Source organism: Thamnophis sirtalis, unplaced genomic scaffold, assembly GCF_051295495.1.
Source record: "Thamnophis sirtalis isolate CommonGarterSnake01/CBP01778 unplaced genomic scaffold, rThaSir2_p1.2 scaffold_5, whole genome shotgun sequence".
Lineage (NCBI taxonomy): Eukaryota > Metazoa > Chordata > Lepidosauria > Squamata > Natricidae > Thamnophis > Thamnophis sirtalis.
Window position 1 is genome coordinate 117,510,305 of NW_028261385.1, and position 114,515 is coordinate 117,624,819.

The 114,515-nt window shown below is 40.0% G+C and overlaps 1 protein-coding gene across 1 annotated transcript; it reads left to right on the plus strand.

Annotated features, from left to right (window-relative positions):
• Positions 1–20,176: 20,176 nt before the first annotated feature.
• On the plus strand, positions 20,177–66,251 carry TNFRSF21 (TNF receptor superfamily member 21). The gene is made up of 6 exons (XM_014062507.2): positions 20,177–20,661; positions 27,915–28,557; positions 29,754–30,248; positions 36,953–37,218; positions 62,753–62,972; positions 65,078–66,251. The coding sequence occupies exons 1-6, from the start codon at positions 20,584–20,586 to the stop codon at positions 65,305–65,307; spliced, it is 1,932 nt and encodes a 643-aa protein (XP_013917982.2). The 5' UTR covers positions 20,177–20,583; the 3' UTR covers positions 65,308–66,251.
• The last annotated feature ends 48,264 nt before the right edge of the window (positions 66,252–114,515 follow it).

The following is a 114,515-nucleotide window of genomic DNA, read 5'->3' on the forward strand; positions in this document are numbered from 1 at the left end:
TGAAACGTAGTAACTCGTGTAGACAATCTGTGACCCCTTGAGTCATCCTTTCAGAGGTATTTCTTTATCAGATTCCTCATGCCTTCTGTACTGCTTCACAGGAAAAACTGGGATATATTTGTGTTGAAAAACTATAGCACAGTCAGAAATCAGCACAGGAAATATCACATTCTGAATTATGTGATTCACTACTTTATGATAATTTGATGTCATAAAATGTTTTATAAAATTGGCCAAATTTCAGTTCCATGGAACTCATGGATCTTGGATTTTGAACACATTTATTGTTATTCTAATTTTGTTATTCTTTTTCAACTATTGATGATTATATTTTTTTTAGTTAAGCTGTAATTAAATTACTATTTGTTAGCTGCCCCATCTATTGATCAAATGTTTGGGATTTTAAAAGTCTGTAAATAAATCAATGTTAATGTTTGTGGGAAATAATTATAGATAAATCTCAGAAAACAGGGGCAAGGCAAAGATCAGAAAGTTTAGCATAATTATTCTTAGAAGTGAATTCCACTGAGTTATACAGAACCTACAGGAACTATGAGAAGTGTTCATTAGCTTGAATTAAATTAAATTGAATTAAATAAAATTAAAGTGATAAATCTTCATTAAAGGTCATTTTTCTTATAAGGCTTTCCTTTGAATATTTTCATTTTAAATGTAATTATTTAAAACAGCTGGATATTCTTTCATGTGCAAACAAAAGGCACATTCAAGGATAGGTCTATAGAATAAAATTCTGAAGCTTCTGTGATGCAAGGCATTTCAATTTAGAAAATGTTTTTTCTAGACTTTAAAAATAAATTGTTTGTGAGTTTACTGTGAAACATTCCCAAACTGTAATTATAAAATCTTTTATTAGAAGGGAGAAAAATGTGGCTGTCCCAACAGGAAGACAAGAGAAGGCAAAGTCTTACTCTGTAATTATGCTTTAGGAATGCCAAGTATCTACCTTCCTTGCTCTCTTTTAATATTGACATCAACCAACACTAAGCTTCCTTAAATCCATTCAAAAGGAGGAGTGGATTTGCTGAAAGATGAATTTCTAATAACAAAAACAGGTACTGTTTTACTACAAACACTCTGGCTATTACAGCTGATAACATGTAGCCACAAAGAAAGTGACTGGATTATTTGCATAATTTTTTGTGCAATGTTTGATGCACATGGGATTCAGTCAAGCTTTGGTTATAGATACTTGTAACATTCAATGTTCTCTGCTTTGTGTGCAGGAAAAAATAATACTATGGAAAATATATTTCAAACTTATTGGAGAGGATTTTTTAAGATCGCTGGAAGATTTCAAGGAACTTGTTAAGACTCACCACTGCCTTTGATGAGCAAATCTTTTTCCCCTCCAGACTGGTCATCCGTTTTGAACAAGCAGATTTTTTCAGAGAAATGAACCACTTCAAAAGCTTGTAAAACTGCTTTGATCAGAGTATAGTGGAAGAAAAAAATGTCTGCATATCAAAAGCTCTTAAATCTCTGCTATCTACTCAATTATCTTTTGTTTTTGCACCTAATATAATACTATGCATTATATTATACATAGATTCCCAGAGAGACAATGAAGACAATGTCCACATTAAAATACAGCTGAGTGTTATTTCCATTAAAAATATTGTTCAACACAATGATTCATCTATTTTTTATTAAAATATTTGAATTGCAAGCAGTGTTTTCCAGCTTAAAACATAGCCTAGATATCAAACAACAAGAGTATCGGATAAATGGTTTTGTCAGTAGAAAGATAGTTGACAGCTTACAACTAGACATTCCAGGGCCTGAGACCTGTATCTGAAAAGCCCCCTTTGCATTCCCTCTGAAGATGTGGCAAGACAAGAAGGGATTTTCCCAAGGATGTTAAAATCTGGGCAGGCTCATATGGGAGAACAGACATTTACAAATTGTCTAGTTCCAAGCTATATGGAATTTTAAAAGACACAGCTACAACTTTACATTATTTTCAGATACTGAGTGATAACAGTGAAGTCGCTATAACACGAGAGAAGAACGCTCTTAGAAGATTCAAGCTTATTATTCATAGTTTCATGGGCCATCCCATGAAGAGATGATTAGAAAAGGGAATCTGCTTACTTTACATGTTTTTATATAATATGCCTCCAATTGATGTCTCATCTTCTCATCACTTACAACCCCTGATTCTTCTTGATACACTCTCTGCCCGCACCCTTTGCAGATGTTCCTTGCTACCTTTAACCTAGAGCTATGCTAGATAACTTAGGCTTTCTTATCCCAATGTTACTTCCAGAATTTTTTCTCTCCAGAGTTTTCTACAAATATCATACTCATAGCATTGTTTCTACACATTTTTGTTGTGCAAAGCTAACTGCCCCAACAGGAAACGTTTCTTGTGACATCTGACTAGTAACTGGAATAGTATTGCCTCCTAGTGGTGCAGTGCGGAATAAAACAAGAATTCCAAATTTGGCCTTGATTGGATTTTCAGCATATGGTATCATTTGTCTGTTGACAGCTGTATTAAATGAATTAACATTTTTAATATGATTTGTGTCTATGTGTTCAAATTGCTTACAAAAATATTTGAAAACACAACAAAATATTTCTAAAAACACTCAAATTAAAAACTAGGTTCTCACTAAACAAAGTAGTTGCAGGATGTGTGCTACACTTTTCAGAAGCTGCTACAGCTTGTGTGATCAAGAAAATGTAGGAATCTGATTATAATTGATTTCTATAGAAAAAACAATACTTTTGTAAAGCTTTGCAAAGAAAAATCTTAAAAATCAAATGGATATTTACATAGATATTTACTAAGTAAGCAAGCTCTAAGTAAGAAGTCTCTTGCTTTTAAATAAAAGAAAATGTAGAATTAGCTAACTTTTGTTTTTCTTAGATAATCTTTAAGACAGATTCCAGAATAAGTTGTAACCTATAACCCTTTATTACATAATACTTTTAAACAGAGCATTCAAGCAGTTCTCTATTTTCTCCATCTCTCTCTACCCTCACTTTGTTTTTTTTCTGTGTGGCAATGGCTCCTGGAACTTAAAACACAAATGCTGCACGATTAGCTCATCAGGTTTCAGGGTGTTTCAGCTGAATATGCTAAACTAAAAATGGGATTTTCTGCAATCTATGACAATGCCTTCCCTCTAAGACACCAGCTGTCTTTGACGGTTGTGAGACGGCCTGATTAGATACTACCAATGATCCCTGCTCTTAATTTTTTTTTTAAAAGGCTGGTTCATAGTGGGGAAATTGCCATAGATATGTTTCAAAATGTTATCTGAATGAACAGGATTTTTTTTTGTCAGGAAGGAAGAAACTAGGCTCTGTAAAATAATTTAAAAGCTCAATGGTTTTACATCCCTACTAAAGCTAAAACAGGAACCGGTATGTTAATTAAGTATAAGTATAATCTTTATTGTCATTGTACTTAAATACAACAAAATTGGTTTTAACCTCACTGGTGCAAAATTATAACAGAAATGAAAAAAGCGTGTGCATGGAGTGATTGTGGCTGTATTTAAAAGTCTCATAGCCCAAGGATAGAAACTATCTTTAAACCTGTTTGTTTGGCTGGCTATACTTTCATGCCTTCTGCATGATGGTAGAAGTGCTGGGGTATAAATCATCTCTGAGTATCTTCCTTACTCTGCTAAAGCCGCAAGATCTGGAGATGTCATCCAGTGTGTCAGAGGGAAACCAGTGGTTTCTTGTGCTGAATTGATCACTCTCTGTAGTGCCTTCCTGTCTGCAGCTGTTAAACCAGCATACCATACTGTAATACAATATGTGAGGACACTTTCTATGGTGGACCGATAGAAAGAAGTCATCAGCCGTTGTTCCACCTGATTTTTTTTGCAGGACTCTAAGGAAATAAAGTCTCTGTTAGGCCTTTCCAATCACCAGAGACATGTTTTTCCAGGTGAGATCTTGACTAATAAGCACTTCCAAGAATTTAAAAGAGGAAACCCTCTCCACACAGCCCCCCTCGATATACAATGGGGGCATACAAAGTGCAAAGTATACTACAAAATATACAAGTTTGGGCATGTTGCTGAAAGCTTTACAATCTATCTTTTCCAAAACAAAATGTTACAGTTGAATTTCTTCCTCACAAACTTCCAGAAGTAGACTGCCAAGATGATTTCTTGTCAATGAAAGGATACTGACCTAAGAAATTTAAATATGGTTTACTTCATTTACGTGCCACAGATATTACTTAGATGTTTGACCAGCACTGCAAACTAGTCCCTTATTTATGATGCTTCTTTTTCCCTTCTGGGGACACCATCTGTGTGTTGTTCAGGGAAACACAATAGATGGGGAACAATAGATGGACAGTTTTGTATTAAAAACACTGCTTTAGTCCCTCTGAGGACCAATGCTCTATTCATAAAACCTATCTGTCAAGTTCTTATTTTTCTCATTACTGTTCACTCAGTAATAATCCTATACATTCAGGAGAACCCTATGTCATCACAACGCAAGGCAGCACTACCTTGAGGAAACTATGACTCTGGGCTATCCTGTGCTGCAAGATTAAGCTGCTGGACTATCAGGTATAAACCAGCTAGAAAGGAAGCCAATTAAGAAATCCTTTTCTGCATATCATCATCCCCTTTGTCTGCTTTTTGGACAGATGTTCAGACATCTGTCTTCAAAGTGGAGCAGTATGAAACATCTAGTAAAGTACATTGTGTAACTGTAAATTTATGAAATGGGAAACCTTGAAATATAAAATATGTAAGACTTCTTATGAATTCTGTAGAGTAATAGCAGTAATTCTAAAATTATGGACATCAAGTTTGAATTGCTAGCTACTTGGCAGAGTAGTTTACAGGTTTATTCTTTCATTAGTAAAAACATCAGTAACCCCTCCAGTAAAAATGCATTGTTAATAAATACTTCTGAATAATTTATGACTATGAAGAAGTATGAACAATTACAATGAGACTGCATCTAGGTATAATTTTACAAATCAACAGCTTTCATGTGAAGAATACACCTTGTGAATTTTTCTAATTATAGAAAATAATTAGCATTATGATGATAGCTGATGATTAAATTTTTAGGCATATTGTTGGTTATGGTCCATTGTGATTTCTGCTTTTTCCTAAATGGAACCAACCGCAAGGAGATCACTGTTAATTAGTGCTTTGAAAGCCAGTCATCAGAGTTCGGAGAAGATAACACACTTCCAGCTGATTGGAGGAAACTGTATAAACTTTGGAGGCTATAGAACAGGCATGTCAAACTCATGGCCCACCTGCGCCGGCCCACCTTGCCGTGAGTGACACCGAGTTGGCCATGCCTACTCAGCCACAACTACCCCAGCTACACCCACCCGGTCTTTAGGATGAACCGGTTATTAAATTAGTTGGATCCCACCACTGAACATATCTGATTGCTTTACCCATTTGTTGTATGATTTAGCTTCAGTCTCCTTATCATCTCTGTTGCTCTTCTCTGCACTCTTTTTAGGGCTTCAGCATTGTTTCTGTATTATAATGACCATGCTGTATTCCAAATGTGATCTCACCAGTGTGGCATGGAACAGCACTCTATCACTTCTATCTATCTTGATGTTATCCTTCTGTTGATATAGTTTGGGACTGGATTGGCTTTTTTTTTGGCAGCTGTAACACTTTGTTGACTTATACTTAAGTAGTGGTCCACTGGGCTATCTAGATCCCTCTCTTAAGCACTACTGTTGAGTTAGTTATTGCCTACCTGATCCCTGGTTTTCCTGCCTAAGTGCAGGATCTTATTTTTCTTTTGCTTGAACTACATCTTGTTGGATAGGACTCAATGCTCATGTATGTCAAGTCCTCTGAATCTTGAGTCTGTTTTCCAAAGTGAACTATGCAAAAATAGGCTAGTCCTCTTATCACCTTGAAGGTAACTGGCAATTATTGGATACAGAGGCAACAAAATAAGGCAGGAAGTAGAATAAATAATTTTCTAGCATTCACATGTATGTTTTTAGTTCATATTTTATGAGGATGTGTCTAGTCTAATGTTTCCCATCCTTGGTAATTTAAAGAAGAATGGACTAAAATTATCAGAATTTCCCAGCCAGTATGGCAGTTGAAGTCCACACATCTTAAAGTTGTTAAAGTTGACAAACACTACTGTAGTCATATAGTCACTTTCTCAAACCTATTGTGTTTTCAATTTCTTATGTATCTTAATTTTTACATTAAATTCATTTTCACTAGTAGTTTTATTCCCATCTCTGCTTACTTGGTGCTCTATTCCATTATATTAATGTAGCCACTAGAGGTCACTATACTAATAGTCAGATTTTTGGAAAAGCAAATTGGATACTGTAATATATTTTTATGTTGCAATATTTTATTATTAAGAGATGAAAAATAAAACAGGTGAGGTATGGGGGAAGTTGAAAGCTCTCTTTCCTCAAAAAAGCAAATTCATGGCATTTGGTAACTAATTAATTGTGACAGTCACAAGGGCAATTTTCACAAATATTGTTAAGGGAAAAGAAAAAAAAGCAACTAGCAGTAATTTTAATATATTCTTGTTTTTTAACATTATGAAATATATTTTTTGTATCTAAATGGCAATGTTTTGGAAATAAGTGCTTGTAAAACATCCCGTGAAGCCTCTATACTTAATAATGGTTTGATTTGAATTGATATAAATTATTAATAGTTTATAATGATTAATAAAATGTTTCCATGAAATGTTTCATAGAATAATTCAGCTCTTGAAGAATTTGGAAAATAAATTACTTCAAAAAATTTAGAGAATTTCTTTTAATAAAAAAACACAATTTTTAAAAAGTTACTTTTTGACTTAATCATCACATTGTACATAAGGTGAGACCTTAAAAAGTGACAAATACAGCAAAATAATGTAAACTGCTTTAACACAATTATCTCTTATATTTCTAAGTTTTGGCAATTTGATAATTGTTTTAATAGAGATTTCATTTGCAACATTTCACGTAGTTACAGATAAAAATCTAGATAAATTAAACAGGTCACTGAAATGCTTTTTTGTTACATTTTTGTTAGAAACAATAAGTAGATAATTTAAAAAATCTATAATCTAATCACTGTGTAAAATATTTTCTTCTCTTCTTTGTTTTAGAAATATTTATAGTAGTACTTATTTTTAGCCAACATAGATAGAAGATATTGAAGATACCAGCTATCAGTAAATATGTAATGGTTTTATTTTGGTACTTATTACACATTAATAAAGAATGGAATTGCTCTTTCATTCACCATGTGTTTCAACACTGGCATCTGATCCCTCCCCCACTTTCCTCTTTTTGCTATTGCCTTTCTTCTGATTCCCCACTGCACTCGTTTCACAATAGCTTGAAAGAGAATTTTGCACACCTTGGGAAATGAGAAGGAACAACTGATTACATGGAGGAATGTTAATTTCTAATAGAACTATGGAACCAGATTTACATTCCCTAAAGAGAACCCATCCCTATTGATGTTTCTTTGCCTTCTGCGTTAATTTCCTCTCATGCATCTCATGATAGCTGGCCTCCATCTTGCATGATAACTAATTAGACAGAGAAGCCTATTGTTTTTGATGCTTTGATAACAATCTGAGATGGCCTATTGTGAACATAAATATTCCACAGTTAAAATCCAGCTTTCATCATCAAAAAATATATATTTAATAATGAGAGCTGAATGGAACCAAGAAAGACATGTTCACATAATACTAATTAGTTCTTTTGTTGTCTTTTCAAGACCAGAGACCTTACCACAGGTACTTAGCACCTTAAAGCTGACGTAAACATGAATTTTTAACAGCATCTTCACTGTTTCAGGAACACAGTTAAGAAAGACTGGTTTTCATCATACATCCTCTAGGACATTTTGGGATTGAGTTTTACATATTATCAAATTATTTATCTATTTAGTTTCAATACTAAGTAAGAGGATGGAATGGAATAAACAAGTAGCAAACAACTTTTAGTTACCTGTAGCAAAAACCACTTTTTGTTTTCATAAACAAATCACAACAAATTCCACTGCTAGTATCAGTTTATTATCCTGCAGATTTTCTGAGACACTAACTTTTGTTTCTATCTACTTTTTCTTTCTTTCTATCACCCTGTAATCTCTTAATTGGGGTAGGGTCTGAATGGAGCTGAGTGTTTACAGTCTACAGAGAGCTCACAGCAGATATTTTCTCTTTGCACCCTGATGATTGAACTTTCAACCTTCTGAGCTGGAGGCAAGCATCTTCACCTCTAGGCTACCACACCTTCCGAAACACAAACTGTAATGACTCCTCTCTTAACTTGAGAAAGTAAAGACTCAGTTCTTCCAGCTCCCTTGGAGCCATGCTATACATCTTGGGTTTAGGGAGTTTGGCTCCGGGTAGGATTTCTGTCGCACAGTCAGTGGAGTGGTGGGGTGGAAGCTCATCAGATGCTTTTTCACTAAAAACCTCAGCCAAGTCCTTATATACTTTGAGTATGCCCTGGGTTGGCATAGTGTAAGCAGGCATTGCTGTTTCTAGGTGCTCTGCCCCCTCAGTTTCTTTGTCTGGATTCTCAGCAAAAGTTACGTGCATCTGCACTCTTATGGTGCCTTGCTTCCAATTAATTTTGGGGTTCCATTTTTTCAGCCATGCAAGACCCAGAACTAGTGGCCATTCCATGCCAGGCACCACTATAAATGTAAGCATTTCCTCGTGGCTTCCGATGCCTATCTATAGAGGCTCAGTGGCAAATGAAGCTGGCTCCCTCCCTGCTATTGACCCATCTAGTTGGCAAAAAGCTATGGGGCTTTTCAGTTTCCTTACATTAATCCTCAACTTCCTTATGAGGGTTGGGCTGATCAAACAGCGAGTGCACCCCGAGTCCACTAAAGCTGAGATTTTCATCCCCCTCTCCCAGTTGGGCATAGTCTCAGGGGCAAGGTAAGTGGTTTAACTGGTTTGCTTACCAGTGATTCATCCTCTGGTTCACTTCCAGATGAGTATGGTTCCTCCTGCTGCAAAGCAGGGGTTTCTTCCTCAAAGAAGGGAGGGGGTGAAAATTCTACGGTCTCCCTGCTCCTCAGGGCCATCTCCTTTCCACCCTGGCCAGGTTTCATAGGTTTTTCCTCCAATGGGTTTCTTAGCCAGTGCCTGAGAACGGCATTCTGAAGCTCGATGCCTCTCTTTTCCACACTTGAAACAGACTAAGGATTTAGGAGAAGGTGTCATTTGCGGTTTAAAAGGTTCTTGTTTCCATTGGGGTGGGGATTTCTTCCATATTCGTCCTGCCCAGTACTGATTTCTGCCCATGTCAATCTCTGCCTCTTCAGCAATGAAATACCACTCATGTAGGTGGTTTGGGGCACCTCGGGCCACACAAGCATTGTAGAGGTCATCACTCAGCCCATCCTTGAACCAGCTTACCAGGATATCGTCTGGCCAGTTCACATGACATGCCAGGTCTCGGAATTCTTCAGTATACTCTGCCATTGGCCAGCAATCCTGCTTCACAACTTTAATGCGGTTGCGTACTTTGTGGTCTGCGAGGGGGTCCTCGAACCGCCATCGCAGGGCCATCATGAAATGGTCAAAGTCCTGTAGTTCTGGTGCATCGGTATCATGTAAAGTCACCATCCATCTGGCAGCGGCTCCTTCCAGGGCTGGGGTGACCATTCGCACTCCGGCTCCTTGGGTTCGAAAATCACACCCATATTCTTGCATGTAGGTGAGCACATGTGCCACAAAGAATCCCATTTTTGGGGGGGTTCCCATCAAATTTTACCCCCAGGGAAGGAGTTTTCCTTTCTGACTGCAGGTTTCGGGGTTGGTTAGGAGTAGCCCCCACCCCATGCACCAACTTGGGGGGGAGGGTTTTCTGGGTTCCTAGCTGTTGCTGCTGTGCCATCAGCTTGATCAGCAGGGACCAGAGGGGGGTTAGTTCCCCTGGCATCATCCCCATTTGCCGCACTTTCAACGCTTCTCAGTTGCCAGTCTGGCTCCCCCCCGAATGTTGAGATTTTCCAAAATTTCCATCACCAACTGGGTTACATGCCTCTTCAGAGAATCCTCTCTCAGCAGGGCTTCATTTAGTTCCTCCTGGTCAGAGGGGGCTTCTAACTCCAATTTCCACCATGGTTTTCGGCTACCTCGGGTAAGAGTGACTCCCCTGGTTCTCCCTTCCCAGCCGTCTTTTGTCCTGATTCTGATTGACCAACAGCCTTTTTGGGGTCCTCCAAGCTCACCTCGTTCTCTCTGCCAGGGTACAAGGAGTAGGTTTCTAGTTGTGGGGGTGGTGGTTTCCCTCTCCCTCCAGCAGTCAGTTCCCCCTTGTTCGCTGTTATGCTCAGATGTGGTTTGTTGGGTCCCCTCAGTAGAGTAAAAATGTTTCTCTCCTGGTTGACCACTTTGCAGAGAGATGCTGCTTTATGTAATGACTCCTCTCCTAACTTGAGAAAGTAAAGACTCTTGAAACTGATTATTTCAAAAGGAACCTTTAATCAAGCAGGATGGAAAACATTTGAAGCAAAGCAGCATCTGAAAACCTTTAGGCCATGCAAATGGGATTAAGCTGATAATGACCCCTCCCCTTTGTCTGAATGCAGATTCTGACCAATACACAAGTGTGAAGATGCTTACTTAACTCTTCTACCATGGGAGTTAATAAAACACACGTTCCCGTGGCTATCTCTAATTAGACATCAAAGTAATATAACCCACATGGCTATCATAAACATCCCTCCAGAGATATTGGGAGCTTCAGTCTCCCGGTGACAGGAAACCAGTTGTGAACTTGTAAAACTCAGTTGTTATAGATGTAGCTAATGATTAAACTTCGAGGCTCCCCTCCTCCCAATTGAATGGAGGCCTGAAGGCCTTCCCTCTCAAAAGCTAGGCCGCCACCGCTACTGCCATTACCTCCACTATCGCCGCTGCTGCGGCCACTGCCAGCCCACGGCTTTAGCTAGGGAAGGCCTAAAGGCCTTCCCTTGCGAAAGCTAGGCCACCACCGCTATCACCGCTGCCGCTGCTGCTGCCAACCTGCGGCTTTCACTAGGGAAGACCTGAAAGCCTTCCCTTGCGAAAGCTGGGCCACTGCCGCTACCGCTGCTGTTGCCAGCCCACGGCTTTCGCAAAAGCTAGGCCACCATCTCTGCTACCGCCACCGCCTCCGTTATCGCTGCTGCCACTGCCACCGCCAGCCCTTGGCTTTTGCTAGGGAAGGCCTGAAGGCCTTCCCTTGTGAAAGCTAGGCTGCCACAGCTACCGCCGCTGTTGCCAACCCCCGGCTTTCGCTAGGGAAGGCCTTAAGGCCTTCCCTCGCAAAAGCTAGGCTGCCACCGCTGCCGCCACCAGCCCACAGTTTTTGCTAAGGAAGGCCTTCAGGCCTTCCCTCACAAAAGCTAGGCTGCCACCGCTGCTGCCACCGTTGCCGCCACTGCCTCCACCAGCTCACAGTTTTTGCTAAGGAAGGTCTGAAGGCCTTCCCTTGTGAAAGCTAGGCTGCAACCGCTGCTGCCACCACTGCCACCACCAGCCCACCCACTTTCAGCCACACGGCGTACGCCGGTTTGCGGCTTTCGCGAGCTGGCATAAGCTAGCCTCCCTCCCGAGTCCTGCCAACACCCTCACACTTAGTTGCTTACCTGAGGGAAGCAGCAAGCTCCTGGAAGGCGAAGCGAAGGGAGGACCAATCAGCTCGGGAACGAGAGAGATGAATGTTGGCCATTGGTGCCTCGCTTTTAAACAGGTTGTCTCCAGCCTGCTCACTGATTGGCTGGACTCTTGTTCTACTCTCAGGTCCCTTGGAAAATAGTTTGACTCCCTCTTCTTTGTGGCAACCCCTGAGATATTGGAACACTGCTATCATGTCTCCCCTAGTCCTTCTTTTCATTAAACTAGACATACGCAGTTCCTGCAACCATTCTTCATATGTTTTAGTCTCCAGTCCCATAATCATCTTTGTTGCTCTTCTCTGCACTCTTTCTAGAGTCTCCACATCTTTTCTACATCGTGGTGACCAAAACTGAATGCAGTATTCCAAGTGTGGCCTTACCAAGGGATTATGAAGTGGTATTAACACTTCACGTGACCTTGATTCTATCCCTCTGTTTATGCAGCCTAGAACTGTGTTGGCTTTTTTGGCAGCTGCTGCACACTGCTGGCTCATATTTAAATGGTTGTCCACTTGGACTACAATATCCCTTTCACAGTTACTACTGTTGAGCAAGGTACCACCTGTACTGTACCTGTGCATTTCGGGTTTTTTGCCTAAATGTAGAACCTTACTCTTTTCACCATTGAATTTCATTTTATTAGATAGTGCCCAATGTTCAACTTTGTCATGATCTTTCTGTATCTTAATATAATAAATGTATTATCTTAATATGGATTTCTGATTTTCCCGTCCCTTCTGTGGTTATCATGGCTGCTTCTATGTTTTAAGGTTAAATAAAAATAAAAAATATTAAAAATAAATCTTCTTACAACTGTCATGAACCTGGGACAAACATTTTTCAGTTTATGGTATGGTCTTCTGGATAAGAATCCCCAATATCTAACTTAAAAAAAAACAATCTTAGAGTCATAGAGCTGGGACTTTGGAGGTCTTCTACCCCATCCCCCTGTTGTCCAATCTTTCCTTGAAAAAACCTCCAGCAATGGAGCACCCATGACTCTGGAAGGCAAACTGTTCCATTGATTAATTTTTTTCACTGTCAGGAATTTCCTCCTTAGTTCTAGGTGTCAGTTTCCCCACACCCGCTTAAAATTCAGGCTTGATACTAGGTTAGATCTCCCTTTGATGAGTTTTCACCCATTGCTTTTAGTCCTGACCTCAGGTGCTATGGTGAATAAATTGCTTCCCTCTTCTCTGTGACAGCTCTTAAACAATTAAATCTTACACAATGAAACGATATTAGTTTGATGTGAAATTTCAAGAAGCTTTAGAAGCAAAACAGAAATCTCTGGCCAAGTAAATCATATCAAGATAATAAACCGAACCTTACACCTCAATTTCTTTGTAGGCTATATTCATACAACACGTCAAGCCATACTTTAAAAGCCTGATTTACTGAAGTAACCCAATTGATTTTGTTTGCACTAGACACAGAACCATATATTAACCATTACAGCTCAGTTTACACAGCCGTATACATCTTCTCCTACTGTCACCTGCCATCATCCAGTATTTATAGCACACTGCCTATAATTCAGGAAGCAGAAAAGTGACTTCAGAATTAGGAATTATTAATGACATATGCTAAATAACTCATTATCTTGCTTATTATCTGACTGTCCTATAAAACACTAGATTCAAATATTGTTGTAATGATTAACTAATGATTGTTTGTCATCAAGTCAGTATCAATTCTTAGTGAGCGCTTAGGTAAGATTTTCTCCAGAACAATCATTCATTCAATTCATTCAATCAATAGAATTAATAACTAATAAAATTTAAAGTTTTAACAGAACTGATACAGAGAAGTCATGATTGAGGTATTTAAAATCACATGTGATATAATGCAGAAACAGTGTTCAAATATGTGATGTTTAAATTAAATGTAGGGAGAATCAGAACCAATAGAAGAAAACATTTTTACATGGTGGACAGTTAAACTGGAATTTGCTACCAGTGATTGCAGTAAGTGCAGCCAATGTGAATTGTTTTAAAAGGGATTGGACAGACTGATCAGAGAGTTGGGGTATGACCAGTGCATGAAGGGGGGGATATTTGACCTCAGATGGATCATAGAGGTTTTACTCTGGCCTATGCAAAAGGTAAGGAAGGTCAACATCAGGTGTTGATGAGAAGCTTTTCAAAAAAAAAAAAAAAGGCCGTATCTCTCAGTGTTTTATTCATATGGATATGCAGGACAATTAAGATGTTGAAGTGTAAAAAAAAAGTGCCTTTTTCATTGCTGTTTTGAACTATTGGAGGAGAAGGGAATGATGAAAAGCCTGAAAGTATCACTCCGGCCAATAGGAGGCATATTACAGAGTAGCATGCAAAGTAAGTATTTTAGACTAGGGAAAGTGATGAAAGTGCAGAGTCCCTTCGCAAACTATTGCCATATGTAATGGTCCAGTGTTCAGTAGATATATAGGTGCAGAAAACCAATGCATCCAACATGAAAGATGAAATGAACAGATTTGGTTCAACAAGGAGAACTCTTATTTGATTTGTTCCTCCTCTCGCTAAAATAAATTGTGCCCACATTTTGGCCCAATCTTTTAAAACCTTAATACCATGTACACTAGATGAAAAATGCTGATTACCGGAATCAGTTCCCTTTGTGGTAAAATTATAAGACCAATCCATGTCCTTGAAGAGTTTAGCAGACAGGTATAGTTGGAAAAAGGAACACAGTTTGAAAAAAGCATATGCTTTCAATAGTCCCTTGCACAATCCTCTGTATTCAGCAATATTAGTAGCAACAGAGAATAATTAAAGTGTCAAGGATGACACTTTCCAGACTAAGATTGGGCAAATGCTAAATAACTCTTCTCCTTTGCATTGCTACTTGCTTGCTTGGATTTTCGTAAAACAGGGGCAGATTTTGCAAGAAGATATTTGCATAAAATCACGTAGTTAGGACCATAAATTTTTTCTAGCGCATTCCTTCTGTTAGTCAAAATAATAATATATTCTTTTATTTTTAACTTATTAAAAGTTATTACCAACAATAGAAAATCAGTATCACAATATATAAAAATGGTTCATGTAAAACACTAAAGACAGAGGTGGAATATAGTATAAAATGTATTAGCAATCCTAGCAGAAGAGGAAAAAAAATCAAGATCAATTCAAAAATAAAAAATTGTTAAAATAGGTGAGAAGATGAATTTCTTACAGCCTTGAAAGTACTCCTTTTAATTAAGACTATATCTTGTCTAATATTTCTACTGCAAAACTACCTACCGTAATACATGTCCATAATTTCAATATAATTGCAACATAATTTTGAATTTGCTGCCAAAACCTAGCAGTGAAAGGAGATTTCCACCAAGGGATTGACAACTGTTCTAGCAAACATAGGGTGTAGTTTCAATCATATACCATAAGTTAATTACAAAAGATTTTTTATCTTTTTATAATAAAAGTCCTTCAAATAGGAATACCCTCCATCTTTAAGCTAGCATTTTTTCCAGGAGAATAAAATAATAGTCATGTTTTTCAGTTATTCAAGGGCTCTTCCTTGGAACAGGTTTATCCAAGGACTAATACAGGAAGACCTCTTTAGAACTACAGTATCAACTTTTGGTTGACTACCTTGTTCAGGAGGAGGAGGAAGAGGAAGAGGAAGCGCTCATCTTTCTAAATGCAAAAAATAAAGGCTGTGACACCTTGATGTTTGTTCAATATTTAATGGGTAAGTAGACAACTTGTGATCTGGGTCATCCTTTCAGAGATATTTCCATACCTAGACAGAGAAACAGAAAGACCATGGGCTGATGGTTATTGTTTTGATTTTAAAATGAAAGAAAAAACATCATTTTATTAAAAAAAGAAAGATTTGTAGCAAGACAAAATAAATTCTTTTTGTTTAACAAAAGATGCTTTTGATAAGAATATTATTTCCTCAACTTAAAGCAGTGCTTCTCAACCTTGGCCCACCTGAAGATGTGTGGACTTCAATTCCCAGAATTCCCCAGCTGGCCAAGGTTGAGAAGCACTGACTTAAAACAACAGGCAGTTAACCATGCTGGAACACCTCCAGATAAAGCAGCATAATCTCCAAGGTTTGTTTTTGCATTGTGAGAGCAAAGCACAACTGCATTAGAAACTGTGCCCACTCAAGAGGGGTATCTTCATCTTCTGATAAATAGAGCTTAATTCTTGGAATCATGACAAGGTCATTTTTGAATGGATCAATGTTTATCTTTGTTACAATAAGATTCTTGTGGAGTTTTCCCACTATCACCTGTTTTCCATTGCAAGCTTTGGAAGTTACTCATTAAAATAATGAGACAGCCTATCTTCAATTCAGTTTATGTGATGATAATCCAGAGAGTTCAGTTAAGGAATCGTGTTGGGAAATGAATAGTGTTAGCTCCTTCACTGACAGCATTGAAGGAACAATATTCTTCCACCACTCCGTGAAGCATCTCAACTACTTGAAACTGAATACTGGTGAGAGAGGTTTCCTGAAGATGGGCTCCAGCACGAGTCCAAAAGCTTGGAAGATTTAAACTCTGGTCCCAGTGACCGATTCAGATTGGATCCTGCAACATTATCCTGGGACACATATATTTGTCTTCATTTGTGAGTACTGGAACAGCGACAACTTCCCCAAATTTCATTCCCCCCAGGAGAATTATTGATTTGAGTTTGAGTTTATTAGGACTTGTATGCCGCCCACTCTCGAAAGACTCAGGGCGGCTTACAGAAAAAGAAGGGAGGGGAACATATAAAAATTAAAAAGTACAAACATTAAAATCACACAACATTCATAACATAAAATGGGGCTGGATAAATCAACAGCCCCAGGCCTGCTGGAAGAGCCAGGTCTTAATTGCTTTGCGGAAGGCCGGGAGAGTAGTAAGGGTTCTGGGTCTTAGATACATTTTGAAAGTTAGCTCATTTGGTTCAAAAATTGTTGTTGTCCAGGTAAAGATTATGACGAGAGTTTTATAGTATATAGATGGATGCCTAGGCATGCAGTTTTGGTTTCTTTTGAGTGGTCACAGAAGGATGATTAGAGAATAAGCTGTGAGTGGTTTCCCAACTGGGGGTAGATATGAAATTATTTTATTTTATTTTTATAATTTTGATGATGACGAAAATACTAAAGAGTTAAATTCTGATTTTCTAACCCAGTGGTTCTCAAACACTGTGGTCTGAGGACCCTTTTACATTCTTAAAAACAATTGAGGACCCCAAAGCTCTTTGCTTTATGCAGTATGTATTTATTGATATTCACTGCATTAGCAAAATTGCAAACGTATTTTAAAATTCTAAAATATTGTAGTTGAAACTGCTGACCTGCTGAAAGGGAGGGCCCCATACCACACTTTGAGAACCATTACTAAAAACTCCCTTTTTAATGACCCTGTAATTCCTGAATTCAGGGTAGAGTTGAGGCGATCGGATTCATCTGAGCGTTTACTGGTCAGATGCCCTTCCAGACACCATGCAAAGTTCACAGCAGATATTTTTTCTTTGTGCCTAGGAGATCAACGTTTGCTGCTACCTGAACTCTCAACCTTCCAAGTGGGAAGCAAGTGTTTTTACCACTAGGCCACCACACCACTCACAGTTTGAGAACCACTACTTTAACCTTTATATTGTTGAAAGAGCTATAAGAGTCACACAATATCAAAAGCCAAATGGGCTACCATAAAGTTCAGTGCAATATATAAACTAGATTAGATCTTTTATTTGGTTCCCGAAGATGTGTTTTCATTAATCACGGGGAGGGGTCCACGTGGATTAAGTGGATAGGTCCATATCTTGACATTTAAATTGGGATTGTCTGATGTGGTACAATGGTGGATGAAACATGTTAATATATGCTTCTATGAGTGGTGGCAGTTCAGCTACAACACCTATGCAAGGAAATTTGCAACAGTATGCCATCATTGTAATCGTCCATTTTCCCTGGTATCTTCTTTCCATCTCTTTAATGTCTTGGTGGAATCGTTCACCTTGTTCCTCACTCACAGCTCCCAAATTTTCAGGAAAGTAGTCAAGGTGGGACTGGAGGAAATGCACTTTCAAACTCATCAGGCAACCTAAAGCTTGAAATGCTTTCAGCATTCTTCTGATGATCTTTTTGTAGTGAGGATCTTTGTTATTGCCTAAAAATTTCTGTACAACTTCTTTAAATGCAATCCACCCTTCTTTTTGAGGATCCATCATGTTATTGACAAACTCTTGATCAACTATAAGCCTTCTAATGTCTGGTCCGATGAACACACCTTCCTTCAATTTTGCCTCCAACAGGCATGGAAACTTGGTGACCAAGTATTTGAAGCATTCTGCATCTCTTGGAAGTGATTTTACGAATTGCTTCATCAATCCCAATTTTATGTGGAGAGGTGGTAGAAGAACTTTATGGAAAGGTACCAAAGTTTCTTGGAGGACATTTTTTTTCACCGACTGTTAGCACCCTCGGCTGCCAACTCTTCTTGGTCTCGACTGTCCCATAGACACAGAAAACAAGGGTATTTGGTATACCCAGCTTGTTGCCCGATCAGCATGCACAAGACCTTCAAGTCCCCACACACTTGCCAACCATGGTCTTCATATTTAAGTTTACGAAGAACCAATTCCAAGTTCTCGTAGGTTTCCTTCAAGTATACGGAATGACCTACAGGCATGGAAGCGTGAAAACCATTGTGGAGTAAAACTGCTTTGAGACTTCTTTTTGAAGAATCTATAAAAATACGCCATTGCTCTGAATCATATTGGATTTTAAATTGATCCATCAGACCTTCAACATTGATGCAATAAACCAATTTGTCTTCCTGGGCGAAGTAAGGAACTAACTCCTTTTCACGATGTCTGAACCATGAAGATGACACTCCTGGCAACAATAAATTCCTGCTTTTCAGCCTTGATCCAAGGAACTCAGTGGCATCTTTGGGAAGATTCAAGTCTCTTACCAAATCATTCATCTCCTCCTGAGAAAACAATTTTGGTCTTGTATCATCTTCAAAGTCAGAACTTGATTCGTCATCTGGTTCAGGTATGACTTCACCTTCATCGGAGCTAGGTATCTCTTCCAAGGTAGCAGAGGGCTTGGGTACTGGTATATCTGTGCCATGGGGGATGGGACGAATTGCTGAGTGAAGATTGGGGTATGAAATGGAATGCTTCCATTTGGAATTAAACCCTTTCACATCACATGAACAAAAGGAACAGTCATCACTATAGTTCTTTTGTCTCATCATACCATAGGAATCCCATAATGGAAAGATTTATTCTTACTCTTGAACCAGTTTCGGAGGTCCTCAACACACCGTTTGCACACTTTATGAAGTGCCCAAACTTTATCTTGATCTCCAATTTTTAGTGTGAACAGCCTAGAACCAAGAACCTGATGATTTGTGCACAAGTGTGGCATGCAGGAGAAAGCAGCTCTGTGTCTGTTCCCAAGACGTCACAGTGCTGGCCACGCCCCCTGCATGACCAGAGATGCTGTTATCTGCCCTATGTTTCCCTCCCACTGGATTCTTCAGGAAAGATTAACCCCTTCTACCATTAGAAGCATAGACTTAAAACTTGCTTAGCTTATGTATATATTGCTGACCATCAGATTTACAGTGCTATATTTTTTTACATAACTCAGACAAACCCTTTTAGGGTTTTTTTTGGCATTTTATATCTTAAATGCACTTATGTGAATTAATTAATAGTAATTTGGACTTTAAATTTGGTTAAAAACCCATAACATAAAAAATACCAAAAATAAAAAAAATGATAAATTTAAAGACAATTTTGCTTGTTGTGGCAAATCATGCCGCCTGGGAATTTTTTCAATATTTTATTTGTTTTCAGCACACCAAAATACATGGAAATTAGATGAAAATAATCAAACAGCTTTTTAGTCGCAGACCTCTGTTATGAGAACAGAACTTATTGAAGTAGATAACATTATAATCTGATTTTCTGTCTCTTACAGAGAGAGGGGGGAGGAGGAGACAGACAGACAGCACGTACAGACAGAGGACTGTCCATGGTTCTGGAACAGCCATGGGCTCTTCTCTAGAATTGTTCAGTTATGATCAACTCCAGCCAGCTTAGCTCGCTGTCAAGGAAGATGGAAACTAGTCTAACATACAGCCGGGTTTGCTGCCTAAACTTAAGATGACGTCCCATCCTTACCATACAAGACTGATTTATAGAGCCTCCCCGAAATCTAACACGCCTGGGAGAGCCCGGGTGCCCAATTCCTGTTCCTGTAGAATGGAGCTAATCGCATCTGACCCAAAGCCCCTTTGGGGACGAGCTCAGGCACTTAGTATGGAAAAGGAGATGAAGCACATTATCCTTCTTAGTAGTTTGGAGTCCGACGAAAGGTTTTTGGGCTAGGCTGGGCTGGGCAGGACGGGGCTGGGCAGTCTTTCTGAAAAGATGATGTAACAAAAGAAGGCCCCGCCTCTCCTTCTCGGCCCATGTGCGCGCTCGCCGCCTCTCTTCCCGCCCACCGGCTGCCTTGGGCGCAGACGTTTCCCCGCCCTTCTGGTCATTCGAAACAGGCTGAGCAGAGAGGTAGATGGGAGTGGAGTCTCCCGCCGCCCCCAAGTCGCTATGGGAAGCCGGCCGCTTCTCCTGCTGAGCGCAGTCCTCCTCCTGTCTCTTTCGGCTCCTACCGCCGAGGAGCTGCACGGCTGGCCCCGGACCCCGGTGCTGCCAGCGTTCCCTGGTGCCCGGGGGACTGCCCTTTGCTAAGCCCCCGCCAGCCCCCTTCCCTTCCCGCCCTGCCCTTTCCCGAGTCGTCCCTTGCCCATCCCCTGCCCGGCAATGGGGCAGCGGGGCTGCTAGATGGGCAGCTCTTCCGGCGATGGGCAAGGCGCGCCCTTCTCAGCTCTCGGCCTCCATGGCTTCGTAACGGCCTCCGACCGCGCAGAAAGCATCTTTCCCCGCACCCAGCGCCGGCCATGGGGGCTTCCGCCGCCGCCGCCGCCGCCTTCCGCAAGGCCACCCGAGGAGCCGCGTTGGTCTCCAGCCTTCTCCTGGTGAGTCACCGGGTCAGGGATGCAGGCGAGAGAAAGGAAGAGCCGAGCGCCTCGGGAGCTTCCCTATTGCGGTGGAGGGGTAGGTGGCTTGTGGGGACAGGGAGGGGGGGGAAGGAACCGGGGAGCGAGTCCCTCCGCAATGCTGTTGCTCGGGGAGCTGCGCCCTGAGCCATCCAACCATCTTTGACTCCAGCGGTCCGTGCTCCGAAAATGAAACGCGCTGGCTCTCCCGGGTATGGAGAACCAGCCGCCGTTGCTTTGGAAGCCTTGAGCCTTACGTCCGGACCTGGGGCGACTCAGGTCACAACCTGCCTATGATGGGAGGCGTTTTTTGGCGGTTAGCCTCAAGTGGCTTTCAAAACAAGGGAGCAATCGTTTATCCAAGGGGAAGGCTGGCGTGGGGAAGCCTCACAAAGCCGCTGCTCATCCCACATGTTCAGAAACTAGGGAAAGGCAGTGGGTTGGCCCTGGGCTGGGCTTCCTTCCAAAGTTCGTGGGTGAAGATACCTCCAGGATCTCATTTCTTCCATCTGCCAAAGGAGTCCTGCCACCAGACTGGTGGGGAGAGATGTTTCAATTTGCTAAGTCATGGACCAGTGGCACTGCAGCAGGGAAACCTATGAATCACCCCTTTCCCAACCGGGGAACTGCTCACCTCCTCCCTCAGGCTGGGAGGGGTGGGGGTGGGCTGTTATTTACCTAGGATAGAAAGTGTCTCCTTTTTCTGGCAGACAGGGAGAAGTTTCCATAGGCTACCTTTACACCTTTATGGAAAACATCCCCATTCCTGGGCTGGAAAGAGATGGCTAATGCAAGAACTGGAAGAGAGGAAGATTGTCATAGAAGAGTTCTGAACTCTTGGGTGTCAAATATGGGAACCCCCCAAGCATCTTTGACCCAAACTGCAGTCCCAAACCAGAGATTAGTTAGTGCTTTCCACATATCATGATTATAACAATGGCTTTGCAAATGCTCTCTTCTGGTGTGTCTCAGGGCATGAGAGAAAAAGAGTGAAGAGCTGAGGTTATGAAATGAATGGTTCTGCTACAGCCACAGTTGCTTTGTTCCATCAGGAGACAGGGGCTGGACAAATGTGTTGTTGTTCAGTTTTTGGCCTATTATAGGCGTGAGGGATTAAGGGACTGAGCTGCGGTTATTTAATTCCTCTTTAGTTCCAGTGTTGCTTTTCATTGAAAATGAATTACTAGCAGGGTTCTAGATCATGCCCTCAAATACTTGATAAGCAAATTTGAATGAATTCTTGCTGCACCAATATGCTGCTTTCTTGATTTTATTTATTACATTTATATTTGCAGTCTTCAAGGGAGGCAAAAGTGTAATTTGCCTGTTCCCCAGTTTCATTCTTGAGTAATCCTCTGAAATTGGCTGTAGCAAGACATTCATGGCTGTAAGGATTTGCTGTAAGGCTGTGAGGAATATTAAGTGGAGGTCCATACCAGTACAAAAGTGCCATATAGAAGCCACACAGATATTTACCTGCAGTTTTCTATCCACGATCTTTTAAGAGGCTGTGCGGGTGTGCAAATGATCTTGTTCAGATCTCTCAGTAGACTCCCTGAAGCAAGATACTATGTTGCCTACAGTTTCTCATCTTCCATTTCATAATAACATTGAGTTAATTTAAATGAAGTGTTTGGAAAAGTGTTACAAAATATTTGTTGAAGTCTTACTTAGCCCTTTTTTATCAGCATTGATACTGTTGCAACATCTGGCACATGGGAAATTGGTTTTTTTTTTTATTTACCAGGATCCTTAGAGGCCGTTTAGAACCTGAGCATTTTGCTGTCTGCCAGGTCCAGGAATGTTTTCCCAGTACTGGTCTAAAATGCCAAAACGTATTTCAAACATAACACAAAGCCGTAATGTGTTCTTTAGGAAGAGAAGGATAGTTTAGCAAATTCATTTATTATTTTTTTTGCAAACCACAGTTTGCTTTCTTGATAGGATTCTTATATAACACTTGAGGCTGGAGGGAGACAATTTTTGAATGGCGGGCAGAAAAACCCACTTCAAAATATGGGAAAGGCCTGGGCAGATTTAAGTAGAGAGATAAAATTTAATTGATCTTAGTATGCATTAGTTTCATCTTTCTGTCATATTCAAAATCACAATTTGGTAGCAAATCCAGAGGGGGATCTGAAACCATAGTCAAGGGTTTAGAAGGCGTGATGTGTGCTGGACCTGAGGTTTTGCATTTGGAAGCTGAAAAAAAAAGTGGGCAAACCAGATTATAGATTAAGAAAGTGTTTTCAGTCTGGTCCATGCCTGCACAAGGATTGTTCAGAGTTAATAATGACATAATGGGAGAAAAGAGTAGGATGCCTTTGGCTCATTTCTCGTATCTCTGAACAATGGTAAAATGATCGTCATTAGGGTGATAATGACATGTTTCTCCTCTTCTTTGTTGTCACAAGTGGGAATTTTTCTACTGGACAGGAGATTCACAGAGGTTGGTACAGTTGCATAGCTACTTGGATGCGAACTGTACTGTTGCTATGGTGCTGTACATTCAGCATTTTTCAAGGACAACACGAAGTTTGTTTTTCATTTGGAGGCCTTGTGAATTTGATTCCCTTTATAAAAGCTGAATTTGGCTAGAACCTGGGGTTTGGTGCAGTGTTAATCTTTTGAGATTATTTTTATAGCCAAGGGTGCTTCAGCAACATCAATTGAAAGCTTAATTCTTTGCTTCTTCAAGGAGCGATTATGCTTTAAGAATAATGATTTTTTTTAAATGATAAACATTCAGTTAAAGGGAGTCCACCTTCTTTTGTAGACAAGATTGATGTGGGTTCCAGCAGGACCACTTCCAGGAAGGCCCCTCAGTTTGGGCTAATTTTGACCCAGGTTAGATTATTAAATTCTCAGGTTTAGGTTTAGGATTCACTTGCTGCCTTTTATAAATAAGAATTCTTTATATGCTAATACATCCTTCCCCAGGCATTACTCTCTGTAGTCAGAATTACACTTGTATTTTCTGTTATGTCTTGCAGGTGTTTTTATAATACAAATAATATTCATTTAGTGACCATAATTAGAACTGGCCACTTGGTTGTTAAGTGGAGTGCTCACTAAATGAAATCATAACTGTTCCTATGATCTTACTTCAACTTTCCTTTGCTGTACAGGTTTTAGGGTTGTAAATGTGAGGATTATCTGGCCTTCGGGTCCTTAGAAAATAGGTTCCACCCCTCCTCTCTGTGACAGCTCCTCAAATATTGGGACACTGCTATGATGTCACCCCTGGTCCTTGTCTTCACTAGACTAGCCATGCCCAGTTCCTGTAATCGTTCTTCATATGTTGTAGTCTCCAGCACCCCAATCATCTCGGTTGCTCTTCTCTGCACTTTTTCTAGATTTCCAACATCTTTTTTCTAGTATGGTGACCAAAAGTAGATGCAGTACTCTAGATGTGGCCTTACTCAGGCTTGATAGAGTGGTATTAGTTCCTCACTTGATCTTAATTGAATCCCTCTGTTAATGCAATTTAGGATTTCATTAGCTTTTTTGGCTGCTGCTGCACACCACTGGCTCATGTTTAATTGATTGTCCACTAGGATTCCAAGATCCCTCTCACATTTTCGTGCCATTAAGCCAGGTCTCACCTAATCTGTAAATGTACTTTTGGTACATATGTATGAGTACATGTACAGTTGATAGAAATGTGTCAATAGAACATTCTACTTAGACTTTGAAGATAAAACTTCTAATCAGATATAATGGAAAAGCAACTGATTATTAGCCTGAAAAATGTAACTTCCATCCTATTTATAATAACCAGAATGTACAGCCTAGAAATCTGATTTGCAAGCATCTCCATGAATGAGCAGGAAGGAGAGGGCCCATGATGTCTGCTATTTCTCTACTTCAGGTTCATTTTTTATACAGTTTGGATGACACAGCCATTTCACATTATAACATAACAAGGCAACCCCACAGGAGTAAATAAATTACAAAACTAAGTTTTAAGAAAAAACAGTACCATAATTTCTGTTGCTATTATACATTCATATGCATACATAATATTAAACAGCATAAACCACCTATTTTCAGAATAGAAGGTATATTTCTCCCTTCCCAGTAAGTGGATGAACCAGTTAAGAGTGTGTTAAATATTCGAAGAGATACCTGGTATTCAGTATAATCAACTGGTCCCTCTGAATTGAAATGCCCTGCAAGTATTGCTGCATCTGTCTTTAAACACAAGAATGTTAAACTAAACTGTCACTTCTGAATATAATAGACCATATATGATTTTTCTACTAATACAAGGCTAATAATTTCATTCAGATTTGAACTTCTCAGCCTGTCATTTAATTAATCTGCTGCCCCAGTAATAAAGGGTGCCGCTGTCGTTAATTCACATTCCTATGCATTGATTGTTGACCTAGTTATTGGTTAGCAACTCATCTACCCAACTAGTTTCCCCCTCTCTTTTGTCTTTAATGTCTTTACCTTCCTGATTTAATAACTTGCCACTGATACATTACTTTTTTTGTTAACAGTGGCTTATTTTGAGCTATTTCAAGTGCTTTCTTAGAAATAAATCTGAGCATCGAAAAGGAAAGGAGCATTCAGTCCTTTGAGTGATACTTAAGCGGTCCAACTAGTATTAGCAAATATTAAGCTGTCTGAAAACTTAAGCAGCATTAATAGGTGTTCACTGATTTTAAAGTTTATTTTTCATGATAATTTCAAGTGTCAAAAACTTTAAATGTTAAGAAATTAACAGTTGGAAAATATTTGCATGTTACTCACTAACCCCTGAACGTAATATAAAAAAATATTCTATTAAAATTAAGTTATTACCCATTGCATGTTTATTTTGTATGTGTGCTGGCTCATTCTTTTTATATGGTCAATGATGGCATGGTTGTTTTTTTTTTAGGAATCTTGTTACCTTGTGATCTAGTCAATCATGGTTCTTGTTCTTATAGTGAGTATTTGATTTGGACTGGCTTGGTTCATGCTTTGCACTTAACTCAAATTATGATTTATTTTAACCAGATTCATTCTATGAAAGAAACTTAATTTTACATTCCACCAACAAATGTAATGTGAAGTTATGATTTGTTGGTTAAAAATCCTAGCGTTATATGCCTGACTCATGATAAACTGATTTGCCCAACAGATATTTGTCAAAGCAGTTTTTGGCTTTGCATAGTGTGCAAATACTGTCATTGTATGCTAAGCCATTGTTTTAATTATGCTTTGATGAACATGCCAGAATCTTACAGATACACTGCTTTGTTTTTCCTCTGTCTTAACTAGTTGTTTGCCTTGAGTTGCTATAGATTGAGTAGAAAGCAGGGTACAGGGTAAACCAGGAATACACCAGAAAATGATGGCTGTTCATACATCATGCTCATCCTTACTTACAATAAATAAGCCAACAACCAATCATAATGTGTTCATATTTATATATCATGCTTTCATTACAAGCAAACTTAACACAATGCAGTGTCCTCATTTAGCAATTGCCTCAGACAATGATCATTTATAGTTGCAGTAGTAATGAAACAGTAACTTTGAGACCAATCCTCCCACTTAGGACCTTTGTAGGTCTGCAAAGCAAAGGAAAGCTGAAATAAGATCCTAAGCACAGTTGTGGTTTGATTTAGCAACTGCTTTGCTTAATGACTGAATTGAGGATACCAGCTGTAGTTGCTAAATGATGTGTGTGTAAGTGTCTATAAATCCAGTAGGTTTTTGTTGTTGTTCTTCCTATACCCAGTAAGCAGTCATTCATTTTGTATTGATTGATCAATATTGATTGTTATCTTCCCCAACCTTAAGATTCTTGATAAAACCAATACAATTATTGTATGCATGTGATGTGTGCTCCTGCAAGATAAGAAAAGAAAGAAGAGAAGTTCCCTACAGGTTGAGGGAAATGCATCGTTTGCAATTTTGAACATATATATTTCTGGCATACCAGCCAGTGGAAATATCTCACTGGGAATAGAAGAAATGGACCGAGGAGGTAATAGAAGCACCCATGAGAAGGTTGTGACCAAACAGCTGCTCTCTTACAAAGTTTGTAGCTGAGCCAGAGTTTTTGAGTGGACCTGGTATTTGGGATTAGAAAGGATTCTATTAAGCAGCAGATTAGTTGACAACAACATGCTAACAGATCTTACTGTTGCAAAAACAAGGGGCAGTTGGAACTGGCCCTTTCTCTATAGCAGTATTTTTCAACCACTGTGCCGTGGCACACTAGTGTGCCGTGACATAGTGTAAGGTGTGCCGTGGAGAATTACTTTATATATAGTCAATATAGGCACAGAGTTAAATTTTTTAACATTTTCTAATGGTGGTGTGCCTCGTGATTTTTTTCATGAAAAAAGTGTGCCTTTGCACAAAAAAGGTTGAAAAACACTGCTCTATAGGATGAGAAAGAGCATTTGAATTCTGATCAAGTCAGTTTGAAAATAAGGCAGAGCTGCCTGGGAGCTAGATTAAACAATTTTTCATGTCAATCATTGTCTTCTATTGCAATTGCTTTCTCAAAAAGACAAATAGGTGAGTTGGGGACTTAAAAAGAGAAATAAACTGGTCATCCACTTTAGATCAAACTTTCTTGTTTTTACTGAAGTGTACTCTTCTGTTGTCAATAGTGGGTGGTAGCTTTGTAAAGGCGTCAAGTGGAGATGAGCTATCTGGGCTGCAAGTTATGTTCTGAATCTCCTCTAAGACTGCCCATTTTGAAGCTACTCCTACCAAAGGATTTTTTAGTATTGCTAATGGAATGTACGCAGCAATATGGCTCTATGACAAGTTTTTGGGTCAATAAATGTAACACTCAAATGTTGACATAGAACTTTTACAGACCTTCCTATATCATCCTGCTTTGTGAGAAAGGTTGGGGGTTCTGTTCATCTGAAATTTATGTTTATTTATGTACGCATATATCTGGAAACTAGTAAATCTGTAAACTATTATGTGTTTTATAAATGTGAATATATGTGTCAGATTTCACCACTGAAATTCAGTCTGAAAACCACATTTTAATTCATTTTACCATCGTTTGCTGAGATCAAGGGAAAGGCAAAAAGACTTCCAAGAATCCAGGAAATAAGTGTTCATAAGAGGGCAAATAGCTTCTGTGAAACCAGATTTGAGTATGTACAGTATTTGGATTATACTTACTCAGTAAGTCAGTAAAGCTGATACCATTTACTGTAATTTGCCTTGCAAGATGTATTTGACTTGCATTTGTGTATGTGTTTCAGGGATTTATGTTCCTGGGCACTGTGGATGCTCAGTCCGAGGTGTCATCTGAACAGAACACCATCAGTACATACACCCATCATGATCGTGCCACCAACACACATCTGACTTGCCACAAGTGTCCTGCAGGAACGTACGTATCTAAGCACTGCACCATGACGACCTTAAGAGAATGCAGCTCTTGTGCTAATGGAACCTTTACAAAGCACGAAAATGGTATAGAAGAATGCCATTCATGTAGAAAGCCCTGTGAGCAGTCAATGATTGAGAAGACACCTTGCACTGCTTGGACTGACCGTGAATGCTCCTGCCCACCTGGTAATTTTTTACATGGAGACGCTTGTATCCCTTATAAAGTATGCCCCATTGGATGGGGCTTAAGGAAAAAAGGAACTGAAACTGAAGACATCAGGTGCAAACCATGCCCTCGTGGCACTTTCTCTGCTGTGCCTTCTAGTGTGCTGAAATGCAAATCCTTTACTAACTGTTCACAACTAAACATGGTGGTGATAAAACCAGGGACAAAAATGACAGACAACATCTGTGGATTTCAGTCAATTTCCCAGAATGTAGCTGGGCTTTTGTCAAGTCCAGGAGAAGATGAAAAGCACTACAAAGTTTCTTCTGCTACTTTTCTTACCAAAGGTAGGTGTAAAGCATTGGGAAGCATTCTCTGCTGGAACATGGGAAATAATGTCATGAATATGAAACTTTATTTTGAAGTAATAAGCTGGTAATGCTTCAGTGTGGAGTTCCCTTCCCTTCTCTAAAAGATGCCTGTTGGGCTTCTACTTTACATTATTTTAGATCCCTTTTTTACAGCTCTTCAATAGTTAGCCTGATTCAGCTTCAGCATAATTCCTCTGGCAAGTACAGCACATTATGACAGCAATTATTTGACAAGCATGTGGCTAATGGGGAGATGGAAGGATCAACTATACTGGAGGGAGGGAGGGAGAGAGAGACAGAGACAGACAGACACACAGACGTAAAGGAGTTTTAAGTTGCATCACTTTATCAACCTGCTACAGAATTGTATTTCTTAAACTTGATAGATGTTATGTAGCTATGTATAAGAATGCATGGTCAGATACCAAGTGAGTTCTTCTTTTTCCAACAATTAAACTGATTAATTTGTATAGTGTTTTAGCAATATCAATAGCACTCAGACTTATATACAACTTCACAGTGCTTCCCAGCCCTCTGTAAGTTTTGTCCTTTTGCTTGATTGTTTAAAATACTGTATGTAATAAATAGTAACACTTGCATCCTAGCCCACAACTTTTATTAAATCTTTCATTGTTAGTATTTTGATTTCATTTGAAACTATAGTATTAAACTTGGCTTAAAATCAGCATCTATTGAAAATATGTTTTGTCATAAATTGAGGATTTGCAGCCTAAGAACTATGCTCAGCAACTATGTTTTGCAAGATCTGCATGCACTCTTTGTGGCTATTTCATAGCATGAGCTATATGGGGTAAACAACATGATGCCTTCCAGATGCTTGGGATTTCATCAGCTATCAGCATTTTTTCTTACTAATGGGATTGTGGGATGTTGAGTCCCCATCAAATAGGGAGGAGACTTCATTGTAAACTCTTGAGCCAGTTACTTCTTTCTAAATTAAGTGCTCTTAGAGGTCAGAACTGTATTAATAACTCCTAGCAGACTTCCTCAACAAGGGCTTTCCAGACAGGCTGGATTTCAGCTCTTGAAGTTCCCAGCCTTTTAGATCATGTTGACTTCAAAACATAATTGTACCAGTACCAGCCATGGAAAGACTGGCTGATAGGGTTTACACTTGCTGATTCATTTTTAATATTCTATGTGTTTTTCAGGTGTGAATGCTTCCTCTTCCAACTTCACCGCCACTCCTCCCCCAAGCACATATGCTGACATGATGGAGCCAACAGACATTTACAATGAAACCTCCAAGAATGAGACTGTGGCAGCTTTGAACTATTCTAAATCTATAAATCACCAGCAGCCGTATTACCACAAACACACCCCTTCCAATCTTAACTTACAGCCAGCACTGGAGATGAGTGGCAACGTGAAATCCAGCATTCCATATAAACCCCCTAAAAGAGGGCCCCCGAGACAGGCTATGCATAAGCATTTTGATATCAATGAGCATTTGCCATGGATGATTGTCCTGCTACTGCTGCTTGTGCTTGTGGTTATTGTTGTTTGCAGTGTCCGCAAAAGTTCACGAACTCTAAAAAAAGGACCAACGCAAGATCCCAGTGCAATTGTGGAAAAGTCTGTTTTGAAGAAATCTTCTACCCCAACCCAACATCGGGAGAAATGGATCTACTATTGCAATGGGCATGGTGAGTAGTTATAGTTCTATAAACAGAAATACATTCACAGATAAAATAGGCCTCCATTGCAGTTCAAAACACTCAAATCTCATAGCTTCTTAAAAATAACTTTATTCTGACATAAAAGCTTCTTATATGTCAGGAATCACGGGCCTTCTTTTTCATATTTATTTATTTATTACATTTATATGCTGCCCATCTCAAAGCAACTCTGAGCACCTTACAAAATAGTGATATAAACTAACATGGAATGTATTCTTTATCATTTTTTATTTTTTCTTTCTTTCCTTCCAGGGCATCTTTTATGCTACCCATAGCACATGTCTATTTAAACTGTATCTGTTTCCACAGTTGTTTTTAACAATAAAATCATTTCAAGTCAGTGGAGACACGATGTCACAAGGCCTTCCTCCTCCTTTTTTAAGAAATGTAAATATATATTTAGGAAAGTGTATTTCACAAAGATACTTCTGTTGTATAGTCAACCTTCACACAGTGGACTTGTGTTTATGGTCTATCTAGACTCCGTATACTCTGAGGTTCACATGCAAGTGACCCCAAGATCTATACCTCGCTGTATAAGGTTTGAACAATAGTCGGGGTTAATTTTCAATTAGTCAAATGCTTATTGTTCATAAGTCTCATACCTTTGAGATAGAACATTTGCTCTCCTGTTTAGGGAAATGGGGGCTGTATGAAGTGAGAAAATCAGTCCTCAGATATCCTCAAGAGTCTGCTACTTTAAAGTGCTTTTTAATATAGCCTTGCTGGCATTTATTTCTAGGTATCTCAATCCTGCCTGTGAACTTTTGGCTCAGGCTGTGTTTACCAGAGGTTGTGCTTGGCATCAGAGCCTTGGTAGATCACAGGGAGCAACTTGCTTCTTTCCCCTGCCCTAGCGTGTAGCTTCTTGGGATCTGTAGTGACCACACTCTTGATATTGATTGTGTAAATGTGCATAGTTTAATAATGTGTAGTCATTATTCTGTCACTTTATTTTAATAAGTTTTGATAGTATTTTGATCTACGAGAATGGAAAGAAAACACAATCAGGTTCTCACTTTGCACTTGGGAAATTGTTGTTGATGAGGAGGTGTGAAGAAAAGGAGAAACCTGTTTTTCTTCCTGAGCTGAGAGGAAACAGCAGAAGAAAGAAATTCTTTAGTATAATTAGTTTCTGTCCATGACAGGCAGGATTTCGTGATGATTATCCTAGACAAGGAGCTTCAGTGAAAGAAAACAGATACATGTAAACATTAGGAATATGGATTATTTGTGTGTCTGAAGATTCATTCTATTTTTTTCACATTTAATTATCAGGAAAAAAGAAAGAAAAGAAACTGTTCCTGTGTACATACCCTTTTCATGACCAATTCTCAGAGACTAGTCGATGCAGTTTTCTTGACAAGGTTTTTCAAAAGTGGTTTGCCACTGACTCCTCCTGAGGGCTAAGAAAAAGTGACTGGCCCAAGGTCACCTAGCTAGCTTTATGCCTAAGGAAAAAAGACTAGAACTCCTTGTCTCTTCCAGTTTTTAGCCTGATGCCTTAACCACTACATTAAAATGCTGACCTTAAACACAAACACATATAAACAGTAAAACTTATAATCTATCTTTCCTTTTGGCTTAAAGAGGAAGGTTAAAACCAAGGCAATATTTTAGTGACTACTTCTATGGGTTGCATTTAGGCAATATCAGCTGAAAATAATCTTTCAACTGCAAACTATTTTTAATAAAATATGTGAAGTTTTCTAACATTCTGTAAGTAAAGGAGAAAGAGCAAAAATCAGCAGCCTTAACCAATATGAGCATTTTTCTTTGGAGTCAGTTCAGGGTGGCACAAATTGAAAAAAAATATATCCATAACCTTTTAAAAGGTTGATTTCTCACTTCGTATACTTTCTTTATATATGCACCCTGGTTCGTTGCAAGAACATCTAAAATTGGTTTACAATTTTACTCCTGAATTGCTAAGGAACAAAATCCAAAGTCTTGGAATATCCAGCACTGTCTTTTGCATTCTGGTTTACATCTGGAATATGTGACAACATAGCAAACTTACTTGACTGAAATTAAGTAAGCTAAAGAACTTAGCAAGAAAAAGCGGATAAAGCTCTGGGCTTTAATGCATTAGAATTTCTGCATGGGGCCAAAAGTAAATATCATCTCCTCAGAATTCTAGAATTGGAATTATTGTGAAGACCAAGACCAAAACTAAACTAAACTTTAAGGTCACCTGAGAGAAATTGGTGCAATCTGTACTTCATAAGGCTTTGTATGAGAGAGCGATTGCTGGATGGAAAGGATATGCTGTCCATGCTGCAAAAGGCTGCTGAGAAGGGCTTAGGCACAACTTCACAAAAGTATGGTCCAATGCAAAGGGGAATTTGGAAGGGTTGAGCTAGAAGCTACCACAACATTTAGGAAAACCACATGGCCAGCCAAAATTTGTGGATCCTTAGTATACATAGGGTGGGGACACGTTGACTCAGTGTCGAAGATCAGAAAGGTCGGCAGTTTGGCGGTTCGAATCCCTAGCTCCATGTAACAGAGTAAACTCCCGTTACTTGTCCCAGCTTCTGCCAACATAGCAGTTCGAAAGTATGTAAAAATGCAAGTAGAAAATTGGAACCACCTTTGGCAGGAAGGTAACAGTGTTCCATGCACCTTCAGCATTTAGTCATGCTGGCCACATCACCACAGAGATTTGAAATGGAGATGAGCACCACCCCCTAGGAATGACTAGCAATATGTGCGAGGGGAACCTTTACCTTTTAGTATACATAGAATATTGTTTTAGGAATGATTGGAAAATCCATTTTAGTTTGATCCTGCATCATCAGTGCTCCATGGAAATGTAATAAAACCTTGCACATTGACTATTATATCATAAGGAGGCAGGCATATCATAGGAGGACAGGTAAAAAAACACACCCCGCACTGTTCATCCTGCTTAATCTTAGCAACAGGTTCATGGCAGTTTTATGTAACTCATCTTGGATCAGAGAAATAAAAGAATTATCCGTTCAGAACACTAAGTTTCTTTGTGCTTCCTATTGAATTCCAAGTACAGCTCTACTTCAGAAAATGCCCTTCTTTTTCTCCAAAGAACTTAGTCCTTTCTGATAGTTTGGTTGCAATTCTAAATGAATGGCAGTGTACTGGTTTAATTTTGGGTAATTTCACTAATGGATGAAATAAGCCTGCTTGATTTAAATCTGCACTTTAGCTGGGTAAGTTTCATTGAAAACTAAAGAGATAAAAAAAGCCCATTGAATAAGGTAGTCTGACAGCTTTTTAGATAGATATTAGCTGATAGGTAAGCTCCCTGTTGGGAGAGCGAGTACATTCAGAGAAGCGTTGTGAGAGTGTTGTTGGAGAACACACAAACCAGCATACAGAGACACTGCAGTTTAAGTAGGCTTTTGCTTTCGTGGAAAATAGAGGTATCAGAGTCCATCAAAACAGTCCAAGTCATACACGGATAAGACAATCAGTCATAAATGTCTTTCAGTTAACGCAGTGGTTCCCAAACTTGGCAACTTTAAGACTTGTGGACTTCAACTCCCAGAATTCTCCAGCCAGCTCAGAGCTGAGCTGGCTGGAGAATTCTAGGAGTTGAAGTCCACAAGTCTTAAAGTTGCCAAGTTTGGGAACCACTGAGTTAAGGGATAACAGAGTCCAGTATCATATAATCAGTCTTGTACTCAAAGTTTGCTAACAGTTGCAAAACTTACAATAGCTCACGGCACTTTCTAACAGCCAGCTTCCAACACACTCAGATTAGATCAGCCCAGCATCTAGCGAAACAGAGAGCTAACAGTCATTCTGGCTCCCTCTTATGGCCAATTGAGGACAACAGCAACCAATCACATTTTGCAGTATGATTTAAAGAAACAGGTATAACATTGCTATATGATTTATATATTGCCAACCCAACCATTAGATTATATTCCTAACATTGGCTACCAAATCTAGGCTAGGATGGTCCAAATAATTGCTGGATGACAATAAAGATTTTTCTGACTCTTTTCACTGCCATGCAGTGATTATTTGGATATCTGTAACCCAGATAAATTATCCCTAAGGTTGATTCACAACAGTGATCTTCAACTGAGTGTAGGGGTTAATTGATTTTATTTTGTTTTATGTTTGTCTTTGAGTCAGTGTAGATTCTTGGCAACTGCCTGTATGAGTCTCTGCAGTTTTTCTGGAAAGATTTCAGAAGTTGTTTGCCATTGCTTCTTTTCTAGGGCTGAGAGATAGTGACTGGGCCAAGGTCACCCAGGTAGATTTGAGTATAAGGTGGGGCTAAATCTCACAGTTAATCTTTTCAAGATCTGCATCCTAATCACTACAATAAACTGGTTCTTTAATAGGGAAATGAAAAATGGATAGCTTGTTTATTTTCATAGAAATTGCATGATATGATTTCAAAAATTAAAGGTTTATTTTTTTATCATCTTGTCTGGAATTGAGGGTTTACTCAATTCAGTCTTAGAGTCTTATGGACATAAAGTATTTCAGATTCCTTTCTACTAATGAAACAAAAAGAGGTATAAATAGTACCATTGCCAGTACCAAAGTCCATGTGGAAGTAACATCTAATAGCAATAGCAGTAGACTTATATACCGCTTCATAGGCCTTTCAGGCCTCTCTAAGCGGTTTACAGAGAGTCAGCATATTGCCCCCAACAATCTGGGTCCTCATTTTACCCACCTTGGAAGGATGGAAGGCTGAGTCAACCCTGAGCCGGTGAGATTTGAACCGCTGACCTGCTGATCTAGCAGTAGCCTGCAGTGCTGCATTTAACCACTGCGCCACCTTGGCTCACATCTAATGCAGTGGTGGGTTCCGGATCCAATTACAACCAGTAACTGGCGTCTTCCACATGAACGCACACAGCGACTTACCTTCCAGCGATGCCTCCACAAGCCTCCACGACGCTCCAGCTGCTTGCCGGAGCGTCGCACAGGCGCTGTACGCAACATGTGCATGCACAGAAGCACCAAAGGCTTTAAAGACAGGTAAGGAGCATGGGCAGGTGGGCCCTCCGGAGCACCGTACCGGAACGGTACCCGGTGCTCCGGGCAGGCTCCGGTATGCTCATACCAGGGCGTACCGCCTGTAACCCATGACTGATGTAATGCTATACAAGTGGGATTTTTAATCATTTCTCCCCAGCTTCTTAAAATCTTCAGACAGCTTGTGATCTAAAGCAAAATTTGGGCCAGAGAACAACACAATGCTATAGAGTAGACTGAGAAGAGAAGTAAAGAAAAAGAAATCCCCAAAGAAGGAAATGACAAACCATTTCCATATTGCTGCCAAGGAAACTATATTTACATGTCCTTCAAATAATTAAGTTTTGAGTTCAACTTGGGTGAGATTTGACTTTATGTTGAGAAGAAATCTGTTCCACTGCGGCCATTCAGTTAGTGGAAACACTTTGCTTGGGTATTGTTAATATTCATTGCTTCCACCATTGTTTTCTTATTTGATATCATAAGCAGTTTCTTGTTGGCACAAGGAAGCATTGCTGGTTGCTTTACATGATAAAACAATAACGAAGCAGATCATTTTAATCTGCTTTTGATTAAGGGAGATAATATGCAAAATCCATGAAATTTGTTCAGCGCAAGTCATATTAAACCTCTTGAAACCAGAAGGCTGAAAATTTGACTTTTACGTTGTTATAATTTTTAAAAAAATCTGCATGAATTTTGAAGATTGGTTGCTGAACCACAGTGCCATTTTTAACTTTAATACAATTTTATTACAACATTTTTATCTCAACTTTCAATGTTGTATGATGTGAAATTAGGTTGGGCTAAGGGATCATTGATAGAGATTTTTTTTGTCTAACTATTTAGGAATTTGAATATCTTCGTCTTACTCCATATTGTTCCATTGGCTTTTATTTGACTTATTGTTACAATTTTAGGATGGAACAAAATTGTTTTGCTTTTAGATCTCCTTGACTTGTTGAGAGTTTAGTTTTTTGCATGCTAGCGTTACTAGACAATTATCCAAAGAACTCAAAACGCTTTCTTGAAAATACTCTGGAATCTTTAAGTAACAGAATTCATCTGATAGAATATTGGGCAATTTGTTACATCACTTTTAACTTGCATGAAATAAGCTGTTTTTATGTGCACAGGCATTTTTCCCCCCAAAAAATCTATTCTTTGATATAGTTTAAGTCTCTCAATTTTAAAATTTTATTGTATTTTATATTTGCTCTTTTCCAGGTATTAGAATAAATTAATTATGTAAATGTATTAATAAAATTTATTTATTTACAAATAAATGAAAACATCTTTTTTCTCAACTATTGAATGAATATATGTAATGCAGATGTAACCTTCAAAATCATGACAGTTGAGTGAGGATTTCCAGAGAAGTGAAACCATAATTGAAATTGCTTTGGAAAAAACAAGTCCCACGTTCCATTTTTAAAAATTGCCTTTGAAAATTATCATCTGTATGCATTGTAGCAAGACTGCCAATAAGGTCGCCAATTTTTAGATGAATAACTATACTGAAGGGGGGGAGAAAAGTGTCAGTGAATCTTCTAATTCAGAACAGTGTTAGTTTGTAATTTGCAAAATTTTCTTCGCACAAGCATCCCTACCGTAAGGTAAAGAGAATTTTTTTGATAAGCTTGTATTCAATATTCTTGCACCTTACCTGAAATTCTTCTCTTAAACAGGCATTGATATTCTGAAATTGGTAGCCGCCCAACTTGGAAGCCAGTGGAAAGATATCTATCAATTCCTGTCCAATGCCAGCGAGCGGGAGGTGGCAGCTTTTGCCAATGGATATTCTGCAGACCATGAAAGGGCTTATGCCGCTTTACAGCACTGGACTATCAGGGGCTCTGAAGCTAGCCTTGCCCAGCTGATCAGTGCTCTCCGCCAGCACAGACGCACAGATGTGGTGGAGAAGATCAGGGGTTTGATGGAAGACGCAACACAGGTAACATCTACATTACAAGCTATGTGCATTCAATGCTAATCTAGAGGTGGGGGTACAGAATAGCCTTTTGTAGCACAATTGTGGTTCCTCTGCTGGTGTGATCCTCTCTCTTATTAAATAATAAATGGGGGGAGCAGCAACACAGATATTTGCTGGCAATGTTTGTTTTTCTTGAATCAAGCAATTGTTTTCTCCAAACATCTTAGTACTGACTCCAGGTCACTCAAAAGTGCAGGGAATCTGAAGAAGTGGAAAGGCAACACTGTAGGGTATTTTTTTAAGGCAGCAAAGCTTCCTTCTCCCAGTTTTCCAACTTTTGTATCAGTTCATCATGCTATTATTCAGTATGTGAAATGGGTAGACCTGAAATAATTCCAGCAGACATTGGTGGAACCTTAATGCACTTGAGCAGCAGGTTAAATGTTCTGGAAATCACTGGCAAGTCAAGGGTTAAGTTGGGCTTCCTCACGTTTAGTGCTCTTCCCCAGATTATGAAGGGACGCTTATAGCACATCTTATTTATCTTTCTGCAATTCAGGAGGAGAGTAAGACATTGCCTAACCTGATACCTTCAACAAGTGATTTCCAACATTGCATTGATTTATTACCTTTTTTGCTGATACATAGTGAGCTTTTTATGTTTTTAAACTCACTCTATTCAAGAGTTCCTGTTTACTGAAAGGAGTTAACTAATATGGAAATGTTCGATCATTTGTCCAAATGACAAAGGCATCTTTTTCAATACCGTGGCAGAGTTTTAATTTCTCTTCCGCTTTCCTTTTTCTTCCTCTTTTCTCTGTATCAAAACAATTTGATGCTTTGCTTTATCATTGTATGTTATCTGAAATTTGTTTTAGAAGAGCTTGAAAGTGCAGGATTTTCAGCTGTAACCTTATCACCATCTGCACACCAAGAATGGTTTCTAGTTCCTTGCTTTAAATAATGAATGGCTTTGCCTCACCATGTTATGCCCTATAAACATATTTCTAGGCTCATGCAAATCATGCAAAATACTGTGGACTCTGTACATTAGAAGTAGCTGAAGTGCCTGCTCTGGTGGAGAGGCTAGGTTTAATTGAGGACTACAGTAGGTCCTATCACAAGCATTGGAGTCATAAAATAACCACCACTGATAATTATACTACCAGTAATAGTAATGATTGTATCATATTATATACCCATGTAGACATTGGCGCTCTCCAGAATGTAACAGCTTATAATCACAACTTGTACATTAAGAGTCTCCCATTTCATTACCAAAACGTTGCAAATTCCTAATTGTTTTACTTACCATAAATGACGTACTATCAGCATACCAGCAATGTGAACTTTGCAGAAGTCAGAGGACTAAAATAAGACAAATGCTCAACCTCCCATGTAAAAACCCTTGTAACGAGCAAAAGCAGGAAAAAATTCTGCAAAATAAGAGGCGGGTAAATGTATGTAATTACATTCATTGCAGAATTCAAGTGAAAGGAGAATGCAAGATATGACAGAGATACAAAATTAATTTTTTTAGTGATAATATAGAGGGAGCAGTGTTCCCTCTAATTTTTTTTCAGTGTGAGCGGAAAAGGATAGTGTTTGAGCAGTATATTTTCATGCCTGAGCACCTGATTTTGTTCACAGATGTCACCTGTAAAATATTCCTAGTTATTTTAAAAAGGGCCAGCAACAGCCATGCTGCGCCCTGATTGGCTGGGGTGCAGCATAGGCTGTTGCTAGCCAGATAATGTTCATTGATTGGCCGAGGTACTGCGTCAGCAGTTGCTGAACAGTACTTGGCCCCTGATTGGTTGTAATATAGTTACATTGCTAGTATAAATACCTTGGCGCGATCTTCGCTGTTTTGAATCGCTGTCAGCTCCTGTTCTGCTTGCAATAAATCTGTTCTTGTTGAAGTCCTGGCTCTCGCGTCATTCCTGCCACGATCCTCTAAATCACCCAAGACAACAACGAAATCAGTGTTATTTGAAACTCAAAGTTATGTTTATTCAAGGTACCTGCTTATTTAAAAGTGTTATATAATATCAGTATCACTTATAATACTGCAAGTCTGCAATATTAAAATACTTTTATAGTGTTTATGGTAATGTACAGTTATTCACTGAAAGTCTGTCTCATCTTACAGTTTCTCACATCTGTCTTTCTTTAACAACCATTCCAAGTACACTTTGTCATGCTGGTCACTGGGGCTTTACGCGATTGGTTCCAAATAGTGCAGCATGGTAGAGGTCTTCAAACTTGGCAACTTGAAGACTTGTGGACTTCAACTCCTAGAATTCTCCAGCCAGCATAGGAGACAGGGGAAAGCAAGTAGATAGATCAGAGGTCTTCAAACTTGGCAACTTGAAGACTTGTGGACTTCAACTCCCAGAATTCTCCAGCCAGCTGAGTTAGATGCATGCCTACTTGACCGTAAATCTGAGGGAATCTAGCTTAAATGCCTAGGTAGCTAGAAACGGATAACAGGACTGTGCAGAGCACATGATTCCCCAGCCACAGTTCCACAGGGATGCTCTCAAGCAGTTGATGGAGCCAAAGTGGTGAAAAATGAATGGGACTAGAGTAGGTGATACCATTTGCTTCCCCAGCAGGGTGTGGGAGAGACAAAGCTAGCCTCCTCCTCCTCCTCTCCTCCCTGGCTTCCCAGGTCAAGTGGTTCCATCCAGGTGGCAGACAGGAAACCGCTTCCAAAGTGGAGCTGAAACCGGGCAATCCGAGCATTTTCTCCGGCAGTTTAAAAGGTCGGGGGAGCATAGTTGTTGATTATTATTATTATTTCCCCCCCAATCAACAACGTGAGTGGTTTCTCCCCCTCTTTCTCAAATGGCATCGGCTGTTTGCCGCAGGCAGAGCTTGCAGGGGAAATGAACCATTGTGCCCAGGGAGGAGGAAACGGATTAAGCCCACTTTTATTTCTTCTCCGAAAAGAGAATGGATTATTAATCAGTTAGAGGGCTTTAAAAAATAGAGTGAAACGTAGGACACATATCAAGGATTATATGTAATGGGGTGGGGTGGGGTGTAATCCTCCATGTCTCTCTCCCCCCTTTCTATGCATTGATGCATTGATGCATTGATCCACTACTGTCCGTGTTCTTTCTCCCCCCCCATTCACCCAGGAGAAGGCTGGGAGTGGGTGCTTTCGCGGGGAGGTAAGTCAAGCAGCAGTTTTTGATTTCGGAGATGGATGGGGAAGGGAAGTCAGGCATTTGCCAAATGTTACGCAGTGATATTAGAAGTCACTGCACGGCAGTTGGAAACTGCTGCACGGTGTTTTCCTGTCAAGTGCGTGGCTGTGCAGCCGCGCAGCTTAGAGGGAACATTGAGAGGGAGCACTTCTTTTCCTCCATAAAGAAATAATAGTGACCATGGATGTGATGTTTTGATAAGAATCTATCCCACTTTGCACTAATGGGTCTGTATTGGTGAGAATACCCCAGCAAACACCCCTGCGTTGCTGGAGAATCATGGCTAACATTTCAATTCTCATAGTTTGATAGTGTTTAAAAACGAATGAGCGTTAAGCTCTTTTACAGTAGCAATGGATTATGAGAGTCATTGTCTGAGTCCTTAGCAGTTGAAAGCCAGCTGCTTTTCATCACTGAACTCTCATATTTTGCTTTCAGTAGCTGTATAGTCAGCATGTATAAGTGACTGGTTTCAATGTTACTGAGCTTCTGAAAATTCATGCTGCACAAAGGCAATAATGAAGGAAAGCATGTGGCTGTCTGATATCTTGCAGAGTTACAGAAAGTTATTCCCTTCTTGGCAAGAAATAAGCTATCCAAGATTAAAACAATTCACTTTCATCTCTAAAATAAACATTCTTAATCAGGACAGTGTACAAATATTTTAAATACTAAAATTGTAACATGAACAACAATTTTGGTGAAAGCACAAACCTTTGCATAGAACGAATGAAAGTAACAGTACCAAAAAATGTTATCAGAATGCTCAGCCAATGCAACTGTCCAAAATGAGGCAAATTAATCACATTCTTAAAAGCTGAAAGATGGATAGTTCACTATTTGGCACTGAAATACAGATAGGCTATGTGGTCCTGACAAAATATTTCATTATACCCCATCATGTGTTACTGGGCTATTTATTCATATTATAACCATTTTTGAGCACTAGCCTAATGTGTAGAGAAACACCTCCTTTTGGTCAAAATATTGATATCCAAATTCTGCAAACTAATAGGGAATCATATAATCTTATACTGAATATTTATTCATGTTAATGGAAACATTCAATATTCTACATTCAGTGCTGTTATCTATGATTATCATAATAAGTTTTTGTTTTTGTTTGATTTACACACTCAGCAATATGTCCTTTCAACTGAATTTTTTTAAAAAAATGCTCAGAGCAGAAACAAATAAAATAGCAGAAATAAAAAAGAGAAATTCAAGATAATAGATTGAGCACAATTTCTTGGCTTAAAAATAGAACTTTATTGAAAGGAGATATTAATCAAAACACAACTCACTGTTGAAATCATGGTTGAGTCAATTATGGCTTGTGCTCTTCCTGTTGAATTACTATAGTTCAGTAGTATATCTCTGCCACCACCCCTGCAGCTGTCAAACACCAGAACTAGAAGAGCACTTGAATGTCACCATGGTTGCAAAAAATTGTCTCATATTTTGCTCAAATTATGAAGAGCCAAGACCTGACAAAGAAACTTTCAGAAAAGCAGTTCTTAATTGAGATAATTTTGTAATCTCATAGTTTATTTTCAGACCAAAATGAGGAACTGGACTCACCCAGAAGCCCATTAAATATCCACATAAATCAAATGCAATCTTAATTATATCCATATAATTATGTAATAGGCACTAATTGGTCTGAAAACAATATTGTTCCTTTAAAAAAGAGACATTTAAAAATTTAATGAGCAAGCTTTCTCTACTGCATTGCTTAGAAATTCTACTTCCCTGTCTATCCAGGAAGAATGAAATCATGTTTTAAACTTGTCCCCCTGAGGAATATTTGTTCAATAATAGTCCAGCAGTTTCTGATTAATCTTGAGAACAGAACAGAACAGAAGACAGAAGTTCTATCAATTCTTACATTGCCATTAGATTGGGGTGGGAGTGAATAAGCAGCATATAGTATATACCTCCCCAATCCAAACTACTTGTCAAAGACTCCTATCTATAGGTTGTTAAAATAAAAGTCAAAAATGTCAATGGAAAATTTGGAAGTAATAAGAACAATCTAAAGATTGATTGATTCATGGAAATTGGGAGCAACCTTTGATGTGACTAGGGTCTACTGAAGTTTTTTTTGCAAAGAACAAGTTTATTAAAGTTAAAGACTAAAATATAGGAGTCTCATATATGATGCATTGTTATCCAGTAATACGTCTTCCAATAATATGTGCAAAAAAAGGCTGACAAAATTCTGACAAATGCAATTTTTGTCTGAATGGTAAAATGAAATAACATTTCTTGTACATGAAAAGAAGTATTTTATAACTTAATCTTCCTTAATCTCCTTTGCAGTTGATTTGAGGTCTGTGATAAAAATTGATTGGTCAGATGATAACAATGATCATTCTCAAGCGTTTGTCAGGGCACCAGCATTGCCTGATTTGTGTCCCTCAGATAATAGTGTTTGTTTTTGGTTATGCTTAGCACCTAAACAGCAGGCATTTCAGTGTTTCACAATACAACAATGGTTCCCCATAGTCTTCTGATGCCTACATAGCCTCTTTGCTAGGTTAAACAACTGTGGAATAATGAAAAAGGAAGTGACTCACAAATATTATGATCAGGATTTGCTGAAACTGCAGCTGGGTCTTGAGGTGTAACCATAGTGAATCAAAACATTTATCTGTGAGTCTGCTCTGTATTATGTACTTCATTGGAGCTGTTCGTACGATATGGTGCCTTATCCTGAAAATGAATTCTTAATGAATTCTTCCAGTAAACCTAGTTATATTAGTTAATATTTGTTCATAGATATATTTGGAATGCATGCCTATTGCTCTCAGTGCAGTGATGTCATTAAATCTCCCCATTTATATTTCCTGAAAAGAAATGAGTACTAAATATAGTCAGTTTTGATAGGATTATGCTCTTAATTCCAGTTTTTGTTCATATTCTATCACAACATTCTGGAATACTGTGTAGCATACTTTCTATTGTGTAGAAAGAAGTTTGGACAACATACTGCTTGCTTAACAGAATAGTGTAAGAAGCCAAAGGAAATATAAATTATTTTATGGCATAGCAAAATTTCATTTTATAAGTACTAAAGGATTGGATGGGCCCTTTAACTACGCTTCTTTTGAGAGTTGTTTTCATTTATTGGTTAGAAAATTGTACAGTTTTTACACAACTACACTTTCCAGCAAATCTAATTGGGTATTAAGCTAGAAAATAGAGGAATTAGGTCACTAATCTATACAGTACTGTAAACCTCTTTAAAGTCTTACCAAACTTTTTTTCCCCTATCATAATAATTTTGGTAGAATACAGACAGTTCTGTTCTATAATTTCATTGTCTTCTAGTTCCTAATGAAAAGTCATCCTTGGTTGGAACCTGCTCCATCCACTCATTGTCTAAGTAAAGATGTTCAGAATTTATTGAAAATATTTCTTTACCAATATTTCTCAAGGATAAGTGACATGCATTGCATATTGTCCTCATCATGCAAATGCTTTTTGAAAACAATTATAAGGTGTGACCAACAGCTGTGTCTTTTGAAGTTCTTAAAACCCTTTATGATCACAGCAGATAGATAGATAGATAGATAGATAGATAGATAGATAGATAGATAGATAGATAGATAGATAGATAGATAGATAGATAGAATTGTCCTAACAATGTGAGTTCCAGGTGTAGTTATAAAAGAAACAGACATTGTGATCTCCGGAACTTTAAAATATATTGCTCACTAAGCTTTCGTTAGCCACTGCTAACATCATCAGAGTGTTAAAGCCATTAAAGAGATACCTGTCTTTATACAATGTTAATCAATTTGGCCATTGTTCCTGTCATAGGCCCATCCACCCACCTCCCACCTGTAATTAGCTTTGTTGTTTTTTACATCAGGCATGTTAATCGACGCTCCTATTCCTTCCTCCCTTATCGAACACAGCTTGGGCTGTTCCTCCCCAGGAAATAACACTGAACTGTCTGATGTTGATTTAACAGCATTCTCTGTGGGAGGAAGCCCACAGAGCTTCAAATGTACCCCTACTGCAATGTAGGTTGAAGCAGAATTAGTCTTCTAAAAAACTTTATCATGAGTGCTGCATCATTGACAGTAGTTGAAATGTAAGTGAGGAGATAGCAGCTGTTAATTTTTTTTATCTTATTAGGGGTAAGAAAAAGCCATAAGCTATTTAAATCCAGTACTACTTTCCCCAAAATATATTTGTAAGCGAGGGTGAGAAAGAAAAGGGTGTAATCCAAAACATGACAAACAGAGCAGATGGCCTATACTGTATCTGGTAAAAGATCTATTAGTTGTACAGTTCAGATGAAAGAACTTCAGACAATTCATAAAGATCCGGTCTTATTGATTTCACTAATAAAGGAAAGTTGAATGTTTCCTTATTTTGCTTGCAAAATTCTGTTATCCTCCCCTCCATTTTTCCTTGCTTAAACTTGATTAATGAAATTCTAAATGAATATTGCTTCCTTGGTTAAGAGTTGCAGTTGACTTTTTTCCACTTCAAAAATTAACTATGCAAGATTTAAAAATGCATGTCTGCTACTGAGTTACATTATATTTATTTTTAAAATAGTTTGAGTTTATAGTACGTCAGATTTGAGTGGAAATGGGTATTTCAGAATTCATGTTAGCAATCTTTAAAACCAATCATTTCTTGGAAATTACTGTGCAGCTCTGGAAGACAGCTGCAGAATTCTAGAAAAAGACACTTTTGTCTTAAGGAGATGCTGAGAGGGTCCCCAGGATAATTTCAGTTAAAAATGTTCGAATAAATGTGTTTATTCTTGACAGTAATCAGAGCTTTATTATTCAACTGAAGAATATCCATTTTTTTTCTTAAATCTGAATAAAACATACTACATCAGATTCCTTTTAATCAAAGAAACTGCAATATTTACTGCAAAATCTGTATCACTGACCTTAGGATTCCCCTGATTTACTATTTTTTCTGTATTATTTCATGGTCAAAGGAGTTATAGCAATTCCCTGTTCTTCTGGAATTACTAGAAGTGGCAGAATAGGAATTTCAAAAGTATGTCAAACTGCTCATTTCATTAAAAAAAATACTCTGCCACAAGAGGTAGCTTTTATGAGGACTTCAGAGCATCAGTTTTCATAAAGTTATGACTATGTACATTCTGTTATACAGAAAGAGGTCTTGTTCAGAGCTTGTGGAAATCTTCCTTGCTTTCTTTCTGTCTCAGGGCTACTGGATCCTGCTGTTTGTCTTCCTCTTAGCTCACAGTTCTTAACCGCATTTTCCTCTGCTACTATTGCTCTCTGTGCCAAAACACACTTTATTTTATAGTTTTTAGAGGTAATTTTGTAGAATCCTCTTTTTGGGAAAAAATGTTCAAAAAACATGTTTCAGAAGACAAAATTTTAGACTATATTTGTGATTCTCATCCTGTTTATTGTAAATATAAAGACTAGTCTTATTTTTACCCATAATGGAGATATTTTTAAATGTTAGGAAACTCTCTTTATATTCTTCAGACTTTAGGTTTCATTAGATACTTGAGGATCATGCCATTAAGTCCATTCCCTTTTTCATTGTTCTTTGAAAAACAACCCTCAGAGTGGGTTGGACTTGGATATGTTAGGATTAATAGAATAATAGAGTTGGAAGGAACCTTGGAGGTCTTCTAGTCAAACCCCATGCTCAGGGAAGAAATCCCATACCATTTCAGACAAATGGCTGTCCAACCTCTTCTTAAAAACTTCCAGTGTAGGAGCATTAACAACTTCTGGAGGCAAGTTGTTGCACTTGTTAATTGCTTTAATTGTCAGGAAATTTCTTCTTAGTTACGGTTTGCTTCTCTCCTTGATTAGTTTCCATCCATTGCTTCTTGTCCTGTCTTCAGGTGCTTTGGAGAATAGCTTGACTCCCCTTTCTTTGTGGCAACCCCTGAGATATTGGAACGCTGCTATCATGTCCCTACCACCACCAGTCTTTCTTTTCATTAAGTTAGACATAGCCAATTCTAACAACTGTTCTTTATGTTTTAGCCTCCTCTGCACTCTTTCTAGAGTCTCAGCATAATTTTTACAATGTGGTGACAAAAACTGGGTGCAGTGTTCTGAGTGTGGCCTTACTTACTAAGGCATTATAGAGTGGTATTGACATTTAACGTGATCTTGATTCTATTTCCTTTGTTGATGCAGCCTTGAAGTGTGTTGACTTTTTTGGCAGCTACAGCAACTGCTGGCTCATATTTAAGTGATTGTCCACTAGGACTCCAAGATCCCTCTCACAGTGACTTCCGGGGCGGGACCTTGCTAATGGCGGCAGCTTAACGAGCTGCCCCCGGGTTCCTGGCCGCGTTATCTGCCTAAATACCTGGTAGATAAACTCATTCTTCAGGCAAAGAAGAGTGAGAGAGAGATCCAGCTGGTAAGAGCTTTTCTTTGAAGTTTGCAGCTTTTTTTTTTTGCTGCGAATGGAAGGGGGGCCGACCGAAGGCTGAATCACATCTCCGCGCCAGAAACTTCAGCTGTAATCATTACGGCGCAAAGTAAGGAACCCCCGCTTAGGACAATTTTTGATATATTTATTTGAGATTAATACAAGCAGGGTCCGTACCCGAGAACCTTATCTGCCTTTTTTTTTAAAAAAAAAAGAAAGAGCTTTCTTTGTGCACTTGGTTTCTAAAAAAATAAGCTCCTAAAATGGCGGGTGCCACATTCCTAACTGTCTGCAAAGAAAAAGATCAAAGGAACAGCCAGATAGCATTCTTTTACTAACTAGTTTCGTTTCTCTGAAGAGTTCACAAGACTTTTTTCTTATCTACTTTTAAAAGCTTTAAAAGACTCCTTGTTAATATAGAGACATTCCAAACAGAGATGAATATGAATTATTTCGTTACATTGCTAATCTTTTGAAACCTGCTTTGTTACAATGCTCTTTTCTGAAACCTTTTGAAAAACCTCTAAGAACAAATAAAGGGGGGACTTAATATTTTCTTCCCTTGTAAGCTACACAACGGGCCAGCAGAGTTTGAATAATTGTTGAATAATTGTTTGAAGAAAAGATATAATGGCATCAAAATCAAATTCGGGGAGACCTCTTTTTAGGAGTACATCTCACGCACTTGGCACAAAGGAGAACTTGAAGCAGATTTTCTCAGAGGCTTTTAACCGTTTGGTGGAAAGACTGGGGTCCAACTTTGACTGGCAGATCGAAAAAATTTATCGCGCTAACTCTTGGGTCGCAAAACAGAGGCAACTCCCCCGAGATGTAATTATATATTTCACTACAAGAGAGTTTAGAAACATGATATTACAAGAGTCTTATAATACCAGGCTTCAAATTGGCGGACAGGACTTGATTGTTTTGAAAGAAATACCACCCCAAATGCTAAGAGCCAGGAGAGATTATGCTTTTCTAGTGGAAGAACTCAAAAACCATCAGATACAGTATAGATGGGATGTACCATTTGGTATCATAATTACATTTGATAAGCAAAAATATCGTCTCAACTCTGTATGGGAAGCCCGAGATTTTTATCACAAGACCCTGAAGGTGGGACACCCTGAATTATCTGGATCTGGAGAAAGACTACGAGAAGGACAAGATAAACAGCAAATCACACAACTACCAGACAAAAAGCACCATTTCCTCCTTCCGGAAGGGCAAGGGACTAGAGAACAAAGATCTAGCCGTATGACTACCAGACGAATGGGAAAACAAGGCATATTGCAACAACCTCAATAATCATCGGCCATTGATCAAGGAGTTATGGTCTGAACTCTTTACAGAGGAGAAAGAAAATATTTCACTATCTCAAACAGTTCAAGAACGATATAATTTGTCTGCAAGAAATTCATATCCAATCAACTGATCAAAAATATCTGTTCAACCTATCTATCTATCAAATATCTATCAACTTGGTCAATATTTTGTGACCTCTGCTACGGAAAAGAAAAATGGTATAGTTGTATACTGAAGAAAAGACATTAAAGTTGAGTTAATTGAAGCAGATCCCTTTGGAAGATATATCGCATCAGACCCAACTCTAGAAGGGAAAAAGACTTGATGGACAACTGTGAATTGAGAAATGTTTGGCGAGAAAGAAACGCAGAGGCATATGACTTCACCCCTTTTTCTGATGGACATCAATCCCTTTCAAGGATTGATTTTATACAAATCACTAATGATTTATTTTCTAGGGTGAAGAAGGCAAAGATTGCGGCGAGGGTCCTCTTGGATCATAACCCAGTCTGGACGGAATTGGGAAGGGTAGTGCAGGCAAGAAGGTCTTGGAGGTCGAATGAGAGTATATTTAGATATGAAAAGTATATTAATGATTGTAAAAAATTGCCATCTGAATACTTTGTTCTGAATACGAATAAGGGTATATTCATGGAATTTGTAGGGGATGTAAGTAAAGCATATATGAGAGGAGTACTGATGAATATTAACAAAATACATAGACATAAACAAGGGCAAAAACGAAAAGAATTGGAAGAGGAAATCAAAAGAAAAATTTGAAATGTATCTAAATGGTGTTATAGAAGGAAGGAGGTACAAAGGGGACAAAATTAAGGGTTTAGATATAGACAGATACTTAGATAAAGAGATAATACCCCTAGTTAGAGAAGAGTACAGGCAAAAGTTGAACCAACAAATAACTTCTGGGGAAAGCCTGCAGGTAATCAAACAACTAAGATTAGGAACAATGTAAACTGCTTAAAGTTTGTGTAATGGCAAGAAGCTGAGTTCAACGCAGAGATTTTACTTATTTTTTTCTCTTTCTTTTTTCTTTTTTCTCTCTTTTTTTAAAATTTCCTTGGCTTTAATATATCTTAGACTGTGTTTGATAAAAAGCTATACCGTGTACGGGCTCTGGGAAGTCGGGAGGGGGGGAAGGGAGGTGGGGTCATAGGGGGAGGGAGGGGGGAAATATAGTATGTGCCAGATTTTAAAGTAATATGATTGCACTTGTATACTGTTGCCTTTTTAATTCTAGTGTAAAAATAAGAAGCTGAATATATTGATAGATAGTAGAAATACACCGAAGGGAGGAGCAGAGGGAAAGAAGAAAGAGGGGTAGAGAGGGTGGGAGAGAGGATTGGAAGGAGGGCGAGATGGAAGGGAGGGAGTGTATTGGGAGAAAGGAGTGATAGAGGGGGAGGGGAAGTAGGAGAGGGGAATGTTGGAGGGGAGAAAGGAAAGTTGGAGGGGGGTGAAAGAAAGGGCGTATGGAGGGTTGAAGTGATATATTGGGTTTGTATTTTGGGGAGTATTTTTGACAAGGATGGCTGTGTTTATTGTTCAATGTTATATGGCCCCGGTCATGCACAGTATATATGTGACTGTATGAAATGAAAATGAAAATAAAATTATTTGGACAATAAGATCCCTCTCACAGTTACTACTATTGAGCCAGGTACCACCTATACTATGCCTGTGCATTTGGCTTTTCTTGCCTAAATGTAGAATCTTACTTATTTTACCATTGAATATCATTTTGTTAAATAGCGTCCAATGTTCAAGTTATCGGGGTTTTGCATAGATGTTAATGTGATTGGTAATTAATTAAATGAAATTTGGAATCAAAGTGAAATTTTGATTCTGAATTCATTGATTTTTTAAAGTAAGTGATAATACTTGTGTCAGGCTTTTAGAGAAGAAAGGTGGTTTTACATCCTGGACATTAGAAAGTAGCAAACTAGGTGTCAGATCCGTGAATCTGCCATTCTTGCGGGGGGGGGGGGCATACTCCCTTTAGACCTTTCTGCCCTTCTCCCCTATATATCCTATACCATGTAATTAATTGCTTTATAACTGCTGGCCTGGCTCCTAGAGGCCAGGCACTTTCTTACCTTTTAGGGAAAGGATAGGGAGGGAAAGCCATGTGGACTGCATCATTCAGGAAGCAAGCCTGAGAAAGATCTGTTTGAGATTTAATTAAGATCATCTCTATTCTTAGTACAAAATGAAGTAATACAAAAAACTGTTAAGGCACCACATCTGTGACCTTTTACATGCAAAATAGGTACTCACCTGATAAGCTATATTTTTTTATTTAAAACCTGAGGGAATGGATTGAATATCACATTTTCCTGCTGAATCCAGATTTCTGCACAATCCTTATATTAATATATTTTGCTACCTACTGTGTCCCACAGTGCAGACATAAATATTAGCAAGTCCTGTTTTTTTGCTTTCAAGTATTATGCTGCATGACCAACCTCCTGCTTTCAGCATGCAGGAGTGAGATCCATTGCATCTCCATTGGACTGGCATAGTTATCTGTAAACAAAAACTGCCATTTGTTCAACTATTCATTTTAAAAATGGAGTAAATCATACTTTGATATCCTTGCTTTTTAATAAGTCACAAATCAGACATCACAGAGACCTGTAAATCTGTTCAAAATTAGAACCCTTTAATCTTCTCCCCCTATATGTTGACAGGTAAGCAGCCTGTTCCCATGATAAATCAGAAGCATAAGAAAACCTCTTGCAGACCAGACCAAAGACCTACCATATTTCCCTGAAAATAAGGCATGGCCATTTTCTTTTGACCCCCGAAAAAGCACTTGGCCTTATTTTTGGGGAGGTCTTATTATTTTTGAGGTACAGGAAGAGGCGAGCCTGGTCACTTCATGGCTGCTGTTGTGTTGCAATATTTTCGGGGAGGGCTTTTTTGGGGGGGGGACTTATTTTAGTGCTTGCGCTCAAAAGCCCAATTGGGTTTATTATCCAGGGATGTCTTATTTTCAGGGAAACAGGGTAAGAAATCCATAATTCAATTCAATTCAATTCAATAATTCAGCATGAAATGAAATGAAATAAAAAGAGTGTAGTAACATTCTCCCACTGGAACTGAGAGGCATAATGGTTTCAGAGATAAACCTGATACCAGCTTTTTAGCGCATAAAAGTATCTTCCCAGGTCTGCTTATATTTCCTGAGTTATCACTCTCATGATACACATTTTGAAGATTCAGATACAGTAAAGCTGTTACTGTAATATCAATTTGGGATACTGGATAGGCTTTAATCATCTACATAGTTGGTCTGTGTCTTCTATCTGTCTCCCATCTCCTCCATTCAGGAGCAGATATTTAGGTTCCATGTCCTGTACAGAATGTCTGGGGGGGAAATGTAACCACGGAGCAGTAGTGGGTTTCAAATTTTTTAAGAATCTCTTTTGTAGGTGTGGTCTGCTTTGTGGGAGTGGCTCAGAGGTGGGTTCCTACCAGTTTGCACCTATTCGGTAGAACTGGTTCGTCAAATCTACCGAACCGGTTAGAAGAGGTTCCACCACTGGACCCGGAAAGCAGGCCACACCTACAGAAGAGGTTCCAAAAATTTTTGAAACCCACCACTGGTCCTTGGATATGATTATTCTACACTATCATGCTCATATTTATAAAACTCAGTGCCTCTATGAAAGGTAAAGATGACTACTGTGTTTGTGGTGCAATCAGAACATTGCGTGTGTTGAAGTTGTTTTAATGCAAACCAAAGATGCCTTTTAAAAAAACAAGTTTACATCATATTCTTATGCATGCCAGTGCTGTGTGTGAGGTAATTTAAGATGGTTCTGACAAGTGTCGTCGGCATCTTCATATCCGGTCATATGGGCAGCAAGCCACTCCCATCCGGTCACATGGGCGGCAAGCCATTCCCACAAAGGAGGCCACACCCACAGAGTAGGTTCAAACAATTTTTGAAACCCACCACTGGAGTGGCTTGCCGGCCATGTGACTGGGTGGGAGTGGCTTGCCGGCCATGTGACTGGGTAGGAGTGGCTTGCCGGCCATGTGACTGGGTGGGAGTGCCTTGCCAGCCATGTGACCGAGTGGGAGTGGTTTGGCAGTCATGTGCTGAACTACCTGTTCTTTGTTTTGTGTACACAAACATAAAGTACAATCGGTGCAACTGTTAACTCTTTATACTGTATATAATCTCTGAAAATGTAAAAGAGAGAAAACATAGGACTCCCCAGTCTGTCCCAACAGCATTTCAGCTTCTGCAACTTCCTCCCACCCTCAAAATCCAGGGCCAATAAGTTATATTCCAATCCTACACAACAGAAACAACCCCCCTCCAAACACACACACACACTGTTTCCATTTCTTTGAAGGATTTTTCAGCACCTGTCCCTGCATAAAGAGGCTCAAGGAAAGATAATCAATTTCTTTTTGGATTTGGAAGTACTTAGAAGTAGCAAAATTTCCCACTGCTTTCCAGTGTCTCAAAAGCCCATCATAAAGGCGAGAATCCATCTTTCTGCTTCTCAGTGCAGAAATTCCTAATATGTTCCAGTAGATTTCAGAAGCATCACTTGGAAGCAGAAACAGCCAATGTGGATCCTCAAGAGTAGTCACTGCTATATAAGATTTCTTTAGTGCTGTGAGCTATACAATTTAAAGTTTCTGCACATTGCTATCAAGCAATTTAAGCAGGAATATATCTCTGAGAGTAAACAGGTATTTTGCTTATGGCATTTGTACTTTACTGCAACAAGCAAGCACTCGCCCTCTAAATAAGTTAGATATTAAAACTTGATAAGTGTTCTTAACAAGAAATTCACAATGGTAGCATCACATTCCAAAAATACTTATGATATTTGCACAACCACCAGCTTTGCAGTTCTTGTCTTCTTAACTGATGGGAGACTGAAACCCAATAAATATATCCCCAATAAAAAAGAATAGTGTGTCAGCCAAATGGGAAAATCCAAAGAAAAAAATATTGGACTTCCTGCTAAGAAGTAACAATTTATATATAGTATGCACAATTCTTTTAGTTAAACTATTGCTGAACAATTTATAATAGTTGTGTCACAATATTATTCTAATTGCCACTACTACCCTACTTATATCTATTATATCTATTGCCACTACTACCCTACTTCCTAGGCGTTCATTAGTGTCTCCCCCCGCCAAGATTTAAGGGCATGTGAAATAGTTTTGATGAAAGTTGCATGATATGAAACTTATCTCCTTTGAAATAATGTTTGGTTTTAATTCTCCAATGAATCAAAAGGAACGTTTCACGCTTCCTTGTTACACAGCATTTGTTTTAGCTTTCCATAGCTCTCCCAAAAACCAACCAAGGAAGATAAAACCACATAAATCTAATGCTGTTGTGCATGGCTTTGCACTAAATTATCTGTACAGTAAGCCAAAAATAGTTTAAGATTATAATTAGCCCACCTGTTTTCCCCATTAACATGCAAATACATTTTTTCTTGTTCAGAGACTGCATGAGAGATTTCCCAGTCCTTGCAAAATATCACATTATGTCCACATAAGGGGAGCAGCAACTCCTCTGTGAATGGTGGGGGAGAGGGAGTTCAGCTTCTCTCCGCCATTTAAAGATTGCAGCAGGGAGAATCACAACTTTTTTCCTCTCCCTCCATTCACAGAGGAGCTGCGGCTCCCTTTATGCTCCCCCTGGCCCCCTCTCTCCCAGAGGTCAAAGCACCTGAAAGGGACAGGAAGGCTGCCACAGCTTCACTGCACCCGAGCAGATGGAGCGCCTGTGCGATCGGAGCAACCACGCTCCCTGCCGATGGGCAGGCAGTTGCAGGGGCTCCACCAGCTCAGGTGCAGCCAGACCAGAGAAGTTTCTCTTCTCAGAAATGTCTTCTCAGTGGAGCTGTGGCAGCCTGCCTGTCCCTTTCAGGTGCTTCGACCCCCGGGAGGGAGGGAGCCAGGGGGCCCCATAAAGGGAGCTGCAGCTCCTCTGTGAATGGGGGGGGGGAGTTTGGCTTCTCTCTGCCATTTAAAGGCTGCAGCAGGGAGAATCCTAACCTTTTTCCTCTCCCTCCATTCAGAACGGAACTGCTCCAGCCTCCCCCCCCACACATTGCCCAGTAACCCTAACCTTTACGCTCTTCTCCGCATTCTCCTCAGCTCCTCGCAACTGCAATAGATGCCTGGAAGTGGCTTTTGGGCCTCCTCTGAATTCCATCGGCCAGCCAGTGCCGGCTGGCAACTACAAGGAGGAGGGCCTTTTCAGTAGTTGCTCCGACCCTTTGGAACGAGCTCCCCGTGGAGATTCGTACTCTCACCACCGTCCAGGCCTTCCGCATAGCCCTTAAGACCTGGCTAGCCCGTCAGGCCTGGGGACAAAGATAGCCGCCCCTCCCGAATGATGAATGAATGTTGCTCATTATTTTACTTATATGTGTCTATGTCATTGTTTGTATTCCCCCTCCTGATTTTATGTGAGCCGCCCTGAGTCCCCTCAGGGAAAAGGGCGGCCTATAAATGTTAATAAAAATTCTAAATTCTAAATTCTAATGGGGCTTGGGTTTCCAGCCCAACAGCCCCTGCCGCTTCTGGACATCTATTGCAGTCGTGAGGAGCCGAGGAGAGTGTTAAGGTTCTCGGTACTCTGGGAAGCTGCAAAAGCAGCTGGGAGAGACACATGGCTTGGTTTAGCCTCCCTGGACATCGCAGCAGCAGCCCCAAGTGCGCCGATCTCGGCATTTTTTGCATCGGGGCATGCTGCAAGAGAGAGGGAGTGAAGACCTTTTCCGGCCGGCGCAAAGGACTTCCCCGGAGTTGCTTTGCTGAACACGGGCCCACATCTCCACCACCAGCAATCTGGAAAAGGTCTTCACTCGCTCTCTCTTGCAGCACGCCCTGATGGAAAAAATGCTGAGGCCGGCGCGGTTGGGGCTGCTGCTGCAACGTCCAGGGAGGCTAAACCAAGGTGTGCACCTCTCCCAGTTGCTTTCGTGGCTTTTCGGAGCACCAAGAACCTTCACGCTCTTCTCCACGCTATCCTCAGCTCCTTGCAACTGAATAGAAGTCCAGAAGCAGTGGGGGCTGTCGGGTTGGAAACCCAAGCCCCATTATCCCCAAAAGTTGCTTCTGGACATCTATTGCAGTCGCAAGGAGTGTGTGGAGAAGAGTGCAAAGCAGCGGAGGTAGGAAGTCAGCACTCCCGAGAACCTTCCTGCCTCTGCTGGCGCATTTCCTCCTCCTCCCTCCTCTTCCTCTTCACTCCCCAAAGGCTCTTCTCTGCCTTACCGGAGCTCAGCAGGAGCCGGGCACAAGTGATGGGAGGAAAACCACACCTTGGTAAACTTTGCCGGGAAGGGAGGTGGGGAACCAGTGGGGGGGGGGATAACGCCCTGGAATGCCCCCGTGCTTTGCTGGTGGCCATGCCTCCTAGGCAAGTTCAGGGAGGTCCTAGGAGGCCGGCTGCACCGCACAAGCTACCACCCACGAGCAGCGACGGAACGGGTGGGGGAAGTGAGCGAGGGGGCTGGGCAGGCGCTCCGTGACGAACCTCTTCTAACCGGTTCAGTAGATTTTTGGAACCTCTTCTACCAAAGAGGTTAGAACCGGCAGAAACCCACCTCTGCCACTGAGGCACCAAAATAAAATTTCGTATTGGAGTATCATGAAAGGTAGAGGTGTGGGCAGGATCCAATTGCATCACAGTGCAAGATCCACCCTTTTTGTATGTGCATATAATGTCACAGCACATACAGAAAATTGGCAATGTTTATATTGCCTTAATATGATACTACTTTTGTCATTTGCCCCTCTTGATCTGCATCCCACAGGTGCCATCAAGTAGTAGTGTTTTTGAGAACATTGTATTCATTGCAATATTTCAGTTTCCCAATCCATCACCATTAACTTTTTCTTCTTCTTCTGGTGAGTACTGTATATATGTTAACTTTGAATTATGCACATTCCAAACTTAATCTCTTTAAATTGCCTAAATGATTAAGTTAGAACTAGTTCTTATTGTACGCATACTGCTTTGAGTTGAGTTATAAATTAGCGATGATGACATTTGATGGAAGAACTGGAATACTTGTCACTGCCCTTAGTAGTTTGATGTACTTTTGAAATATTGTATTTGGTATTATTATTTCTCTTACATTATTTAATCAAATTTCAAATTTCAGAGTGACCAGTAGGGTCAACATTGAGGGCTTTTGAAGCTATAATCTAAATCAGCTATAGAGAAATATTTAAATTGCAAGATCATAATTTCATTCTTGATAATGATACTTTGGGAACCTTTGCTTCCTGTTGAAAGTAATGTAATGATAACCACATCAAACGCATGCATGATAACTTGGTTGTTTTCCGGTGCAACTTTTTGTGTTTTATTGGAGGCAGCTGTACATTAGCTCTGGTATTTAGAATTAGGTATTTTTTTAATGGTTGTTTCAAGGGAAGAACTACCAGTGTGCATCTATGGGTCCTGGGAAAGTGTCTTTTTATAAAGAGCTGGCAATGATTTAGCATAAATTATTGTCTAGAAGGAACAGCAACAGTTAGATGAGGTAGTTTGTGTGGGTTCATGGAAAGGTTTTATTAGTATTAATGGGAGTAATTGCTTTGAGTGTCTCTAAGTAATACTATCTGTTATCCTTTCTGTCCCTGCCCTTCCTCTTCTGGCCTCCCATGACCTCATAGAGCTTCCTCCTACCTCCACTCGTTGTCCTGTCTCAATCTCCGCCTTCATCTGATACCCATCTTCAGTCTTCCTGTACAGAATGTTTGTTGTTTTCTGAGTGGAAGAAGATTTTGATACTTTAGAATTGCTGCAGCTCTGTTTCTCTGCCCAGGGAAAAAAGGGCCTGACTTTCGAATCTAACAGTTTTTCTTTTTCTTTTTTTTAAAAAAAGAAAAAAATAAGATGCAACCCAGCCTGCTTAAGCTAGCAGGAATTGTTTTTCTTTCTCAATAAAATTGATGCTGATAATGAAACATTTATTGCTTTTGAATTTATCTCTGGGTTTCCAGTTTAGGTTTAGAATTTTGATTTGTTTTGTCATGTGATGAATGAGATATATATATATATATATATTTTGCAAGTTTATAGTACACAAAAGATCACAGATGATTCTGAGCTTAAATGTCTTTTTTGCCTTCACTTGTCAGGAATGCCATAGCTGAGAATATTGTATTGATCAAGAGAAAAATCAGAATAGAGCTGAAAGGGACCTTGCAGGTCTTCTAGTCCAGCCCCCTGCTCAAGCAGAACATCCTATACCATTTCAGACAAGTGACTTATCCAGTCTCTTCTTAAAAAACCCCAATGATGAAGTACCCACTTTTGAACTTCTGAAGGCAAGCTGCTTTACAGGTTAATTGTCCTCAGTGTTAGGAAGTTTCTCTTTAATTCCAGGTTGCTTCTCTCCTTGAATAGTTTCCATCCATTGTTTCTTGTCCTGACCTCTGATGTTTTGGAAAATAAAATGCCCCCTCCTCTTTGTGGCAGCCTCTCAAATAATGGAATACTGCTATCATGTCCCCTCAGTCCTTCTTTTCTCTGGATTAGCCAAACCCAATTCCTGCAACTTCACTCTGTCAATATTTTTTTGGATCCTAAGCTTGTCTTCTAGGTATTGGCTGCAAATTTGATGATTCTCTCCCCTTATCGAAGTCATTTATGAAGATATTGAAGAGAACTGGGTTGAATGCAGCCCTTCCTAAATTTTGGCAAACAGGATGAAAAGCAGCAAAAACTGGGTTAGCCTTGATCCTGTTCATGCCAATATTGTCTCCTTGCAGGAGTGTCAAACTCGATTTCATTGAGGGCCACATGAGGGTTGTGTTTGACCTCAGGGGCCGGGGTGGGCATGGTCAGTTTGATGTCACTTGTGTTGGGGGTGCCTGTGGTGGTCTGAGTGCTCGGCCAGCGAAAACGGGCTCCCGGTCTTCATTTTCAGCTACAACGGCCTCCTGCAGCCCTCTGACAATGAAAATGCAGCCAAAAATGGGGTCTGGGAGGGCTGTGCACAGCCCTCCTGAGCTTCATTTTTGCTGGCAGGGGCTTCACAGCCCAGTTGTTCGCTGTTTCTAGAGTGGCCTCGTGGGCCAGATCCAGGGGTGGGTTTCAACCAGTTCGCGGCGGTCCCCGCGAACCCATTGGTCGGCGAACCTGGAAGTAAGTAACTTCCGGGAACGGCGAAGGGCCCACCCGCCCGCCCGCGCTCCTTACCAATCTTTGAAGGCTTCTGCGCTTCCACGCAGGCGCATGGCACATACAGCGCCTGCGCGATTCTCCGCGAGCAGCTGGATGGCACATACAGCGTCTGCGCGAGTCTCCGCAAGCAGCTGGAGCATCACGCAGGCGCTAAGACGCATGCGTGAACTGCGCGCGTGCATGAGGACGCCGCCGGCCCCATTCCAACCGAACCGGTTGGAACGGGATTAGCAACCCACCCCTGGCCAGATCTAACTGCACCATGGGCCGGATCCGGTCCCTGGGCCTTGAGTTTGACACTCCTGGCTCTAGAGTCTAGACCAAGCCTCATATTGCAAATTAATAATAATAATAAAGCTGGAGAACTCTAGAGCCTGAAAAGAAGTTTCTCCTTGAAGATGGATAGAGTATTATGTCCTTCCAATGCTTTTTGTTGCATTCATTTTCATCTGGGGTGGTTCAGAAACAGTCTCATCCTAGGAAGAAAAAGAGTCACCATAGATATGGGGAACGCTTACTATAGGTGACAGAGAACCTAAATTTGCACATGGAACATTCCTGGGGAAAGGTTGCTCCCTATTTAGTACTACTTAATATTTAAGTACCTTTCCCCAAAGACCCTCTGAGTATCTGTTTACACGTAGATCTCTCTGTAAAATGGGGTTGAGAGAAGGCTAGATTTAGCTAGGTCTGTTCTCGAAAAAAAAGATACTCACAGGAAAATTACAATGAGGATAGAACTCTCCAAAAATAACATCAATATACTAGCAAAACAAGGGAGGGTCCTTCCCTTAGCAAGATTTCCCCTGCCATGACTAGTGGAGGAGGCTGTTCAACACTGTGTCATTGTTGCCAGAACGAATGGTAGAAAGGCAGAGAGGTAGATATGCATCAATTATGAAGAACTGCTCAAAAGATAAAGAAAACAGAATAAATTCCTTTGGCCCAGACCACTCATTGTGGTCATCTGCAGATAGGTAGAGTTTTAAACAAGACGAAGCCTTTCAGTCTAAAGTTCATTCCCTTACCACATTTTATTGTATTTGTAAACCAAGCTACTATTGTCTTATACAAGAACAAAAGATGCACAAGAAGTCCACCCCCAAAAGGACATCATGTGGTTATTAAACATCCCAGTTCAAACAGTTATTGTGCAATAAATCAGTTCTTGCTTTCCTGTTTTTGCATGTGGGAGATGCATGTGCTCTCTTGAGTTCATCTGAGTTTTCAGACATTCTTATATGAATGCTGCTTTGTGCAAATTGTGAATTGAATTAGATGGATGAAAGCTGTGTGTGTGTGTGTGTGTGTGTGTGTGTGTGTGTGTGTGTGTGTTCCCCCTTGCTTTCCTGAACCCTTGCCTCTCTTGCTTTCCCCTCCTCCTGCTGAAAACAAGGCACAGAGTGAATCAGCATCCTATTCTGACAGTCACAGGAGGATTGTTGGTTTAATAGCACGGAGCAATTTGGCCGATAGGAACAGAAGATTCCAAAGAGATTGTTGGATCTAAGCAACCTTTGAAGCTCCAGGAATGGCAAATCATTCGCAGCTCATATTTTGTTCCTCATTACCCCTGTGTTCTCCCTCTACGTATATAAAACATGGCATTCTTTGGTAGATAATATTTCTTTCAAAAGTCTGGTGAACAATTACATCAAACATTTGTTTGAGAGTGGATTTGTGAATGCCAGAGACTGCTTTTTCAGAGAGCTCTTTCAGTAATGTACTAGAATTCCATTGTCCTTTTATTATTATTCCTGTTATTCATGAGATGGCTTAAAATGTTTAAAAAAACAAAACAGAAAAAGTATTCTTTTCAGATACTTTTAGGACTTGTAGATTCCCCACTTCTCACTTTCAAATTTGGAAACGGATAAATGATATGTTTCAGTGGGGCAGACAGTATTTTCTGCAGTCCTAACTATTCACTGAAACCTGTACCTGTTGTGCTTGGTTGCTGTATCAAACCAGACAATTATAGAAAACAAATAAAAGATCATCAATAATTTCTGTGTAGAATAGCATCATCAGCTCCTGGGGCAATCTGATGGCAGGCCTGTTCCATCTCCTCTCCTTAGAACAGTGTTTCTCAACCTTGGCGACTTTAAGTCCCGTGGACTTCAACTCCCAGAAACCCCCAGCCAGCTATGCTGGCTGGGGGATTCTGGGAGTTAAAGTCCACGGGACTTAAAGTCGCCAAGGTTGAGAAACACTGCCTTAGAAAGTATCTTACACCTTTTCTCTTTGTGTGCATGTGCATATTCATGCTTTCACCATCCCTCAGTTGATGAAAAGCCCATTCCAGAGAGCAGGAGGGCCTTCCTTCTGCAGCAACACGTGAAAAATTAGGAAAGGGGGTGGGGTAAATGTGCGGATGGGAAATGGTCATCTTAAAGCAGCCACTCGCTATTTTAACTGTGGGTATTTATTAATGATAATTGAGCCCAAATGAACCATGCTAAGTGTTTCAGGATACTTAGCACTGTGAATAATCATAAAAATAGGCAGAAAACTGTAATGCAATGGCTTGTTTAACTATTTGCTCAATAGAATGTTGTGTAAAGATATTGGTGGACTGGAATTAATTAGTACAACCCATTTCTGTCTACTCCCTGTTTATGAACTATTTGAAAGAAAGGGGGGGGCATTTAATTTCTAAAAAAAAATAAAATTGAGGGATTTGGCCTTAAGAGAACAGTCTTGCTTGTTGTGTGATATATGAGCTGACATAACCCTCAACCTGGCTTTTGCCGGTTCCACCACAAATCCGCAGTAGACTAAAGCGTGCTCGACGAAAGCGCGTACATGACGTCATCACAGCGCGACAAAAACGGCACGCTGTGAGCGGTAAATTTAAAATTAACGTGAAAACCTTACCCTAACCCCCCCAAACCTAACCCTAAACCTAACCCTAAGCCTAACCCTTAACCTAACCCTAACCCTAACCCTTACCTTTATGTGAATTGGCTTGCTTTAATTTAATTTTAATTTTAATTTAATTTATTTTTAATTTTATTTGTCGCGCTGCTGATGACGTCACGTACGCGCTTTGATCGGGCGCGCTTTAGTGGACCGTGGTTTTGACGGGTCACGGCTTTTGCCATTGTGTCTGGAAAGGACTCCCAGGGCCTCAAAATAGGGAGCAATCTGAGGCTGTTTTTAATTTTGATCAGACATGGTATTTTTCAGACTTCAATGGTGTGAAGTTTCTTCTCTTTCAAATAAAGCAATTTAGAAAAGAGAAGATGGTGATAATAAATGGGAAGTTGTTATGACCCATTTATGGACTTGGGCCAAAAGCATGCTTAGGTTGCCCCTTTTGGGATCATTGGCAAAACAGCTGCCTGGAGGCAAAGCAGCATCTTCCACCAGACAGAAAGAGATCTAGATGCATGGCAGAACCTGGTGCTGCAGAGAGATGCCATCGGGCTGTCTTCTCTCTCCAGTAGATTTAGTGCAGGAGTTCAATCAGTTGTCTAACTGTACATATTTGAGGAAGTATAGAATGTAGTAGACAGGAATTCAGAATAAGTACTTTCACCTATTTTTGTAAATAGTAAAATAATGATTATGTAAAGACTTTAGTGAAATTTAACTGTGTATATTGTAGTTTTGCCTGTACTCACAAAATCAAGTCAGTCGATAAAATCTTAGGAGCAACTTTGTCAAAATCTAAATAAGAACATAAGACATTTTATTGGTCCAGATCAAAGGTCTCTTTATTTGTCCAGACAAAAGCATTCTGCTTCATTTGTGGCAACCTACTTGCTACTGTGATCCCATAAATTGGGTATGAGAGCAGTAACTTCTTTAGTTTTCCAGCAATTGACAAAGAGAGGCCTATTGTCTCTAGTACTAGATACCATAGCTACCAGCTTTGTTTATTTGTTAAAGTTATATTCCTCCTCTTTACTAGAGGTCATGATAGTTTACTTTCCATTTGAAATGGGTTGGGTTGAAAATGATTGGTCAGAATCACCCAGGGGATTTCCATAGCTACAGGGAGACTTAAACCAGGTCTCCACAGTCCAACAACTTAACTACTACATCACACTGTCTTTCCTTATCTAACTATGGATTTATTTACTCTCCCTTCAAAGTTTTTCAGGCAGTGTCTATCACTACATTTTTTAGGAATAAATTTCAAATTTTTATAGCATGATCTATGGAGCAGTACTTCTTTTGTCTGTCCATAATTTTAATTTCATAAATTTCAAACCATTCAGCTTTACTGTTTTTAGACCTGTCCGTTGGAATAGTGAAAAGAGAAATTTATTGGCCTGGAAAAACCATCCTGTTGTCATCTTCATACCTTTCTGAAGGGAACTGTATGTCCTAGTGGAAGTGGATTGCCCAACTTGTCTCAGAACACTAGTATGTAATTTTTTTTTCATATTATGTCTTCCTGTTGCAGCTTGAAGCTGACAAGTTGATTCTTCCGGTAAATTCTGGACCACTCAGCCCAACTCCCAGCCCAACTCCAAAGTCAGAGGCAACCATAATTCCTGTGGAACCATCTCCCTTGGAAAAGAACAAGTGCTTCTTTGTGGATGAGTCCGAACCTCTTCTTCGCTGCGATTCCACCTCTAGTGGTTCTTCTGCTCTTAGCCGAACAGGCTCTTTTATTACCAAAGGTACTGAAGACCTCAGTTGTTCACAGGGCCATTGTTTAATTTCATTCAGAATGAGATGTTTAAGGAACAGATGGGAAATATTCAGAATGCAGACTTCAGGTTTGTCCTGAAAACATATTTCAAAAACGTAGACTCCACATATGGCCAAATATTTAGAAATTGATTGTGGCTTAATACCATATGATGCCCAAGTCTGCTTAGTATCATTAATACAAATAGAGTTTGTATATTTTGTCACAATATAAAAAGATGTGGAGACTCCAGAAAGAGTGTAAAGAAGAGCAACAAAGGGGACTGGAGGCTAAAACATATGAAGAACAGTTACAGAAATTAGATATGTCTAGTCTACTGAAAAGAAGGACTAGGGGTAAAATGATAGCTGTCTTCCAATAGCTAAGGGTCTGTCACAAAGAAGACAGGGTCAACCTATTCTCCAAAACACCTAAAGGCAGGATTATAAGTAATGGATGGAAACTAATCAAGGAGAGAATCAACCTAGAACTAAGAAGAAATTTCTTGACATAACACTTAGTGGAATGGCTTGGCTTCAGTAGATATGGGTGCTCCATCACTGGAGGTTTTTAAGAAGAGATTGAACAGCCATTTGTCTGAAATGGTATAGGGTCTCCTGCTTGGGCAGGGAGTTGGATTAGAAGACCTCCAAGGTCCCTTCCAACTCTGTTGTTCTGTAGTTCCATGACTTCTTCAACAATCCCTTATTTAAAAACTTGGTTTAGTATTATAGATGGTCCTCACTTAACAATGGTAATTGGGACCAGGAACTCCTTCACTAAGAGACATAGTTGCATAACTTGACATACATGACCATGGAGTTGACAACTGCAGCTGTCCCAGTTGCTGTCATTAGCCAAATCCCATGTGACTGCAGCATCTCCCATGGCCATATCATTGCCTTTTGTAATATCCTACTGGCTCACCCATTGATTTAGCTTGTCAGACACCAGTAGTGAAGATCGCAAAGGTGACCAGTAGTGATCACATAACTGTGGGACGCTGCAACTGTTGTAACTGCAAGCTGGTTGCTTAGTGTTCAAATTGTGATCCTCCAACTGAGGGAACAGTCATAAATAAAACAGTGCCATTGTAATTTTGAATGGTTCTGGATGAATGGTTATTCCACAAGGAGTGCCTGCATGCACTAACTTAGCCATTGTGCTCTTATTTTCGAGTGATACTGATCACACTTAGGTCATTTAAGGAAATCAGTTGTATCTGAAACTTCTGAGCCCAACTCATCTATTATAGTACAACTGGTTCTTTCTGGCTTAAAACTATACTAGAAGGAGAAATGGCGGCTGTTACTGCTGATTTGGCAACCATACATGCACTGTGTAAACATAATCATCATTCACCTGCTGTGTAAGTTTGAGGATCAAGTCATATTGTGCTTGGATCACAATGGTGTAGGGTATTACTACTTTGCCTCTGGGCAACATAGCCCAAGCAGTAAAAAAATAAACTGCAGTTTATTCTATGACAAAAGTAAAACAGCAGAGTAAAAAAAAAAAACAGCTTTTGAATATAGAGGAAAGGAGACTTCAGTGACCCAGATTCTCTCATTTCATTACTCCATATTTAGGCTTTCTTCTGTTAAGACAGCTGGGCACACAGGAGCTTATGAGATGGTAGTCTCATGATGAATTGAGAGCCATTGATCCACTCTCCCTCTGATTCTGGGCAGCTTGCAAAAACATCACAAAGATAATAATTCTACTAAAAGCAATAAAATAAATATAAAAGACACAGATAAAGATTTTATGCTGAAAAAGGTGGGTGGGTGAGTGAGTTGTTGTTGTTGTTCAACCCTGGTGACAGTTTGTTCCATAATGCAGATCCTGCCTTGGAGCAACTAGTGTTAATTAATGATGTTTTTGTGGCAGGACCTGCCCCCCAATTTCCCCCCCCCCCATTGATGGTCTTAGATTGTGGCTGGGACTATGGAAACAGGCCAGTCTGAATTCAGCATCTGAGCGAGAAAGCAGCACTGAAGAGACTGCCAAGCCTAGTGAATGGTAACACAGCCTGGGGCAATTCACTCCTTGCAAGTCTGTGATTAATAGCCCATTTATCTTCTCTCTTGTTAGAAAAGAAAGACACGGTGCTGCGCCAGGTGCGCCTGGACCCTTGTGACCTGCAGCCCATCTTTGACGACATGCTTCACCTTCTAAACCCGGAAGAACTGCATGCTATTGAGGAGATTCCACAGGCAGAGGACAAGCTGGATAGGCTTTTTGAAATTGCCGGTGTCAAAAGCCAGGAAGCGAGCCAGACTCTACTGGATTCAGTTTATAGCCACCTGCCTGATCTGCTTTAGACGTGGGCCACCAGAGGCCCCTTGCACCTACACAGTGGCTGCTGCTTGTATGCGCTTGGCACATGTTAAAGATAAGACATGGGCAGGATATTTTGTAGAAGTCGTGGCCAGTATTTTCTTCTTAAGTTTTCTTTTTTTTTTCTTTTGTCTTCTGAGAGTAGTTTGCTCTCATCTTTATGGTTTGAATTAAAAAATATTGTTTTCCCCTCTTCTATTACAACATTTTAACTTTTCATTCAAAGTTGTAATTTTAGCCACTTAAAAACTATGGATTAATACATTCATAATTTACTCTTTGGATTCGGACTTGCATTTTAAATCTTTTAACTTTTCAGGAGCCTTTTGGATTTTTCTTTAATTCCACTTTGATTTTTCTTGCCCTCTCATTACCGATATTTTGAATTCTTCTTCTCTGCTCTTTTCATGGTTAGCTAGATCTGCTTTTCCTCAAGATGACTTTAAGAAAAACTACTGCTGAATGATGCACATTCACTGATATTTTACTAGCACAGCTATTTATTGTATGGTTTTCACATGGACAAACAGATAACGATAAGTGACTTGTGCTTCTCTGGAACTAGAATGCTGAAACATTTCAACTGTAACTTCTTCAGCCTTCCAGACAATGAGACCTTGGCCTGCAGCTGAATGTAATTCTGTTTGCTTGACTTAAGGGAAAGATGTTGCCTTGCCCCTGTAGGATCTCAGCAGGCTTGATCACTTGGGAGTAGCACCTAGAGCTGGACTCTGGAAAGTAAAGGAGAACCCTGGTGGTGCCACATTTCTCATTCTATAAGATTTATTGATATGTGCTTCAAAATTGTCCTTTTGTGGGTTTTTATACAGATGTGGCCAATAAGTATATTTCAAAGCCTTCATGTGGTCTTTGAAATCCTTCCCCATCCCCACTTCACTTTTTATTAAAAATGCTGCATTGTGAAAAATCATGCCTCTGCTATATTTGCATCTATTGTGCTCCAGGAATAAATCATCTACAATCATGCTTATTTAAGGAGACATATTGCAAGGTGATGAGAGGTGATTGGAAGGAGCGCATTTTTTTTGGATGGGGGGGAAGACCATTGCCTTCTGGTGTACTAATTTATTAATAAATACTAGGTGTTTGCTATGTGATAATGTTTCTGTTTATCCTCCGTAACTAGTTGGGGACTTTAAAAGCAGTTCTTACTGTCAGGCAGGCGTTTAAATGAAATCGTACCCTGAGCTCAAGTAAGGAAGGAGCAGTTATAAAGATGGGAATGATGATCATGGACTATCAAATCTGATGCACCGATTTGATGTGATGAAAGCATCAGGCAAAAACTCTGAGACCATGGGTTCTAGTCCTGCCTCAGGCACAGAGGTGGCTGGGATGACCTGGCCTGACACTCTTCCGCTTATCTTGGAAGAAGATAAGGCCAAGCCCACTTCTAGAATCTTGCCAAAAAACCTGCAGGGACTAATCCATGAAGTTGCCAGGAGTCAACTCTGACTTAAAAGTACCCCTCCTCCTCCACCATCACAACCATAAGAGAGAGAGGGAGGGAGAGAGGGAGGGATGGGGAGAGAGAGAGAGACAGAGAGAGAGAGAGACAGAGAGAATAATGGAAGCTCATACTGCTACTCACCTTGAGTCAAAAGGCTCACTGTTTTTAACTCCTTTAGACATACTGGCTGCACTTTCACTGTGGACTCCTACATAAGAACTTAATACAGGCATTCAAGTAGTTCAGATTTTTTTAAAAAACGAGCACATTTCTCATGTGGTCTTTTGCATTTGCTGAATGTACAATTAAACTGACTTCACAGAGGAGGAGAATTGCAAATTAGTTTACCATGTGTTGCAACCCTCGATTTGGCACAAAGGGCAGAGTCAGTACAGTTGGTAGGCATGCAGTTGAATAGTCTCAGCCCTGTAGCCTGTAGCTGAGTAACAATGATTAAGGGGCAATGTTCTTGGCATACTCTGTTTGCATTCAGGGCCTTTTGGTAGAAAACATAACTTTCACTGCTTCTTGTAAAATAATAGCATTCCTTGATTCATCCAGACATACAGCTTACGGTAAGCAGGTTTTAAATCTCTTCTGGTAGAGCCAGGCATGCAGTTTAGGGTTGCAAGTTGTTTTATTGCTTGGAGGATTAGAGTCTGTCTTGCACCTTGAGTAACGCTTACTCTGCCCATTTGGCTGGCTGAGGCTCTCTTTCAGCAACTTCTCAGACTCAAACCTTTGTAAGGGATTCTCAGAAGTAAGGGAGCTGCAGTTAATCTACCTCCGATGTAGACTCATTAGGGTGAGTCTTAAATCATCAGAGAAGGGAGATTAGTGAGACCTTTAGTGCTAAAGGCTGCCGCAGCACTAAAATTACAAAACCAAAAAAATGGGAGCATGTGGGTTATCTTTGTGTGCTCACATAGCAGCTGTCTGTAACTCCTTAAAGCAACTGCAGAAGGATCCTGGTTTGGGGGGGGGTGTATAGTGTTTCTTCTGTAATGAAGCAACTTTTTTGCTTTCAGATCCAAAGTGCTGCACTGCCTTTATACTTTAAAGTCTCAATCTTTTTTCTTCCTAGGGTTGTCCTGCAATCTGTATGAGATTCAGTCTATTGGCAGGAGGACCTGTTGGATTGTACCCCTGTTCTACTCACTAAAAAGTTAATCATGCTTTTTACAGTTTGAATCTGCATCTAATTGACAGGCAGCTAAAAGAAGAAAAGTTAGAGTGATCAGAATTAAGACCTAATCTCTAGAAGCCAGCAAAGGGATGAGCATGTTCCTTTTCAGAAACAAATTTTACTAGAACTTGAAAATTTATCACTGTTCACTCATTTTTATAAATTCATTCATTCTCAAATTCATTTACAGGAGGCGAGACACTGCCAGTTAATTTAAAGGCTAAAAGCCTAAGAATATATTCTAGTGTGTTAGTGGAAGAGACATAACATAAATTTGGTGAAGTCAGAAGTTGGGATGGAAAAAATGGAGAGGGCTCCTTTAAAACTGCATGTCACTTTAAAAACACTATTTTCAGTAGTCCTCCTTGCCATGTGGAAATTCATATCAGGTAAGAGTGGCTGCTTGACATTTCTGCAAAGATCAAGTAACAGCAATGAGACCTAACCTTCCAAGAATGTTGACCTTTACTCCGGAAATGTTTCCCCATTTGAGTTGGGCACACAATTAGCCTTTCTTGAGTTTTACATGGTGATGTCACTGGTTACCTTGTACAGATTCCCTCTTGCCCTCCTTTCCTTTAGGTATTCCAGCTGCTTGCCTTTAACTGTAAAATTTAAAACATTGATAAAAGAAGCAGCAATTAGCTACGGAGATTATTTCTGAGAAAAGCATTAGGGGGAAATAGAAGAGACTGAGAAAAACAGACTGTCCTAATTCCTGATTTGGTTGCAAAAATCACATGGATGTTCCTAAGTGACTGCAAGAGCGGCGTTTTGTGTGGCTTTTGGTGTCTGAAAAGGGAACAATTTACTTGGCTGAATAGAAACTACATCTGCAGAATTCACTGCATTTTGAAAACAGGACTGCATTCCCCATAGCGTGCAACCCTTTGAATTGTAATCTACTTTCTGTAGCAAATATGGCTGTTTTTTTCATGGATAAGGCAGCCTTCACAAGATTCTTAACTCTTATCCAAAAATCGGTGCTACATTTCTATTTATTAGTTCTGCTAATTATTCCTTACTATGTCAATTGGACCTCTTGTCATGGAAACTGGAATGTGCCAGTGTTCAACTGCATTACTTTATATTTTAGCCTGATTGCATTAAATGTTGTTCCAAAGCAGGGTTCAATAGAAGAAACAACTGCAATTATAAAAAATTAGCAGCTGATCACTGGTGGATAAAATATAATCTGCCTAATGAGTGGAGAGAGTATTTCTATGTCAGAGAGCTTCTCAAAGGATCTACAGTGTACATGGCCAAAGTATTCCAAGACAAGGAACCTTAAGCTCAGAAGGTGTGAACACATTTGTACAGTAAATGAACAAACACCTTCCCTTTATAAGTGTTTCTATATAGTGTTTGTGAGGTGGTAGGATTTACAGAATAGGAGAATGCAGAATAACAGAATTGGAAAGGATCTTGGAGGTCTTCTAGTCCAACCCCCTGATTAAGTTGGAGACCCTACACCAGTTTTAGAAACCAAGTGCCCAAACTGCAATCCAAAACCTACTTATTTATCACAAAGTGCCAACACTGCAATTTAATCCAAATACTAAAGTTTTCATTTAGAAAAAAACAACTCACACATTAACATTTTTTGTCTTAAAAGAAAAACACGATAATAGCTTTCAATGATACAAACAACTTTTTAGTGAAAGGGTAAAAGTTTGCATTTGGCATGCTTTTGAACTTGGAAAAGTTAAAAAAGTCAAGGCTATACGTGTGTATATAACACAGCGAACCCTAGACTTTTAGAGACAAGCTATGAACAGTTTTAATTGAGGCTTTGCAGGTAACTTTTAGGACAGACTTATGAACAGGTGGGGAAAAAACCAAGTCACTGATCAGGAGGGTATTTTGGCTAACCAATAACTGGGACTCCTCTGCATAACCCTATTGAATAATACAAGAGCCAAGCTGAGCACATGGAGACATGGCAGGGGAAGAAGAGTCATTATTTCACTGCCTTGTTCACCCCACAAAAAAAAAAAACCCAGAGGGGAAATGGAGCATTCATCTTCTTTCTCCCAAGGCTTTTAGGGGCTTCATGGCTGCTCCCAAGGTTGCAAGCAGAGGAAAAGCCCAGGTATATGCTCTTTCCAATTCACTGGCCAAATTGCTCCTGCCGGTTTCTGCAGGAAAGCCCTGCTACCTAATTGACTTGAAAGTGAAAGGGAGCCTAGAGGTGACCTTCCATGTGAATCCTCCACCCATTTGCCAAATTCAAACCCCTCACCTGGAAGGCAGTCTCCCCCACCACCCCAAACACTACAGTATTCTATCGTAAGGTTTCGCTTTTAAGGAGGAAGTGGGGAAGTTTTCCTTGTAACCCTGTCTGGCATCGAAAGCTCATTTTCTTCGTCTTGTGGGAAGGCAAGCGAGATACTCCAGCAGCTAGCGTGCCCGCAGAGAGGGCTCTGAGTGCCCCCTCTGGCACGCATGCCATAGGTTCATCACCACTGCCCTATCCCATTCTGGAGAATCTCTTCTTGAAAACCTCCAGTGCTGGGAGAACCCATAACTTCTGGAGGTTCCATTGACCAATTTGTTTTCACTGTCAAGAAATCTCTCCTTAGTTCTAGACTGGATCTCTCCTTTATATTGTTAGGCACATGAATTTGTGACAGGGCATGCCTGATTTTGATTAGGCCAGATAGGACTTACCAAAATTTACATGTAATTTGCACATTTATATTTCAACTGGGAGACAAAATATGATTTCTCATGAGACTTTTGTTTCTGCTAAAAAATAATCTCTGTGATGGTCTCAGACTACAACATTTATTAATGGAGATAAAGATTAAAATATTTCACAGGCTCAGTAGCATATTACTCACATTATTTGAAGTATGACTATAAGTAGACTAAAACTTGCCAGACTAAAGCTATCTTTGGGAGAAACCTGTAGGGGAAAGTGAATACAGCCCATTAAAGCAGGGGTCTGCAAACTTGGCAACTTTAAGACTTGTGGACTTCAATTCCCAGAATTGCCTAGCGTGGCTGGGCACTAAACTACTGTGCACTAAACTATTGTGTGATTTCAGATAATTGGAAACTTTGTTTAAGCTCCAGGTCTCAATGAAAAACCACACTAGGATGCAGCCAAGTTAACTGCCTTTCAATCAACCTCTGTGGATATTTTTTAGATTTCCAAGCAGAGGGCAATGACCTCCGACCTAAAGCAATATCTTTAAAAAAATTAAATGACTTATTTGTCCAACATATATTGGATAGCTTATGGTTCATGTTAAAAGAGCTTCATTGGCAATACACTTATAGATTTAAATTAATTATTTTCTGATTGTGGGAGATGAATACCAATATTTTATATACCTTCCAAACAATGAAATTTCTATTGTGTTGCCTATGTGGCCTTAAAGCTATCCGTTCTATTGGGTGATGCCTAATTTGCTCAAAGTGTTTGCATTCTTAATTTAAGAAAATTCTTTGCTATCTGTGTTTATAGTCTGTGTTCATTGAAACCATTTATGAAAGGAAATTCATTAAATACTTAATGATGCAAAGCTGATAGAAGTTTAAGATGTGACGTCATAGCTTGAGCCTAATCACTTAAAAGCTTTTGAGAATCAAATGGAATGAAGTGATGTCCTTGCTTCCATGTTTTGCACCATAGAAATTATACCTCCCAATTTTTCAAACAGGCCATCAGCATGTGCCTCAATAGAATGTTTTGCATTGTCTCATAAATAGAATGGGTCTGTTAAAATACTGGCCCTTTGTTCTTAGAAATGTTGAATACTTCTGAGAGAGAGTGGCTCTGCAACCTTTGCTCTCTATAGAGGGGAAAAGCCTAGGACACACTTATTCCAGATTTGATTGTCTGCATCTCAAGGGCAGCTGCTGCACGTATGTCAACACCAAATTGCAGTGTCCCGACAGTCAGCAATATTAGATCTCTGCCTTGCCCTGTAGAGTCTCTGCCTACACACTGATTTCTCTTGGAGGACTTGGCAGGCCAAAGTGTTCCAAAAGCATCAGACTTCACTCTGACTGAAATAGAAAAGGGCAGATTTGCCTACTGTGGTAGGGGTATTAAAATTTTAACTCTATGAGTTTAGTCCTCAATAGCTAGGCACGCTTCTCAAAAACACATTCTTCTCAAGAATTTAGCAAAGACCTATATTTTTTTTAAAAAAAAGTGGTAACAGTGGTTGTCACTTTCTAAATGACCTCTTGTTGTTCCTGTTGTTATCTAGATCAGGACAAGTCAATGCAGTTGACTCAGACTATTGACAAAATATTTGGAATACTGCAATCAGGCATGAGTCATTTGGTTGCTGCTGTCTCAAAATGATAAATGCATTCATGTTTTAAACTTAGAGATGGCAAAAATGCATTAGGAATATGCCAGGTTTGGAAAAAGATTTGAGGACCTGCTTCAGACCTTGCAGGAGGGCAGAAGGAATGCTTAGAGGGGATTGTTCAACCCTTCAGTAGTAACTTCTAGTTATAGCAATAGCAATAGCAGTAGACTTATATACCGCTTCATAGGCCTTTCAGGCCTCTGTAAGCGGTTTACAGAGAGTCAGCATATTGCCCCCAACAATCTGGGTCCTCATTTTACCCACCTCGGAAGGATGGAAGGCTGAGTCAACCCTGAGCCGGTGAGATTTGAACCGCTGACCTGCTGATCTAGCAGTAGCCTGCAGTGCTGCATTTAACCACTGCGCCACCTTGGCTCTAGTTATAGTAAACGGTTAAAAAGTTCAAGCACTGAACAGGCCCGTAAATCAAATATTTCCTTTAGGGTAGCCATCTTGTGTTCTTCTAATCAACTTTCAAGGATGTGTTTTACAATTGATAAAGTTTGCAGATGTTTTTGTAGATTTTGTAGATTTGTAGATTTATTTATTTATAGGCCGCCCTTTTCCCTGAGGGGACTCAGGGCGGCTTACAATCAAAAAAGGAAGGGGAGTGTAGGACAATACCAAAAAGAAATGTGCACAAAGTAAATTAGACAGTAAAACTCAACATTCACTCAGCATTCGGGAGGGGCAAAAATAAGATTATCCCCAGGCCTGACGGGCTAGCCAGTTCTTGAGGGCTGTGCGGAAGGCCTGGACGGTGGTGAGGGTACGAATCTCCATGGGGAGATTGTTCCATAGTGTCGGAGCCGCAACAGAGAAGGCTCTCCTCCGAGTAGTCGCCAGTCGGCACTGACTGGCGGATGGAATACGGAGGAGGCCAACTCTATGCGATCTGATGGGACGCAGGGAGGTAATTGGCAGAAGGCGGTCTCTCAAATAGCCAGATCCACTACCATGGAGCGCTTTATAGGTGGTGAGTAGGACCTTGAAGTGCACCCGGAGATCAACAGGTAGCCAGTGCAGCTCACGGAGGATCGGTGTTATGTGGGCGAACCGTGGTGCGCCCACGATCACTTGCGCGGCCGCATTCTGGACTAGCTGAAGTCTTCGGATGCTCTTCAAAGGCAGCCCCATGTAGAGCACATTACAGTATTCCAGCCTAGAGATCACAAGGGCTCGAGTGACTGTTGTGAGGGCCTCCCGATTCAGGTAGGGCCGCAACTGGCGCACCAGGCGAACCTGGGCAAATGCCCCCCTGGTCACAGCTGAGAGATGGTGGTCAAAAGTTAGCTGTGAATCCAGGAGGACTCCCAAGTTGCGGGCCCTTTCTGAGGGGTATAAATTTTGTCCCCCCAGCCTGAGTGATGGTATGTTGGTCAAATTTTTGGGAGGGAAACACAACAGCCACTCGGTCTTGTCTGGGTTGAGTATCAGCTTGTTTGCTCTCATCCAGTCTTTAACGGCTTCCAGTCCCCGGTTCATCACGTCCACCGCTTCATTGAGTTGGCACGGGGCGGACAGATACAACTGTGTATCATCCGCATATTGGTGGTATTTTATCCCGTGCCTTCGGATGATCTCGCCCAGCGGTTTCATGTAAATGTTAAATAGTAGGGGGGATAGGACCGACCCCTGCGGCACCCCATAGGTTAGGGGCCTCAGGGACGATCTCTGCCCCCCCACTAACACCGACTGCGACCTGTCCGAGAGATAGGAGGAGAACCACTGCAAGACAGTGCCGCCCACCCCTATCTCTCTCAGTCGTCGCAGAAGGATACCATGGTCGATGGTATCGAAAGCCGCTGAGAGGTCCAGGAGAACTAGGATGGAAGCATGGCCTCCATCCCTAGTTCTCCAGAGATCATCAGTCAATGCGACCAAAGCGGTTTCTGTGCTGTAACCGGGTCTGAAGCCAGACTGGAAGGGGCCAAGATAGTTAGCTTCCTCCAAGGTACGCTGAAGCTGGAGAGCCACCACCTTCTCAACAACCTTCCCTACAAAGGGGAGGTTGGAGACTGGACGATAGTTATTAAGAACAGCTGGATCCAGAGACGGCTTCTTCAGGAGGGGTCTTACCACCGCTGTCTTAAGCGCGGTGGGAAAGTACCCCTCCCGAAGAGAAGCGGTAACAACCGCCTGGATCCAGCCTCGTGTCACCTCACTGCTGTTGGCAACCAGCCAGGAGGGACACGGGTCCAGTATGCAGGTGGAGGCACTCACAGCTCGCATAGCCTTGTCCACATCCCCAGAGGCAACTTCCTGAAACTCAACCCAGAGATGGTTTGCCAAGTTTTCTCCTTGTGTCTCGGCTGGATCTACTGGGGTGGAGTCCAGGTCCGCTCGAAACCGGGCAACTTTGTCCGCCAAGAACTGGACATACTCCTCAGCCTTACCCTGTAAGGAGTCCCCCGTCTACCTCCTATTTAGGAGGGAGCGGGTTATCCTAAACAGGGCGGCTGGGCAGGACTCGGCGGACGCTACCAAGGAGGCAATGTATGTTCTTTTTGTTGTTCTTAAGGTCCGAATATACTCCTTGGTGCATGCTGTTAAAAGTGCCAGTTTCGACTCGGACCTATCGGACCTCCACGAGTGCTCTAGGTGTCTCCTCCGGCGCTTTACCTCCCGGAGCTCCTCAGTGAACCAAGGAGGCCTCCGGGGGCCGCTGACCCGGAGGGGCCGTAGCGGCGCAATCCGGTCTAGAGACTCCGAAGCTGCCGAGTGCCAGGCAGCGACGAGGGTCTCCGCCGAACTGTGGGCGAGGGTATCAGGAATAACCCCAAGCTCCGTCTGGAACCTAACAGGATCCATCAGTCGCTTGGGGCGGAACCAGCTGGTCGGTTCCTCCTCCCTACGGTGGGGGTTTGGCCTCCGGAAGTCTAGCCTCAGTAGGTAGTGGTCTGACCACGACAGGGGTATGATCTCATTACCCCTCAGACCTAGATCGTAACTCCACTGCTCCGAGAGGAATACGAGGTCAAGCGTGTGACCCGCTGAGTGAGTTGGGCCTCGAATTACTTGAGTCAAGCCCATGGCTGTCATGGAAGCCATGAACTCCTGCGCTCCATCAGAGTGTTCACCGAGCGAAGGCAAGTTAAAGTCCCCCAGAACTATAAGTCTAGGGAACTCAACCGCTAGCTCGGCTACTGACTCGAGGAGCGAGGGGAGGGCTGCTGCAATGTAGTTGGGAGGCAGGTACGTAAGCAGCAAACCCACTTGACCCTTGAGGTCCAGCTTCACTAGCAGAGACTCACACCCGACAAGCTCCGGAGCAGGGATCCTACGAGGTACTAAAGACTCCCGGACTACAATAGCCACACCGCCACCCCTTCTCTGGGCTCTCGGCTGGTGTAGCACCTGAAATCCGGCTGGGCACATCTCAACGAGGGGGACTCCTCCCTCAGGGCCCAGCCATGTTTCAGTAATACATGCCAGGTCTGCGCCCTCATCAGTTATCAAGTCCCGGATGAGGGGGGCCTTATGAACAACAGACCTGGCATTTAGCGACAGCAGCCTGAGACCAGGGTCCTGAACACCCGCGCCATCTGACCTTGGAGTGGGACTCCCAGGGCCGGAAGGAGGGATCTCTATAACACAGCGAGCCCTCCTTCCCCGATGATGGCCTGCCCTAAAGTCCCCGCCATATCTGCCTCTCCCTGTTATGACCGCAATGCTCCGACCCTCTCCCGTGGATATAGCCCCCCCAACCACCCCGATGGCCCCCACATACCCCGCCAGGTCCTCCGAATCACTCATACCCAAGCTCTCACACAAACAGTCCTCACTTGAATGTTACAATGTACATTGTAACATTTTGAATGTTACAATGAAAATAACCAAAGAGTAACACAGTACTTACCTGAAAAAAATCTTTAATAATAATAATAATAATAATAATAATAATAATAATAAGAAGAAGAAGAAGAAGAAGAAGAAGAAGAAGAAATAATGAGGAAGATCAGTTCTAATGTCCATAAATTTAAGCTGTGACTCAGCTCTGAACTTGATGGAAGACATCTCCTTCCCATCACTCATTTCACTGGATGATTGGGGAAACCTCTGTTTCCATGATTTGCTCTTGAAGAACTACAATCTCGAGGACAGATGACTCCTTAAATCTATAGGAAAGGCAGATAAGAGTAACTAAGGATGAAAGAAGCTGTGTCACTGTCTCCCTTTGAAGATGGTTAAACCGGCATTTTCTCCCCTGGAAGAAACCAAGTCAGAACCAAGCAACCCCGCTTTCTCCAGACTTCAAAGCAAACTTGAACGAATGCTTTCAGCAGTTTACATATTAACATTAATGCAACACTTATAGCAGCTACATTTTTTTATCCAGTGTCATAATAAAGCCTGGAAAAAGACAGGCTACTTTAAAGAATAAGAATGCCTTAAAATGATTCAGAAGAAGTCCTTTACATCCCAAACAGCACAATACCTTTTTACTAATGTATACATTAAAGTGAGTGTGTTGTTTTTTCCCGATTTCCGCATACAATGTGTGTGGGAAAAGGTGCACAGTAAGTGAGATCATTAAGCAATGACTTGTTTCAAGCTCAAGTGGAAGAGCTGTTTGCTTTCAGAAACAGAAGAGAGCTGGTGTGCTTGCTAAGGTGGGGGCAAGCATTTCTTTCAAATCATTTTTGATGGCTGCACAATCCAAATATGCACATTTCTAATAATCATCTGTATAAATTGGAACAAAATTTGGTGAAGTTAACTGCCAAAAATTAGCAGACAAATGAATCCAAGCATCTAAGGTTTTAGATGTTGTGGCAAGTGTTTACTGTCAAATTTTGGAATATTGTTCAGTGGGTTTACAATTCAAGCTTCTCTTTGATTTGTCAATGTATTTATAATTAACGTAAAGTGACAGGGCTTGAGAGAGTGCAGGATTCCTGGCCTAAACTTCCTCTCAGACCTCCATGGACAGAACAGGACACCTGGGTTTCTTTCACCTGCTTTCTTTCTCCATTTCCTGACACCCAGCTGAGTTTCAAAGAACCCCAGCCTTGGTTTACTCCTGTTTTAAACAGCTTTTTGTCAGCCACATTACCTCATTTCCTATTTTCCAACACTAGCAATTAGGTGTTTATCACAAAAGGAGATTGTTGTTATAAGTAGCATTTCTGATGAAAATTGTGTTAAATTACAGGTGTCAAACTTGTGGTTTCACATTGCTATCACGACATTTTGTGACATTTTTCTCATTTGTGGACCTGGGGTGGGCATGGCCTGCACCTGACGTATCTGGCCCATGGGCTGCCCTGTTTGACACCCCTGTCAGTTAAATCATAACTTTTTCTAATTAAAAAAATCCCCTCTTCATCACCATATTTCTTTAGGTGAAACACCTCAAAAATGGTGAATGTTCCTCAAATGTTCTGTACTAACACATTCCCTTGCTTTTATCTACTATACTGTGATAGATTTATGGTATTTCAGGCAAGACCAAACCACAGAATTCATAAATACTGTACATACTAAACTGGACATTTTATTGTGTTCCAATTTACTTTTCTATCTAATAGGACCTCAAGATACCAGATGGTAAATACATGTTCATACTAACTGAGGAGAATGGAAGGCGGAAGCCAATACTATCTTATTATACATACAGTATTTAGTTTAGACTGCATTTTCATCTGTTCCAGGAACTTTGGGAAAGATCCCTGTGAAGCTCTTTGCATAGCATTGGTTTGCATCTAAATATATTTGTGTCATTTTCAGCCCATCCCTCCTAGTTAGTCTCCATAACTCCAGATAAGCTTTCTAGAAGAATGTGCTTGATTAAGATGACAGGTTCATAAACTGAAATCCAGCAGCTAGAAATAAAGATTGAAAGATTTTTTTTAAAAAAGGAGAACATTATATCTTGGAAGAGTTATATTATTCCTATTCATATAATGGCATTTGCTAGGCATATTAAAGGCATTTTATTCCACAGTTCCATAATCTGTGACTTACTACAATCTTCTTACAAGTAGTTTCATGCATCAAAGAAAAGGCTCAGCAGATTGTGATTCCATGCAACAAATAAAAGCAGTAAGGATCACCATTCTGGGTTTTTGCTGGGGAAAAAACCCTTTAATTTATGGTTTTGATTATTAGAAAGGGTAGTTTATGAATATTATGATGCAGCCTTCGAGAGATAGAGTAAAATATAAATGCACTTTAACCATTGTCAGAAAGATGGGAAGCCTTTTCTTTTTCTATTTTCTTTCATATTTATTTAATACTCTTTATTTTTGTCTATTCTAATATTATTTTTATCTTGTTAAGTTTTTCAGTTAAAATTTGGTAGATAGATACTGTAGACAGACAGATAGACAGATAGACAGATTAGATTAGATTAGATTAGATAGATAGATAGATAGATAGATAGATAGATAGTTGGAGAAACATACATGACATCATAAACCAGGCCTTCTTTTGAAAGTTAGTAAGGATCTCCGCTTAGCCAAGAAAAAATGCTCCACTTTGAACTTACAAGATACTTTCAAGGCTCATGTAAAATACTTATTGCGGACAAATGTCAATTTTGTTCAATCTGTGGCTTAAAATAGTTTATGGATCCCTTGGCTCTACAGAGCAGCTGCTACATACCTTGCAATTTGCCATCAGTATCACTCATCTATCTTTTAGCCTGCTAGTAATGTTAGGTTCACAATTTACACAATTTACATCCCATAAAACTAGCCATGCTGCCTGCAGAGTCTCTGAGAATTATGGTTCAGAGCTATCTACTCCAAACAATGGTCAGAAGTATTTAGTCAAGGAATACTAGCAGATTGAATAGATAGAATATATTTTTTTCTGGTTTCCTGACTCTTATTTTTGTCCTTGTGGTCCAGAGGGCTACCTCTAGGAACGGAGCTGGGCTTTTTCCTCTTTGGCCATTTAGATTTTGTCCTAATTCTGGAGTCTGCTAGTAATGCTAATATTTGTCAAGGCTGCTGTGCATGTGAAGTCTTATAATTATTACTAGCTGTTTGCTAGTAAAAAGCTGCTTGAAGGAATAAGACACACAACTGCCCGATTGAGGAAGAAACTGTTTTGCTTTCCATAAATGAGACAGTGCTTGGAAAGTGAAAACTCTCATTTGTGGGACCCAGCAGGTGCCAAGTATTAAGGTTGCTTTCACCTGCCAACAAGTTTTTTCCAGGGTTGTTACTCCACAAGAAGCTTTTTGTTTGCTTCACCTGGAGACAGCGCAACCAAGTTATCCAAAATAACTTCTTGCTGACACATCAATGAGAATTTGAAGTAAAGATGGTTGATGGTTTGGTATTCTTTGTTCATGTTCAATTATGGGATGTGAGATTCTGTGGAACAAAACCTGACATTTATTATATTTTAAGTATTAATCTTATTGCTCATATTACATCATAAGGCACGTAAAATAAGATACAAAATGATGGACAAGATTGCTTATTCTGAAGGTTAATATGAAAAGAAGAGTAGATCTCATGCCAGATCTCATATTGGACAAAGAATAATAAAAATAAATATTCATCTGGAAACCATGTGAATGATAAAAAAATATTTGGGTACATATTAAATGGGGCATATTGGGACACTATATATTTATCCATAGAATTGACTGTAATTATGATTGACTCTAATTTTCTTCTTAAAAAATAAGGGTGATATCAGATATACTGTAGATATTTTCTAAATATCTGTGCATATCAAATAGTCCATGGATATTCAATCATCTTTCTGAATATTGGATTTCCAGTTGCATGGAGAAATGGGGATTTTATATGGAAACGTGAATTATGTTAAAAGATCCAAATCCCATAACTAAGTAATGTTTATGCTATAAAAAAAAAACCAAAATACCATAAGAACTGTGTAAAGGGTTAAATTCTCCAGAATAATACAATACAATGCAATAGCAGAGTTGGAAGGGACCTTGGAGGTCTTCTAGTCCAACCCCCTGCCTAGGCAGGAAACCCTATACCATTTCAGACAAATGACTATCCAACATCTTCTTAAAGACTTCCAGTGTTGGGGCATTCACAACTTCTGGAGGCAAGCTGTTCCACTGATTAATTGTTCCAACTGTCAGGAAATTTCTCCTCAATTCTAAATTGTTTCTCTCCTTAATTAGTTTCCACCCATTGCTTCTTGTTCTACACTCAGGTGCTTGGAGAATAGTTTGACTCCCTCTTCTTTGTGGCAACCCGAGATATTGGAACACTGCTATCATGTCTCCCCTAGTCCTTCTTTTCATTAAACTAGACATACCCAGTTCCTGCAACTATTCTTCATATGTTTTAGTCTCCGTCCCCTAATCATCTTTGTTGCTCTTCTCTGCACTCTTTCTAGAGTCTCCACATCTTTTCTACACCGTGGTGACCAAAACTGAATGCAGTATTCCAAGTGTGGCCTTACCAAGGGATTATGAAGTGATATTAACACTTCACGTGATCTTGATTCTATCCCTTTGTTTATGTAGCCTAGAACTGTGTTGGCTTTTTTGGCAGCTGCTGCACACTGCTGGCTCATATTTAAATGGTTGTCCACTAGGACTCCAAGATCCCTCTCACTGTTACTACTATTGAGCAAGGTTAAGGTGACCAGATTTTCAGATTGGTAAAGAGGGACACCTTTGACCGGGGTGGGTGGGTGGGGGCGGGGCTTGATTAAAAATTTTATACGGACCAACAAACATTTTCATACAACGCAAAAATAGTATTGTAATATTTTTTTTATTTCAACATAACTACAATTTACAAATATAAATTGTAACTGTTGCCAAACATCAAAATTTTGATCATGTGACCATGAGGATGCTGCAACGGTTGCTAAGTGTGAAAATGGTCGCTAAGTGTGAAAAATGGTCATCAGTCACTTTTTTCAATGCCATTGTAACTTTGGTCACTAAGCCCATTATACCACCTTTCTTGCCACAGTTCTTAAGTGAATAACTGCAGCTGATAAGTTAATAACATAAGTGAATCTGGTTTCCCCATTTGACTTTGTCAAAAGGTCACAAAAGAGGCCGTTACATGACCCCAGGACACTGAAACCATCATAAATAAACATCAAAATTTTGATGGCGTGACCATGAGGATGCTGCAACGGTCACTAAGTGTGAAAATGGTCACTAAGTGTGAAAAATGGTCATCAGTCACTTTTTCAATGCCATTGTAACTTTGGTCACTAAGCCCATTATACCACCTTTCTTGCCACAGTTCTTAAGTGAATAACTGCAGCTGATAAGTTAGTAGCATAAGTGAATTTGGTTTCCCCATTTGACTTTGTCAAAAGGTGATTATATGATCCCAGGACACTGAAACCATCATAAATATGAATCTGTTGCCAAACATCAAAATTTTGATGGCGTGACCATGAGGATGCTGCAACGGTTGCTAAGTGTGAAAATGGTCGCTAAGTGTGAAAAATGGTCATCAGTCACTTTTTTCAATGCCATTGTAACTTTGGTCACTAAATGAACTGTTTGAAAGCTAAGGCTAGCTTGCATTATCTTTAGAAAGTCTACACGAATATAGTTTGTAAATCCCCCTATATTGCTCCTTTCCCATGACTCCTGACACTGGCAGGTAGACTGCCCTTGCCCACAGAAGCTCAAGAGGAGAAAATTGGATAAAGCACATCTTAGTCATGCAGGATGAAAATTTAAATTTTCAACTTGTCTCTTTTTGGGGGATGAGGGGGGGGGGGGCGTCAAGGCTGCCCAGGAAGACCAGCAGAATAATAATTTAAAAAAAGAGATAAGACTTAATACGATAAATAGAGAAATGTGTAGAGAAATGTAAAGAATGAAGAGGGATGGATGGATGAAAAGGGGGAAAGATGTATGAGTTTTTAAGAGTCTGGGGCTGCAAAACGGGGGTTATTAATATCTCTCTCTCTCTCTCTCTCTCTCTCTCTCTCTCTCTCTCTCTCTCTCTCTCTCTCTCTCTCTCTGTGTGTGTGTGTGTGTGTGTCCAGCCTTCATTCCTGCTCACTTCACATTGGATGCACAAAAAGAGCAGTCAAAATGTGTGTGTGTGTGTGTGTGTGTGTGTGTATGATTTTTACCAGCAACAAAAGGCTAGCAGCTAGCAGGGTCTTTTATTTGCAGTTGTTAAGTGCTCGGTTACAGCAATTACGAGATCTCAGGAGGAATGGGGGAACCTGGGGAGAGGGCGTGGGGGAGGGAGATCAGAGATCACAAGGTAGGAAAGGGATAGATTAAAAAAATAAGAGGGATTGCCCCCACTCACCAACTCCCAACCCCATCCGACAGAAGGAGACGAGAGAAGAGCAGCGGAGAGAAGGAAATCTCCTCCATCCCCCCCACCTCTTCCAAATTATACCCACAGACCATGCCTTCCCCAGGCCGCAACCCCAATTCCAGCCGCACCAATTCAAGCTTCCAGATCTCTCTCTCTTTTTTTTCTCCACTCATCCCCCCCCTCACCCAAACAAACGAGCAAAGGAAATACAAGAAAAGCAACTTTTAAAAAAATAAATAAAGAAATAAATGAAATCCAAGGCACGGGAGGAAAATCCCCCTTTCCCCTAATTCTCACTCCCCTCCCCCATCCCACCTCCCAATCCATTTGGGGTGGATTTCTTTATTTGCAATAAATCCTGGGTTTTCCCCCCCCTTTTTTTTAAAGGAAGGAAAATGACAGATCTTCAGCGTCCTTTTTAAATCGGGACTTTTTGAACACGCAGCGGGACACGTGACAAATTTTGAAAAATAGTGACTGTCCCGCCAAAAGCGGGACATCTGGTCACCTTAAGCAAGGTACCACCTATACTGTACCTGTGCATTTCATTTTTCTTGCCTAAATGTAGAACCTTACTCTTTTCACCATTGAATTTCATTTTATTAGATACTGTCCAATGTTCAAGTTTGTCAAGATCCTTCTGTATCTTAAGCCTATCTTCTGGAGTGTTAGCTATTCCTGCCAGCTTGGTGTCATCTACAAATATGATGAGTTCCCCATTTATTCCCTCATCCGAATCATTGATGAAGATGTTGAGAAGTACTGGGCCTAAAACAGAGCCTTGGGGTACTCCACTGCATACTTCCCTCCATGTAGATGCAGTTCCAATGAGGACTACACGTTGAGTGTGGTTGGTCAGCTAGTTACGAATCCATCTGGTGGTGATGCTGTCTAACCCACATTCTTCTACTTTATCTAGTAGTAGGTTATGGTCTACCTTATCAAATGCCTTACTGAAGTCCAAATAAACTATATCAACGGCATTCCTCTAGTCCACTAATTTTGTTACTTTGTCAAAGAATGCAATAAGATTGGTCTGGCATGATCTGTTTATGACAAACCCATGTTGACTTTTGGCTATTACTTTGTTTACTTCTAGGTGTTCACTAATTCGTTGCTTGATTATCTTTTCCAGAATCTTTCCTGGTATTGAGGTCAGGCTGAAAGGTCTGTAGTTTCCTGGATCTATTTTTCCCCTTTTTTGAAGATGGGAACCACATCAGCTCTTTTCCAGTCCTCTGGCAGTTCCCCGGTGCTCCAGGATCTCTCAAAGATATAGTTCAGTGGTTCTGAGATCTCATCTGCCAGTTCCTTCAGAACCTTGGGGTGTAATCCATCTGGTCCTGGTGATTTGAACTCGTCTAGGGTAGACAGGTGCTCACTTATCATTTTCTTCCCTATTTCAACTTGTGTTCCTAATCTGATTTTTGTGGTGCTGTTTTTGATAGGTTGGACTGTTTTATCCCAAAAAATGAGTTAAATAGTTCTGCTTTCTCCCTGTTGCTTGTCACCTTCTTGCCACTTTCTCCCAGCAATGGACCAATTGTTTCCTTAATTTTTTTCTTGTTTTTAACATGTTGAAAGAAGCTTTTTTTGTTATTTAGCTTTCCTCATTTCATCTTTACAGGCTCAGGCTATTTGCTGATATTCTGCCTTAGTTATGTCCCCCTCTTTCCACTTTTTATACAAGTTAGAGTCATACAAAAAAAGAAGGAATGCTGGAAGTAGTTCCCCAAATTAGGCCAGATTGCCTAGTGCAGAATCAAAATAAATATGAACCTTATAAATGAAATTATTGGGAGATGTTGTAGATATCAAATTACATGAGATTATGCCATAATGAAACAGTGGTCATCAATTCTCACTCCAGGACTTTAATTCACACCTATTTTTCATTTTATATTCAAAACATTTGGGAAGAAGCTAGTGTTATTCACTATTGACATGGATGGAGATGAACCTTTTTCAGAATTAGATTTTTTTTAACACGTTGACAATGCTCTTTTAGCTGTGCCTCTACTATTGCATTCTATATTCCTTGCCATTCAGAGTGTCCCTTCTTAATTAAAGGTTGATTGAAAAATTGCTGTTTCTCTAGGTTGGCTTTAAAGGCAACCACTTAGTGAATTGGAATCCAAGGTTGGCAAGCAATGTGTAGATATTTAGACTGGCCTACATTTTTGTGTGCATCTAATCTAAATAGTATTTAACAAAACAAAAACATACATTATCATATTATTCTTTTTTTCTTGTAAAACAGCCTTAATGTGGAAAGCATTTCAATGGATTGTAAATGAACTGAAACATTGGCATCACCTTAGAAAAAGAAAGAAGAAACTGGTTGCAATTCTGAAACAACATCAGCAAAGTTTCCTATATATATAAAACTCTCCTCATCAGGTCATGCAATAGCATAACTGATAGACTTCTCCCTGCAGATTCCCAGAACTTTAATCAATGTTTCAGATGTGATCAGAGGTGGGTTCATACCAGTTCGCACCTATTCGGTAGAACCAGTTCGTCAAATCTACCGAACCGGTTAGAAGAGGTTCCACCAGTGGACCCGGAAAGCAGGCCGCACCTACAGAAGAGGTTCCACCAGTAATAATGCTTGGATAACTCTAGAACAGCATTTCTCAATCTTGGTAACCTTAAGATTAGTGGGCTTCAACTGCCAGAATTCCCCAGGCAATTATGTTGTACTGCTCTAGAAGCAGAGGGGGTTCCTACCAGTTCGCACCTATTCAGTAGAACCGGTTCGTCAAATCTACCGAACCGGTTAGAAGAGGTTCCACCAGTGGACCCGGAAAGCAGGCCGCACCTACAGAAGAGGTTCCAAATTTTTTTGAAACCCACCACTGGTCCTTGGATATGATTATTCTACACTATCATGCTCATATTTATAAAACTCAGTGCCTGTGAAAGGTAAGGATGACTACTGCGTTTGTGGTGCAATCAGAACATTGCGTGTGTTGAAGTTGTTTTAACGCAAACCAAAGATGCCTTTTAAAAAACAAGTTTACATCATATTCTTATGCATGCCAGTGCTGTGTGTAAGGTAATTTAAGGTGGTTCTGACAATTGTCGTCGGCATCTTCATATCCGGTCACATGGGTGGCAAGCCACTCCCACAAAGGAGGCCACACCCACAGAGTAGGTTCGAACAATTTTTGAAACCCACCACTGGATGTGATCTACAAATATTCAATATTTAAAGCAAAGACCTGAATTAAAAATGGATTTTAAAAGCAGCCCTTCTGACATTCAGATAGATTGAATGAAAATTAAATAAACTGAATTTAAATACTCAACAGTTCCTGCGGTAAGGCTCATTTTACATTTACTTTCTTCTGCAAGGTGATATAATATATGGAAACAAAAGTAGAGCAGTCCACTACATGAAGCTGCAGATCATAAGGCTTAATTGTTCCCCACCTCCATCCCTCATTTCCTCTTTCACAGTCATTTATCCAAGGATCTCAAACTAGCACAGTTCTAGTAGAGGGATTATAATATTCTTGGATAACTACAGTTGTTTTCACCCAACTGCATATTTTAGATAACTTTGGAACTCTGTAAATTGAAAAAGTGCAAAGGACCAAAAAGAATCTAGTATGTACTTTCATACAATAATAATGGCAACACCAAATAGGAATACTGTAAGTATTTCTTAATATGAATGCTAGACGTTTGGTGGAATTTTTGTCTAATGTATTTTTAAAGAGTGGTTTGACAAAACTGTGTGTCCTTATTTCTAAATTTTACATAGGAATGACAAATTTTAATACTTCCAGATTTTGCCAAAAAAACTAACTGGTTCACATTAATTTTCCATCTCCGTAATTTTTATTCATAGTCAGAAGCAGAAACGAACATTTTCACATTCATAAATATATCTGATGTGGGTCCAGGATTTAAACTAGATATTTTGTGCATTTCTTCTGAAAGGACCCGGATCTTTTCTGCAAGGCATGGTTCACATCAGACAGTGCTTCTTGCAACAAGTAAACCCAAAACAGGTGTGTATTTTTAAAGGGCAGGGCAGCTGTCAGCAACATGTCCAATATCATCACACTGATTCGAGTCAAGGTTGGCTCACTCCTGGCTCCAATTAGCTCTTGGAGAAGTCATTAGGCTAGGGGCTCACATACTTTTTCCTCCCTGCACTGTGAATGTTTACATGTTATGTTCAATTAAACCATGGCAACATCTACTGTTTGTGTAGTATTATGTTCAGCAGACTGTGTTTTTCTATTGTTGTGACTTAGATGAAGTTCAGAGCACATTTTATGACCAATTCATGCAAAACCACATAATCCCAAGGGGTTCACATACTTTTTCTTGCAACTTGTACTCTTACATCTACATTTTTTGTATTTGGTTAGTTAGATTCTAAGACCAGCCACTAACCAATGTATCTCAGCTTACAGAGGGTTAAAAATAGGTAAGAATTAATTCAATAACAATGTGAAAACAACAGCAATGTATCACAATTAATAGATTCATAGCGGAGATGGTATTCTATTTTCTTCACTATCAGTTTGGTAGCGAAAACTTGGAGTAGTTTTGAGTAGTTCAGAGAACCGGCAAATAAGCTGTCTCTGCCCCTGCTGCCTCCCAGCTGATTTTCTTTTCTTGCCCTGAACAGGAGAACGGAGCTGGAAAGCAGGTTAATGGGGTGGGGAGGGAATGGGAATTTTGCAGTAACCTTCCCCCAAGAGTGGGGAGAGAATGAGGATTTTGCAGTATCCTTCACCTGCCACGCCCACAAAGCCACACCCACAGAACCAGTAGTAATTTTTTTTGAATCCCACCACTAAACCTGACCATAAAGTGCAGGGGGGGGGGGATATATGTGCCAATCATTTGCTGTATTAAGAGTTTGGCCTTTACTGTCTGGGTTAATTATTGACCGGGCTATTAATGGCATGAAAAAGGAACTGCCAGAAATGGTTTTCTAAACACCTGGCAAGTCATTCAGATCATTTCCCCAAAGATTTATTTTGATTTGATTAATCAGGCAAGGCTGGCCTATTTTAAGGTTGTACACTCATCAAAAGCTACTACAGCTTTAAGACTGCAGACGATTTCTGAGCAGATGTGCAGTTCATCAGGGTTTGGTTTCTTTTCTTTTTAATCAGGCAGGGATTGATTTCAAGAGCTCAGTCTATTTTGTAACATGAATCCTGGAACAAATTATCCCTCCTAAACATTTTAAACTCTACCAGGAACATCTCATGATAATTTGAGACATTGCCCTGTGCAACAGCTCCTTCCTTTTATAATCCTGCTGAAAATTTTGTTGGCTTTGCTGTTGAGAAAGGACACAAGGATGACACTCAGCTCTTTTAAAGACAGCAAGGCTGTTCATCATCAATGGAGCTGCTAATCCACATCAGACTCTTCTCTGTCCATTTCTCTGTAGAGCAGAGTGATGGCATCTGGAGCAGATTTTCAATATATCAAAGCAATCACTATAGATTGGACTAGCAGATCATCTACTCTCAACAGCTAGTTAAAGATGATGTCACCTATTTGTCTTGGTCTCTTACCACTGCACTTAGGCCAAAGGATATATAATATGTTTTACTGCAAGTCCAAAAAACAGATCACTCTCCCTCCCAACACAAATGGACTAAATTTGTCAATGAACTGGTCATCTGTTGTGACTGTCCTGCATCCTTCACCTACTCAAGGGTAGCAGGCTTATAGAAAAGAGTTGGGGCAATTTATTTGGAACCAATGATTTTGGAGGGAGAATGTGCTAGTGGTACAACATACAGTTTATCTGTAAAAGATCCCATGGTTGAATTCTCTCCATCGTCTTATAAGGTCATTGGAAAAGATCTGAAATCCCAGAAGATCATTGCCAATCACCTACCCTAATGTCTAAAGAAAATTTAAATCAGTGTGTGCTACCTGTTCTAACATATGCCAGTGAAACATGGACACTAACCTCACAATCAATACAAAAGCTATGACTGGCACAAAAATGATGGAAAGATACATGTTCAGCATTACAAAACAAGATACCGTGTTTCCCTGAAAATATGACCTACTCCAAAAAAAGCCCTCACCTGATTTCCACACCTGCACATGATATAAGCCCTACCCCTAAAATAAGCCCCAGTTGAGCCCTGTCCACCATCTAGTTATACGAGGTGGGGTGAGGCACAGGTGTAAAAATCAAGCTAGGGCAGAGGTGGGTGGTTGGAGGCCCATGCGCCCACTACCCACTTAACTTAGGACTATCACAGCCAGGCCTCCCATGACCTGACATTGGTCGCACCACTGCCTGACTTCTTCTGCAGCCGCCAGTAGAACCACTCCCAACAGGACACAGGCTCATTGCGCTGGTGGAGCTGCTCATGGCAGGATACTACAAGGCTAATTGGGCCAGTGGAGCCTCTCTCAGCAGAACACAGTGAGGCTCATCATGCCAGTGGAACCGCTCGTAGGCACAATGACACAATACACCATGCAGCTTCCGGACATGAGCAGCTGCATTGGCATAACGAGTCTCATGGTGTCTTTCTGAGAGCAACTCCACTAGTACGACAAACTTCATGGAAGTTCTGCCATGAGGTGCTCCACTGGTGGGACAAGACCCAAGCTCCAGTGTCCCAGCAGCAGCAGGGCCAGTGGGCAGGGAGGCCGGAACCGGAGGCTGGGGTGCACAGAGAGCTTCTCCCGTTGTGGCCACAGGCAAGTAGACAGTGGGACAGAGGGCTGGGCTGATGGTAGCAGCACTCCCGCTCCTGACAGCCCCCATGCTTGTTGTTTCCTGCACATCAAAAAAAATAAGTCCTCCCTAAAAATAAGCCTGAGTGCTTATTTCATGGCCCAAAAGAAAATAAGACTGGGTCTTAATTTCAGGGAAACATGGTAGAAAGACTTGCACATGGATTAGAGGACAATGAAAGGATACAATATCCCATCCCACCCCATTCCTAAGAGGTCTGTAAGAGGATATGCATAAGTGCACCAGTGTGCCTACCATCCCTGTCCTACTGTCCCCATTTATTCGTACCCATTTCATCATACTCATGTTTATTCTTATACCTATTATCTTGTAAACAACTGACAAATCAAATAAACAAAAATAAAATAAATAAACTCAATAGCATGATAGGCCCCTGCAATTATTTCAAATATGTTTCCCAGAACTAATATCAACTGCAAGAAATATCCTAATTCCAAAGAGAATCCAAAGAGAAATATGGCCACGTGGGGGTCCTCCTGCAAGGCAGCCTCTGGGTCACATTCAAAGAATGAGGGCAGAACTAGGGCAACCTAACCAAACACATTCTTAACCAGAAATTAAATACAAATACAGACATATGAATGTTGTGCAGATACCACTTTCTCTCTGTCATGCTAGCTGACAAGCATTGTTTTGAGGAGAGAACTGCACTATTAAGCAATGGCAGCATTTACAAAGAGAACTGCATTTTAAAAAATATTGTTGTTGTTAGTCGCGAAGTCATGTCTGACTCATCACGACCCCATGGACAATGTTTTAAAATATAAGCATACATAATTAATTAAATTAACCCCCTTTCCGACAACAATCTCTAACTGTAGTTCTCCATAATCAAAGCACAGCCTTATACTGACTCCCAGCAGGAGAATATGACTTAGAATTCACAAGCCATTTGAGTCCAGAGGTTGCACGATCTCTTACCTAGCTACCAGGGGTGGGTTTCAGGCGGTTCACGGCAGTCCCTGCGAACCGGTTGGTTAGCGAACCCGGAAGTAAGTAACTTCCGGGAATGCCGAAGGGTCCACCCGCCCGCCCGCTTTTCTTACCCGGTTTTGACGAGTTCTGCGCTTCCACGCATGCGTAGGATGCATACAGCGCCTGCGCGATCCTCCAGGAGCAGCTGGAGCATTGCACAGATGCTAGTATGCATGCGTGCACTGCGCACGTGCACGAGGATGCCGCCGGCCCCGTTCCAACCGAACCGGTTGGAACGGGGCGAGAAATCCACCCCGCTAGCTACATAATTGGGTGGGTAGCAGGGATGTATGCACATTTCTTAATTTTGAGGTTCCTTTTAAAAGAATCTGGTTTAAAAGGAATATAAAAGAGGCAGAGCAGATTTCAAGGAAAAAAATAAATGATTAAATTAATAAAAAGGTACAGAGCTGCTGCTCTGCCTGACTTTAAAAATTCTGCTGACATCTAATGGCTGCCTAAATCTTTTTCAGACCAGATATTGACAAGCTTAATCTCAAATCATTTACTAAAATGCATAAACCCACTTGCACCAGTAGGTGGTAGGCATGTAATAGACATAAACCATTATTTCATCTCAAATTGAGCAAGTTCTGGTTTTAGCTGATGGTTACCTAGTAATGGGATGGGATGCCGTCAATTTTGGTGATATCTAAGTGACATAGATTGTTGAAGACAGTCATAATTTCTGCTTTGAGTCATTGTCCTGCTTCTTACTATGGCAGTCTTTCATTTCATTTAACTCACTGGCTCCCAACCTTTTTGGCGCTAGGGATCAGTTTTGTGGAAGACAATTTTTCTATTGGGGGTGGAGGGAGAGGGAATGTTTTTGGTTTTGTTCGCTTGCCTGCTCCTCATAAATACTGCAGCATTATTAGGGATAGAGATAGAAAAAGATAAGAGCAGACTGCACCATCTCAGAGGTATCTGCAGGTGCTGGGCACCTTGTCTGACATTTTTCTCCAAATTCTTGCATTATTTTCAATTCTTGCCTCAAGTTTTTTATTTCATAGATTTCATATAACTCCAAAATCCTGTGACATATAGCCCAAACTCATGCAATTTTGGTGATTTCAAATGTTTTTACTATTTCTTTATTTAATTTCCAAATTTTGCAGGGGCCATTTTGTGATCGGTATGGGTAAGGTGACCAGATTTTCAGATTGGAAAAGAGGGACGCCCTTGACCGGTGGGGGGGGGGGGCTTGATTAAAAAAAATTTTTTTGGTCAAAAGGTCACCCCAGGACACTGAAACCAGCATAAATACGAATCTGTTGCCAAACAAAATTTTGATCACGTGACCATGAGGATGCTGCAACGGTCGCTAAGTGTGAAAAATGGTCGCAACGGTCGCTAAGTGTGAAAAATGGTCATCAGTCACTTTTTTCAATGCCATTGTATCTTCCTGATTATTAAAAGTGCAAATTCACTCAGTGTCAATCATGACTCCTGAGTCCATTTCAAAGTATTGTGCATAGAAATTTTAAAAATGGCTTGTTTCAATTTATTTTGGATAGAATCTTTTTTAAATAGTCTAAGACAATTTAAAAAAAGAATCAACACAGAATACCACTATTTTAAAAAATCATATGCACAATAAATAAAATATTATTTTAAAATACATTAAAAAAATAAAAGAAAAAAACCGGCTCACTTACCAGCAGGCAGGCAGAGTCAGCAGATCTTTGTAGCGATGGATGGAAGCACACAGGGAGCCTATATATACGCAACTGCAGTAACAATGACAATGATGAAGGATTGGATTGAGTTAAAGAATAAAAGAATTCTGATCTTAGAAGGCCATGACCTGCAGGCAGGCTGGCATAATTTCTTATGGAATGAATGACAAACATAAAACTCACAAATACTTTCAAAATCATTTAATTAGAACTTTACTGCAACAATGGCTCAAAATCAAAAAAATCCACTATGTGAAAACCCCAAATTGGCTATCACCAACAGAAAGAACGACACACCCAAATTTTACAGATTGGAACAAAATTCTAAGATACAGACATCTAATTGACAGACAGGGAAATTTAAAAACAATTGAAGAATTGGCAGATCAGAATATGAAAGGTGATTGGCTAACCTACCTCCAAATTAAAACTAAATACAATAAAGACACTAAAATATATGGTATTGAAACAGAACCACACGAATTGAATAAAATTATTCAAAGTCTGGACAGAAAGATGATAGGGAAAATATACAAATTCCTCTTGAAGTATCAAATGGAAGAGGAAATTGGAAACTGTAAAAGAACCAATGATAAAATGGGCACAGAACTTTGGCTATAACATTGAACTAGACAAATGGGAAAAATTTTGGGGAATAAATTTAAGAATGACACTATCAATCCCATACAAGGAAAACCAGTACAAAATGCTTTATTATAGATGGCATCTGGCACCGTCAAGGTTGGCCAAAATTTCAACAAATACCTCGCTAAATTGCTGGAAATGTGATTCAATACATCATGGCACATATTATCATTTATGGTGGACTTGTGAAGAGGCAAAAAAATTCTGGAAAAGGATCAAAAATTGAAGAAATAACAAAGGTTAAGTTAGATTGGAAACCTGAACTCTTTCTATTAGGAATTATTATACCGACAAAATACAAAAAAAAAATACAATATCTAATATTACGCATACTTACAGCAGCAAGGATAGCTTTCGCCCAGAAGTGGAAAAATAAACTAAACCTAAATGAAGAAGAACTTCTGCCGGCAATCCATTTTGATTCACGAACAGACTCCGCGGCAGGAGGAGAGCTGGGGGCGCTGGCAGCCACCCGCAGACAACTTCCAAGCGGTTCACGGGCTTCTGCCAGGCGGCGGGAGCCCCGGAAGCGAGAGGAAGTTGTCTGCGGGCGGCTGCCAGCACCCCAACCTCTCCTCCTGCTGCGGCGATCCATTTTGATTCACGAACGGACTCCGCGGCAGGAGGAGAGCTGGGGGCGCTGGCAGCCGCCCGCAGACAACTTCCAAGCAGTTCAGGGGCTTCTGCCGGGCGGCAGGAGCCCCGGAAGCGAGAGGAAGTTGTCTGCGGGCGGCTGCCAGTGCCCCAACCTCTCCTCCTGCCGCGGCGATCCATTTTGATTCACGAACGGACTCCGCGGCAGGAGGAGAGCTGGGGGTGCTGGCAGCCGCCCGCAGACAACTTCCAAGCGGTTCAGGGGCTTCTGCCAGGCGGCGGGAGCCCCGGAAGCGAGAGGAAGTTGTCTGCGGGCGGCTGCCAGCGCCCCAACCTCTCCTCCTGCCGCGGCGATCCATTTTGATTCACGAATGGACTCCGCGGCAGGAGGAGAGCTGGGGGCGCTGGCAGCCGCCCGCAGACAACTTCCAAGCGGTTCAGGGGCTTCTGCCGGGCGGCGGGAGCCCCGGAAGCGAGAGGAAGTTGTCTGCAGGCGGCTGCCAGCGCCCCCAGCTCTCCTCCTGCCGCGGCGAGCGGAAAATTCGATTAGAATTAGATTACTCACCAGTCAGCGCAGCTGCAACCTCTTTCGTCTTTTGGCGAAAGGAAATGGAGACTCGCGCAGGCGTGCTGAAAATTTCCCATCCCAGCCAGCTCACTGATTGGCTGGAGTCCAGGCCAATCCAATCAGTGAGCGGCAGGCTGGGCTGGCTTAAATTTGTAGGTAGTAGGTAAAAGGCTAAAAGCACGCTTTTTTTGGCGCTCGCAGCTCCCGCCCATCAGCTGCTAGCTTGCTGGGCTGGCTCATCTGGTACGATAGAGAACAGAACGATGAGCCAGCCCAAATTACGGATGTAGTTTTATATACATTTAAACTTTCATTGAATTTTTAGAAATTACACTTGTGTTTTTGTGACAATTTGGCTATATCTCTTCAGCCAATTGACATTTTTGTTATCATTAGGATGCCACAGATTTCACAGTACCATACTTTATAACAAGCTAGAGCAGCTGTTCTGGGAATTTTTTTTTTGAAGTAGTCAAAATATTCATTTCTTATTTACTGCATTCTGATAGCTGTTCTGGACTGTTTATATTGCATTATATTTTTGTTGTTAGCCCTTTAGTGTTATATTTTTTTTCTATCAAGCATTTTTTTTTTTTGCAAGAACAGGATCTGCTCTTTTAAAAAAAATCAACAGTGTTGATCAACTGGTTGTGACAGGAGTTGACCTACCAGTCTGCCAATAAATAAAGAATACAAACTTAACAGAACAGGGACAACCAAAACAAAGAATGCAGAGAAAGCAGAGAGATCATGAGCTTGTGGCTCCATGTGAATGATCGTAGTGATCAAATATTTTTGGTTTGTGGTTTTGAAGTTACATATTGATATATGCCAAACATATGATTACATTTTACTAAATCAGGGCACAATCTTCCAACTTCTCTGTGCCGGAAAATAAGATGTTCAGAAAAATAATTTCAAGAAAAGACAGACAGCCACAGAATGAAAGGAATACAATACTAAAAAAAACATATCTTTTTAAAGTAGAGCTTTGAGGGCACTATAGCAGTTTCTTAGGGGTGAGGTGTTCTGCTGTGGCATGGTTAAGTCACCATGTTCAATACATGTTGAAGAATTAGAAATTACAACAGGTATGACCTATACTCTCACCCTCTAGCACTTCCTCTGTATTCCAGAAACATTTAATCTAGCATAAAGGTAGAGTCAAAATGTGTATGTGTTTTGGGTATATCATATTTGAGGTGAAATAGCTATTACCAACCAATGGAGTGGGGAGAGACAGTGGCATCAGACCTTCTCTAATGAAGACTTTAAAGATATAATTATGTATGTGTCTATTTTTTCTCAGTGAGCCATCTAAAGAAGCTGGAGCAAGGGAATGTGACGGGACATCAAGATAGCCATTCCACAGTTTAACTTACTATTTTGGCTGCTTTTCATTCTGCATAATAATAGTCACCTTCCAATACGCCATGATATCTCCAGATAATTGCTCTACAATGTTTAGTTGTTTAGTCTTTTTGTAAACATATCTGATATGAGTTTAACAGAGCAGTTTTGTAATGTCTCGTTTGAATTTGAGGCGTGGGAAATTCCTTAAACAAGGCAGAGCTTCCTCCAATTGTTAAGCATAAAGGAACACACTGAAACCAAACTAAAATTCTTCTTTCTTTAACCCATTCATCCAGCCTGAAAGGATAGATTCTCAGATCACTGCTTGTGGCACATACATATTGCCATTATTGAACTCTCACACTGGCTAATATTTATAAACATAATTACAACATAATTCTTTCCCATTCGGTAAGCATAATTAGGCCACATCTTACATTTATCTAAATCTCCCTGAACTTGGTAAGACTAATTTTGAATTGATAAATAAAAATTTATGATATTAGGAGACTGCACACATTTAATCAAGATGTGCACTTCTGTTTGTCTATTTGAATTTGTGCATGTTTTTCTACAATGGCTATTGCAAATAAAGCACAAGAACATACATACATAAATTTTATGTGCTTTACGTGTTGAGCGTTGCATGCCATCTGTAGTAATAGTACTCCATTATTACTTGAGGAAATGCATGCCTCTTCTTTAACTTGTTAGTATTTCATTAGTCAAATCAAATCAATCTTTATTAGAGTCTTTATCTTTATTTATGGTCAAAGTCCAGAATAAACAGAAAGTGATACAAGAATATAAAAACATAAACATACAAAATACAAAATTAAATTACATAAAAAGCTAAAAGATATTATTTTTTAAAAAAAATCTAAAAGAAGGGGTAAAACAAATACATGTAAAACAAAATACGCTGTGATAACAGTCTAGGTCAGGGCTGTCATAATCCCGGCCCGTGGGCCAGATGCATCACGCACTGGCCATGCTCACACCTGGTTTAGTGAAGAGGGGAAAGTCCCGATACATTATCTGATGCTGCCGTGACAACATGAGTTTGAGACCTGACGTAAAATCTGACGTATTTTAAGTGCTCCTGCACAGAACCAACACTGTATGTTATAGCAGGGTTGGTATCTGAGAAGTGTAGAAATGTCTTATGTGCCCCAGTATTTATGCAATAATATGAAGTGAGGTTAATACGAGTGACTCGGTAGTATAGGCACTGGAGAAGCACATGTTCTATTGTTCAGAAATGCAGGGACCATGTTTCTCTGCCAGATAATCCTGCTATATCGGCCTTCAAGAATCACTGAGGGGAGATCATGACATCATGCCAAAGTAAAGTCCTTCCATGATTAGGCACTTTAAGATTTGTTAAGTAGGCCATATGAGAGGCAGAGTATCGTGTTTCATTGGAATCATATGGATGAGAAGGAGTAATTTAGTAATCATTTCCAACCACCTCCTCAGTGTGAGAATCCACATTAAAACGTCCCAGAGGCATAGTGTCCTAACCTGTGTTTGGACACATCGAGTGAAGTGACTACCTCCTGAATACTTGGTTTCATTGTTGAAACATTCTTACTGTTAGGATTACATTCCATCAGAACCTTTTTCCTGTAAATCTGTATCCTGCATTGAGATCAAAGAGTACAGGAGTTGACTTTATTCTTTGTAGCATTTTTCAGTCATTTGAATATGCTGTCATGCCCTCCCTGTTGTCATTTCTCAAGGTTCAACATCCTGTATGGGGGCACGATGGCTCAGTGATTAAAGATGCTCAGCTTGAGACCCAAGTGCTTCCATTATTTGCCCCAGCTCCTGCCCACACAGCAGTTCAAAAGTATGCAAGTAGATAAATAGGTGCCACTTCAGTGGGAAGGTAACAGTGTTCTATGCACCATGGTGTATTAGTTGTGCCAACCACATGACCTCGGAAATATCTTCAGACAATTCTGGCTCCCTCGGCTAAGAAACAGAGATGAGCACCGCTCTCCTAGACTCAGACATAATTGGACAGGGGAAACTTTACCGTTTCAACATTATGCACTCCATCAAACTCTTTTTATAGGACAGTTGTTAATCCTCTGATCATCTCATTGTACTCAGATTTCTCTGAATCCTTCCTAAATTGTGCTGCCTACAATTGTTTCGCTGTTGCATGACTGTCTTCTTACTCATTTTTTAAATTAACTGCTATCCAAGTTGTAATAAATTCTGGCCTCTCACAGTGCCAGTCCTGTTGGGACTAGCTTATTGAACTGGCTTATGTTTTCCACAAGGCCCAAAATTAAACTATAAAGAGTTGATCAAATAATTTAATAAATAATATTTGAAGCTCTTGGCATATATGACAATCATTCAACTATCGGTAATTATAATTAACAATTTGCAGGCTGATCCAGAGATCTTAAACAGTCAATAGTCAACGGGCCATGTCTACATGGGGCTGCCCTTGAAAAGTGTTTGAAGACTTCAGCTATCCCAGAATGCAGCCGCGCAAGCGATTGTGGGTGCACCCAGGTACACCCACGTCACACCTATCCTCCGCGAGCTGCACTGGCTACCCATTGGTCTCCGGACACACTTCAAGGTGCTAGTCATTACTTATAAAGCCCTGCATGGCATCAGACCTGGGTACCTGAGAGACCGCCTCCTGTCAATTACCTCCCAAAGACTGATTCGATCTCACAGGCTTGGCCTTCTCTGGGTTCCATCGGCCAGCCAATGTCGGCTGGCAACCCCCCGGGGGAGAGCCTTCTCTGTTGCTGCGTCGGCCCTCTGGAATGAGCTCCCCGTGGAGATCCGGACCCTTACTACTTTCCCGGCCTTCCGTAAAGCTACCAAGTCCTGGCTGTTCTGACAGGCTGGGGGCTGTTGAAATATCCAGCCCCTCAATTGTGAATGTTGTGCATTTTTAAATTTTTTGTATTGTCTTATTTATTTACCTTTCCCTGTTTATTGTGAGCCTCCCGGAGTCCTTCGGGAGTGGGCGGCATACAAAACTAATAAACAACAACAACAACAACACACGTTCAGCTAAATGACAGAAGGATTAGAAAGAGCATATGCAAGAAAAGGTGAGGGATGCATGGAGTGACATCAAGGTTTTGTGCCAGAGCAAAGAAAGTAAGAGCTCTTTGGAATAGCATAACACAAATACAGGTGTGAAAAGAGAAGAAAGGACATAGAAATGGAGAATGAAGAAAGAGAAGGTTGTATTTTGGGGGACAAACAAATTCTGATGTGAGGAGAGAGCATGAGCAGAAAGAAAAAAGGGTGTTTGTTTGTTGCTGTCTTGGAAGCTGTTTTAGCCTCTTCTGGAAGAAGAAAAGAATAGGGGCAGGGGAGAGAGGAGAAAAGAGAAGAGCTCAGTTAAGCAGGATTAGATGAAAACCACTTCTCTTTCTTTGAAAAAATTAACAAGTTAAAATTAAACTAAATTAGGTTCTCACTTCAGAATTTGGGGAAGTCAAATTCAAATGAGGTGTTCTTTACCATAATGATCATTCAAGCAGAAATTCTCAATCAGTATCTGACCCAGGGATTCACTTAAACACTGATATTTATTGGGTATATTTTAATTAACTCAATAACTAAAGCTAACTGGGATTACAAAGGCATTTTAAAGACAACGAACAAATAAAAAACATTACCAAGACCCTTCCTGAAACAGTAATTAATAAGTGGCATAGAACATTTATCATTTAAATGAAAATATATTTAAAGTGCACTACTCCTTTCCAATGTAACTTTTTAAAAACCTTTTTATATTTTATTTTTAGATGTATGAGAGAAGACGAATGCTTAGCGGGTGGGGGGGAGAGTTAGTGAGAGGAAGTTCTTTTTGTTACTAACAATACATACGACTTCTGTTTTAGGGCAAACCTAGACGTGAGACCAAGTTCTATTACAACTGCATTTATTTCTCTATTTTGAATGGGCTACTATCAGAAGCAGAAGCTTGATTCTTTCATTTCATTTATTGCCATTTGTTAGCTAAATATCTTCACTGCCAGCAGCTGTTAAAACAACTCTTGAATGTCTTAATCCATGTTGGGCTTTGTTTGCATTGGTGTGCAAATGAATTTCCTTGGGGTTTTCTCAGGCAGAGCAAAGTTTCCTTTGATTGTTAAAAAAAAGAAAAAAAGCAATCTTGAAATATTTGTAAAGATTTTGCCTCAGCTTGCTTCAATTGTCATAACAATGGTATTCATTGGAATATCATTTATTTTCTTCCCTCTGCTTTTCCTCTTTTAAGGAGTGAAGAACTTACTATATTGGTTATTTTGAAGAAAAGAAAAACTAAAGCTCTGGTTCAGGGTCCCACAACTTTTTTTTCCCCTAGTGACCTGCATCATCCAACATCATTAGAACAGTAATTCAGGATATTATTTTCAGTAGAAGATTAAATCAGCAATAAAGACTCAGATTCCTATTATCTCTTCAAATAAAAAATATGCCCAACTTAAACACATTTCTTTAGAAAAATAAAGATTGATTAGAGATCTAAAGAGATCTAAAATTTGATGTATAACATCTGGGGTGATTTTGTTTTTTTTTAGTATGGAAAGGATTCAATTATTTCCTGGCAAGTTGTGATTTTTGCACAACAAACAAAACATAGCATGGCCCTATGTTACCACTAAAACTATACTGATAATTATTAATCATTTGATTTGTTTTGCCTAAAATGTAGCAACCTACCAATAGATGAGAATGATGCATCTTTGTGGAGTACAGATTTCCATCTCTCCTCTAAGATGTATACATCAGATCTGTGTAGTTCAAATGTGTGACAAAAATGGGCATGGACCAGTGGTGGCTTTCTGCCGGTTCGCACCAGATCGGGAGAACAGGATGGTGAAATTTACTGATCTGGTGAGAGGAGGTTCGACCAGTGGACCCGGAAGTAACTTCCGGAACGCCTGCCCCGGCCCTGTTGCTCCTCACTCACCCCCGCCTGTCTGGAAGCCGCTCCACCGCTCACTCCCCCCGCCCGTCTGCACTATCCTAGCCCAATTCGGTGTCAAGTCCCATACCTGGGAGTGGAGGTGGCAAACGGAGAAGCATGGAGAGGTCCAGCAGCACAATCCACCAGACAGCAGTGGCAAGCTCAGGAGTTTTTTCCTGGATTCCTCTGTCAGGCCTCCTCTGTTCTCCCAAAGTTCTTTCCCCATAGTGTGATAGCTTTCTACTGGATTCCCCTCTGTCTTGCCTCCTCCGATCTTCCACAGTTCTTCCACCAGCATGTGATAGCTTTCTACTGGATTTCTCTCTGTCCTGCCTTCTCTGATCTCTCTAATTTCAGCCGTTAATCCTCCAGTCATCTATTTTGGGGAGGTTTTCCCCTCTCTTCCCCGCTCCTTCATAGGAGTCCCAATTTTTTTTTGCCACATGGCTTGGGGGTGGTGGTCATGTGACAGAGTGTGCATGAGTGATGTCAAGTTGGCCATACCTGCCTGGTCACATCACTGCCAAGCCACGTCCACAAAATAGGCCACACTCACAAAATAGGTTCTAAAAAAAATTGAAACCCACCACTGGCATGGACCAAGTGAGGAAGACAGTATGATTATGTATGGGATCTGTATCTTTCACTACATTAGAACCATGCATCTGAATGGTGCATCAGTTGGAATGAGTCTTTTCTCCACATACACTGCAGAATTAGGGAATTCTGAAAGTTGAAGTCCATGCAACTTAAAAGATGCCAAGATTGAGAAACACTGATTTAGGCCTTGACTGCTCAAGTGGAATGCCTTCAGTAGTAGCAGCAAACCATGGTTGTTCAAGATCCAACCAAAATCTTTCTCCTAATGTGTAAGTTTTTTATATATCTTTGATCTGGAAAAAGATCATGATATCAGATAACGCCATAGATAGTAATTTTATTTAAGCCAAATGCTTATTTTGGAACATTTTATAACTACAGGTATCTCGATTTAGATATTTGAGCACAACATTAGAGTCATCTTTGCAATCATTAAGCAGGTCACCATGTGATTTGGCCCTATTTATGTCATTTTTTTCAGTGGTCATTAAATGGACAGAATCATCAAGCAAATCAAGTTTAACTTATGGGTGTTTTTGCTGGCAATTGAAAGTAAACACTGGAAACTAGCAAAACATGTTGACAATTGCAATTGTGTGACCATAGGACATTACAAATGGCTGTAAAGGTGAGCTGTTTGCCAAGCACCCAATATGTGAACACATAACCACACAGATGTGCATGCAGACCTTGAAAACTAGTAATAAGTAGCTTTTGTGATTCCATCATTACTTCAAATGTTCACTAAGCAAGTAGTTATGAATCATGGACTACCTTTATACTTACTGCAAATTATTTGCTGCAAAGGAAATCAGATCCTGCTTCTTGTTATTTTTATCTTTTCTTCTGTGTGTGTGTGTGTGTATTCTTTCCCCCCTTCCTTTCTTTATTCCATATTAGATTGTGTTTGTTTTTATGTTATTTTTAAACATAAAACATAAATATAAAATAATCCTGCAATGCCCACCATTATCATTTAATGTTCTCCTGATAGTAACCTTCTGCACACTGTCATTCACCAATGCAAGAGAGTCTTTTGGCTCCTTAAACTTTATCCTGTGGTTCTTTGAGACTTCCCAGAATATCAACATATATTACTCTTGGTGTCAATTTGGTTGATCAACCACTCCTGAGAAAGGTAACAATGGGATTGTTTCCATTTGTACACAACCTGCCTAACAATAGACTGGTGGAGTTCACACTCTTTGAAAATCACTTTATATTCTTTTCCACCCTGGTGAACATCAACAACTGTTTCTGGGTTATTGTTGTTGTTTTGAGATCCTCAAAAATCTCCTTTCTTTGAGTCATGATACACTTCCACGTATCTGTTTGGTGAAGATCAGACTTTGGTAGTGAATAACCAGAATGATAGGACTTTCCACACCCAAGCCTGATTAACACCCCATCTCATTAGGAAACACTTAATTTCCCCTTCAAGTGAACTGATCCCAGTAGTTCACATACAAATATGTGGCTTTGCATCATTTTCCTCAAAAAACAATAAGTATGATATTTTTGACTAATTTCATTAATTAGGTTTTTTTTCCTAATTTTAAGACTTGTATGGAGAACAGATTTTTGGGTCATCTTTATGCAGGAGTTTTAAACATTCAAAATGGCGCATAAACTTCTAAGCAATACTGTGCTTAGAAGGGAGCTTCTAATGCCTGCAATACTTCAATTGTACTTCTGAAAAGCAAACCTTTCAATAGTTAAGCATCGACTGTTGATGTGTTGCAGATATAATTTTACATTTTATCATCATAATGCTTACATAATAGCTTAACCTAGTCTAAACTGGGATTTAAGATTTTTAAAAGCTAGAATCTTTACATGTCAGTCACTGCATACCATTTTGTACTTGGAAATGTGGTTGCTAGGTGTAGCAGTGTTAATATTCCATTCAGGAAACTGTTTCAGCCTCATCTACTAAATTTTATAAATGTGGAATAGTAACACCTGCCTGCCTGACCTCTCTGGCAGGACTGGTCAGGCTTGGCTGCCGTGATGCCTTTTCAGCAACTTTCTGACAATAACAGGAAAAGGGCTTTTAGAAAAGTTTAATGAGCTGCATTAAACAGGAAGTATCCTATCACTAGACTTTCTAGGGCTTCACTGCTTTTCCAAACATTCAGCCATCATTCTCCAGAGCCCCATTCATTCTGGATATCAGTTCTTCAGCAAATATCTTCTAGCAGGGCACCTAGCACTTTTCCTGGGACACAGATATTGTCCAACTCCTCTGCTGTATTCTCAGAGTTTATGGAATTGAGGCACTGTCTTCATCCTGCCAAAAGAGAAGGCTTGAGTCCTTCTGAAATCTTTCCTTTCCCCCACCTTACATCACTGTCCCAGAAGGCGGACAAAGATACTGAGAGTACCTTTGGAAGTAGGTACTTAGTAGCATGTTCAATGGCTTGTATTTTCAAAATGAAATTAACCCAAAGTAATGTTGGGTGTTCATGTTTGTTTAGCATAATTATCAGATATATTATATTATCAGAATTATGCAGGTGATAGCAAGTGCACCATTTGTAGTGGCAATTACAGTTTGGGAACTTATAGGAGGAAAGTTGAAAAACCTAATCCCAATTGTGTTCATAACAGAAATTATACAGGACATTTTTCTATTCAATGTAGGTACATTCTTCAAAATACAGGAGATATATTTATTTCCTCTTCTTTTTCTCTTTTTAGTATGTGTACATGCTGCAGGAATCTAAAATGGCTGCAAAAACATTCTGCATGGGAAGCTTGGAGACAAGCTTCATAAGGACCCTGTCCATTTCAGTGGAATGGGAAGGATAATATGGAGTCTAAGGTTCTCGCCTGCTATTTCTATAACTTGTAAAATATCCCCCAAACACTTTCTATTCAAGTAATATGGCATAAATGATACATCTGAGTATAATTTTCGGATTAGCTTCCTACCGTACCAAACGTGTCTGCAGCAAGTATAATAAATCCCATTATTTCCTACCAACAAATAGAACCACAATAAAATAAACTAAAAATGGAAGGGGGAGAGTTGTATTGTATGTAAAGAATTATTACACCTCTACATAAATACACTATACTAGGGATGAAAGTCTTCTTGAAAGTATTTGGGTGAATATCAGAGGAAAAAGAAATAACATTGCCACAGGTATGTACTACAAGCCACTCAACCAAGAGGAGGAAATAGATGCACTAAACAATTAGCCGAGGTGTGCAGGAAACATACCACAACAGTAATGAGGGACTTTAACTGTCCTGACATCAACTGGAAGGCAAAATTTACAGCGAGTGGGAGAACAGGTTTCTCACATGCTTTGCGTACAACTTTGTCACCCAAAAGGTAGAGGTGGGAACTAGAGGGCCAGCTATATTGCTTTTAATTCTCACCAACAAAGATTAAATGATAGAGGAGGTTGAAGTCACAGGTACTTTGGAGGAGAGTGACCATGTGATATTGGAATTCAACATAATGTAGTCACAAGTAATAGAACAAAGTCAAACTAGTCTTACAATTCTAGGCTGCATAAACAGAGGGATAGAATCAAGATCACAAGAAGTGTTAATACCACTTTATAATGCCTTAGTAAGGCCACATTTGGAATACTGCATTCAGTTTTGGTCGCCACAATGTAAAAAAAAATGTGGAGATTCTAGAAAGAGTGCAGACAAGAGCAATAAAGATGATTAGGGGACTAAAGGCTAAAACATATGAAGAACGGTTGCAGGAACTGGGTATGTTTAGTTTAATAAAAAGAAGGACTAGGGGAGACATGATAGCAGTGTTCCAATATCTCAGAGGTTGCCACAAAGAAGAGAGAGTCAAGCTATTCTTCAAAGCACTGGAGAGCAGGATAAGATGCAATGGGTGGAAACTAATCAAGGAGAAAAGCAACTTGGAACTACAGAGAAATTTCCTGACAGTTAGAACAATTAATCAGTGGAACAACTTGCCTCCAGAAGTTGTGAATGCTCCAGCACTGGAAGTTTTTAAGAAGATGTTGGCTAACCATTTTCCTGAAATGGTATAGAGCCGGGATGGCGAACCACGGGGAGCCATTTGTCAGGGCACGAAAGGCGTTACCCCGTCAGCTGGCCAGCATGCATATGCACGCTGACAAACTGAGTTCAGCCTTTTTAAAGCCATTTTTTGCCCTCCCCAGACTCCAGAGGCTTTATAGGAGCCTGGGGAGGGTGAAAACAGCCCCCCTGGCCCCTTTGGAGGCCCTCCAGAGACTTCAGGAGCTTCCCTGAAGCCTCTGGAGTGCAAAAAAACAGCCCTATGGGCAAACCGGAAGTTCAGGAACGGAAGCCTCCGTTCCCAGGAAGCCTCCTGAAGGTCCCTGAAGGCTCTGGAGGACTAAAAATGGCCCTACGAGCAAACCTGAAGTCCGGTCCCAAACTTCCGGTTTGCTTGTAGGGTTGTTTTTCATCCTTCAGAGCCTTCAGGGAAGCCTCCAGCTTAAACCAGCCCTACGAGCAAACCGGAAGTCCAGGAGGGCAAAAAAAGCATGCAAAAAATGGGGGGGGGGTTGTGCCTGTCATGCGCACATGCATGCTGGGGGGGGTTCATGCATTGCATTGTTGGTGTGGCACGCCCACGCATGACCCCCCCTGCGCTCCCACCACATCAAAAAAGGTTTGCCATCGCTGGTATAAGGTTTCTTGCCTAGGCAGGGGGTTGGACTAGAAGACCTCCAAGTTCCTTCAAACTCTATTATTCTATTCTATTCTAGTCTCTTAGAGACTTCAGAGAACTGATTTCCACAAACTTAAAGCTTGGGAAAGATTTCATGGATGGAAATTCTAGATGGAAAAACATGAATACCTTGAAAACTAAAAAGTGAAATATCAAGGGCCTAATACTACAGAGAAATTCAAACAAAAGATACTAGGCAAGATGTCAACCATCCAGTTGGCAATTGCAGCAAAATAAACTCTTGGGACATTATTTTACCATAACTTTACTGATAGATCTATACAGGCACAGAAGAAGCAAAGTTTGCTCTGAGGGTTTTGTGCAAAAAACCAGCGTAGTTAATTTTCCTTTTACCCCGTTTGGGCCACCTATTGTCCACCAATCCTACAAGTTCTTTTTATTTTGAGAAAACAGTCTACCCCCTTGTGAAGTTCCCATTGCACAACCTTGAAGTATCAGGATCTTCTCAGGCTGTAACAGTGTTGGGTTCTGGATCCCATTCCAACCGGTACGGTTTGAACGGGCCCGGCGTTGCCCACATGGACGCACGCAGCGTGCGCATGCATTGTAGCTGCCAGTGATGCTTCCGCAAGCCTCCGTGATGCTCCAACCTTCAGGACCAAAAGTTGTTTTGTGAAATACAAGGAAGTAAAAAAAAGTGACATATTGATACCTTTAATCTTGGTAGTCAAACATAGTAAAAATGGATGAAGGAGATTAAAGCTGAAAACCATGCCAAGCACACCCAAGTTCAAGTGGTATGATGACTACACAAAAAATGTACATTTAATCATCTTAGCTATGTTGGATTTATAATTGTGATCCTGGTTTTTTTATTGTTTGAAATGTTGGACCCTGTAAATCTCAGTTTGAACCCCAAAGACATTTTGTTTCTTTTGTTTGTTGCTGAAGGACCCTTTAAAATTACCAGTGATTTGTTATTCAGGCACCAAAAATGTTTGCCCTTTCTCTCAGTTCTGGTCTCTCATAATGTTCTGTGCACATGGGTGTATTATGTTGGTTTTCAAAAATCATATGTTGACATGGGTTTACCACAACATTTAAGGCTAGGTAGGCTGGATCTGTGGAGGTTATTTTAACTAGGCCTCATGTGGAGTTTTATTTTCACAGGTTTAAGCTTGTATGCCACTCATAGTCACTGCTGTGAGATTGGTAGTTCTATAAAATGTTTAAATAAATAAACAAAATGTAAGTTGCATGTATGAATTACATAACAGTTGATGCTGTTTTGCTTACAGTGACCTATTGGTGACTCTTTTCTCTACCCCAGCAGGATATACGTCAATGTTTCTTTTCAGCTCCTAAATCTTTAGCATGACAAGCTGGCACTTCAGATCGTAACAATTCTTACTGTTTTTCACTACATAGCTTTATCTCAAAGGGTCTCATTCTCACAAACTCTCCTATTAAAGATTGTTTGGGTTAGGCTTTTGTTTTATAAAGGTCACTCTACACTCTATGGCTGGAAACACCAATTACTTGTGAGACGTGTTGTTGCCGTTACAAAGTCATTTTGTAAAGAAATAATATCAAAACAATGAAAGAGCACAGATTTTCTAAGGAGATATTCAGAAGAGGATGGGGAGAAACTCTCTGGGCCCATGAGCTCATGGCTCAAACCTGAAAAGCTCTTGTAGACATTACTACAAAATGGCTCATTTTATTCATAGTTCACTGGCAAGTAAGCCTTCAAAAAGAAAATCAAATGTTTAATCTCTAAATGATTTTGGGCCCTAGAACCGAACCCTGCACTTGCCATTATTAAAGTATCCACTTCTGAATGTGATGGTACTCTGAAACAAACCTTTTCCCTAAGCATCTCACATCTACAATTCAAGAAAATAGCTCCTCACGAAGAAACTTACATTTATATCCCACTCAATCCTCATTTCAACAATCGTATTTAGAAACTAATACAACATGCTGCCTTGCTATGGAAACTATGGCTCCAGTGAACAGCCTTTCTCCAACTCTCCCAGGTTTACAACCAGTTGCTTGTCTCCTTTTTCTTCTAATTTTAAAGGCAATTTCTCTGGAAAGAAAGCCTGCTGCTCTCCTTCCCTATTTTTGCCATCATTGTGAACTTCTCTGGGCCAATAGACTGGGATCCAAGAAAACATTCTGCGGGGAAAAGAGATGATTAGTGGTTGGAAGCCAGTGTCTGTCTCTCAAGTATTAAAAAGCAAAATGATAAAGTCAGAAAGGGCAAGAGACTTCCGACCTGATGAGGGGGATGCTGAGGGAGTTGCTAGGATGCCTGTGTAGGCTTGTCATGCCAGGTCAGACAAAGCAAACAGAGAGACTGCCCAACTTTGCTATAATCTAGAATTTTCAGGACATGATACAACTTTGTGAGAGAGGGGGCAGCAAATCAGTGCATCATTGGCCAGGGTGTTCATTGAAGGTTGGCTAAAGCCATGTTGCTCCCGAATGCAGCAAACTTTTACTTAGGATACACATTATATATTGGGATAGTATATATACTATCCCAAGTTTTGTTAGAGAGCTCAGGCAGAACGTACCACAAATATTTTCCCCTTCTTTTACTGAAAACATCAGTAAGAATGCCTTTGCGGTCTTTGAATTGCTGCCTTTTTGTGACACCACAGCTCAGGCAGCCATTTTATTCTGCCTTGTCAGCAAGTTGGCTGTGCAACCTAGTAAAGCATCTGTCTTCAGGTTGTGTATTTGCAAAGATGTGGTATTTTAAAGGTAGCAATCAAGCAAAATGCTGCAAAGTACCCTAAGAAGGAGAAAGATGACATTTTAGTCTTCTGCTTCCCATATGAGCATCCCTAATGTTCAGACTGAACATTTAAACATATCACTGGAAATGGCACATAAGCAGAATCGTATGATTCTTCTGACTTTTACCATTATGAAATAACAGTGTATTGCTAGATAATTGTTTTTCTTCAAGCATGATGTGGAAGTACAATAATTGTCTCATCATAATAATTATTGGTGTTTAATTTCCCCTTACAATCAGAGATAATTCCTCAAAATTAAGTCCCATTAGCTGCAATACCTCGTCTGAAAGTATGCTCAGGATTGCTGCTTTCAGCAACTATAGTTCAGCAATTGAAATTATTCCAGTGAACTCCTGGGATTATGAAAATAGTGACCTTTTCATACTTTCCTGAATTAGTTTCCTCCTGGCTACCAGCATCCTGTAACTTAATTACTTTTAGTTCCTCACAGTTTCCTCCTGAGTCCTTTGCATAATTTATTTCTGCACATCCAGAGAACTGGAAATAAAAAATATTTTAAAAAGAATAAATCAAGTCCTTGTTGCCAGGTCTTCTGCTTAAACCTGTAAGAGGAAAAAGTGCCTTCTAGTATTTAGATTGATACCTGAGGGTCAACTTCTTCTTCTTAATCATTAAAAGCATTTCTGCTTTCATGACTGCATGTAAGCATGATTGTCTAGAATTGTTCCATGCTTTTACTATAGACAGTAAGAATGATCATCTTCATAATTATGGCCAGCAATTATCATGGATCAGCATAAGTAATTTTTCTGTGAATTTAGAATACCAATACTGAACTTTATTACTCATCAGGGAAAAAGAATTAAATCTATTGATCAGTTGGTAATGACTGACGGTGTTCTTCAAGTCTTCCAAAGTAGTCACGTATTGGTTCTTTAGTTTGCCTTCTGACCAAGAGCTTGCGCTTATTCAAACCTGCTAACCAATTTTTAGCCTGACCTTTGTTCCAACACCACAATACAGGAAACAAATTTCTTGCCTGGTGTATGATTTCACTAATTTGTAATGCCAATTATTTTTGCAGTAGGTTTTCAAACGGCCCAGGTTTCATTGCAGCATTCATGGGGATCATTTCTTGTTTTTTTCCTTAGCAGATTTTCCCCAGCAAAAAAAAAAAGGATCAAAGTCAAAGCATAAAAATTGGAATGGATACAATTGGAAGATGACATTGCCTAGGGCTACTCTGTCAAATCACACAGAAATCTGGAATCATCTGGAAACACATAAAAAGGAAAGGAAGTTTCCAAATAAAGAGTTATAATAGTTTCACAGTTAGATGTCTTAAACTAAATTCTATATTCTAAGTCATATCACTTAATAGGCTATTTAAGCATATTGCATCTAGGACTATTATCAGACATACTAATGAACAAAAATATTAGGAAGTATTTCACATTGGTACGAGTTTCTGTTAATGCAAATAAATGATTTCTGGCAATAATCAGGAAATGATAAAAAGATAGGAGATATATGTCTGTACAGAATTTCAGAATTTTGAAATAAGACATAGAAATGGAAAATGTGTTACAATAGAACAATAATGAGTATTACTTTGGGGAAACTATTTAAACGTATGGCAATAAAGAAAAATACAAAATATCATCTCATTAATATTTTATAAAGGCTTTATAATATGAGTTCTGATCAATTTCAGCTACAGCAGGACATCTTTGTTTATTTAGGCAGTGTCAAGTTATTTGGAATTTGTTGAGGAAAGAAAAGTGTTAGATAAGATCAAGGAAATAGCAGGGATAAGGAGCATTTCTCTTAGGCAATGAAGGTTGTCACACATGTTTATTTTGGCTTTGGCTGGAATTGCTCTGCAATTGATGTGCCTTGTGAATCAACAACTACAGCATCCTTGACAGACTGGAAAAGCAAAGCTTTATTTAACAAATGGAGAAACCACTGGACAGTAATTGTTGCTTTCCCTGGTATATTGTTTTTTGCTGTTAATTAATGCTGCCTGCTGCCCATAGTCTTTATGGCATTGGACAGCCTTACATTTGACTAATAAATACAATTTAAAAAATGGAAGGACAATAGATAAGTATTTATTTACAAAAGTCTAACATGAATTTCTAAGACTATGAATACCTTTATTATGGTGTTATGAATTCTGCACAGTCTCAGTAGATTCAAATCTATTTTCTTTTTCAATCACCACAAAACAGAAAGACACTTTAGGACAAAAGGAATGCATAGTTCAGAAAATTATGTTGTTGAATATTCCATGCAGAAATGAGCATTTTGGATGGCAGATATATAGGAATACCTATGGCACTTAGGCAATGCCCCTATGCCTGTGATGAATTTGAAGTCTATAACATGTTTTCCTAAGGTATAAATTCTATGCAGAGCTGAGCTGTCAGTGAATTTGCTTTCTAATGACAAAACTGCCTGATTGCCAAAATACCTAGTTATTTTCTGACAGTATCCTAAAACCACCCTTTTAATTGCTGAGGTTTTTGCTTTAGGCCTACAGCTATGTTGCATCCAGATTTATCCATAAAGGAATCCCATCTATTAAACAATGCTATTATATTTTTGGATTGTTCTTTTAATAGAGAAAATGGTTCATAGAAGAATAGTTACTCCTGAGCCGCAGTTTTTACCCACATGTTCACTGTCACCCATCTTCCCGCAATCATTATTGGTTGCTGTTGATCTAAACAGCAAGAGGACAATCTATTCACAGTTTTTAGTCATTGTGTTTAATGACCCTCACAGAAATCCATCCGTTAAATGTGAAGGAGCTTATTTCCTTTGCTTGAACTTGCCTAATACATTCTTGACAGTCCCAAGGCACATATTAGAAGACTGGCAGGAAAGGACATAACTCTTTCCTGGATTTTTTTTTTTTAACCTCAAAGAAACACTCATATTTGTGAACTTTGTTTTGTGACCTCAAGAAACTACTGCACAGAAAGCCTCAAAATCTTGTTTCTGGTTTGCTTGAAGTGCAAATTAAGTTCCACCGCATAAGCTTTGTTTCTGATCCAGATCGCACATGCGTCTGCGGGTACTCTGTGCATACCACACCGTCTGGATGTCCCTGGCCATTTCTTCCCTCCTCTTTTGTACATCCACTGAATGAAAAAAAGAGAATAAAAACTGAATGTGAAATTCTAGCATTGCTGCATTTTAGTATTATTATTATTGTATTTATATTCCACTATCTTTTACAGCTCCAGACTGCATATATAATGCTCCTGCCTCCTTCTTTTGCTACATCAGTCCTGCAGGGTGGGCTGGGCTGAAAGACAATGACTTGCCCAAAGTCATCCAGCTGGCTTTCATTCCTAAGAGAGGATTAAAACTTATGCAATAGTTTTAGTTCAGCACCTTAACCACTGAGGGAAGCCACATCTCCTAGAAGAATGAAATATTTTGAGAAATATTTTAAAAAGGCAGGATAAAATATTTCCCCTAAAGGAGAATCATGTTTTTAGAGACAGAAACCAGCTCCATGTCCCCAGCAGATATTTGGTGCCCTTTAAACACTGGGCAAGCCTATCTAGAAAATAAGAGTCCTTCAGCTCCAGGGTGATTAAGACATGACCCTCCAGGACCTAATAGAATTATCTAGCAGAAGAGCTCACCACATAGCACAATCACCCTCCAGCCTTCAACCAAACTTCTCAGACAACCTACAAGGTTAGCTATGACCCCTACAACAGCCAATAGAATATATGCCCTTGCACAGGATCAGGAAGCTCAAGGGCAAGGCCCAAGAGAAGGTATACATAACCCTCACTCTCAACTCCATGTGGTTAGTTGCCTAGGACCTCAAACCCATGTGGTCCTGTTCATCAATAAATCATCTTTCCAATCCGTCTCCATGTTTCCAGTGTCTACCAGCTTGGAACTGAACCAGATGGATATTTCTTCCAACACCACTATGCTAAACTAAAATAATTTAGTTGTTTATAAAACTGGGCTTTCACTCTTATAGGAATCTGGATGGGATTCACAATTCTACAGAACTGTGGAATCACAGTCTACAAAATTGTGCTGCTGTTCTTCCATGAATCTTCTGTATAGCAGCTTGGGCAGATGAAATTAGATATTTCTTACCAGCAATATCAGTGCAATCTTATATGCCTAAAGCCATCATATAGGGATGCAGGTACCTATACAGGTGGAGGTAAAAGTGATTTGCTTTTTGAATCCTTTGGTCCTCATCCATCAGATTGTCTTTTTTCTGCCTACAGTTAATGTAAAGTATGCCAGTTTGGAAAAAATTGCTTATGAAAATGAAGTTGGAAGGTTTTTAAACCTTACCTCTGCCAGGGAAAAAACTAATTATTGAGCATAACTGCACAATAACAATTGAACAGACAGCACACCACAAAAAACTCACTTTAGGATTCAGAGATTTATTAGAATTTAAAGCATAACAAACATCAAACACTTACATTAATGACATTGCAATGAGGGTCAATCAGAGAAGCAGTCAAATGGGTCAAGTTGAGGCTGATTGGCAACTTCCTATTATTCGCCTTTGCCTTTTATACCTTAAAACCACAAACCATGTGACTTTCAGGATCTGTCCCTAATGTCAAAGCAACTGGGTCAGTTGCCCCTTTTTCCGATCATAATCATGCAACTTGCCAACCTTGCCCACCTTCTCTTGCCAACCTCAATCTTACACCATTGTAATGTTACACCATTGTTCTTTTGCCAAAACCATTCTTGCAATGTTGTCTTTTTCCTATGTGCTATTAATACCTAGTTCCCTAATTCCCTCAACCTCAATTCCTCCTATTCAGTAGAACAAGGAACAGAAATTGCAAGCAAACAGGAACCATACCGTAAGACATACTTTTCAGCTAACAGACAAAGGAAATAATATATTACAACATATTTCTAAATATGCAGTTTAATATTCAAGTTTAGTTTTCTTATAAGTACTCAAGACTAAATATTCTATCTTTTCTATCCATACTCGGTCTTCAAAATGGTCTTTTCATGTTAGTCTATTGGTCAAAACTGGCAATCTGTTAGACTCCTTAGTCAGGGTCCATAAAATATCTAAGATCTTACAGACCCTGACTAAAAGAGGTCCTCCCCCCAGGCCTCTCCTCAGAGATCCATTTTCCTTTCTCACCTCTAATATCTAATTAAAAGGAAATACACTTGAGGTGGGCTTTCTTCCCTCTTTAGTGGTCCTTCTTTCTCAATTAAAATGCTTCCTTTAGTAAAAAAAAAAAAAAGTATCTCATTTTTAAACATTTGATTAATAAAAGGCGAATCATTTGTTCTCCGTGAAATGAAATGTGGCTTATCATTGCAATAAGAGTTCAATCACCTGTGTGTCAATTAAGATTTACTTCCATGGAATACAGGCTGTTGTCAGGGGAGCACAGGAGGAGCAAGGAGTATTATGTATATTTGCTACCTTGAGTTATTTATTAAAAAATAAATAAAGGCAAGATAAAAATACATACATTAATAGGCTACTCCACCCCAGAGACTGATGAGCAGCACTCTTGCAGAGCCTGGAAAGACTGATAGGCTCCGTTGTTGCACATGAGCCTGTCTATTTTTTTCACAGAAAAACAATGATCACTAATATTACAAGTCTATAATAAAGATACTTGTCGAGTTGGGAAGTGTGGTGCAGACGGGAGGGTAGTGAAGGTTCAATTAGAACTTATTCTGAGCCAGAAAGTAAGTTGATTTTTATAGAAATTGCCATTGCTATTTGAATATAATGTTTGGAAGGATATATTCAGGGAGTTCGAAGGAAGGCGGAGCAAACATGAGAGGAGCACGGAGGATAATAAAATATATATATGGACACGGGTAGAGGCAGGATGAGAGGAGTTAGAACGGAAACTGTGAGAAATATTTGAGGTGTTTAAATTGCTTTATAGAGAAGGAGGTAAAAGAGAAAAATTAAAGGTTTGGAAATGGACACATATTTAGATAAAGAGATAAGGCCCCTAGCTACAGTAGAATTTTATTTGATTAACTCACTTGGTTTCCACATAGTTTGAAATCCTGCAAGTAATAAATTAACTGAGATTAGGAATGATGCACATTGCTTAAGTTTTAATAATGATAGGAAGCTGAGCTTAATGTAGAGAGTTTATTGATTTTTCCCTTTTTTTTCTTTTTTTTGTTTTTCTTTTTCTTTATTATTCTTTTCTTTTTTCCTTTATTTTTTATCTTTTAATTCTTAATCTATTCGGTTTTAATATACTCCAGACTGTGCTTGATAAAGAGTTATGCCGGGAATGGGATCTGGGAAGTCGGAAGGGGGCTAGGGAGGGGGGTTCATGGGGGGGAGGGGGGGAGGGTGGAGATATAGTTTCAATTTT

What these genes read in the sequence shown, in the direction of transcription:
- TNFRSF21 (XM_014062507.2), top strand. Translation starts at nt 20,584, where the DNA reads ATGGGGGCTTCCGCCGCCGCCGCCGCCGCCTTCCGCAAGGCCACCCGA. An exon ending in TGCTACTTTTCTTACCAAAG is followed by an intron (nt 28,558 to 29,753) that starts GTAGGTGTAAAG and finishes TGTGTTTTTCAG; the next exon opens with GTGTGAATGCTTCCTCTTCC. An exon ending in TGATGGAAGACGCAACACAG is followed by an intron (nt 37,219 to 62,752) that starts GTAACATCTACA and finishes TTCCTGTTGCAG; the next exon opens with CTTGAAGCTGACAAGTTGAT.